The sequence below is a fragment of the Bos indicus genome, chromosome 23 (genome assembly GCF_029378745.1).
Source record: "Bos indicus isolate NIAB-ARS_2022 breed Sahiwal x Tharparkar chromosome 23, NIAB-ARS_B.indTharparkar_mat_pri_1.0, whole genome shotgun sequence".
In the NCBI taxonomy this organism is placed as follows: domain Eukaryota; kingdom Metazoa; phylum Chordata; class Mammalia; order Artiodactyla; family Bovidae; genus Bos; species Bos indicus.
In genome coordinates, this window is record NC_091782.1 from 37,704,844 (window position 1) to 37,849,022 (window position 144,179).

The 144,179-nt window shown below is 38.8% G+C and overlaps 1 protein-coding gene and 1 long non-coding RNA gene across 3 annotated transcripts; one reads left to right on the forward strand and one right to left on the reverse strand.

The window, feature by feature from the left end:
- Window positions 1-6,667: 6,667 nt before the first annotated feature.
- HDGFL1 (HDGF like 1) lies at window positions 6,668-8,658 on the reverse strand. Its single transcript, XM_019985420.2, has one exon. It carries the CDS (start codon window positions 8,563-8,565, stop codon window positions 7,858-7,860), a length of 708 nt encoding a protein of 235 aa, XP_019840979.2. The 5' UTR covers window positions 8,566-8,658; the 3' UTR covers window positions 6,668-7,857.
- A 67-nt stretch (window positions 8,659-8,725) lies between these two features.
- Window positions 8,726-108,081, forward strand: LOC139179024 (uncharacterized). 2 transcript variants are annotated; one of them, XR_011563461.1, is made up of 3 exons: window positions 8,726-8,968; window positions 10,027-10,160; window positions 107,466-108,081. It is a non-coding gene; the product is annotated as an uncharacterized lncRNA (long non-coding RNA). The 2 variants fall into 2 exon arrangements; XR_011563462.1 differs by lacking the exon at window positions 107,466-108,081 and adding an exon at window positions 89,402-92,212.
- The last annotated feature ends 36,098 nt before the right edge of the window (window positions 108,082-144,179 follow it).

Sequence of the window (144,179 nt, forward strand, 5' to 3'; positions counted from 1 at the left end):
TCTTTTTAATTTTTCTGTTTTTAAAATATATTTGAGGTGTATTCATCAAAGCATTCACTGACTAAAATCAGTGCTTTAGGGTCTTCCCTGATTGTCCAGAGGTTAAGACTTCTCCTCCCAAAGAGAGGGGTGTGGGTTCAATCCCTGGTCAGGGAGCTAAGGTATCACATGCCTCTAGACCAACAAACCAAACTGAACAAAAATGAACAAAAAACAGAAGCACCATTGTAAGAAATTCAATGAAGATTTTTTTTTTTAATGGTCCACATCAAAAAATAAAAAAAATAAATTAAAAAAAAGTCGATGCTTTTGTCTCAGCCTCTCAGGGTAAAACAAGGATGAAAAAAGAAGGTGATGATAAGCATAGGGCTAAAATACAAACATCACAGAGGAAAGGCACATGAAAAAAAATGCACGAAGAACAAAAGGAATGACTGACAAATACTAAGCACCAGGAGAATCATAAGTGGAAGGGGAAAAGCAGGCCTTGCTGACAAGTGATGAGCAGTGAGAAAGTAGCTGAGTTGAACATATTTTTTAATGAAGTGTTAAGTAGATCACCAAGAGAGGTAGGTAATGACTGTGATGAAGAGTTGACCAGGGTGCGAAAAAAAAAAAAAAGGCAAAATTAAGTGACACTTGGTAAATCACAGGAGGACATGAAACCTAAGAGAGTTTCTGAAAAGAATGGTCCATCCCTCGCTACACTCCGATGCCTTTTAGTAATCAAATTGGGCAGCTCATTAAAATTATGTGTGAATAGATAGATACTCTGGCAAAAAGGCAAAGGCGCGAGACAAAACTAGAGCAATACAATGGCTATATCCACAGATGCAGAAAACCAGCACTGGAAGGTTCTGGAGGAGATGGACTGGAGAGATACTCATTGGAAAACAGTGAGTGGATCCCCTGGGAATAATAGGAGCAATGAAACTGACCACAGGAGAGATGCGTCATGCCAAAAGATAAGTATTTAAAATTGGATGTGTTTGCATGAAATAATTCAGTTAACAGCAAGGGAATTTAAAGAAATTAGTTGAAGGAGTCATGTGAGTAAATGGGAGGATAAAATTTGGTTTCTCTCTGTGTATGGACAGGATAAATACAGGATTTTTCCCAACTAGGAAACTGTCTGGTCATTGGTGAGTGGCTTCCAGTGTTTTCCTAAATAAAAGTGATGCACTGGGCCATAATTATTTCAAATGGTATGGTTAGTTCTCTGGATGACACAGAAAGAAAGTGAATTTACTTGTACAGAATGCTGATATTGTGTTGGGTCCTCTTTGATATTTTAACATATATTAAGTCTTTGGCTTCACACAACAAAACTGTCACGTAAAAGGCATGATAACCACGTGTAGCTGGAGGAACCTGAGATCACACAGCTCTCAACAGCTCAGAATCACATCTAAGCATGGGTGGCTCCAAAGCCAGGGGCCATCAAGCTGCTTGCTGCATCAAAGGAAGTTGAGAATGAAGTATCAAATTATTAAAGAGAAAATATAACTTAAGGAACTGGATATTGTATTTAATATGCTTATTCACACTCAGAGTCAGATGGCCAACTTGAAAAATTTGATTTATCCTCCTAGGGTCTTGCTAAGGCTTGTTATTTAATGAGACCAACACGTACCTCTATACAATAACAAAAAAAAAATCTTAAAAAATGGTATACACATCCACTTAAAAAATCCATACTGTGTTTTATTAAGCATAACAAAATTACCCAATTTTTCTCAAAGGGCTGGAATGAGTGTGAGCAGTAGGACTTAGTCATTCATTCATTTATTTCTTTATTAACAACCATTTATTGACTGCCTGGACTTCCCTAGTCGCTCAGGCAGTTTAAGGAGAAGGCAATGGCAACTCACTCCAGTACTCTTGCCTGGAAAATCACATGGACGGAGGAGCCTGGTAGGCTGCAGTCCATGGGCTCGCTGGGAGTCAGACATGACTGAGTAACTTCACTTTCGATTTTCACTTTCACGCCTTGGAGAGGGAAATGGCAACCCACTCCACTGTTCTTGCCTGGAGAGTCCCGGGGACTGGGGAGCCTGGTGGGCCGCCGTCTGTGGGGTCGCACGGAGTCGGACAAGACTGAAGCGACTTAGCAGCAGCAGCAGCCTGCAATGCGGGAGACCCAGGTTTGATACCTGGGTTGGAAAGATCCCCTGGAGAATGGAATGGAAACCCACTCCAGTATTCTAGCCTCTACAACTCCATGGACAGAGGAGCCTGGCGAGCTACAGTTCATGGGGTCACAAAGAGTCCAACACAACTGAACAACTAACGCATACACACGTTGTGTGCCTAATGTGAACCAGGAACCTTGCTAGATTCTCAGAATAAGCAGAATGATCATAGTTCCTGTCTGCTGAGAAGGTACAGCCTATTGCTTGATACAAACCAGTAAATAAATTTCACTGATTCACTGAAAGTAAGAGAGCATATTTTCTTTCTCCTCTAGTCTAGTGGAAGGGCAAAAAATAGAGAAGAAAGTAGAATATGATCAGTATGGATATAAAGTTCTCCAGAAACACCCAGAGTGGCTCTTGCCTTGAGTACTTGGCCAGGCTCAAAGAAGGCGGCAAAGTCATTTAAACACAAGGACAGCCTGTGTGCATAGCATGTGTAGCAGAAGCTTCTTTGACTAGAGCGATGACAGTGAAGCAAAGAGAAGGTGCCCTATGTGCCCTGAACACCTACTACATTTTCAGGAAACGTAAAAGGGATGTATGAACCACAGGGAAGAATGTGTACTGTGGATGAGAATTTGCAGAGGCGTGAGAGCTGAAAGAAACAAAATTTACAACCCTCGTTGGCATCTTAGTCCCCTGCCAAAGTGACGTAATCACTGATGCTTGTGTGAAATACCAAATACTTGGAAAGCCTCACAGAAACCAGAACGCTAAATATGTCTGCAGATCACTGACAATGTGATGAACACACATTTACTTGGAATGCTTGAATACGATCTTCAGAACAGTCATGAATGCATCTGACTGAATACCCCCAACAAAGCATCAGTAAAAGGCCAGGAGGTGCTCTTTGTTCAGTAAAGTAACTAATTCTTGATCAGTAATTTTGTCACTGAGACACGCTTGTTCAGAAGAAAATAAAAAATAGCACCAAAATTATGGGAGATTTTAAAATCAAAGAAATTTTTAGAAAGCAGTGTCTTTTTCAGTCCACACAATATTCCTTGGTCACCAAAGCATATATATAGGGCCTTCTGCCAAGAAGAGGGGTGAGAACACAGATTTTCCATGTCTCCCTTTCTTTATTGGGTTTTTGTGTGTGTGTGTGTGTGTTTACTAACTCTTGTGAATCATTCTTTAGGTGCACTATTACTTAGGTCATCATTTTAACTACAATATTATACTCATCAAGAAGGCTGCTTCCTAATAAACACTAAAGTTTTCTATCTTCAACATTTGAACAAAAAAAAAAAAAAAGAAAGAATACAAAGAGAAAGACTCAGATGGTATAATAGTAATTTCACTTTATGTCATTCAGGTTATTGAATCATTTCAGAAGATGTATCTCCACAAAAACTTTATCAAATCTGCATGCCTGCCTGTGGCAAATATAGTGATCCATATTCAGAATTCCTATAGTCATATACTTCTTGAAAAATACTGAATGTGCAATTGTCTTCATCATTTCACAAAGTCATTTAATGACAAAACAATTGTCAAATGTCCCAAATGGTTTTTCTTACACACCCACAAGCAATGTTTGCTAATATATTATTTCCTATACAAATTTCTAAATGGTCACTTCAAAACAGTAGAGCGTGAGTACTTCCATTTTATTCAACAAGAAGTTTTATACAATGGGAAATGATAAAATAAAAACAAAGCACCCATGATTTACAAGGAGAGACACCTGCCTTTGAATTTTGTCTAGTTGAATTGTCTAGTTGTCTGACCTTGGGAAAATAACAACTCTGACCCTCATCTCTCTCAGCTTTGAAAGAGAGATCATAGTAGGTAACCTAACTGGGTAGTTGTATTTATAAAGACATTATGTATAGAATCGGAGAAGGCAATGGCACCCCACTCCAGTACTCTTGCCTGGAATATCCCATGGATGGAAGAGACTGGTAGGCTGCAGTCCATGGGATGGCTAAGAGTCAGATACAACTGAGTGACTTCACTTTCACTTTTCACTTTCATGCATTGGAGAAGGCAATGGCAACCCACTCCAGTGTTCTTGCCTGGAGAATCCCAGGGATGGGGGAGCCTGGCGGGCTGCCATCTATGGGGTCATACAGAGTTGGACATGACTGAAGTGACTTAGCAGCATGTATAGAATACAGTACACTGGCCTGACTCATTTTAGAGACTCAGTACTAGCTACTCTCATGATTACTTGTTACTGATATGAAAATAACATTTTTTTTAAACCTCTGATTTCATGGTAGTGCTTTTCTGAAGGGCTTCCCTGATAGCTCAGCTGGTTAAAGAATCCCCCTGCAATGCAGAAGACCCCGGTTCAAATCCTGGGTCAGGTAGATCCTCTGGAGAAGGGATAGGCTACCGTGGGCTTCCCTTGTGGCTTAGCTGATAAAGAATCCACCTGCAATGAGGAGACCTAGGTTCAATTCCTGGGTTGGGAAGATCCCCTGGAGAAGGGAAAGGATACCCACTCCAATATTCTGACCTGGAGAATTCCATGGACTGTGTAGTCATGGGGTTGCTTTTCTGAATGTGCAACTCAGGGGGAGAAGCTTAGACTTGGACCAGCAAAATTTGTATTTGCAACCTGAGTGTTCCGTGAAGTGCAAGAAAAGCCAGAGTTGCTCTCTGAACCAGAGTTGCTTCCAGTGGGAAATCTGAATACTAATACCTACTTGCCAGATTACAAGGGTTGAATGGGGCCATTCTTCTCAGTACATGGTAAATGTTCACTAAATAGTAACTCCTAGTATTATTGTAAACAGAAATAGTTGAAAAGCAAGGAATCATCTAATGTATCTGCCTTGAAATAAAACATGTGTGCATGCTAAGCTGCTTCAGTCATGTCCAACTCTTTGCAACTCCATGGACTGTAGTTTGCCAGGCTCCTCTGTCCAGGGGGGATTCTCCAGGCAAGAATACTGGAGTGGGTGGCCATTTCCTCCTCCAGGGGATCTTCCAGATCCAGAGATTGAACCCTCTTCTCTTCTGCCTTCTGCATTGGCAGGCCAGTTCTTTAACACTAGCGCCATCTGGGAAGCCCTGAAATAAAATAATACCATTTTATACAGGAACAGAAAAATAGGACTGTCTTCAGTTGCTAACCTTACTGGTTAGCAATAGCCTGGCAGGTTCTATGAGAAGGACTCGAGTATTTACTAAGTCCTTGTATGCATGCGATGACACCACCCTTATGGCAGAAAGTGAAGAGGAACTAAAAAGTCTCTTGATGAAAGTGAAAGTGGAGAGTGAAAAAGTTGGCTTAAAGCTCAACATTCAGAAAACGAAGATCATGGCATCTGGTCCCATCACTTCATGGGAAATAGATGGGGAAACAGTGGAAACAGTGTCAGACTTTATTTTTGGGGGCTCCAAAATCGCTGTAGATGGTGGCTGCAGCCATGAAATTAAAAGACGCTTACTCCTTGGAAGGAAAGTTATGACCAACCTAGATAGCATATTCAAAAGCAGAGACTTTGTCTAGTCAAGGCTATGGTTTTTCCAGTGGTCATGTATGGATGTGAGAGTTGGACTGTGAAGAAGGCTGAGTGCCAAAGAATTGATGCTTTTGAACTGTGGTGTTGGAGAAGACTCTTGAGAGTCCCTTGGACTGCAAGGAGATCCAACCAGTCCATTCTGAAGAAGATCAGCCCTGGGATTTCTTTGGAAGGAATGATGCTAAAGCTGAAACTCCAGTACTTTGGCCACCTCATGCGAAGTGTTGACTCATTGGAAAAGACTCTGATGCTGGGAGGGATTGGGGGCAGGAGGAGAAGGGGATGACAGAGGATGAGATGGCTGGATGGCATCACTGACTCGATGGACATGAGTCTGGGTGAACTCCGGGAGTTGGTGATGGACAGGGAGGCCTGGCATGCTGTGTTTCATGGGGTCGCAGAGTCGGACACGACTGAGCAACTAAACTGAACTGAAATGTATGCATGCAGTGTTGAGGAATACTGAAACTGGAACCCAGCATGAGCACCATTAAGTAGATCCACATAACCCCAGATACTTGCACAAATCATTGAAAAGACACAAAGTATTCTGCAGATACTACATTAAGAACTGGAAATAAAAAGTAACTGCTTCCCCCACCCCCACCCCCGACCCCCACCCCCCGCCATAGAAAGTGTTGGGAGTCGTGAGATCTGGGAGAGCAGCAACAAAATAAAGACTGAATCTGTTTTTTGGCAAAGCCTGTAGAATATTAGAAACTCAGTCGCTGTCCCAGGTGTCACCATTCCAGCATTTTAAGTTCACTTCTTTCTACTCATTCTAATCAGTGGCAGTAATTATTATAGACAGAGTGAAGTGTAAATACCCTAACAGAAGTTTATCAAGGGTGATTCTAAAGGAGCCCTGTACACTACAAATAATTGCTTTTAACACAGGATGTACAGAAAACAAAGAGGAACATTAAATTTAAGGGCAAATTCTTCAGAAACCAAAAGAACAGACTTGAGATTTGTTAAAGTAATCAACGGGTTTTATTTCCTTAGAACTGAAAATATTCAGATCTAAACTTCGAAAGCTACTGTCAACAATATTTCCTCAGAGCCCAAGGGAGAAGGGCATGGGTGAGACAAAAGATGGAGGAAGGCAGAGAGACCACCAGGAAGAGGTGGGGGAGGGGCCCCTTGTTTTCCTGACTTGGTCGGTTACACATCAGATCTGGTGACAACACTGAGGGGACCAGGTCCAGGGATGTGGGTGGGAAAAAAGGAACAGCGAAACTTAACTACATAAACGAGCCATGAAACTCCAAGTAGAAAGGGAACCACCTAGTTCATCTCAGAAACGGTTAACTGCAACGGTAAAACTAGGAGAGTGGAGGTACCCAGTTCTTTTATACCTGAGTGATGTTTATGACTTGCGGTGGCCTTGAGGCTGGGGGAGGAGGGAAAGGGGTGGCCAGGGGTCTTCCCAGAACATCCCGTGAGCCCCTAAAGATCTAAATGGGGACAGATGTTCCTCAGCCTTACAACCCAAGAAGCTGGGCGAAGCTAAGCTTCCGCTCGCGCTGACAACCTGGAAGAGCCCACCTTATCTGATGAAAAACTACAACTCCCATAACTCCCTGGGTCAGCAAAAGGGAGGCCCTCCGCCAAAGCCGTTCACTTTCTCAGAATCTAGGCCTCAAATACCGTAGGCCTGGGAGGAGTGGACGCGAGCTCAGCAATACACCACCCTCCTGCCATTCCCACCACCACAGCTTGAGGGTTGCCTCTGCCAGGTCCCTGGAAGTGCCCCCCGGCTCCTTATCCTTCACCCCTTCCGAAACTCCCGGCTATGATTCCAACGTGGACTCCAGAAGGCCGGGGCGGGGGCGGGGGAGGGACAGGGGGCATCAGGAGGTGGAAAACGGCCGGTCTGGGCTCCAACAGAAGCCTTGGCAAACAGTTCCAGGCAGGGAGGGGCCACGGTGGTTTCAACTCGCCCCAGGGAGCAGAGGCGCTGACTCAGATCCCAGGGTGTGGGGGCGCAGAGGTGAGGGCCTGGTGGGCTGCCCTCTCCGGGTCAATCCCCGAGGGCCGGGCGGGAGAGGCAGAGAGGGCGGTGGAGAGCAAGTGGGGTGGGGGAGGCGGTCCCAGTTTGCAGGCCATGGCCAGTTCCCCCTGTGACAGCCAGGCCTCAGCAGGAATGGGGTGGGGGGCTCTTCTGGAAACTTTGGTGACTACTGGCTCTCGTGGCCACCTCCGACGCCTGGGGCCTGGGCCTCTCTCTCAGCGGACTCTTCCTCTGGCTCCTGCTCCATCACGGGCAGCCCCCAGGCCAGGCCCAGCACGGAGGCGGCGGGGTCGTTCTCCACCTCCACAAGGAGCGGCCTCGCATCCTCGGCCTCCTCGGCGACAGCGGCCGCCTCCTTCCTCTCCTCTCCTTCTTCAGGATCAGCCTCCTTGGGACGCTTGGGGATGTCCTCTGGCGGGTCCTCGGCGGTCCTCTTCAGGGTCTCCTTCTCGTTCTCTTCCTCAGCTGGCAGGTCGACGCCCAGCTTCCCTTGATCATCGTCGTCGCCGCCGTTGGTGTGGCTCTTCGGGTCCTCGCCGCCCTCGGCGACCTCGGGCTCGGGCTCCTCAGGGCAGCTCTTCTCCAGGGCGCACTGGTAATCGGAAGCCTGGACGGTGGGGTTGTTCTCTATCTCCCACAGGCCCTCGCTGAAGCCCCGCCTCTTATTCGGTTTGCCAAACTTCTCCTTGGACTCCTCGTACGGGAAGAGGTGCCTGGGGCCCAGGAAGGCCGTCTCGTGGGTCCCGAAGAAAAACACCTGGTAGCGGTTGGCCTCGGCCGTCTGCTCGATCCTGGCGGGCCAGTGGGCGTAGCCCTTTAATTTGGCAAACACCAGGTCCCCGCACTTGTACTTGCGACGGTAGAATCGCGACATGACTGCGGACAGGGCCTCAGCGGCCGAGAAAGGCGACCCACCGTGGCTAGCACGGCGGCGGCCGCTGGGCTGAGACTGCGCGCGCCTCGCCTCGAGGGGGCCACCCCCCCAACCACGCGCCCCTGTGGGCTCAACGCTCCGGCGCCCTGAGAAGGTTCTAGTGCGAAGAGTGCAGTATCTCGGAGAGCCTAAGCCTGTTTGGGCCCAGCATCGACGCTGGAGTTTTTCTAGAATGAAAGCTTGAGGAGCTTGGGTGTCCCGGGTGGCGGCTCTGCTGTGCCGATCCATCACTAGGCCTCGTTTATTGTGATAGCCAGAGGGGCCTAGAAGGGGAGACATGAGGCAATGTGGCGAGACAACGCAGTGACAGGACGAGCACCCATTTCTGTGAGACTAGTCACAGGTTAGGGCACATTTGCAGGATCGGTGGGGATTCTGCTCATGACAGAAAACTCCATTCTCGCCTCGGGAGATTCCCTAAGTCAGTGGTTTCACCCCATTTCTGATTTCCTTGAGAGCTAATGCTGGTGCCTGCAAGGGGATTCAAAAACAGTGGAGTCAGCCACCTTGATAGGATGGCTAGAGGGCGACTCTTTTGGAAACCAGTGTCCTAAATAGTACTTTGAGGGAGGAGGCGGTGGCGGGGAGGGGGCGTACGGGTGGGGTCAGGAATGTAGAGAGGCATCATGACCATGTCCAAACTGGCCATGTACTTTAGATGGGATGCTGGGCATGACTTTTTACCCTTTCAACTATCCTTGCATATTTTAAGAGATAAATCTATGTGTTTATAACATGGAAAGGATGTCAAATGCTCTCAGTATTTTTCTAGGAGAAAATTGAGCTGAAGAATTAGATAGAGGTCTGTTCATATCAGATATCTTGTTGGTATCTGGAACTTCTTGGTTGGGGGGCTGGGGGTGGGGTGGGTGGCACAGACTAAAGAAAAAGCATCATCTAAAGGATAGACTTTTCTCCTTAACTGATATTTATGGGAGTTTCCGTGTAACTGCCCTTGTTACACGTTTGTCTACACTTTTTTTTTTTTTTTTTAAGCCCTGCTAGGGCAATGGCACCCCACTCCAGCACTCTTGCCTGGAAAATCCCATGGATGGAGGAGCCTGGTAGGCTGCAATCCATGGGGTCATTGAGAGTCGGACACGACTGAGCGACTTCACTTTCACTTTTCACTTGCTTGCACTGGAGAAGGAAATGGCAACCCACTCCAGTGTTCTTGCCTGGAGAATCCCAGGGACAGGGGAGCCTGGTGGGCTGCCCTCTAGGGGGTCGCACAGAGTCGGACACGACTAAAGCGACTTAGCAGCAGCAGCAGCAGCTAGCTATGAGTTTGCACTCTGAAACCTAGCCAAATTTGTCATAAGGGCTGTTATGACAAAGATCTTTCAGTGTCAGTTACACAATTTAACTACAAAGGTTTTTTTGTTTTTTTTTTTTTTAAAGGTAACGGACAGTGATTAGTGGAGAATTAGAACCACTGCCCGCCCTAGTTGAGCATGACTTTCAGCAAGAGGATCACAGGGGTATAAACCAAACATCAAAGACTATTGGAGAGCTGGATCACTGCAGGTGAACAGGTAGGCATTTGAGACAAAAACACAAACTACGGAAAGAGAAGTGAAAAGATCTAGTAAAGAAGGATCCCAAAGTGTAATAGATATTCTGTTAGGCAAAAGGGTGTAATTTTTGTACTGCTACCCGTTGCCCACTAACACACTGTGTAGTGCTAAGGGTTGGCACAAAAGATGCTGATTTTGAGGACTTTATAACTTAAGAGCAAAAGCATCAGGGACTTCATTAGGAGAAATGCAAGCTAGTCTTCAAGTGTTAAATCATGTGTTCTTACATAAATATTGAAGGCATTCCAGGAGAAACCAGTGGGAGTGTGGTATCCTTCACTTGTTTACCAGCCTTGTAAAGCTTGGAATAGATATAATCTTTCTGAGCTTCTGTTATAAGATCTTAAGGTGTTTAAAGTAATATTTAGAATTTCCCTCAGGATTTTTTAATATTTATTAATGAGATTATGGGTATGAAAGTACAGACAATGGGTATAAAGTTCTAGAATGTACTAAAGAGTATGTCATAGAATTTCACTATGGATAAATCGGGCTATTATTATTAGGCTAAATGAAGGAAAAGGTATGTCAAAAAGAATAGAGTCATGACTAAGGATACTGAAGAATGAAGAAAGGTTAGCTACCAACCAAATTCTCTATTAAGCTTGGAATTCCATATGGCATTATATAGCAGCACAATGTCTATATGAAACAACATAAAAGTTTTTCCTACATGGAAATATTATTTTTTTAAAGCAGTGTTCTTTAAATTTATCACCTACATATGTGCTAACTCACTTCATTTGTGTCTGACTCTTTGTGACCCTATGTTCTGTTAGCCTGCCAGGTTCCTCTGTCTATGAGATCTCTAGGCAAGAATACTAGAGTGGGTTGCCATGCCCTCCTCCAGGGGCTCTTCCTGACCCAGGGATTGAACCTGCATCTCTTAAAACCCTTGCACTGGCAGGAAGGTTATTTACCACTAATGCCACCTGGGAAGCCCAAATTTATTTACTGCTGCTACTAAGTCACTTCAGTCATGTCTGACTCTGTGTGACCCCATAGACATCAGCCCACCAGGCTCCCCTGTCCCTGGGATTCTCCAGGCAAGAACACTGGAGTTGGTTGCCATTTCCTTCTCCAATGCATGAAAGTGAAACGTGAAAGTGAAGTCGCTCAGTCGTGTCCGACTCTTGGTGACCCCATGGACTGCAGCCTACCAGGCTCCTCCATCCATGGGATTTTCCAGGCAAGAGTACTGGAGTGGGGTGCCATAATGGTAACTAATTCCTAAAAGGGGAGGATAAGAGGAAGGTTGAGCAAAGTTGAATGCATTTACACAGTTGGATATCATTTTGACAGATACCCCATTCCTTTTGTGCCTGCATGCTCCCTGATGGAATTAAATAACAGGATCTTGGCTTCTTTTACCCTTGAAACCAACTTGTTCTTAAAGTTATTGTCTATCTTTTGCTCAAAGTGAGGAGACTACATAAGTAGTGGTCATGATAATTTGGTTAGGTCTATATTTGGCTATTACATAAACAAAGTACTCATGAGCAACTCTCATTATTAACTTTCAGAAACTAGATCTCCATGAGCTCACATATTTCTAATAAAATCAAATGTACCAAGAACATCTATTTGTAGAAAGGACTTAATTGCAGCAGCAGCAGCAGCACCAGCAAACCTATCAAAACACCTTAGATTCCAGAACAGATAACACATCACAGTTTCCTTTTCTGGAAAACTAATGATAGGATTTAAAAGCTGCGTGTTAACAATTATGAAACATGGGCAATAAAACAATGTAATTGTACAAGAGAGAGAATAGATAGCTAATTGATGTTTTCTTGTTTAATTAGTTTTAAATTCAATTACTTTGGTGTAAACTATGATTTAAAATAAATGTAATTGTCTTCTATGTGCTTTTGTCTTCATTAAAAAATATTAGCTGCCTCTGGGTTTATACAACAGAAGTATTTATACACAATTGGTATTTGGGATCAAGGGTTTTCTTTTTGAAATGTTCTAGCAGACGTAGTCACACAGAAAATAAGCCCCTTACTCCACCATGGATAGAAAATCCCCCACCCTCCTTTCTTTAAAAGTCATAGGAGGTGAGCTACCTCTGTATTTATTCACTTCTTTTTATCAGGGTGAAGTGAAAGTCGCTCAGTCACATCCAACTCATTGCAACCCCATGGACTATACAGTCCACGGAATTCTCCAGGCCAGATACTAGAGTGGGTAGCCTTTCCCTTCTCCAGGAGATCTTCCTAACCCAGGAATTGAACCCAGGTCTCCTGCATTGCAGGTGGATTTTTTACCAGCTGAGCCACAAGGGAAGCACACTTAGCCTAATCTTTAAAGCCTCAGGGATTTCTGAAATCCACAGGATCTGCTGGGGGTGGATAAATTCTGTACCTGGGGGATGTCCTGCAACTAACTGATAATTTAAGGAATGTTCCTAAGGAGCTGTATCATTATCAGTTTGAATGGTGTGTCAAGTCTGTGTCTAATTTGATGATGAGTTTGGGGTCGTGGGGAGAGATGGGAGTGCCGATTTTCCAAGTGATGTATGTGTTTATGTGTACTGGTGATTCAGGCTAGTCATAAATATCACAGGGTGGAGTGTCAGAAGGGCCATATAGAGAGATCAGAATTTAGGGACCTTGGAAAGAAAATGACCACTGTAAAACGAATAAATGTGGCTGGTTTGGAATATTTCATTATAATGATTTTAGGGCTTCCCTGGGGGATCAATGGTCAAGAATCCACCTGCCAATGTAAGAGACATGGGTTCAGTCCCTGGGTCGGGAAGATGCCCTGGAGAAGGAATGGCAACCCACTGCAGTATTCTTGCTGGGAGAATCCCCTGGACAGAGGAGTCTGGCAGGCCACAGTAAATGGGGTCCCAAAGAGCCGGATATGACTTAGCAACTACACACCAGCACAACAACATACTGATTTTGGGATCACTTAAAGATTTTAAAAATTACTCTCTGGAAAATGTTTTAAATGAAAAGTATCAAATAATATGAATTCAAATTTTTCTAATTTGAATCTTGCATGATAATATTTATTTGAGCTCTGCTATGTGAAAATATATGAGGGTTTTTTTCCTTTTATTTACATAATTAGCAAAGTTTAAACAAGTTATCAATGCTGGTGAATATTCAATAATTAGGTATTGGAGGTATATAACATCATCTGTTTACACAATAATTATATAATTAGATGGTCTTCTGTGTTTAGAGTTTTTAAAGTATAATTTAGTTACTTAGAAATTCTTACAATATGAAGTTGAGTGAAAAGACAGGACAAAATATATAACATAAGTAATTTATTAGCCTACGTGAAACCCAGTTCCTTAAATCTAAAATGTGGATAATCTTGAGAGAAACACTGCTTAAAATAAGCAGAACAGTGTGTCAAGTATGTTGCCTGACACCTATTAAGTATTCAGTTACTATTAGCCATCGATATTAAAATAGCCAGTTCTAGCTTTATCTTGGGCATCCCAGATGGCTCAGTAGTAAAGAACTGGCCTGCCAAGCAGGAGACACAGGTTCAATTCCTGGGTTAGAACATCCCTTGGAGAAGGAAATGGCAACCACTCTGGTATTCTTGCCTGGGAGATCCCATGGACAGAGGAGCCTGGCGGGTACACGGGGTTGCAAAGAGAGTCAGATATGACTTAGCAATTCAACAACAACAACAACATGCTCTATTTTGTTTTGTTAAAGTGTAATTTTTTTGCAGTATATGACACATATTTTTTCTTGTAACTATTATTTTCCCCTGTTCAAGTTGTTTCTTTAATTTTATTATCATCATATTTTTTTTTCTTATTTTTTGGAAAGGGTGCATTCTTCATAAAATAAAAATACATTTTCAAAGATTTAAGATCAACAATGTCGTATCTATAACTAAATATGGAACTTGGTTTTGCAATTTCAATTTTTTACTTCTTGCCATTACATTAAAATATCACACAAATTTGGTTAAAACAACCAAAGTTTTCAGAAAGTCAGGCTAAAGTTTTTGATGATGTAACTTCTGTCTTTATCTCAATTGTTTCTCAGTGGTTTCCTAGCTTTCATATATTGAAATTTTATATGAAATAATATTACCAAAATATTAGTCTTTGGGAATAAATAATTATAAAAGTTAAGGAAGTCATCAACAAGGTGAATAATAATGAAAAGGAAGAAAATTTTAAACTAAGATGTCTAATTTTGAATTAATGTAATAATGGTATGTGGAGCTGGACAATCATTTTGAGTTATCAAGGTTTTGCTATTTTATTATTACAAAATGACTTTAACTTTGCACTTAATTTTCATTTAGTGATATCTGTATTGAGTTGATAGTTATCTTTTAACCAGAGGTTTATTGGAGGTGGGTGACTTTCTCCTTTTAAACATTATGAGAGAAATATTTGGCCTCCTGAAGAGATTATGATTTTCTGTATTAGGGAACATGTATATTATTTATTGGAATAAATATTACAATATAAATATTATAGATAAAATGTACTTCTTTTTGAAAAAATGTCCCACCCTTCTTTTTCTCTTCAGATATTTATAACTTTAAACTCTAACCATGTAGGAGAAATTTTTTGAAGTTTTCAAAAAGCATATATTCCGAGCTTTTTATCAGCTACCAACTTGTTTCATGATGGCTGAACCAAGCCTTTTGCTCTTTGAGAAAAAGCAAAATCAACAGTTTTCATAAAACAGATAAATTTAAAAATGCATAACTATTAAATTGAACAATGTTATGCTAATTAATAATAATTAATTAATGATGCATAGGAGAATCCTTTGGACAGAGAAGCCTGGCAGGCTGCAGTCCATGGGGTCGCAAGAGTGGGACACGACTTAATGACTAAATCACCAAAATGATGCTTCAGTTGATTATAATTTTGAAGTAGTTGAGTTATTTTGTCTTCACTAATTTTAGCTGTTTCACACTTTTAAATATAACTGGAAGAAATAAAAGAATGAAAACATATAGCTTTTTCATATTGGGAAAGACTAATCTGGTTTTGTTCAATTTTTCTTTTGTTCACTTTATAGGACTCCTGTAAGTTGACAGACAGTTTGTAGGCTGCATATATAGAAAACAGTGGAAACTGAAATCTAGATTGTAATGTATCTTTTAGGACATTAGTTCAGGCAATCCAGTTTATGAGTACTTACTATGTGGCCACCAGAAAGCTAGTGCTATGAGAAATATATCATGAGTGTAGAATATTTTAACCACACTAGGTGGTCTGTGTTATATCAGTCTTTTGATATATTTTCAAACATTATTTGTGATGTTTTATAATTTACACATATACATTTTCAATATACAAGAGCAATCTCAGTGTTAATAGTTCTATGTACTTGATCATATTTCATCTATTTTATTTAATTAAAAACATATTAAAAAAAATTTTCCATGGTTTATTTCTAGATTTGTCGTTGTCCTTCCAGTTAGGTTTATTTCTGCTTTGTGCATTTCAAGGCTCTATTACTGTTGAGTTCAATTCAGTCGCTCACTCGTATCCAACTCTTTGCGACCCCATGAATTGCAGCATGCCAGGCCTCCCTGTCCATCACCAACTCCTGGAGTTCACTCAAACTCACATCCATCGAGTCGGTGATGCCATCCAGCCATCTCATCCTCTGTCATCCCCTTCTCCTCCTGCCCCCAATCCCTCCCAGCATCAGAGTCTTTTCCTATGAGTCAACTCTTTGCATGAGGTGGCCAAAGTACTAGAGTTTCAGCTTTAACATCATTCCTTCCAAAGAAATCCCAGGGCTGATCTCCTTCAGAATGGACTGGTTGGATCTCCTTGCAGTCCAAGGGACTGTCAACAGTCTTCTCCGACACCACAGTTCAAAAGCATCAATTCTTTGATGCTCAGCTTTCTTCACATTCCAACTCTCACATCTATACATGACTACTGGAAAAACCATAGCCTTGACTAGATGGACCTTTGTTGGCAAAGTAATATCTCTGCTTTTTAATATGCTATCTAAGTTGGTCATAACTTTCCTTCCAAGGAGTAAGCATCTTTTAATTTCATGCCTGCAATCACCATCTGCAGTGATTTTTGGAGCCCAAAAAAATAAAGTCTGTCACTGTTTCCACTGTTTCCCCATCTATTTCCCATGAAGTGATGGGACCAGATGCCATGATCTTCATTTTCTGAATGTTGAGCTTTAAGCCAACTTTTTCACTCTGCTCTTTCACTTTCATCAAGAGGCTTTTTAGTTCCTCTTCACTTTCTGCCATAAGGGTGGTGTCATCTGCATATCTGAGATTATTGATATTTCTCCCAGCAATCTTGATTCCAGCTTGTGCTTCATCCAATCCAGCGTTTCTCATGATGTACTCTGCATATAATTAAATAAGCAGGGTGACAATATACAGCCTTGACGTCCTCCTTTTCCTATTTGGAACCAGTCTGTTGTTCCATGTCCAGTTCTAACTGTTGCTTCCTGAGCTGCATATAGGTTTCGAAACAGGCAGGTCAGGTGGTCTGGTATTCCCATCTCTTTCAGAATTTTCCACAGTTTATTGTGATCCACACAGTCAAAGGCTTTGGCATAGTCAATAAAGCAGAAATAGATGCTTTTCTGGAACTCTCTTGCTTTTTCACTGATCCAGTGGATGTTGGCAATTTGATCTCTGGTTCCTCTGCCTTTTCTAAAACCAGTGTGAACAACTGGAAGTTCATGGTTCACGTATTGCTGAAACCTGGCTTGGAGAATTTTGAGCATTACTTTACTAGCGTGTGAGATGAGTGCAATTGTGTGGTAGTTTGAGCATTCTTTGGCATTACCTTTCTTTGGGATCAGAATGAAAACTGAGCTTTTCCAGTCCTGTGGCCACTGCTGAGTTTTCCAAATTTGCTGGCATATTGAGTGCAGCACTTTCACAGCATCATCTTTCAGGATTTGAAATAGCTCAACTGGAATTCCATCACCTCTACTATCTTTGTTCGTAGTGATGTTTTCTAAGGCGCACTCGACTTCACATTCCGGGATGTCTGGCTCTAGGTGAGTGATCATACCATTGTGATTATCTTGGTTGTGAAGATCTTTTTTGTACAGTTCTTCTGTGTGTTCTTGCCACCTCTTCTTAATATCTTCTGCCTCTGTTAGGTCCATACCATTTCTGTCCTTTACTGAGCCCATCTTTGCATGAAATGTTCCCTTGGTATCTCTAATTTTCTTGAAGAGATCTCTCGTCTTTCCCATGCTGTTGTTTTCCTCTATTTCTTTGCATTGAGGGCTGTCTCTCCTTGCTATTCTTTGGAACTCTGCATTCAGATGCTTATATCTTTCCTTTTCTCCTTTGCTTTTCGCTTCTCTTCTTTTCACAGCTATTTGTAAGGCCTCCCCAGACAGCCATTTTGCTTTAAGTACCTGCATATTCTTTATTTTGATATTGTTTACTTTCGTTAGAATCTTCATTTTATTAGAATGAAATGATTGCCTTATTGAAGGTTGTTGCTTTAATTTCTGCTTTTGTATCAGCATGCTGCTTTTACTTTTTTTGATTAGCGTTTCAGTGTTAACAGTTCTTTAAGTTTCCTTTGTCATTTTGTTTAGTTATACCCTGAAACCAGGATATGGTCATCCCTCTGTATAGGCAGGGAATTGGTTCCAGATAGTGTCCACCCATCTCCCCTGATACCAAAAATTCCCCACTGCTCAAGTCCATTATATAAAATGGCAGAGTACAGTAGCCCCTCCCCCATCTCACCCCCTTACCCCAGCATCCCTGGTTCCACCTCTGTGGATTCAACCAGTGAAGTGAAAGTCAGTCATGTCCGACTCTTTGCAACCCCATGGACCATACAGTCCATGGAATTCTCCAGGCCAGAATACTGGAGTGGGTAGCCTCTCCCTTCTCCAGGGGATCTTCCCAACCCAGGGATCCAACCCAGGTCTCCTGCATTTTAGGCAGATTCTTTACCAGCTGAGGCACTATGGAAGCCCAAGAATACCTAAGTGGGTAGCCTATCCCTTCTCCAGTGGATCTTCCCAACCCAGGAATCAAACCAGGGTCTCCTGCGTTGCAGGTAGAGTCTTTGCCAACTATGGATCAAATCCATAGATGCTAAACCCTTGGATACAGAGGGCCAACTGTGTAAGTAAATTGTCTTCAATCTAATATTTTATCAAGAGAATTTAACTTTCTTAACATGTCGTGATGAATTCTGTGTCTACCACCTCATTTTGTGTTTTTGACTTACACCTTTGTAGGATTTTCTTTTTCCCTTTCTGCTTTTCTGCCTTCCCGTAGGTCAGTAAAGTTCGTAATATAATCATTGTGTGCTGTGTGCTAAGTCCCTTCAGTTATGTCCTACTGTTTGAGACCCTATGGGCTGTAGCCAACCAAGCTCCTCTGTCCTTGGGTTTCTCCAGGCAAGAATACTAGAGTGGGTAGCCAAAATCATTATCATCATTATTATTATTGTTTTCCTTTTTTGCTGGTTCCTCTTTGCTGGTTGGTAACTCTTCCTTCATTATTTTCAGTAATTATTATTTAAAATGCAGAAGAATAAATTTTTAAACCCAAATTTAAAGACTTGAGCATATTTTAAGTAGCCCTAACATTCAACTTTGCAATTGTCTAAAATTTTACATTTTAAAAAGTTCATAATAGGTATTTTTACAATTATTTGTTATATTTATTCACATATTTATCATTAAGTTCTTACACACTTTTACTTCAATAAAGGCAATGTGTCACATAGTAATTGTTTTAATGATGGTGTGGAGTAGTAGATATACTCTCTTAGCTTTATATAGTTGAAGATATATTTATTACAACCTCATTATAAAAAGTATATTAGCTGGGTATGTAATTCATATTTAAAATTTTATTCCTTTAATATTATGAGGGCGTTATGTGTTCTAGCATTTATTACTGCTTCTGAGAAGTCTCCCATTGTGTGATCATTATTCCTTGCCAAGTGTCCTTTTTCTTTATCCTTGATATACTTCAGTTTCTTTAAGACAGGTATCATTATCAACTTATCTTCATCCATTATAGTTGGTGGAGACTTTGAATTCATGTCTGACTTCAAAGGTGGCTCAGCCATAAAGAATCCACCTGCAATGTAGGAGCCACAGGAAATGGAGGTTTGATCCCCAGGTCTGGAAGATCCCCTGGAGGAGGGCAATCCACTCCAGTATCCTTGCTTGGAGAATCCCATGGACAGAGGAGCCTGGCAGGCTACAGTCAATGGGGTGGCAAAGAGTCGGACACGACTGCGACTTAGCACACGTCCTTAATTCAGAAAATTCTTACATTTTTAAATATAGCCTCAGACATTTTCTCTGCTGGAACACTGATATAATTACATTAAATTATCCCAATCCATAGCCCATACTTCTTATACATGTTTTATGTCTCTATCTACTGTGCTACATTCTGTAAAACTTCCCCAAAACTGTATTTCCATTTATTTATCCTTCATGTCTCATTTAAAGGTTACTCTAATTACGACCATTTCAAAAACAATAATTTTCATTTTAAGAATCTCTTAATTTTTTTATATTTATCCTTCATTATTACATTTATATCTGTTTTGGTTTCATAATTTCTCATTCTTGAGTTACTCATTTCTCATTCCCTTTAGAGATTCTAAACATACTTATTTTAAAACCAGTATTGATGTTTTTCTCTTATTTTCATTTAATCTGTCATGAGTTCATTTCCTGCTGCCAAGTGGTGGCTTGGCTCAAGGTTGCCTGGCTGCAAGGCTGTCTGCTTCTTTGTGCCTGTATAAGAAGCAGTGCTATAGGCACTGTGTCCCCCCAAAGTAGTAAATCAGGGATTTTTTTCAGCTCCTTTTCTGTGTCAAGAAGCTCCACAGTGAGACCAGCTCTAGTGCCCCATTGCACCCAAGGAACCACATTTCCTTCTGCTCAATGGAATCTGCCTTTCCTTGCTTCTAGTCTCAGATCCTAACAGACCTGCAGTGTTAGTTTCTCTCAGTATTTTTCATTTCCTCCCATTTCTGGTCTTTCAGTATGTCAAAGATATTTAATTGTATCTTTTATATTTTATCTGCTTTCTGCCATATGTTGGATCAAAAAGGGAAGGTCTCAAAGCGTGAATTTATAACATCTTAATTGGGTATCAGGAAGTTATAAAATGTCATGCATACCCTTCCCCTTAGCAGTCTGCAAATTAATTGAGGAGAAAAGATTCTCACATGAAACATTCTAGCAAGAAACATTTAGAGAATACAAAAGAGACTCTAATGAAAATAAAAACTTGTACCCATTTATATCAAAATAATCAGGGAAGGCTTTTTAAACATAGCAGAAGGAGTTGAGATTTTTCTTACAGAATGAGTAAGATTTGAGGGAAATATATGAATTTTAATTCTTTACAGATGCACTTTATTATGTGCCCAGAAGATGCAATATATGTAACTTCCATTAGTGGCTTTTCAGGAACTTCCATTAGAAAGACAGTGTGTTAAATTGTAAACCTCTGGGTACACATTCAAGTGGGAATATTAGATAATTTTAAGGGGGCCCTAAAATAGTTTCACATAAAACCTGTCCCAGTAGTCACTCAGTTTTGCGGAAGCTGATGCAAGAGGTGGAAATGTGTGCACACATCTACATCCTCTAAGAAATGCTAAGACTATAACTACTATGTTATTGCATTTAAAGGAATATTCTTCCAGGAAAGTATTAGCAACAACTAATTGGATCAGTATTGATTCATTTCCCAGAGAAATCCAGTACCTAATGCTGAGTGTCTCTTATTCCTTCTGCCTGAATTTTCAGCTTTAAGCTACTTCATAAACTGTTCATATCCTCAGAAAAGCCTAAAAATAATTGCATTACATAATTCCCTAATATACCTCTGATGCCTGCTCATCAGGGCCCATACTAGGGATTCAGCATACAAGCCAAAAGCCAGTAAATGAACAGTAACCAAAGGCAGGACTTTTCACAAATAGGCTCACAGTTTATTTAATGCCTGTGTTTAAGTCTCTCTTATTCATGCTGCACCGAAGTTCACCCAGCCATTTTACAGAAATAATGGATATATTTGGCCCTGTGCCTTGTTAGTTCTGATGGTTAGTCTGACTCAGACAAATAACATTCCAGGCAAAGAAAAATATGTAGCTCTTCTAGTGCATGGAAATGAGCAACTGCAGGCTTCAGCCACGGGCTATGGCAAGGTCTGCAAATGGATGACTAAATAGGTTCAAAGTAGGTGATGGAAATCAGGAGACAGGAAGATTAACCCACAGACTGGTCTGTTTTAAGTCAGCTTGACTTCCATTTATTGCAACCCTGACATTGGAATAAACCTATTAAATATATTTTCAAAATGCAACCAAGTGGTAAAACATGATACCTTACTTTAAAACTTTTTAAATTGAATGCACCTGGTGAGGCTCTCTATCAATTTATGTTAATACCACACACAAGCAAGCCAGGGCCTAATTACCAATTAAGCAATAAAACTGTTTATAAAAGCAAATGTTCTCTGGGTCAAGTCCATGAAATATATATATAAAACATGTATGTACAAATATAAATGTAAATATATATACCCATACGCATACTTGCATGCTCAGTTGCATCCAACTCTTTGCGACTTCATAGACTATAGCCCACCAGGCTCGTCTGTCCATGGAATTTTCCAAGCAATAATATTGGAGTGGGTTGCCATTTCCTTCTACAATATATACCTGTATACACATACTATATTTCTTAACCTTTGTTACAATTCTCAATATGTTATTGAATATATGTTTCATAGAGATAACTTCTATGCAGTGATTTGATCATCCTAAACAACAAGAGGGATCCCATAATTATATAAATTTCAGGGTCTTTGTAAGTCCAAAACAAAAATTCTTTAAAATGCATGAAAAACAATTGTTTCTTGAATGGTCATTGACTGAGTGCTCTCATTCTGAATGTGGCTGTTTATGATCACAAGCATTCACAAAGAGACAGAGTTCTGACTGAACTCACCCCAGTCCACCCAATAAACCTTTCTCTAGAGAGCTGGTGTAAAAGCTGCAGGTCAAGAAACAGAGGGGGTCAAGAATCCGCCTGCCAATGCAGGAGATGGAAGGGATGCGGGTTTGATCCCTGGGTCTAGAAGATACCGTGGAGTAGGAAATAGCAACCCACTCCAGTATTTCTTGCCTGAAAAATCCCATGAACAGAGGAGCCTGGAGGGCTGCAGTCCAAAGGGTCTCAAAGAGTCAGACACAACTGAACTACTAAACACGCACACACACACACACACACATGTATAGGTTGTGATTCCAACAGATACATGTTAATATGCAGCACTATTTCCACAGTGTTTCACTTATTAATTTCTCTAGTGATAAACACTTGTACTAATCTCTGTCTAGGTATCCATCCATTCGTCCATATTCTATCTTTTTAAACAGTTCAGTCATCGTGTTTTTTGATGATTTTTCCCTCCCATGTAATAGAGTGTTAATGCAATTTTCAATCTCTGTGAGTAAAATACAATGAAATCTGCTCCAGCATCCGAGAACAATTGTCTTCAAATGTGAAGAAATAAGTGCTGGAGTGAGTTTCTTGGTCATCCAGATTATACTCATTTAAATATCTTCAATATGGTTACAAACTGGATCAGAAGTCTATTTGGAATTGAAAGGCTGCCTTTGTCACACACGGATGTGCTAAAATCTCTTACATACTGTGGGTTAACTTCAAGTTTATATCCAAAGAATTCTTATTTCTTCCAAATATTGTTCACACTTCCAAATGTCAATTTCACATACTTCTCTTCTGAATTTGCCACTGAATGTATTATTTTGATTAGTGTTGTCAGGAAGTACCTAAACATTTTTCCTTCTTGATTGGTATTCAGCAAATTCTTTATTAGTCCCAGGCTGCTTTGGTACATTCAGGAAAGTGTAAAGAAGTATGGGTTCTAGATCTTGCCATCTTTCCTACTCTCTAAATCAGGTGTCCCCAACCTGTGGGGTCTAATACCTGATGATCCCAGGTGGAGATGATGTATTAATAATAGAAATAAAGTGCACAATAAATTTAATGTGCTTGAATCATCCTGAAACTATTCCCCATTTTTGGTCTGTGGAAAAATTGTCTTCCACGATACCGGTCACTGGTGCCAAAAAGGTTGCTGCTCTAAATGACTCTTGGGGCACTTCCCCGGTGGTCCCCTTTCAATGTAGGGGGCCTGGGTTCGATCCCTGGCCAGGGAGCTAGATCCCACATGCTGAAACTGTGGGACCTGGCTCAGTTTAATAAAGAAATATTTTTTAAAAATTACTCTTGGCCTCAAGTTTTCTCATCTGTACAAAAAAAGGGGCAGGACTAAATCACTGATTCTAGTAGGAGATGGATGTAACAAAATCACTGATGAGACAATATGAGCATGTCTGTCAATAGTGTTTGTGACATGGACTCAAGAGTCAAATCTCAGCTGTTCCACTGATTTAGTTTTGTGATTATTATTTAATTTTTGCAACATAGCATGTCATCATGTAAGTGAGGGAGAAATTATGGTGGTAAAAATATAATTAAAAATCTCACTCATATGCCTTTATGTGAGTGTGTGAAAATTAAATGTAATAAATTCTGTAAGGCATTTAGTTTATGCTTCAAATGCAGTGAGCACCCAGTAAACATCAGCAACAACTATAAAATGCCAGCATTACTGTTGCATCAAAATGGTGTGCAGGACTGCAGAGCTAAAACTATCGTATAGTTTATTCAGATATTTGACATTTATTGAGCACCTCCTAAGTGCCTGACATTGTTCCAAACACTCATGTTATACAATGCCTCCACCCACAGAGTTTACTTACATTTTAGTGGGAAACACAACAAAAATATGATATGACAAGAAATAATGGAATATTGCCAACATGACATAGAGTGAAAAAGGCCACAAAGGAAAATGAAGTAGGATAAAGGAATACAGAATGATTTAGGATGGTCAGTGTTCCTTTCTATAAGGTAGCAGGCAAGGCTTCTCTGAAGAGGAAGTGTTTGAGTAGAGGCGACTATACAGATAGCCGAGGGAAGAGCTTTCCCAGCAGTGGGATCAGGATATGCAAAGACCCTGCATGTGAGCAAACTAGCTGTGTTAGAAAGAAAGCAAGAAGGTGACTACCGATAGGGAGGGGGTAACCTGATACAGAGTGGGTAATTGTAGGAGATAAAGGCAGAGGTGTAGACAGAGGCCAGAGAGCTAAGACCTCGTAGAACATGATGGACTTGGGAGTTTAAGTGTGGTGAGAAACCATCAGAGTACCATGAACAGGGAATTATCATGACTTAAGTTTTAAACACACCTGAGTTTAAATCCTATGCAGGAAAGTTGTGAACCCCTATGGCGTGTTTCTTCACTTGTTATTGGAAGGTGTGAGAGAAGCGCTGGATGTGAAAGCAATAGACACAGTGTTTGGCACAAAGGATTTGCTTGAGATCCTTAAACATTAGAAATTCTTCTTCTTCACCTTGAAAGTTTTAGGCGAGAAGAGACACAAGATGGATTTCAACCCATGCTTTCCCACTGTTATTCCCAGCTCCTGACATGACCTCCATCACAGCCACTCTTCTGGATAAAAGCTTTTCCCTTAAAAGACTCTTGTAATAACATATGTGTTACATAAGATGAATTAGTTCTACTGGCCTTTACTAACAGGAGTCCTAGTTACTATTATAGTTGGTGATACTTTGACCAAATGGGGAACAAGGTGTGCGTGAAGCAGCGAGAGCCTCCTTCATGGCCCATGCAGAACAGCATGATCACTGGTCCCGGAATTGGAAAGAGGAAATTAGATAACAGCACCCTGTGAGGGGGTGGCAGGGGTGGTTGATGAATGAGATGCTATCTTTAGACAGCCTTCCACTCCAGGTTGGAATTTGTTTTCTTTTTCCACACTTGAGGAGTATATGTCACATGGAGCCACACAGAGAGTAACAGATATACTCATATACTAGAGGCCAAGATTTCAGAGCCAAGCTCTTCTCAGGTTCAAGATTAACACTTGAGGGTTTCCTGGACTCAGTGTTTCATTTTGGAAACAGCATTTTCCATTTGATCTTTGCCTCTTATTTGCTCCTTCTTAGTTTCATCTTTTATTATGATATTTGTATTGGGCCATTGCCTTTCAGTGAGTCAGTAAGTCGGTATTCAGCACTGTGGATTTTTCTACCTAAAGCAATCAGTTGTGAAAATATAAGGCGAGAAGAGGGACTTCCAAAATATATACTTTCTTGCCAATGATTCAAAGAAGGCCTACCTGCCTTGGATATTATTTAACTTGAATATTCTACAATATTTTAAGTCTTGGGAAAAAAAATTTTCTGACACAATTATACCAGGAATGCTAATGAAGACTGTAGCAAATTCTAATTATAAAATGTTCCCTAGGTCTGCTTCATATAGAAATTCACATGATATTTTGCATGACATGATTCAGCGTCTTGATAGCAAATATGGCACCATGTTTTGAAGTTTCTACATAGACTGAAACTCGACACTGAGTCCCCTGGTCTTCAAAGCTGAGCTGAAAATGAAAGGAACATCAGTCCAGACTTGGGCCCAACTCTTGTCTTCACCTAATTATAAGGATAGGGATGTTTCCATTCTGGTCTCAGGAAAGACTCACAATGTTTCCCTTGGAATCTCAAATCTTAGGTCAAAGAAACCTCTGCCAGTCTGGTAAGTGTGACAACTATCAGACAATTAAAGTTTCATGTCCAGCACCTCTCAGATGACAGTGCTAAATGAAAATAAATGAGAGTATAGATATTTTTTTATGGGCCTGTTCCCCAAATCCTTTGTCTCTGTCACCTTTTCATGTGGAATTCAATGTTAGCTATCTATAAATTCTCTTGCAGCTGTCCAAAATAAATTATTCAGGATGCATTTTCTTGACTTTTTACCAGCATTCCACATGCTTCTAATCCTTATTTATGTAAGGTGGGAAATACATTATAAATAAATGAGAAAACCATTTTTATCAGGTAAAAACTCCCCTTCCTTTTCTTGTCCCTTAACTGAATTTTATTACCATCCATTCTTTTTTCTCTATTCTGTTTTGAAGTTCACCATTCTTACTCCTGATCACATACTTTTACTGCTTCTCAGTGAACTTGTTCCATCAATTATTCACTCTTTCTTTTTTTATTTTTGGCCATGCTGCACAGCTTGCAGGATCTTAGTTCCCCAATCAGGCACTGAGCCTGCACTCTCAGTGATGAAAGCTCAAAGTCCTAACCAGTGGACTGTCAGAGAATTCCCTTTCTTTAATATTTCAATCTTTATCAGATCTTCCCACTCTAAGTTCTGATTAAAGATCTTTCATAGTAAAAATGTTATTTTCTCAAAAGAAATGTTATTTTCTTAATCCTCCCTTCCCATCAATCTCCCGCTCTCCACCTTTTTTTCCCATCATCTTCACACTGTACTTGGAGAAGCCACTTCACCATTTAATTCCGACTCCTCTGCTCATCCCTCTACTCTGTTTCCCTCTACCACCTACAAACTGTTCTTTCAAATTTACCTTCTAATGTCTGTGTCCAGTGACCTCTCCTGGCCCTGGGTTGTACATTCCAGCTCTGAACACCTCATTCCTTTTAAAAAGTCACACTAACTGTATTTTTCTTTGGCCACACACCTTAAAAACTCAAGATCCCTTGATATGTATTTTTCATATCAGATGATATGCTGGGTCAAGGGATCAAAAATAACTCAAATAGAGTTTCACATGAGATGAAGTTTGCAGTCCAGGAGGGTAAACAAACACATGCAAAGAATACACAAATCCTTGTCACACTGCCTTTTCTGGTAAAAAGGGAGACTAGATTTCCAGAAACTTTATCCTAACAAAAAACGCTTCAATTGATCCAAAACTATTTTGTGTTAACTTTTCTTCAAAAGCCGTGCTTAACTGGCAGAAAAGCAAAGGAAATCTTCAAAATTGGTGGGGGGAAAAATGTGAAAAGGTGAAGCAAGAGAGGTAAGCAAACTCTAGAAATAGTGCTTCCATTGAGAGCTGCTAGGTCCTGAACTGTACTGGGGACAGAAACATAATTAGGAGAGGAAAAAAACAAAACAAAACAAAACATGGTACCCAATCAAAGTAGAAATCTGAGCAGAGAAAGCCCTATCCTCATTTTTCTGCCACAACCTTCCCTCCAATTTTCCACAAAACTTTGAATTCTGAAGGACAACTTTCTCAGAAATAACACAGTGAGAAGGGACAAAACAAAAAATCCATAAGGCATAAACGACTAAAATATCAGCAGTAAAAGTCAGAAGGCAATGAAACAATATCTTTAAGGTCCTAGGAGAGATAACTCACAATCTAGAGTTATACACCCAGTTAAAGTATCTTTCAAATGTTTTGGCAAAGTAAAGACATTTGGAGGATTTTATGCCAAAAACGATCCCTCACAAATATTCCTTCTGAAGGCCCATGTAAAAAGAAAAAAGTATGTCAGAAGAAATGGTGAAGAAAGAAAATGTTAAATGTCTGGGTAAATGTAAACAAACATCAGTTGCATAAAACAGTAATAACCACTACTTTGTATGGATAATAAAAACAACATTGGATTTCTGAATACTTGTAATAACATAGCTTACAAATAAGAAAGAGGCAGTTGATTTTTTTATTAAATTCATTTCTGCTATTATATATTCTTCCTTTTATTTCTTTGATATTCATATACTGTTTTTTCTGATTTCTTAAAATAGTAAGATCATCAATTTCCAGCCTTTCAAATTTTCTAATATATGAATAGAAGACTACATTTTCTTTTTAACTCAGCTTTAGCTGCATCCTAATCATCTGATATCTAATTTTCATTATCACACAAAAATATTTCTTTTAAATTTCCCTTTGATATCTTATCTGACCAACATATTATTTAGAAATGTAAAGCTTAGTTTGCTAAAAGTTGAGTACTTTTTGTTGTTTTTGTTACTGATTTTTAACTTAATTAGGGTCTGTGAGGCTGTAATTTTGGTCTCTGTTCCTGCAATATTGCCAAAATCTCTACTTATTATTCTGCCTCTTAGTAGGAGTTCTCTGTCCAACACTTTGGATCCTAACTAAATCTTTTCCCCTATATCCAGAATTGACAAAAGTTCTGAAGTTAAAGTTGAATTCTTTCTTCCCTATATGGTTTCCCATTATCAGATTGTTTGCCCTAAAGTCTTGTTTGCCACAACAATTTCCTAGTTTAACAGATCACTTTTAAAGAAAACTTTCTCAGCTTTAATGGTTGTTCTCAGTGACAACCGAGGTCTGGCTGAAATTATAGCAAAAGTAAAAAACCCTCATATTTAATTTTACGTTTATAACTTGTTGTTCTTAAAAATTGTCTCCAAAATTATGTTTTGCCACCTTAAACATACAACTTCCTCCATTTCCATTACTTCTTTGTTATTAATATTGATCTACTTTATAATGTTATGCAACTAGAATGTAAGTTATTGAAGGCAGCAACCAATATCCAGTATATGACTACACTTTTCTGTAGAAATCTTAATTGGTGTCTTTTTTTTTTTTTTGGCTGTCCAGTGCACAGCATATGGGATCTTAGTTCCCTGACCAGGGATCAAACCAGCGCCCCCTGCAGTGAAGGCACTGGAAGCTTAGAGTCAACCACTAGACCTCCAGGGAAGTCCCTTAGTCTGTATCTTTGAGCAAGAAGTTTTAAAAGAAGTGGAAAGAAGCACTGGAAGACGGTTAGGATAGAATAAACGCAATGAAAATAGGAAAATGTGATCTATTTTTCAGAAAAAGGCTTTTTAAAAACTTTAATGGAGGAAACAAGTAAAGTCTCATTCCTCGATTTATACAGACCTCCATAATTTTATATCTTGCCATTACATGTGAGAGTTGGACTGTGAAGAAGGCTGAGTGCCGAAGAATTGATGCTTTTGAACTGTGGTGTTGGAGAAGACACTTGAGAGTCCCTTGGACTGCAAGGAGATCCAACCAGTCCATTCTGAAGATCAGCCCTGGGATTTCTTTGGAGGGAATGATGCTGAAGCTGAAACTCCAGTACTTTGGCCACCTCATTCGAAGAGTTGACTCATTGGAAAAGACTCTGATGCTGGGAGGGATTGGGGGCAGGAGGAGAAGGGGACGCCAGAGGATGAGATGGCTGGATGACATCACTGACTCGATGGAGGTGAGTCTGAGTGAACTCGGGGTGTTGGTGATGGACAGGGAGGCCTGGCATGCTGTGATTCATGGGGTCGCAAAGAGTCGGACACGACTGAGTGACTGATCTGATTACTTGTATCATCATCTATTGCCTGATTAATTAAAAAGAGTTGGGACATTTCTGACTATTTTTTCTCTGGATTTCATTTGTCAACAATGCTTCTTTCTTCCATCATTATACATAACAGAAAAATATTGAATTGCATTTCTTACCAAAAGGAAGTTTTTACTGGAATATTCTCATTGGGTAGCAGAGATTGATATATTTTTATCAGCACTTCCCCACTAGTTACATTACATTACTTTACATACTGTTCCCATTGACAGTGATATTATGAAAAGCCATAGTGCATGCTGGGTAATGCAGACTTCAAGCATTCACACTCCATTAATTAATTCATCACCTAAAAGCTAAGTATTGATTTTTTAATGGTTTTACAAATCTATTTAAGTTTCTGTGATGTGATTAAGAGGATGTGTGTTTACTGTAAATTATCCAACAAGTACAATGGTATTAGTCTCAGAAATAGCAAACAATTTAGCTTCTGAGAAAGGAGGGGAAAAGATTAGTTAAAATATTTTTCCAAATACTGATTATTTATTCAGTAGCTATTATAACTTTCTATTTGAAAAAAAAAAAAAACCCTGCTATTTCAAACCATGGTACTATGTTCTTTGATTTGTGATGATAATGAAATCATATACCAGTGACTTTTTCCCCTAGATCCTATTGAAAATTATAGTGGATTAAATATTCTTTAATTGCTAGAGTTGGTCAGAAATTTTTCACTTTAGTTCTTATTTGGAATATTGTGGAGCATGTCGAATTATTTTGTGTGTTTCCAACTTCATTCCTAAAAATTTTAGCTCACAAAACCATGCAGTCTATTCTGTAATTCTTAGACTAAAAAGATTTACCTCGTCAATTTTCTAAAGCTAGAAATCAAGTCATTTATAGGATAAATTGATTCTTAATAGCAAAATAGAAAAATAAAAGACTTTGTAAATGATGGGAGTTGCATTCAGAACACATGATTTTTTAAGTACAGTTGGAAAAGATAAGAGTCATTTATGTGTCTACACAAAGTTAAGTGTATCCTCTAATGATATTCTACATAAAGTATCATATAGAATGTGACAGTAACATGTAAGCCTTGGCTTATCCTCTTAATTTTATTACAAAGATCCTGGAGATGTTTTACAAAAAACCCTATATCATGTTTTCGTGCAGTATAGTGCAATATAATCCTAAAACTAATTCACCTTGAAGCATTTCAGACATTGCTAATATACACAGCTAAGGAAGGCAGAGAACATTTCTTTCTAAAATTAAAATGGTGAGCATTTTAATTTTATGTGTGAGCGTGGGTGGTATGGGTATAGAAAAAAAGAGTATGGAAATAATTACATGAAAGAGTTTCAAGTAAAGAGGTTTTTGTTTTTTCCTTACTGTCAAAGCAGAAATATATTCTGGTGTTACTTTCCCAGCTAATCTTGACCTTACAACTACCTTGGAAAAAACCTGGTCATTAGATAATTATGTGGCTGCCCATTTTCTTTTACTTTATATTCTAGAGGAAGTGGCTGCAGTATTTTTCCTAAGAACAGTTGCTGCTATTATTCAGTTTTTAGATGACATCCAACTGGTAAGGGGAGATGGGAGCTATTTGAAGCCACTCATCATGCAGAGATAAAAAGGCTGCAGAAACTCCTGCTAGGTCTTTTGATAGCATTAATTAGCAGCAGAGTTAAGGTTGGTATATATCTGTGACTTTCTTAAGACAAAGTTAATGTTTTATTCTCGGTGTCGAAAGAAGAAGAAGAAAAAAAAACCCAACATCAGAATGCTCCGTATTTTATGAGTAAGGATACGAGACTATTTTGTAATGAAAGCTAAATAAGAGCATGTGCAGTCAATTTGGACTTAGGGAAGGACATGCCCTTTTTCGAGGTTTGGTTCTTTTCTAGCTCTTTCCAAATCATCACCATTTGGCATTTCTTAAAAAGTGTGCATAATTAGGATTTTTAAAAGGCTTTTTTATAGGTTATGAAGCAGTTCTCTCATTTGTGGTTAACTTCAAGTAAGTTTTTGGACTCTGAAAAGGAAATTAAGCGTTACTTATTTACGTATTTCTGCACACAGCCCATCCGTTCTGCATCTGTGTACGTCAATAACTACAGACCCACAATTCTAAAGTATGCCACCTACAGAGGGTCATCAGAGATCTCTACTACCTAAGTTCCCATTTCTGAAAATGTACTCCATACAACATCAGCTTCCCAAATGGCTGAATGGTAATGAATCTGCCTGCCAATGCAGGAGACACAAGAGACATGGGTTCAATCCCTGGGTCAGGAAGATCCCCTGGAGGAGGAAATGGCAATCTACTCCAGTATCTATGCCTGAAAACTCCCATGAACAGAGGACTCTGGCAGGCTACTGTCCATGGGGTCACAAAGAGCCAGATATGACTGAGCAACTGAGCACAAATAGGAGTGATAATAGTAATTGCTTTTTAATCAGGCTCTCGGTGCTGGGAAACATTTATGTTCTACTGAGGAAATTTGATGCTATTCCAAAACATGTCGAGTAATACATGATTAACTGTCTTCCAATGAGGGTAGTAAAAAGTCAATTTCTTGACAATGAAATCATTTTGAGTGACTGTACAGTTCTTAGAAATCCTGACAGTCTTGCACTTGGAACCATGATCATTTGATTCTGAAGTATTAGGTTATGTTGACAGAATCTTGACTTTTTGTTTGGCATTATCAACCACCTAAAGAAATTATTTTTAAAATAAATTTTCTCTTGCCCCCATCGGATATTTACATGAGTACCTTTCCTTGACAATCAGCACTCTGTAGCATAGATATACATATGCTGGAAAAACGTATCTTTAGAGGCAAAATTTGATTGTATTTTCAATTTTAATTCTTTTCTTCACCACTGAATCAAAATTCAAGACATATTATCAACTTCCAACTGTTTCCTCTAATTAATGTGGTAAGTGGATTGTCATCTTTGTGCAGCTTCTTTTGTTCATGTGACAATGCCTGTCCTTGTTGATCAGATAGCTGAAACTATGTCAGTTAGGAACCAAATGCTATTTCAAGTTTATATTGTTTTTTAGAATAATCATTATTTAAATGAAAAGCCAATTGTTTTATCCAACTACAATATAAAAATATCTGCTAGTACATAGACAGTAATTAAACCTCCACTTTGTATGCCACTGAGACAATCTCCAAGTGTGCCGTCAGATTAGAGAATATTACCAATTGATTATTCTGCTGCCTCTGAAAAAATTAGTATGAAGTGTGCAGGTTGTACAACTTAGCAATACCCTGACTTGCATCTAGTTGTGTACTGTTGAATGACACTTTTTCACACTGAAAGGAGTATTTTGCCTTGTTCTGGAAATGCTCACTGCAATATAAGAAAGGTCACTTTACTTTGAAAATGACAAGAAATCTCATCACTCATTTATGAATGAATTTATGTGATTCACTGACATAGCTTCATAATAAATAATACTCTGAAGAATTAAAGTAAAATGGATTGAGTCTCCAATAAAAATCTTATTTTCAATTATTTGAAATTTGAAAATAAGGATATATGTAATAAATACAGAATAATTTTTATATAATAAGAATAAAAGGAATATTGATTCCTTTTATATTTCAGTGAATATATTATGAAACATTATTTTATGACATTTTGATAAAATTCAATACAATAGTAATAAATAAATTTAGCACATAAAAAGAATAGCATTTTATTTATAAAAATCAGTTAGGACAAACTCTACCCTAACAGTATGTTAGTCAAGATAAATTGACCACATTATTCCTTACAGCTTATGTTAAACCTTAAAAATGTAACATCAAAATATATCTGTGAAAATCATAATTAATTTACATTTCACCTTTGTGAAAGGTATACTGTGATACAAAATATTCTAATATGTTTTCCAGGAAAGCATCAAACTGCCAGCAGAGGACTTATTATCCAAATGTATATTTACTATCCAGCAGTGTGTTGCCGACAACATTTAGAAAGACTTTTAGAAAAGATGGAATCTGTTTTAGTCATCAATATGTCCTTAGTGTTGAATACAATGTCAGACACACAGCAAGTGCATAATAAACAGCATTTAGATGATGTTAATAAGTCAATATGAGACTGCATGACACTGAGAACCCAATATTATGGTGTCTAAAATGAGGGCTTCCAATAACTTGCCTTTCATATGAGTAGTTGGTTTGGATTGAGTGAGCTTGATGGGCTCTGTAGAGTTTATGGTGTTCCTGGATCTGGGCTGCATTTCTGGGATGGCATGGTCTTGGCAGAACTTCGCAGGTGGTACAAGAATACTGTAGTGGGTTGCCATGCCCTCCTTCAGGAGATCTTCCTAACCCAGGGATTGAATTCCCGTCTCCTGTTTGGCAGAGGGATTCTTCACCACTGCACCACCTAGAAAGCCCATATGTGTGTGTGTGTGTGTGTGTGTGTACACAATGCAATTAAGATACTAGTTTTAATATTTACTAAATGGCTAGCACTTGGTTCAGAAATTTTAATTCTAGTCCAAAGAAAGTGATGGTCACCATCTCAATTCAAATAATGGCAACCATTGCAAAATTTAAAGACAGGAGGAGCATAACCATGAAAGAGTTTTAGAAAACTTGCAGGCAACTAAGCCTGTGTATGTGAAAGAAAAAGTGTGATACTGACAGTTTGTAAATTTATGCTATGCCCCTCCTGGGGCTTTGGTGTCATTTTGAGATGATGTTGGAATTGAGAATATCAACAGTACTTCACAGGCAGAGATGATCCATGCAGTGATCAGATTTCTCATTTAATCTCTCATTAGCTAAGAAACATCAGATAGTCTGCTGAGAAAAAAAAAATATGTGGTATTCCTACACCCTGTGTGTGTTTATAAATATCTACCAATACATTAAGATGAGCATTGAAAATAATTCACTAAATGATAGCTGTAATGAAGTGTGAAATAAATTATCGTCTTTGTTGGTGATAGAGATTATTGTGCTGGGCACGAAACATATTTATCATTGGAGCCTTGACGGTACAGACCTGCTATAATAAAGGAACTATAAAATAAACAAGCTACAAGCCAAACATTTGAAATTAATTTGCTATTTAAATCTATATGGTAGATATGACTAAGACACCTATCACCAGGGTCAGAAGGTGCCTTTGAGGATGTTTGGATTCCCAGACAGTAGCTGAGGGATCCATTGAAACCGTGCAAACTTGCAGCTGCTTCCCAAGATCTGAGGCAGAAACTTTAAGTGAAGAGATTTTCTTAGGAGTATGTCTCAAATGTGAGCACCATGATGATTTGGTTAAACTCATATCCAGCTCATCAAAATGTTGCAGTGATTTTAGGTCACTATCAAAATTCAGTTATTTTCAGGTGAAAAAAAATCATATCATCTTCAGAAAGTTTCTTGTAATGACTTCACATGGTACCCATATACCCGCTACCAACACTCCTTATCACAAAAAAAATCTTACTCCAAAGCCTAACGTGCTATCTCCAAAGAACTATTCTGACATTTTGCACAGGGAGGAAAGGATGGTCATCATCAATAACAATTTTGAAATGGTTTGCCATTTTGGGACATTTCTCTTTATATTAATTTTAGTACATGCTAATTTATAAGTAGGGCTTCCTGGTGGTTCAGTGGTAAAGAATCTGCATGCCAATCCAGGAGATACAGTTTCAATCCCTGAGTTGGGAAGATTCCCTGGAGAAGGAAATGCCTACCCACTCCAATATTCTTGTTTGGAAAATTGCATGGACAGAGGAGGCTGGTGGGCTACAGTCTCATTCAGTTCAATTCAGTTACTCAGTCGTGTCCAACCCTTTGCGACCCCATGAATTGCAGCACGTCAGGCCTCCCTGTCCATCACCAACTCCCGGAGTTCACCCACACTTATGTGCATCGAGTCGGTGATGCCATCCAGCCATCTCATCCTTGTCGTCCCCTTCTCCTCCTGCCCCCAATCCCTCCCAGCATCAGGGTCTTTTCCAATGAGTCAACTCTTCGCATGAGGTGGCCAAAGTACTGGAGTTTCAGCTTCAGCATCAGTCCTTCCAATGAATAACCAGGACTGGTCTCCTTTAGGATGGACTGGTTGGATCTCCTTGCAGTCCAAGGGACCCACAAGAGTCTTCTCCAGCACCACAGTTCAAAAGCATCAATTAAAAAAAAAAGCATCAATTATTCAGTGCTCAGCTTTCTTCACAGTCCAACTCTCACATCCATACGTGACAACTGGAAAAACCATAGCCTTGACTAGACGGACCTTTGTTGGCAAAGTAATGTCTCTGCTTTTCAATATGCTATCTAGGTTGGTCATAACTTTCCTTCCAAGGAGTAAGTGTCTTTTAATTTCATGCCTGCAATCACCATCTGCAGTGATTTTGGAGCCCCAAAAAATAAAGTCTGACACTGTTTCCCCATCTATATCCCATGAAGTGATGGGACCAAATGCCATGATCTTCGTCTTCTGAATGTTGAGCTTTAAGCCAACTTTTTCATTCTCCTCTTTCACTTTCATCAAGAGGCTTTGTAGTTCCTCTTCACTTTCTGCCATAAGGGTGGTGTCATCTGCATATCTGAGGTTATTGATATCTCCTGGCAATCTTGATTGCAGCTTGTGCTTCTTCCAGCCCAGTGCTTCTCATGATGTATTATGCATGTAAGTTAAATAAGCAGGGTGACAATATACAGCCTTGACGTCCTTCTTTTCCTATTTGGAACCAGTCTGTTGTTCCATGTCCAGTTCTAACTGTTGCTTCCTGAGCTGCATATAGGTTTCTCAAGAGGCAGGTCAGGTGGTCTGGTATTCCCATCTCTTTCAGAATTTTCCACAGTTTATTGTGATCCACACAGTCAAAGGTTTTGGCATAGTCAATAAAGCAGAAATAGATGTTTTTCTGGAATTCTCTTGCTTTTTCAATGATCCTACAGTCTATGGGGTCACAAAAGAGTTGGACATGATCTAGTGACTAAGTAATAACAACAAATTTATAAGTAGTATTTATATCATTAATAAGACAGTACAGTACTCAAGGCAAGTAGAATATGTATGTTGTTCCTGTTTATTTTAACTGAAATTGACTTCGAACTGTGCGCCATAGTGTATTTTTGACCACTTACTACATGCTGAGTCTTACTTAAAATTAATTTATCACTATAATTCTCAGTTAAATTGCATTAGTTACATTGCATATGTATTTTTTTCATTTTCAGAATAACGAGACAGGAAGATGTATGTGTACAATTCCTCTTAGGGAGAACACTGCCTTTGGGAAAATTATTTAATCCATGCTTTGTGCAGCCTGGGAGTTCTTGTCTTTTCCCTCCCTGGAGCCTAGGAGCTGTCTCACACTAAGATGTCAGAACATGTGCTAAACTCTTCTGCATAATCAGAGGAGAAAAGTGGGCAGTTCTTGAGGGAAATCCAGAGTAGAAAAGTAGGGAATCAGGGTGTTGGGTGTGACATATTATGAAAAAATGTATTTGTTTTAGTACTGAGTGAAAAGACACAGTGGCCTAGAAAGCCACTGAAAAATATTTTAAAACTTAGCACCAGTTGAGTAGAAGAAAATAGTTTACATCTGTTGACAGTGGTTATTTTAAATGGTGGGATTAGATGACTATTCTTTTTATAATTTTTGTGCATTTGTATGTTTTCATAATAGGCTTATATTATTTTTAAATCTTTCACTGTAAAATGCTGTTACCAAGCTGCATAAAATGTATGTGTGTGTGGTGTCTATGTAAGTGTGTTAGTATGTATATGTGGGTCTGGGAGTTTCCATGTGTGTGTGTGTGTGTGTGTGTGACTTTCTTATATTTACCAAATACAAGTTATGTGACACTGAAAAAAGTTATTTAACTTTTCTGTATCTCAGTTTTCTCTTTCTTAAAATGGGGATAATACTATTTGTTTACAATACTACAATAATACTACTTCTTTTTAATATCTTTCACAGAAATACATGAAGACTAAATTAGTTAATGTTTGAAAAGACAGAAGATGCTCAATAAATATTAGCTTTCATTATTGCCATTATTCTTGTTATTGTATGGGCAGTTTATAGATAGGTATGTGTACACAGACAGACAGACTCCAAATAAATTGAATAAAACATTAACATCTGTTAACACTCACTGATGGGATTATACGACATTATTTTCCTACTTAATATAACTTTTTTATTTCCAGAATAAACATCTATTATTTCCACAGTTAGAAAAAAATATTTTGAAATGTGAGTTCCTTTTCTTTGAGAAATTTGGTTATCTTATTCTTTTGAAGAGAGTTTAGTATTTTGCTTGCCTGAAATGGTATAAAATATATAAGAGACACATTTTAAGAGCAAGATGCTGAAGTGCAGGGGAAATACCATTTATGGAGATTTCTTCTTTGCTTTCTCCAGCTGTGCCCTTAGGAGATGGAGTTACCTTCTGGGTGAACTATTTTAACTTCTTGATTTATTAGGTTGTAGGAACAACACACTCTTCTTGAGATACTTTCTAGCAAAAGCAAAAAGAGACACATCCTCAATATAGCACATATATTACGTTGACTATCTTCAGTTTTGTGTCCAAATTTCAATGATATTTCAGTAATCACAGACTATGGAGATTCAGGAAGCTGATACCAGAGTCGAGCTCCTCTTACTCACTTGCTCCAAAATGTAAGAGAGCAAGTGACCAGGTTTTCTCCTGAGACAACTACATCCCTCCACACTTTTTCAAACATCACTTCCTGGTCCTCTGTCCCTTAGGAACTGAACCCCAGTACTCTGGCACTGGCTTGACGCTAAAAGAATTATTGTCTGTGGAGTCAGACAGAGTCAGAGAAGGGAGGTGTGTCCTGGGTCCATCCAAGAAAGAAGACTGGATCAGACACACAGTTCCTCATTGGATGGGGGCTTCTGACCACAAAGCTGTTGCTTGCACACACCAAGCCTGATGGGAGATTCACTAAACTACAGGGTAGCCTTTTCTGCTTCCCTGTCATTACCGAAGAGGCTGTGGGGTATTGAAAAGCTCATGAGATCTTGGGAACGTTTCTACACACACCAGATGAACGTAAGCCATGGAATTCTGAGAGCAGAGCATAGACACAGCATCTCTCTAGTTCAGAGAAAATCTCCATGCATCATAAAATATACATGTATTTTGATATGTGGCTACTCATATGGGGTGGTTGTGTTTCACTAATACATTTCCAGAGAATGACTGCCCCGAGAGAGTCAATAACAGCAATAACAACCAAAATAATAATGCATGTGCTAGCTCACTGGGAAACCTGCAACAGCATCCATCTTAAGCTACCTCCAGAATCAAATTCTGCCCTCAGCAATTACCAGTCTCCAGAGGATGACTGAGAAGATTTACTAACAGTTTGCACCAAAATAGTTCTTATGATCCTCCAGAGGATTTTCATCTATAAAAGTAATGGAGATGATAAGCAAATGGCCTCCGCCTTAACAAGATGCTGCTTTGAAACAGCTGCATTTAAGCCTAACTTAAGGCTACCAGCTAAAGAGACTGATCAGTTTCCTGGAAGATAACTCCATGGTAACAGAAAACCCTGCAGACCAATGTGGTCCAGTAAGAAAGCCTAATTAGCAGTGGGGAGAGCTGTTCCTAGGCACATTTGTTGTGTGTGTGCATGTATGCTCAGTTGTGTCCTACTCTTGGTGGCCCCATGGATTGTAGCTCATCAGGTTCCTATGTCCATGGAATTCTCCAGGCAAGAATACTGGAGTGGGTTTCCATTTCCATCTCCAGAGGATCATCCCACCCCAGGGATTGAATGCTTGTCTCCTGCCTCGATAAGTGGATTCTTTACCACTGCACCCCCTTAAACCATAAGTCCCAGCCCAAGTTCCACTTAATGGAGTAGCAGGAGCCTTGGAAATGTTTGAAGGGGAGGGTCTATCATTTTTTAAGGGTTATTTTGAAAATGACCATTATGGACATATGAGGCACTAGGTTGTTGAAACTGATTTTCCAAACCAGTGCTTAGAATACAACCTGCCTTTATACTTGGACAACCCCAGAGAATTGAGCAATAAGCCATGTCCATGGGTCTTAGAAGCACAGACTTTCTAACAGTGCAGGAGAATTGAGTAGAAGAGGAGGAAAATGGAATGATACTGCATAGGAACTGACTAGACCTGCTTCGTGGTACATCTAAGATATCTCCTGGGTAGTATTTTAGGATACTGTAGTTCATGAAAATGGTGTGTATGTATTAGTAGACATGGGTAGAGCACAGAATTTGTCAGCTATAGGTTATAAAAAATTCAGGTTCTACCAGGTGTCTCACTAAACTTAGCTTGTTGCTAGAGCTTTCAGAGATTGACATAGTTCCATTATCTACTACAGAAAAAATTTTTTCTAGACATTATTTGATTTAAAAAGAGAAGAACTTTCACCACTATTATTTATGTTGAAAGGTCTTTCCAGGTGGCACTAGTGGTAAAGAATCTGCCTGCCAATGCAGGAGACACAGATTCGATCCCTGGGTCAGGAAGATCCCCTGGAGAAGGAAATGGAAACCCACTCCAGTACTATTGTCCAGAGAATTCCATGGACAGAGGAGCCTGATGGACTACAGTCCATAGGGTCTCAAAGAGTCAGTCGGACACTACTAAAGTGACTTAGCACACATAACAAAATGTAGACATTATCTGAAACAAATTGTCTCCATGGAAAATTAAACCAAGAATTACTATCAATCAACAGTTATAACAAGGAAGGAAATATGAAAGGTCCTAGCTATTTTCTTTGATACAAAAAGATAGAAAAATAATTTTTAAAAATAGGCCCAAATCATCCAAACTTTTTTTCAATCAAGGTGGCAAACTAACACATTAATTGACATTAAGGTACACCTTGAACTTTCTACTAAATTGGGTCAGAGTCATCCAGCTTCCTCAGAAGTTATCATGAATAGACAGAGATAAAAGCAAAAACACTTAGTTCAAAGAGGTCTGATGCCTATCTGTCAAAGTCCTGCTGCCTAATTCTCCATGGCTGTTAGGCTCAAGATTATTTTTTCCAATAACAATTAGACTGCCAGACACATTAACCTACCCCCATCTTGTGATCTTTTAAGTGCAGTTCTACTCACCTATAATAGTTCTCTAAAAGCTACTCATTTTTAAGCTATTCAATCATTTACACTTAAAATTGATCAAAATCGACAGAGGTTCAACACAGCACCACAGGTGATGGTATCTCCTGCTACTAATGCTTCATGCGAGTGGTTGGTTGCAGTGCATTGGTGTTAAGACAGAAAAATAGGATCAGAACAGTTTCAAAGACCTAGGGAATCTTTCAAACTAAACTACAATTATATATCCGATTTTGCATAAGACTCTAAGGATAGTTTAAATAGTTTATTTTCTCTCTGGTGGAAGATATTTTTCCAGGCCCTATTTTTTTTGTTTTGTTATTATGAAGTCTTATGTTTTACTTTCCCATTTTTTTAGCTCCCATCTATGCTCATGCAGGGTCTCATGTGTACAGGTTTATTTTACATTTTCTGTAGCATCATATATTAAAAATAGAGAGGTCATTTCTTCAAGGTAATGCAAGCATCATTATAAAATATTGCTAACTCAACATCATTGAAAATATCAACTTTTAAAATCCTTTTGGTTCATGATGTGAGATTAAATTCCACTTGTCAGAGAAATCCTATCCACCCTTAATTCAATGGCCTGTCCTCAGTGGTGGGCTGTAATTCCCTTAGACACTAGAAATGGGTTTATACACATAAGTTTATTGAAAAACAAGGCAGATCATTGTAATTTAATGATGTAAATACCTTCCTTTTAACTTATCTTCAGTAGAAAACATCATACCAAAGATGTATTTTGGATGGTATAGAAGAAAAGATTGATCTTATAAGATGATAATCTGTTGAGCTTTATGGCATTGGGAAAGCAGACTAGGCTTCATAGGAAATGTAAGAAAAACTGAGATAAACCATTTTGTTATATTACTTTACTATTAACGGCTTTTTGTTCTCATTAAGTTTGATTCTGTCTTTAATGAAGATGAGGGGCTGGACATATGAATTGCCCTTGAGGTTATTCTATGAACAGACATAGCAGTGGAACCCAGTTTCTATTCTGAGGATGAAAGGGGTGCTGTGGGTATTTACTAAAGAGTATAGCTCTGTTTGAGCATCAAGAGTTAACTAAAAGGAAAATGTTAGGGCATAGTAGTATTCTTCAGGTCTCTGTTGATATCTGTATGTTTTTCTAAGGTTTGAAATTCACAACATAGAACTACTCCTACATTTGTGAGTTTAGCGGAAATGGCAACCCACTCCAGTGTTCTTGCCTGGAGAATCCCAAGGACAGGGGAGCCTGGTGGGCTGCCGTCTATGGGAATGCACAGAGTTGGACACGACTGAAGCGACTTAGCAGCAGCAGCAATAGGCTGTCTTTTAAACCTCTCAGCATAAGTCATTGTGAAATTATCAAGATTATCTTAATACTGAAATTTTACTTTCAGAAGCATGTAGAGTTCGGATGTCCAACTGCCATCAACTGCAGTTTTGATCTTAAGCAAAACACTTAACAATTATGCCTCAGTCCTTGTTTTCCTAGCTTTATCTACCAAGTCAACTGGCATGAACTTGATTGGACCCAAGTTAATTCCTAAGACTATCTTTACAATTGCTCCTTATAGAAAATAATTGATGTAAAATTCACAGCATTCCTACCTCCAGGATACTTTAGTTTCAGTATCAGAATATAATAACAGTACTTCCTGAAAGTAGTTCGACATGAAATTTGGGGTTGAGACATCCTTCTCTTTTTTAAATATCATACACTAAAATCTAAAACATGTTCCACTTTCCCATCCTAATTTTCCATCCTAATTTTATCTTTATGTGTACATTTGAATTTTAGTGTACGGCTGAAGAGCTGAGTTGCATGCATGTGCCAGAATAAAGGAATCTTATTTCTCTTGTTTAATTCACTACTTAAAATTAATGGCATACTGTAATACTGAACTCTAGAGCAACACACTGCAAAACTGTGCCAGTGGACATTCAAACATTATTTCCCAGTTTAGTCCTTTGCTGGACAGATTTCCTGTGCCTGCCTCGTTTGAACACATTTAGTCATTTGTCATCAGACTCCAAATTTAACTGAGTTAACATATTTTATTTAATCTCCCCCAAAGGAAATATATTGAACTCTACTAAAATAGCAGGGCTTTTTTGGGCAAAGAGGCTTCACAGTAAATCACACACACACAGCTAACACTTTAATATCCTGCATATATGTAAGGAAAACAACTGCCAAAGTAGTTTAAAGTATAATGAAACATCACCTTCCTCCCACGCATGAGTACTTGCATTTCTATTTTCTTGTTATATCTTTTTGAGGAAAGTTAAAAATATCTTCTTTATTTTAAAACATCACTTTTAATATTTATGAAAATATTATGTAAATATAGTTTGTTCTTTCCATATATGTTGGGAATAGAGGTTTCTTATCTCATGAAGTGGCACATATTCAAGCAAGTATTTAGTAGAAATGCAAGAACAGACTCAAAAACTTATGACTTGACATAAGGAGGAAAAGAAAACAGTGACTACTGCCCAAAAGGGGAACTACAACCAAATATATTTATTCTACTGAATAATCTGAGTGGAGTATTTATATGACAAAGTCAGGGCTAAGGTTTGCAATAGGTGTTTAACAGCCCCTAAATGTTTCTGTTTAAGAAGCTCGTTAAGTTCTGAATAGTGGAACAGCCTGGTTTCAGACAAGAAGACCTAAACACATATCCCAGGGATATAAATTATGAAAATAGAAGATGAACTATGTAAATAGAAGATAAGTGCTTTAGAATAAACAGTAATAAGAAAAAGACTTTTTGCCCCAGAACAAGATTGAAAGGGAAAAAGTCTGTAAGTCAACCACTGATTTTTACTCTTCAGCATTGAGCATATTTTTGGTTAGAATGGAAGAGGTTTAGTTCTAAAATAAAATGAATTTTTCATTTTTCAACATATCCTATATTGAAACATCAGTTCTCATGTGAGTTGACTCATGCGATGTTTCTATATATTCCTCCTCATTGATTATATCAACTCTTAGTTACTTTCTCTAAACTTTAGACATCAAATTTTCATCAATATTCGAGCTAAATTGTCAGCCAAGTAAAAAATAGTTGAGATCATTATTAATATTTCAAGAAAGAGGTTGCTATATTTGAATTTTATGCTGTGACCTCTTTTCCACAATCATATATTATTTAGGAGGTATAATGTCAAGCTTTCATCACACATAGTTTGTCAGATTTTCTTCATTCAGACCATCTTAATAAAGCATCCAATAGTAACATGGTATTCACTTTATTAGGCACGGTGGAGGATATAAGCATGACTCTGCCCTCAAGACGCTTACATGAGAATAGGAAAAATAGAAAATATACTCCATAAAAAAACTCACATTAAGCTTCATGAGCTGCTTTCAGCTGAAGATCTACTATGTTGATTTTTGTGATGAAAAGAGTTTTGACTTTAATATCCAATGACCATAGTGAGTCCTGACTCTAATACTGGTAACTTTGTAGCTTTGGGCAAGTGATTTTAACTTTTCCTCTTTGTCTGCAAAACTGGAATAGTAATATCTACATTACACAGTTACAGCTAGGATTGGAGATACTGTGGGTGATGTGCCTGACGCGTAGTTGGAGAAAGACAATTCTCTATGATCATCCCATATTTCAAGCCCTTTGAGAAACGGCATTTATAGTCAATGCTTATATAAGGAGATATTTCAAGAAGGTAAAGCTGAATTACATCCCCTCCCTGAAGACATGCTGGGACAGTAAAGGTAAAGAACTTCCCTTCCCTTCCATTCCAGGGTAATCATCCTAAAGATGCCTTTACCCTCTTCTCCTGGGAACATTTGCTTACAATTTAGCTCAATGATTTCTCTTCCTTTCTAGAGGAGAGAATGGGCATGTCACCAGCAGCCCTTTATACAATCAGTTTCCTAATTTTGGAGTTCCTTTCCTTTGATGCACAAGCAACATCTGGCACTCACAACATCAGCCTGTGGGAACTGGAGCCTTAAGGAATCCATGCAAAGTATTGCTCTTGCTGCTGCTTTGTTGTGTGTAATAAATGGCCTTTGTCTCTGACCCAGATACATATAGTTGGTGGGTGTGTTTATGTATGCACAGATAGACAGATAAACAGACGTAAATAAACTGTCAGGTTAAAGTTTTAGCTTGCAAGTACTCTAAACTTTCAGACTATTTACATCTTAATAGTAGTTCTTAGGCTTCCCAGGTGGCACTAGTGGTAAAGAACGCACTTGCCAACGCAGGAGACATAAGAGACACTGGTTCAGTCCCTGGGTTGGGAAGATCCCCTGGGGTAGGGCATGGCAACGCACTCCAGTATTCATGTCTGGAGAATCCTATGGACAGAGGAGGCTGATGGGCTATGGTTCATAGTGTCTCAAAAAGTTGGACACAACTGAAGCGACTTAGCACGCAAGCAGTAGTTCCTTAAAATTTAGTCATTATTACTATTAAACTACTATACCCATAATTTAAAAGGCATTATTATTATCAAAGAAAGTATCAAATAAGAGATAGTATTAGAGCTGAGTCTTTAAGGATGGGTAGAATGAAACCCCTGACAAATGGTGTGAGAAAGCTTTGCAAGTACCAGGAATAATATGGACAAGGCTATGTGCAGGAGCTGAATCATTGCTGGGCTCACCATAGAAACAACCATATATTCTGATGAAGTACAGGGGGCACATGGAAAGACAGACAGGAACAAACCAAAGAAAGCTTGATTTGAGAGCATGTGTTGCCTCCCTGGATAAGTAGTTTGAAAAACACTAGATAGCAATGGAAAAAAAAAATTACACTTTAGCAAACAGTAGGACATTCAAAAATCAATACTTGAAAAGATAACTCCATTAGTAGTATATATTAGGGAAAACTGAATAAGGAGAAACTGGACAAGCGACCCTTCAAGTAATCCAAAAGAGGAGTAATGTGGCCTAAAATCAGACATGACCATGGAAACAGGACTGGGAGAGGTCAGAGTAGTGTCATGCTTGGGGTCCTGGCTTTAGGTCAGTATTTTTCTGGTCTTTGTCTCAGAGTCTGATCTATGCATGATCTTTCAGAACACACACAGTAGACTCAGGGTTCTGCTGCATGTCATTTTCTAATGGTTTGGGAATGAACTAAGTTCACAGTTCTTGGATTAGCAGAAGGGAACCAGGCTTTACAGAGCATATGAGAAGTAAGTTTGGCTGCATGTGACCCAAATGCTAATATAAAAATGTACCTAAACTTTTCACCTCCCATAATCTCTACATTACTGCACAGCTCTCTCCAAATGGTCCAGGGTGGCTGTTTGGACAATTATCCAGTCCCGCGTCCTCACGCCAAAGAGCAAGATGAAAAAAGGAGCTAAAGAAGCACACTTTAGAAATCGTTCATGAAGGAAACTTTCACTTAACATCTTTTGAATGAAACACAGACCTACATAAAACTTCAAGGGAAGAAGCGATATGTAGTGTTTTAGCTGGCAGCAAGGTACCCAGATAAAAACTGGTTCTGTTATTCAATGCAAGGGAAAGAGGGCTATCTCCTAGGTGACTACACAGAGCGGTGCTATGGAAACCCAGTTTCCCTCAGTCTTTATGAGGTTCTTCAGATCAAAGCTCAGGGTTTGGGTCTTCCCTGGTGGCCCAGAGGTTAAGAGTTGCCTTCCAATGCAGGGGACGCAAGTTCAGCCCCTGATCAGGGAACTAGGATTCTGCTTGCGTTGGGGCAAGCCAATGCACCACAGCTACTGAGCCTTTGTGCTAGAAAGCCTGTGCTCCACAGTGAGAAGTCCGAGCACTGCAACCAGAGGAAGCCTGCATGCAACAATGAAGACCTAGTGAAGCCAAAAATTAAAAAATAAATTAAAACTTTTTTAAAATTAATTTTTATAAAATCTCAAGATTTCCCCCAATAAAGATTGGACTTGCTCAAACTAGATTTCCGTAATGTGACACTCACTGTCATGGTGGCCTCTTGACTCAGAATCTACCTTCTCTGACGAGTATTGTCCAGAGAGCTCTAAGCCATCATTTCAGCCAGTGGTATACTTCTCAACCAAATAAAATATAAAGAGAAAGCTTGGAGTTTGTTGCTATCTTCATTTCATAGTTTAACAAGGTTTGTTTGTTTGTTTTTCTGAATTTCCTTGGCAAATGAGACATACCACAAGATGATATCGAAGGTGATGAATGTCAGAGAGACTTAACAAGGATTTTCCAAAGGTATGAACAATGAAAAAGGATAGAGGGCTGAGGAAAGTTTTTAGAAGTATCTGGAAGTTGACCAAGGCCCTGAAGAATAGCAGAATTTAGAACACATAGAGATAGAAGGAAGAGAGAAGGAGTATTTAAGGGGAGGAGAATAAAGCTAGAGTGGGCTGAAAGCGCAAGGCAACAATGTAATATGTGACTCCTGGAGGCAGGGCTAAATGGGAAAGGCAGGCCAGGCAGTTCATGATGAGATCACAGACGGTTTTTAATTCTGAGTTCCAGCATCTGTGATTTATTCTAAGCATTAGACGACCATTTCCTGTGGAAGGCACTTCACTGCTCTCTGTTCAGAGTCGATGTGGGCACACAGGAAAAGAAACGGGGGAAAGAGTTAAGTAATGAGATGAGCAGGACAGGGGTGAGGTGGAACATTCTGCTGACATCCAGCCTCGGGACTGCTCTTAGGGCCAGAGAAAGGATATCACCTCCTGGGGATGGGCAGACCTTTCTGTAGGAGAGAACCTCGGGCAGAGAGAGAAGAGGGCACCCCCAGGCTGCTTTCTCTCTGCCTTAAGCAAACTGTCCTTTCGATTCCCAAACAACCAAATTCCCATGACTGATATAACTCAGAGAACTGAAGTTCAACAAATGTTTTGGCTGTTAAGAGAGCTATACAGCCACGGACATTGTGAAACAGCAATAAAATATTTATTGGGCACATAATGAAATCTAACTATATTTAAAGCAAAACAAAACTGTGTACTCAAGACCACCATGAGCTTTCATGTAAATTTAGACCTTGACCTGACTCTATAAAAGCTATTAACTGTTCTTGGGCATGGCTAAGGTAAAATTAAAGGTGCTATTTTCACATAAATATGTATAAATACAGCTTTGAATGTACAAGAATAGGAGAAACGTACATGAAAATCAAGTCTATCTTGACATAGGATTGTATCTTTAAAATTCATGTAATTTAAACAGAATGTTACAGTGTAGTTAAATGCTTGATTAAGCCAAACCACATCACTGGAAAACTTTATTTTGATTTGATTGTGTTTAATTTGACTTTGCATTCCCAGGTTAATTGTGATGAGAATTTAAAATCATTTAAAATCAATTTAAAGCATTTCTCCTGTTTTACTTTTCTGTCTCTCATAAAATCTTTTGGTGATAGGAAAACCTAGAAACACAACTAAAACTGCCTCATCCCTAACCCATTCCTGTTTCTCTAACGTCCAAAGGTCCTTAAAAAGTGCAGAGCAGTTTAATTTGGTCCTAGGAAATTAAGAATGCTATCAATGACCATCAGTAACTTCAGATTTTCTGTCATATCTATCCCCACACTTAACTTAAAGGAATCTGTTCATGTTAAGTATCCTTTCTAAGCCTAGATGTATGAAAGTAACATCATGGTAGAAGGTCAGGAAGCTCTAGACTCTAAAGACCCTGATTCTCATATTCAAACATGTGTTTTGTTTTAAACTCTCCAACCTCAGTTATGTTTTTCCTAATACAAGACCCACTATTAGTTTTCAACTCCTGACTTTTGGTTTTGCTTGTTTATTCTCAATGGTCCAATCACGCTGACAGGGAGATCAATCCCCCTCAACAACTGGCCATATTCAGATATGAATATTTATGTAATATACATAAATATACACCAGATGCAAAAATAATAAGTGAATATAAATTGTATACATTCATATATGTTCAGTTCAGTTCAGTTGCTCAGTCGTGTCTGACTCTTTGCGACCCCATGATTTGCAGCACACCAGGCCTCCCTGTCCATCACCATCTCCAGGAGTTCACTCAAACTCACATCCATCGAGTCCGTGATGCCATCCAGCCATCTCATCCTCTGTCGTCCCCTTCTCCTCCTGCCCCCAATCCTTCCCAGCATCAGGATCTTTTCCAATGAGTCAACTCTTCACATGAGGTGGCCAAAGTACTGGAGTTTCAGCTTTAGAATCATTCCTTCCAAAGAACACCCAGGGCTGATCTCCTTTAGAATGGACTGGTTGGATCTCCTTGCAGTCCAAGGGACTCTCAAGAGTCTTCTCCAACACCACAGTTCAAAAGCATCAATTCTTCGGCGCTCAGCTTTCTTCACAGTCCAACTCTTGCATCCATACATGACCACTGGAAAAACCATAGCCTTGACTAGACGGACCTTTGTTGGCAAAGTAATATCTCTGCTTTTCAATATGCTATCTAGGTTGGTCATAACTTTTCTTCCAAGGAGTAAGCGTCTTAATTTCATGGCTGCAGTCACCATCTGCAGTGATTTTGGAGCCCCCAAAAATAAAGTCTGACACTGTTTCCACTATTTTATATGTATATACATATATATGTAAATATATAGATTTTGCATATACATAAATTGTATATATAACATATAAATGTACACTATATATAGATATACATATAGACATTTTTATATTTCCCCCTATGAGTATGGTCCATATCCTTTGCTCCTTCCTTCCTTCATTCCTCTTTCCCTCCCTCCTTTCCTTCCTCCTTTTATCCTTTCTTGGATTTCTAATGTTTTTAAACAGCTCTTTCTTCATTGTAAATATTAACCATTTGTTATATATGGTGTAAATATTTTAGTCTGCAAATTATCTTTTAACCTTGTTTATAGAGTTGCTATTTAGCACTTCATTATTTCTTAATTTTTTTTCTTTATGACTTTTGCCTTTTGTACCTTGATGAAAAATATATTCAAACCAGGATCAAATTTGTGAGCACATTCTCCTATATGTGATCCTATGGTTTTTATAGTTTTGTTCTTTTACATTTCAAATTTTGTGAATGTCAGGATTCTAAGTTTTGGGGAGGGGGGCAGGAAGGACAGTGAATTGTCACCATCCTGTAGAACGTTTTAGGTTTTCCCCATTTTAATATTCTCAATTAGAAAATTAAATAGATGTGTGGAGACACCACTACTAATAGTTTCTTGACCATTCCCAGGCCAAAATGACAGAGTTTTAACATCCATTCTTTAAAATGTTCTATTATCACACATGGAGAAGGCAATGGCACCCCACTCCAGTACTCTTGCCTGGAAAATCCCATGGGCGGAAGAGCTTGATGGGCTGCAGTCCATGGGGTCGCTAAGAGTCGGACACGACTGAGCGACTTCACTTTCACTTTTCACTTTCATGCACTGGAGAAGGAAATGGCAACCCACTCAAATGTTCTTGCCTGGAGAATCCCAGGGATGGGGGAGCCTGGTGGGCTGCTGTCTTAGGGGTCGCACAGAGTCGGACACGACTGAAGTGACTTAGACGTAGCCGTATTATCACACAGAACAAACCTCTCCCTACCTCCTGCCCTGCCACTGCCTTCCGCACTGGACTTTTTCAAAATTGCCTTGGATATTCTTGTGATTTTTCTCATCCAAATGAATTTTAGTATCCAACCTATAAGGTCACCCAAATAAACCTTCAGGGATATTATCTGGGGTTGCTTAAAGAATACATTTGAATCAGTTCTAATGAGGTGGATGAAACTGGAGCCTATTATACAGAGTGAAGTAAGCTAGAAAGAAAAACACCAATACAGTATACTAACGCATATATATGGAATTTAGAAAGATGGTAACAATAACCCTGTGTACAAGACAGCAAAAGAGACACTGATGTATAGATCAGTCTTATGGACTCTGTTGGAGAGGGAGAGGGTGGGAAGATTTGGGATAATGGCATTGAAACATGTATAATATCATGTATGAAACGAGTTGCCAGTCCAGGTTCGATGCACGATACTGGATGCTTGGGGCTTGTGCACTGGGACGACCCAGAGGGATGGTATGGGGAGGGAGAAGGGAGGAGGGTTCAGGATGGGGAACACATGTATACCTGTGGCGGATTCATTTTGATATTTGGCAAAACTAATACAATATTGTAAAGTTTAAAAATAAAATAAAATTTAAAAAAAAAAGGTTAATTGGGGGGAGACTTGGTCTAACAGATCTACTATGCACAATCCATATAATCCAAACAAATCTACTACGTGTTTTCCTGGTAGACCTAAAAGCCCTAAGCCCAGTGCATCTGTATAGCCTTTCAGTATCTATAGGTTAACGATGCCATGTGAGCAAACCCGCACAGACCACAGGTCACTTACATTTTTACAGTTCTTTGTCATCCTTTTATGCTATTTGATCAATATTCTTTTGTACATAATATTGCATCTTGATCCAGCAACAGGAAGAGTTTGTGAAAATTCACGTGTTGCCATTACAGAAACTGTGGTCAACAACGTTTACCAGACACAAACCTAAGTTTTATGTTTTCTGGTAACTTTTCCTACTCCACAAACCTGTTAGATCACCCTCTTAATATATCATTAAAATAATTTATTTTCTTTTTATTGAAAAACTGGATCAGCTACTGTATGGAGATAATATACATGCTCTAGAAAATGCTATCTTTAAAAGCAACATAATATTTGAATTGAAAAGACTTGTAGAAAGTATTGAGTAGCATTACTTTGATTTATAGTTGAAGAAATTGAGGTTAGGAGAGTAAAGCCTTTTTCAAGATTGCCTAGCTCTAGTGGATGGTTACACTGTGTCTGTTTTTTTTAAGCACATGTCCAGGCTTTGATCCCTTGGCATTTCTTCCTGCTGAAAGATATCATGCTATAACAAAATAAAATAAATCTGCTGATCTCCATGTTCAGAAAATTTCAGAATCAGAGTGATCTCAAATATCAAGAGATACTCCTATTCTGGTGTTGCCAAGGTTTGCATTATCCATTTGAGAGATCCTTTCAGATCTCTATTAACAACAGCACATCCTTCATGGTCACCAGGACTTTTAATGTTTTGCTAGATTCAATCTGTAATCATATTAGGTGACTGTTCTATTGTGCTTAATTAAAATTTGAAAGGACACAGAGTAGAACCAGTTTTCTACCTACTTGTAATAAACAAAGTTCAGTTCAGTTCAGTTCAGTCACTCAGTCATGTCCGACTTTTGTGACCCCATGAATCGCAGCATGCCAGGGCTCCCTGTCCACCACCAACTCCCAGAATTCACCCAAACTCATCTGCATCGAGTCGGTGATGCCATCAAACCATCTCATCCTCTGTCATCCCCTTTTCCTCCTGCCCCCAATCCCTCCCAGCATCAGGATCTTTTCCAATGAGTCAACTCTTTGCATGAGGTGGCCAAAGTACTGGAGTTTCAGCCTCAGCATCAGTCCTTCCAATGAACACCCAGGACTGGTCTTCTTTAGGATGGACTGGTTGGATCTCCTTGCAGTCCAAGGGACTCGCAAGAGTCTTATCCAGCACCACAGTTCAAAAGCATCAATTCTTCAGCGCTCAGCTTTCTTTACAGTCCAACTCTCACATCCATGCATGACCACTGGAAAAACCATAGCCTTGACTAGATGGACCTTTGTTGGCAGTGTCTCTGCTTTTGAATATGCTAACTAGGTTGGTCATAACTTTCCTTCCAAGGAGTAAGCGTCTTTTAATTTTATGGCTGCAGTCACCATCTGCAGTGATTTTGGAGCCCCCCCAAAAATAAAGTCTGTCACTGTTTCCACTGTTTCCCTGTCTATTTCCCATGAAGTGATGGGACCAGATGCCATGATCTTCAGTTTCTGAATGTTGAGCTTTAAGCCAACTTTTTCACTCTCCTCTTTCACTTTCATCAAGAGGCTTTTGAGTTCCTCTTCACTTTCTGCCATAAGGGTGGTGTCATCTGCATATCTGAGGTTATTGATATTTTTCCCGGCAATCTTGATTCCAGCTTGTGCTTCTTCCAGACCAGCATTTCTCATGATGTACTCTGCATATAAGTTAAATAAGCAGGGTGACAATATACAGCCTTGACGTCCTCCTTTTCCTATTTGGAACCAATCTCTTGTTCCATGTCCAGTTCTAACTGTTGCTTCCTGAGCTGCATATAGGTTTCTCAAGAGGCAGGTCAGGTGGTCTGGTATTCCCATCTCTTTCAGAATTTTCCACAGTTTATTGTGATCCACACAAAGGCTTTGGCATAGTCAATAAAGCAGAAAGAGATGTTTTTCTGGAACTCTCTTGCTTTTTCCATGATCCAGCAGATGTTGGCAATTTGATCTCTGGTTCCTCCGCCTTTTCTAAAACCAGCTTGAACATCAGGAAGTTCACGGTTCACGTATGGCTGAAGCCTGGCTTGGAGAATTTTGAGCATGACTTTACTAGCGTGTGAGACGAATGCAACTGTGCAGTAGTTTGAGCATTCTTTGGCATTGCCTTTCTTTGGGATTGGAATGAAAACTGACCTTTTCCAGTCCCATGGCCACTGCTGAGTTTTCCAAATTTGCTGGCATGTTGTGTGCAGCACTTTCACAGCATCATCTTTCAGGATTTGAAATAGCTCAACTGGTATTCTATCACCTCCACTAGCTTTGTTCATAGTGATGCTTTCTAAGGCCCACTTGACTTCACATTCCAGGATGTCTGGCTCTAGGTGAGTGATCACAGCATCGTGATTATCTGGGTCATGAAGTTCTTTTTTGTACAGTTCTTCTGTGTATTCTTGCCACCTCTTCTTAATATCTTCTGCTTCTGTTAGGTCCATACCATTTCTGTCCTTTATCGAGCCCATCTTGGCATGAAATGTTCCCTTGGTATCTCTAATTTTCTTGAAGAGATCTCTCGTCTTTCCCATTCTGTTGTTTTCCTCTGTTTCTTTGCATTGATCGCTGAGGAAGGCTTTCTTATCTCACCTTGCTATTCTTTGGAACTCTGCATTAAAATGGGTATATCTTTCCTTTTCGCCTTTGCTTTTCTCTTCTCTTCTTTTCACAGCTATTTGTAAGGCCTCCCCAGATAGCCATTTTGCTTTTTTGCATTTCTTTTCATGGGGATGGTCTTGATCCCTGTCTCCTGTACAGTGTTATGAACCTCTGTCCATAGTGATCAGGCACTCTGTCTATCAGATCTAGTCCCTTAAATCTATTTTTCACTTCCACTGTATAATCATAAGGAATTTGGTTTAGGTCATACCTGAATGGTCTAGTGGTTTTCCCTACTTTCTTCAAGTTAAGTCTGAATTTGGCAATAAGGAGTTCATGATCTGAGCCACAGTCAGCTCCCAGTCTTGTTTTTGCTGACTGTATAGAGCTTCTCCATCTTTGGCTGCAAAGAATATAACCAATCTGATTTCGGTGTTGACCATCTGGTGATGTCCATGTGTAGCGTCTTCTCTTGTGTTGTTGGAAGACGGTATCCTCTTGGCAAAACTCTTATTAGCTTTTGCCCTGCTTCATTCCGTACTCCAAGGCCAAATTTGCCTATTACTCTAGGTATAATAAGCAAAAGCTAATAAAAACTTAGAAAAGTGGAATCATTAGTCACTTGGTCATGTCCAACTCTGTCCATGGAATTTTCTAGGCAAGAATACTGGAGTGGATTGCCATTCCCTTTTCCGGGGGATCTTTCCGACCCACGAATCAAACCCAGGTCTCTCATATTGCAGGCAGCTTCTTCACCATCCAAGTCACCAGAGAAGCCTAAAAACTTAGAAACCAGATTTAGTGTTTTTACTCTTTGTGTTTGCTTTGGTCATCAAGTGTGTATTCTGAGATAAGACAATTTGCCACAGATTATGTGCATGCTTTTTGTTTTAGCTTTTCTTTAAGTATCTTGACAAGTATTTCTCTGTGCATTAATGAGGTGGAGCTTAAGTCATGGTCCCATCTAAACCTTTCTTATTTTCTAGCACGTTCATTGCTAAAAAGGTCAACTTTTGTCTAGTAACTGCTTCTCAAATTACCCAGTTTTGTAGCTATTAAATATTTTTGTAGACTCAAATATAAAAGAAGAGTATCTGAAAGCTTTCAAAGCATCTATCTTGTACATAATTTTCTTTTAATTTCTAATTGAAGATGTTTTTACAAAGCAAAATTAATAGCATTCAACTAGTAGAAGGTTGCTCCAGTTATTGTTGAGTATGGTGGTTGTTCTTCAATCTTGAAAGTTTAGATGTATTGAACAAAAGTTTTCTATATAGTGTCAACACTTAATTTTGCAACAGTCCAATTAACTCTCCTGTCCAGTGTCCTCATGTCTTGAATCTTCTTTCATTCAGACTTATTCAACAACCTCAGTCATGGATGAATCTAACCTGGGTGGTTGCAAATGGCTAAGAATACCACAAAATTAACCCACATTGGTTCACTGTAATGATTTTCAAGCCCAGCTGATCTTATTTCTGACAATACTTCTGTGTTTCCATCCTCATCTGTCTTACTCTGGTCTTTGCACTCTCCACAGATCTTCAAATTTTGGCTACCTCCTCACTCACAGTAGGTGATATTGTCAGTTTGTCACCTAGGAAAAATCAATTCCCCCTTTATTATTGATTTATTATTATCAATAATAAATGGTGGTGGTGTAGTCGCTCAGTTGTGTCCACCTCTTTGTGACCCCTTGGACTATACAGTCCTTGGAATTCTCCAGGCCACAATACTGGAATGGGTAGCCTTTCCCTTCTCCAGGGCATCTTCCCAACCCAGGGATCCAACCCAGATTTCCCGCATTGCAGGTGGATTCTTTACCCACTGAGCCACAAGGGAAGCCCTGATAATAAATAAATCCTTTCTTTATTGTTGATAATAATATTATTTATAATATTTATAATATTCTCATAATACAATGCATATTATATATTATTGATATTATTATTATTTTATTATAAACCTTTTATTCTGTGTCATATTTTACAGTGGAAGAGTCCCTGCCTTTGTGGGATACCAAATCCTTCACCTGTGCACCAAATCCAATCAACTTGAAATTGAAATACATGGGTCTATATAATTATATATACTTCTACATATGTCATTTTCTATCATCAGCTCCCTGTGGACAGTGCCATTGCCCTTCAAGCTCTCATTAGCCTAGTCACAAAAAGGGTGTTTAATAATGTGAAAAGCAGGAAGTTGAATAATTTTGACTGGTTAACTATCTTTAAAAATTGTATCACTGAATTCAGTGCATAGCTACTCTATGCTGAATATCAGTTCACATCCTTAGTATTTTTAACTTGCACGAGAGGCTGATAATATCCCATCTCCAACTTGTGTGCATTATTTTGTCCTTCTTGCCCTTTCTACTTTTTGTATTTTTCACACCTGATTTCTTGGCTTTGATTCTCCCCAGTAGCCTTGCCTTCAAAATTTGACTTGATCCACATTTATTACCTACTATGAACTTAATGTGTAATGAATTCTATAGTTTTCTAGGCTCATTTTGATATTTGCTTATCAAGCCCACATACACCCAAGGAGGCCTTGACTCAGGCTCTCACCAAACTGAATTTATCTACCTGCCACCAAACACACACACACACACACACACACACACACACACACACACAAATCCTTGAAATATTCAAGTAAAACATGCAATGCAGGAAGTCACAAGGGTGGCAGCAACATGACAAGTATGAAAACTTGGGAGAAACTGAAGGCTGTTTGTCATCACAACCAGGAAAGCAGGGCAATGGGTGGCCACTCTGAGATGAAAAAGATGGAAGGAGGGCATCAGCTCTGCTCCTCCCTTACCTTGGACCATTGCCTTAGGACTTCACTGAAGGCCCAGGCCAAGGTGTCCTTGAGAATAACATCCAGACAATGCAAGGAGGTGAAAAAAAGGAAATACAGGTAAAGAGTGACGAACATCTGACACTGTGTTCTCTGCCCCCTTCTAAACAACTGGGGTTGGGGGAACACGTGTCTCCTCTCTAATAAGTTCTTCCCTGAGGGTTTTACAGTGAAACTGAGGGAAGAACTCCTTGATAGGATAAAATGAAATGGGAGTTTTTAGCTGTGTTTTTCCATCCTGGGGATTTCCACTTTGGGACTCATCCCTTCCCCAGCTGCCTTAGACCTGGGTCTAACCTCAGGTTCTTTCTCAATCCGTCAAGCAGATTAGATGATCCCTCAGCCAAATACACATTTAAGAAATTCCCAAACTTTCTTAAGGTTGAGTGTGAACTACTGATTAGTATGGGGTCCAGGAAGTTATTCTAGGCTAGTCCAGTACTTTCTGCCTATGCCTTGTCTTGCTAGAGCACACAAGGTAAGGCACAGGGTATGGTACTGAAGAGTCAGATGGGTCCTCAGAAATTCTGCATAGTTCCATGGAAGATGGCTTTTTTTCACTCTGGGGATGTGGCGTAAATATGGGGAAAAAAATATATGGGAGACATGCCAAAGAATATGAACAACCCAATCAAGGACAAGAATTATGAGCTCAAATCTTAAGCAAGCCCAAACTATCAAAAAAGAGGAACTTTTTCTCCTAACTGATATGATTCTTTTGCAAACACATTAGGCTAAAACAATCATTTTAAAATTCTGATTCAAGACCTCTAATTTTAATCTACAGACACTGGGTTGAAGAGACAGAATATAAATGTGATTAAGGAGATGGGGTTAAAAATTGAAAATTTCTGATTAGATTTAAAAAGTCAAATATGTTTGCTTGTGATACTGTGAATTCTTCCTTGGAAGATTTGGTATAAATCAGTATAAAGAGCTAATAATATTGCATTTTAAAGATTTAATTTTATTGTGAAAACAACACATGTAAGAAAAAGTATAAAAAATAGAAATGCACCAGTAAGTACTACCTGGGTCAAAAAATATAATATTACCAGTCCCCAGACACTGTCTAAATGTTCTTCTTAATCCCACCTCCTTCTTCCTCCTTAAAGATAACTCCTACCTCAACTTTTATACCAATCATTTTATTGCTTTACTACTTAAATATCTCTCCTTGTACAATGCAGTTAAGGCTTTTTATAATCAAAATCATACAGTGCTTATTCATTTATGTCTGGTTTCTTCGGTTCAACTTTATGTTTTCTTTTGTTCAACTTTATGTATTCCATTGATGGTGTTGTTTATAACTGAAGTTCAATCATTTTTGTTAATTCATACATGGCCCATCCTCCCACTGGTGATATTAGCATTATTTTTGCCTTGTGACTGTTTCGAATGATGTTTCTACAAACTTTGTTTTTCCTATCCTCTGTTGCATATATACACATGCATTTCTTTGGGACCTATCCTTAAAATTGGAACTGCTGGATTAGATGACCATGCCTACACATACCTTCACTAGAGGATGGAAAACTGCTTTATAAAGTGGTTTCACCATTTTGAAATTCCACCAGAAGTTGCTAAGAGTTACTATACTATTGGCAAGCTTTCTAATATTAGCCATTCTCTGGACTGCATTGTGGTATTACATTAGACACTACCTTAATTTTCCCTGATGGTCATAGGCCATCTGAACATCTTCTTTTGGGACGTTCCTATTCAAATTATCTGCTCATTTTTCTACAGAATTGCCCCTTTTTTTTCTTACTAATTGGTAGTTTAAACAATTTTAATCAAAATCATGTATATAGTAAGTAGCAAAACTACATCTGAAATTCCAATCTGAGTTAAATGTTCTTAATTGGCATTCCCTTCATCCCCACGCCCTCAAATAGCTACAGAATAACTTATGGAAAAAGCCAAGTAATTGCATTTATTAATAAATATATTAAATAATTCTGTTTTAAAATATTTTAAGTTTTCAAGTAAAACACATTAGGAGATATACATATATACACACACACACACACACACACACACACACACACACATAGTAAGTAAGTATTAGTCACTCAGTCATGTCCAACTCTTTTTAATCCCATGTAATGTAGCTTGCCAGGCTCCTCTAGTTTATGGAATTCTCCAGGCAAGAATACTAGAGTTGGTAGCCATTACCTTCTCTGGGGGATCTTTCGAACTCAGGGATTGAACCCAGGTCTCCCACATTGGCACACAGATTCTTTACCATTTGAGCCGCAGTGGTAATGCTTCCTTATTGAAGCATCCCCTTCAGTAAGGGGATGAAGGGAATGACAATTAAGAATATTTGACTCAAATCAGAATTTCAGATGTATTTTTGTTACTTAATTTATATGTGATTCTTTACCACCATGGCTCAGACAGTAAAGAATAGGCCTGCAGCGCAGGAGACGCAGGAGATAAGGGTTTGATCCCTGGATCAGGAAGATCCCCTCGGGTAGGAAATAGCAACACATTTCAGTATTTTTGCCTGGAAAATTTCATGGACAGAGAAGCCTAGCGGGCTGCAGTCCTTGAGTCACAAAGAGTCAGACATGACTAAGAGACTGAGCATTCACATATATATTAAACTAAGGAAACAAATTTTCATTCATGGATTGTGGAAATAACCGCACTTATTAAACAGAGCAAATGAGCAGTTATTGAATGTCCACAGCACACCAAGTATGGCTAATTGTATAAATGTGTATTATATGTAACAGCACTAAGTATGTGTAAGTTTGTACTGACAAGGAATGGCAGGTAAGAAATGTAGTCAGTTGGCCCTTTTTGATCTCATTTGAAAATCATAATAGATAACTCAGATTCATTGGTATGAGTAAGTCTTTTATTCCTACAGTCGTACTTATAGACATGATGTTAACACAAAGCCATTGCTTCTAAGGCTTCTAAACTAACAAAACTGAAAGGAAGACGTATATGAGCAGAAAAATGCTCTGAAAACACAGTATAAGAATCATGAGATTTCATTTAAATGAGCTCCAATATTTGCTCTTTTCCTTTCTCCCATCATACTTCTTCCTTTTCTCTATTTTTCTTCCTCCTATCCTCATTCACTCTTTTCTCTTCTCTTTATATTCTGTAGGGCTTAGAATTTCAATATATTAGAGGTAAGGAGATACAAGAGAGTGGCTGAAAGGAAACAGGAATAGAGAAAGAAGAAGAGATTTTTCTCTGGATGCTGACTTGCAGGTCCATTGCCCTCCTTCAACTGCACATTCCGCGGAGATGGTGACTGCCTCTCAGAACATCAGACATGGGGAATGAGGCCCCATGCTCCTGCTGATAGAGAAGCAGTACTGTCAAGCTGCAGGTGCAAGCCCTCAATTAGGATATGTCGTTCATCTCTGTCAACACTAATGAAATTCAGAACCCTAAAGTGACAGGTACAGCAACTGGTTTGGGAATTTTAAAGTTAATAACTTCAAATTTAATTTTCCCATTCCTCCCAGCCTCGGCATCTTCCATTGGGAAGGTGAGCAGAAGGAGCCCCATCTAGCCAACATGCCCATGCCCCGGAGTTGGGGCCAAAATCCAAGTGGCATTGTGGAATAATTTTGAAAAGCAAGGAAAGGGAGGGGACCAGGGGATAAAACTTGAGTGCCCTTTGGAACTCCAACAAAACATATGAACCCTCTGTCATGCTATTTCAGACCAGAACTGACAACTTCAGGAGGCACAAATTTGATTGCAAGTGCAGCCTGTCTGTTGGAATCCACCAAGAAGAGTAACAAAAGAAAGCTGAGATGTCACCACAGCCCTTTGCAGCACGCTTCTAGACAAAGAAGATGGAGAACTTGCTGCTGTTGTTTAGTCACTAAGTTGTGTTCAACTCTTTTGTGACCCCATGAAGCCCACTAGGCTCCTCTGTTCATGGGATTTCCCAGGCAAGAATACGGGAGTGGGTAGCCATTTCCTTCTAAAGGGGATCTTCCTGAGTCAGGGATCGAACCCGTGTCTCCTGTATTGGCAGGCAGATTCTTCACTGCTGAGTGGGGCTACATATATTTTTTGTTTTTTAAAAGTGAAACAAACCATTACATATAAATGACACAGCAAATGAGAGGAACTGAAGACCTCTTTAGGAATGTAATAGTACATGGGCTGATTTTATATATGTATGTATAAAGAGATCCAACCAGTCCATTTGGAAGGAGATAAGCCCTGGGATTTCTTTGGAAGGAATGATGCTAAAGCTGAAACTCCAGTACTTTGGCCACCTCATGCGAAGAGTTGACTCACTGGAAAAGACTCTGATGCTGGGAGGGATTGGGGGCAGGAGGAGAAGGGGATGACAGAGGATGAGATGGCTAGATGGCATCACTGACTCGATGGACGTGAGTCTGAGTGAACTCCGGGAGTTAGTGATGGACAGGGAGGCCTGGCGTGCTGCGATTCATGGGGTCGCAAAAAGTCAGACAGGACTAAGCGACTGAACTGAACTGATGTATATATGAGAGAGAAAGAAATAGAGAGAGAGGAGATTTTTAAATGATTCTTTTTCCTTTTAAGATTTGAAAACATGCTTTGTCAACTCCTTGTATATGTATGTTCTCTGAGTTAATCTGAAAGTTTCATATAAATGATGTGAAAATTTGCCATGAATCAGAACTGAAACACTTGCCAGCAAATCCCTTGCTGAAATCTGAGAGCCTACATTGAGCATATTTCTGTAGGATAACTGAAACATCGCCAAGAATTTTTTTAAGAGCTATGATGTCTTGGAGGAAATATACAAACAGTTTCTTGATTCCTTTAACCCATATAGCCAAACTTTGGCTGATGTTAGGGCCAGCATGCCACTTATGCTCCTTGCTTCTCTTCCCCTTACAGGTTCCCAGCTTCATCCATCTTCGATCTCTGATCCTTGGTTTGTAGCATCTATGCCCCAGTTTGAACTCAATCTAATTTAGAAACTGCTTCCTTTCCTCAGTGAGCAGTAGCTCAGGTCAAGTGCAGGCTAGTTGGTCCCATGCTCTTTTCTTTGAAAGCTGTTTCTCTGGTTTTCTTTAGTCATGTACAACTTCCTGCCTTTAGCCCAGTGTGGTGTCTATTATAAATTCATCAACTTCAGCTCATCCTCACGCTTCACTGAACATCATCTAGGTGGCACTTGCAAACATTGTGAGGCCACCTCAGAGCAAACACATTTCCCATCCAAATCACAAAATTCAGCCCGTTAATAAAAGCGTTGTGGGCTTTTATCATAGGGGAATCTTCAACAACACATGGTTGAAATATTACAGAGTGTTTCCTTTTAGTTTCCATTTTAAAAAATTCATTTCGACAGGAGGCAGTATAGGTGAAGTAACCATATAATTTATCATCAAAAGCAGGACACTTTTGAAAGTGAAAGGGAGTAACTCCTCATCATTAATTCAGGACAAAAGGTATAAAATGGAACTGTCTCAGGCAAACCTCGTTGTGTGTCATCTTAAGCGAGGTCAGTTGGCCCACAAAGTGGCTCTAATTAGTAAAAAACAAACAAACAAATAAACAAAAATAGGTAGCTGGCTGGAGGAAAGTCAGCCATTTTACCTCAGTGGTATTTAATTGACATCTTTTCACCTAGGAATTTAAGAAGCGTGTATTTGTTTTCCAATCACTAAGAACCACACTTGACATTTTTTTTTTTTTTTTTGAAAACTCAGAGTGAAAAATTGAGATTAGGAGAAGAAATTTACCGAAGAAGGAGGCATAATTGGATGAGCAAGTTCTGATCTGTAAAATCAGTTAAAATATTCTTATTAATCACCCAGTATGGTATACAGCACTCTCCTAGGCACTTGGGGGTATAAAAAAATAATAACAAGTATGTATCTATGGGGTCACACAGAGTCAGACACGACTGAAGTGACTTAGCAGCAGCAGCAGCAGGCTATAGTCCATAAGGTTGCAAAAAGTCAGACATGACTGAAGCAACGAAGCATTAACATAGGTAGATTAAAGTCAAGGTTAAATTTGGATCTTTAGAAGTGATTACATTTAAAGTGATGATCAAAATTGGAGAAAGTAAATGTGATCTCTGTGGTTAAGTAGATATTAAACAAGAAAAGTGTGTTTGGAAGGAGAGGCAAGGTGGAATGAGGAAATAACCTTTGAAAGAGGCAAGGAGAGATATGGTGGTTAGGTGAAGAACTAGAATTTTGTTCTTTTATAAAACCTAGATGAAGAGATCTTAAGATGAAGAGAGGCAATTTTATTATTAAAAAGCAAAGATAAAACAATAAAGACTTTACAAAAACCTTCAGATTTCATGGTTGAATTATTGTTGTTAATCAAGAATTCCACTTAATTGGAATAGCTGAATTTACAAGTGACCAGATACCAAGAATGAAAGCATCAGATATACTAAGCTCATTGAAACATTTTATAATGTAAACAAAGCAAAACATAGTACAGATGGCAGCAACTGGGGGCATCAATATATCTCAAAATAGACTTCAAGAAGACGCTGGAGACGCTTTAAAAAAAAAAGGAAACATTTTTGGAATAATTTATAAGTAGAAGGAATGTGACATGATTGAAAGAAGAAGCCAATTAGAATTTCCTGAAATGGAGACAGGACATCATGCCCTCTGCATCTAGAAAGGATGGTAGTAGGTAGCATCCTTTAAGTAAGAAAAGATATTTAAATAAGAAAGTATAGTATAGCACAGTGAGACTTAACATCACATTAAAGAAGGTTATATCCAGGTGTGTCTCTGCTTCCTTTTTTATAAGGGTTAAAAAGTTCTCTATTTCATATTTTTGAGATAAATCTTTAAATCTTCCATACTTCCTTATCCATCATGTTTGTTTACTTGCTTATGTGATTCTGCATCTTCTTTGGTGTCCCCATTCAACTAGTGATACATAATATTAAAACACACAGATATACTTTTTATTTATAGTATCATATATATTTTGTGTTTTCTGTTCATGGTTCATAATTTTTTCCTCATGGATTTCAATTAAAAATAAATTTTTAAAAATCTCTGTTCTAGCAAATGTACACGTTATATAAGTCATGAAGCTATTTCAATAAAAGGATTTTAAATATCAAGATCTTTAATTTTTCCATATTTAAGAAGTGACTGATTTAAACTATTCATGATTTTATATTGCAGATTCTTAAAACATAGAAAATAGCATAAAGATTGAACTTCAGATAAAGCTCTATTTTCTCAATAGTGAAGTGGGTTACAGTTTAGTTAAACTCATATTGAATTCAAGGAAAAGCGCCTGTGCCAATTATAAAGGGACCTGAGGCTGATTTGTGCACTGAGCACAATTTGAAAATGGTGAAACACTAAATAAATACTTAGATTTTAAATTTTAGATGCAGCATATTTATTCCTATGTCTTAAAACGTCTTAGTTGGGGTCAAAATAGGAATTATATAACTGCTAGGTTGATTTGTAGGCTGTGGGCTATTGACATGGCTCCAAATATGCGAATAAAAACTAAAAAAACAGTTAATTATCTAGACATTTATGAATGCCTAGATTTTTGAAACTATGTAAAGAACATATCTGGATTCAATTTTTATTCAAGTATTGGGTTCCTACAGTTCCTGAAATACAATCTTCTGTACTTCAAAAGTAGTCAATTATCAAGTAATTTTCCTTCTATTTTTCACATAGAAGCATCATATACCCCTAACTTTCCCTCCCCATGGCCACCAGTCTAACATTTGGTCAGCAGTAATTATGTACCAGGAACTGCAAAGGTGTTTCCATATATTATCTGCAGTCCTCCCAACAACCCTGCAAAGTAGACTCAGAAAGGTGTAAGTTATCGCTGAAGCTCCTAGTCAGCATAGGTTTGTGTGATTCAAAGTCTATAGTCTTTTCACTGCTACACTAAGCTGCCTTTCCCCCATCACATCAGATATAAATCCCTCTTTACCTATAATTTAATTAATTCAATAGTTCTCTAAGTAGGTCTTTCTGCTTCAGATCTCACCATTGGTCAATCCAGTAACATACTTTTAATCCCCGTTAGTTACATCCCGTACAATAACTTTCAATTATCCCTCTTCCTCAAGAAACAAGAGCCTCACAAGATAGCTTATTCAGTAAAGGATAGAAAGATAAAAAAAAAAAAGTTCTATTGTGAAATATACAGCATTAGACTGCATGTTACCTGTTCACTGAAACTTGTCAAGATATTCTTTGTGATTCATTATGGGATCAATATTTGCAAATGTTCCATGTGTACTGTAAAAGTATAGCCAAGACATGGAAGCAATCTAAATGTCCATCAACAGATGAATGGATAAAAAAGATGTGGTATACACACACACACACACACACACACACACACACACACACACACATATATATATATATACATACATACTGAGTAATAATTACTCAGCCATAAAAAAATAATGAAATAATGCCATCTGGAGCAACATCGGTACACACAGAGATTATCATGCTCAGTGAACTAAGTCAGACAGAGAAAGACAAATATCATATGATCTCACTTATATGTGAAATATAAAAAAGTGATAGAAGTGAACTTATTTACAAAACAGAAATAGACTCATAGACATAGAACATAAAGATGGTTACCAAAGGGGAAAAGTGGGTGAGGGATAAATTTAGAAGTTTGGGATTAAAATATACACACTACCACACATAACCAGCAAGGACTCACTGTGTTATCCAGGGAACTATACGCAATATCTTAAAATTATAATGGAAGATAATGTTAAGAAAAAGAGCATATATATGAGTATATCACTTTGCAGTACACCTGAAGCTAACACAACATTGTAAATAGACTATATTTCAATAAAAACTTAGAAAAAAACAAAAAATTATTTTATATTCCAAATGGAAGTGAGTATATATCACATATCTATTGGATCAAGCTTATAAGATTAAGACTTCCAATTCTTTAGTGCCATTCTTTTATACCCTTATTCTATTTTCATTTCTCTTCTTGCTGAAATCTTGGTTTTATTGATGTTGCTATCACTTTTTAAATTATCTCTGCTCATCCACATCTCTTTGCCCTCATTCCAGAAGCAGGTTTTAGAACGGTGGATTAAAGTCTTTGCTTTGCAGTGAGACTGAGGACATTTCAGGACCCACTGTTGAACCACTGTTGACCTGTTTTAGTTCCTGGTCACCTAGATCAGCTTTGTTATCTAGAACCAAAGACAGTGATTTGGCAGCAGTTTCCTTGCTTGCTTGCTCAGTCATGTCTGACTCTTTGTGACCCCATGAACTATAGCCTGCCAGGCTCTTCTATCCATGGGATTTCCCAGGCAAAAATACTGGAGTGGGTTGCCATTTCCTCCTCCATGAGGGGATCGAACCTGCATCTCCCACATCTCGCACTGCAGGAGAATTCTTTATCTGCTGAGCCATCTGGGAAGCCCTTGGTAGCAGTTTACTTGGTAGCCTTTTACATAACTTTAGGGAGGGGATAAGGTGCTCTTTGAGGACCAGAGTCTCTGTTAGGTCCTGACTTCTACCTGTGGAACTCTCTTCTGAGCAATTTCAGGCCCCTTGTGAACAGAACTTTTCAAGTCTACCACCTACCTTGGGACTCAGACTCCAGCAAACTCTTCTCTTCACTCCTCTCTCTTTACATTTCTATTTCACTTCTGGGCCTTTGAGTTACTATCACATCTTCTCAGCCTTGACTCTATGTATTTAATTTTCTCCTTTCATGTTTTATCTACTCTTGGTACCAGTTTGGAGAAAAAGAGTGGCATGAATATGCATACAACCTTGACCAAAAGTTGGAAAATCACATTTACAACCCTGTGCAATTTCTGATACATATGAATCTCAATATGTATTATAATTTACCTGCATAAGGGTGCCAATAACTGGCAGAGCCTCCTTTCATGGTGAATGGAAAGGAGCTTCATTCTTAAGGAAGGAGAAAGAAACCCACCTTTAAGCCCAGGGAACAGATGTGACCCACAGAAATCCAGCCAGGTTTCCTCTGAACACCTTTCTGTGACTTCCCAGACAGAAAGCCCCTCTTCAGCTGGGTAGAGCTACATTGGAATTCACATTGAAAAGAGTTCCTTCTCTTTCCAGACCAGAGTGAGATAAGGACTAAGGGTAAGTCTCAGAGAGCTCCCAGCACACTGCAGACTCTAAGACTTCCTCCAGCTCTATGATTTTATGGATCTGTCATTAAGGAACAGAATCCAGGTGGTGAGCATGGTGTATCCATTCCTCACAGGACTAGATATGATAGTGTAGGGAAAATGATGTGCTCTTAAAGACGTTAAAACTGAAAATACTGTCAGAAATAAGAACAGTATGTTAAGATCACACTCAACCTTATGAAATCTCGAACTGCTGCCAGGGCACGGAGAATGGCTCAAACTATGTCCGAGTTGGTAAAAATGAACACATCAAATAAATAAATTGAAATACAGATGGTGTCCTTACAAATTTTAAGTCTACATTTCAATTCCACAATGCCACAAATTTTCAAATTAACCTAGGTTTTCAAAAGTGAAATGAAAGTCAATAATCTTAGAAATGCTAAGATACATTTTCTAAAAGCAAACCTTCAATTTAATTAAGCACAGTTTGAAGAAGAATTCTGTAATTAAATAACACATATTTCCCCAATATTTAATGAACATAATAAACAGATAAAGTCTTAAGTAAGAAATGTTAAAGATATTCTGTACAATCAACTTTTTAATGTGGACTGAAAAAAATAATCTCATAAATAGAATTTTGGAAAGAAACAATAAGGGTAAATGTATGTAAGGAAAAAAGCCAAAGGAAATGAAGTTGTAATGAAATTTTTATGTGTGTGTATATCTTTCTGTTTTCTGGCACCATCAAAATACTGATAGGAAAAAATCTTCCCCATTCCTAACATCTTAGGAAAGAACTGTACATGTTTGACCATCCTTAGAAAAACTGGCCACAGAGCTGTCAAATTATTTTAAAGTTTTCATTTTAATAATATACATATTAATTTGTAATAGATTTAGCTAATTCAATATAGAGGACATATAGGAGATTTTCATCTTGATCTTCTGGCTAGACATTCAATTTCTCTTTTACTAAAAGAAAGCCTCCAGCTGCCCTTTTCTCGGAAGGGTAATTTCATTTAATTTAAAAAAAATACCAACAATTGTCTGCCTTGAATATCTCTTGTATAAAGTTAGTCTTTCTGAGCTGAGTGTTTCCTTCATTTCAGTCTTTCAGTGAATTTTCTTTTCCTTTTTTTTTTTCCTTTGAGGACATAAGGATCAAGGCCTGACAGAGCCAATCAACTCAAAACTGTTCTGACATTTGTACAGCATCATAAATTGCTGTTGTTCAGTTGCTAAGTCATGTCTGCCTCTCTGTGACCCCACGGACTGTAGCATGCAGGGCCTCCCTGTCCTTCACCATCTCCCAGAGTTTGTTCAAACTCATGTCCATTAAGTCAGTAATACCATCCAACTATCTCATCCTCTGTCACCCTCTTCTCCTGCTCTCAATCTTTCCCAGCATCAGGGTCTTTTCCAATGAGTCAGCTCTTCACATCAGGTGGTCAGAGTATTGGACCTTAATCCCTATTTATGTCAATCACATATTCTTTTTATGAAATTATTTTTATCAATTCACACTGACAATTGAAAAAGTAAGCTTTTTAGCAACACCAAAGCTATTAACAATTCTAAAGTTTTTAACAATGTTACATCTCAGATATACTTTCAGAATTAACCTGGACCCTAAACAGGACAAAAATGGGCTTCTACTTCATTTAAAAACAGCATTTTTCAACTGCCCAGGTCTTTTCCTCCAAAGATGAGTCGTGTAAATTTAGTCCAAGAATATATCAACTGTTTCATTCATTGAACTTTTATTAAAGACTCTGTCTTTGTCAGAAAGATACTTTAAAAATGCAAAACAATCTATATCTGTATTTTTAACACAAGGCCCAGAAATTTAATAAATGAATAAGAAAGATTTACAATCTGTCTCTTTAACTTTCAAATCAGTTGGGGCTTTCTATCACAGGATGTTCAGCTGGATTTAGTATTCTCAAGTTACTTCTTTTCAGGTTATTGTCCAACGCCTTGATCTTTCTATTGGTGCCAAGTGTGCTCCAGTGAATTCTATTGACTTAGATTCTTTGCTTTCTTCAGGGCATTTGTGAGAAGTTCATTCCTTCATACAATTTGAAGGATTTCAAAACAAGGAGTTTTGTTTCTTTCTTTCCTTCTGTGTTTCCTTCTTTCTGTTGGTATAAATTCAACAGCTCTTTCTAAATCTTAAATTCTGTGAAAATGTTTATTAAGGCTAAAAGCAGTGCTGAAGAGCTAATGAAAATCAAATGTATTTTGTCTTCTAACTCCTTCTTTGGAGGAAATGAAGGATGAAACTGAGCTCCTTTAGAAAATTAACAGAATAAGTAAGTTTAAAAGGGCCTTCAAGGTCATCTTTTTTGGAGATTCTCTTCTTTGGTTTCAGAGTTGAAACCAAATCAGTAAAATGGGGACTCATTCGATCCATATTGGGATTTACCCAGTCATCAGAGGATCACTGCCTAATCCATAAAGAGATAAAAGGGAACTCCATGCCTTGTTACACAAACAGATCAAGTTTTTGTCCTTATCTGCCCTCTTAGAACAGAAAATAACACAAGAATTCCACAGTTAGTGTTGCTTAGACTGATTTGAAAGGAAAGCATTCTGTGACCAAAGAAAGAAAAATTTAAGCCAAAACTTTATAAACAAGAAAACTCAGATTTCTGAATTCATGGTAATTACCCTAGAGTTCAGAAGCCACTGTGATAAAAATCTTGACCAGGAAACCATAAATAAGGTGAATGTGATAAGTTTTCAGTTCAGAGAATTCAAGCTGTGGATTCCTAAAGGAATTGGCTAGAGAAACCCAAGCAAGGACTTACTAATTTAATTACTCAAATTAAGACAGCCAAGTTATTCACTGCCCAAGAGACAAAAGTCAAATATTGAATGATGATGTGGGTTTAATTTTGTCTCTGATTTACTGGTGCCATTTAGATATAATCTTTGTGTTTCAGTTCAGTTCAGTTGCTCAGTTGTGTTGGACTCTTTGCTACCCCATGGACTGCAACATGCCAGGCTTCCCTGTCATTCACCAACTCCTGGAGCTTGCTCAAACTCATGTCCATTGAGTCGTGATGCCATCCAAGCCTTCTACATAGCAAGTACCTAGCAACCACTGGGTTTGCCAAAGCTATGTGTTCTTAATTCAGTGAGGGCATTTAGACATTTAAAATAAAAATGAATGGGAATAAAATATCAAACAAGAAATTTGAGGTGATGTAGAGTTGCAGACTTTCCTGAAAACTGCCAGGTACTATTAAAAAAGTAACTCGGACTGTCACACAAATTTCATATTAGTGGTAACCAAATTAAAAGACGCTTACTCCTTGGAAGAAAAGTTATGACCAACCTAGATAACATATTCAAAAGCAGAGACATTACTTTGCCAACTAAGGTCTGTCTAGTCAAGGCTATGGTTTTTCCAGTGGTCATGTATGGATGTGAGAGTTGGACTGTGAAGAAGGCTGAGCGCTGAAGAATTGATGCTTTTGAACTGTGGTGTTGGAGAAGACTCTTGAGAGTCCCTTGGACTGCAAGGAGATCCAACCAGTCCATTCTAAAGGAGATCAGCCCTGGGTGTTCTTTGGAAGGAATGATTCTAAAGCTGAAACTCCAGTGCTTTGGCCACCTCATGCGAAGAGTTGACTCATTGGAAAAGACTCTGATGCTGGGAGGGATTGGGGGCAGGAGGAGAAGGGGACAACAGAGGATGAGATGGCTGGATGGCATCACTGACTCGATGGATGTGAGTCTGAGTGAACTCCGGGAGTTGGTGATGGACAGAGAGGCCTGGTGTGCTGCGATTCATGGGGTCACAAAGAGTCGGACACGACTGAGTGACTGAACTGAACTGAACTGAAAACACCATTTATGTACCTATCTAATAAATCACTAATGCTATAGGGAATTCTCAGGGTGATGAGGAAGATGTGTCCGTGGCTCAGTAATTTTAACACGCAAAACCTAAAAAATGCCTTTGTTATTATTTCAGCGTAAACTATGTAAATAATTCATTTAAAGGAAATTTTTCATCATAAATTCAGTAATAATTTTATCAATTGGGCACTGAGAATAATGAATCAATCAACAAAACAGTTTGCTTTTGCTAATCTCTGACAGAATGACATATTGGGCTGTTTTTAAAGCACAGCATACCATTTATAAAATAGGATTTATGTATAATTTGTTATGTTCTGACAAAACAAATGCCAGTAGAATACATAAGAAAATAATTCCTACCCCACTCTGGGATCAGTTATCTCAAAAAAAAAAAAAAATACCATTCATGTTGGCATGCATGCAGCCATCTTGCTGTAATTATGTCTTTCAAATGTCACTGAATCAGAGATGTGTCCAACTGCTTTGACCTACAAGCTAGTTACACTGCATTTGCCACTACCAAACCCTGTTTTTAAAAAGCCCTTCATTTTGCTAGCACAGTGCCTCTTCATTCTTCTTAGACTGATTAAAAGCTGTGTTGTCCATTGTTGCTTAGTCGTGTTCGACTCTTTGCGACCCCATGGACTGCAGCATGCCAGGCTTCCCCGTCCTTCACTAATTCCCAGAGTTTGCTCAAACTCATGTCCATGGACTCAATGATGCCATCCAAACATCTCATCCTCTACTGCCCACTTCTCCTCCTGCCCTCAATCTTTCCCAGCATCAGGGTCTTCTCCAATGAGTTGGCTTTTCACATAAGGTAACCAAAGTATTGGAGCTTCGGTTTCATCATCCATTCTCCCAGTGAATATTCAGGACTGATTTCCTTTAAGGTTGACTGCTTTAAGTCTCCTTGCTGCCCAAGGGACTTTCAAGAGTCTTCTCCAGCACCACAGTTTGAAAGCATCAATTCTTTGGTGTTCAAGTCTTTATGGTCCAACATACCCATACATTCATACATGACCACTGGAAAACCATAGCTTTGACTATACGAACCTTTGTCAGCAAAGCGATGTCTCTGCTTCTTATAGCTGCATTTTAAAAAACATGAAAGTAATTAAAAAATGAAAATATCAATCCATCATTTGTGAGGTAGGGGTTGTAAGAGGGCAGTTGGACTTCTCATGACAACAGGAGAAACTAAGGAGTGAGAAGGAGAAAAGATCAGGCACAAAACCCATCCTAAAATAGAAGTCTGTCTGTTTTGTCTACACCAAAGACAAATAACAAGGTCAAAGTTTCAAAACATTAACAGATGTAGCACAACAAATATGACCACTAACCAAGAAGAATGGACACCAGTTATAGAGGAAATAGTATGCCATATGTTTCCTGGTATGCCAGGGTCGCACCCTTCAGCTGCTGAATAATAAACTCCAGTTTGGGAGTCCTGCAAGAGAGGCTGTAATAGCTGAGGGAACTGAGGAACACTTGGGGGTGAGAGGAGGTCCTGGCATCTATAGCTCATTACCAACTGCTGGGAAGCATCTCACTACTTGAGCAACTGATATGTCCTCACTACTTCATATTCTCTGAAGAGCAATCCTAAGACAAACCCTGGTCTTACTAACAGTCAGACCAGGAGTTCCAGACCAGAAAACAGCAGGTTCTAAGGAGCTAGAAGAATGTTTTGGTAACATATCTCTGGAGAGTGGTAACATGTTAGTAAGAAGTTATCATCGTTGGGTCTGAATACAGGACAGAACCTTATCCCTGGGCTGAAATTTATAAGCACAGTCCCTGTCCCAGTCAAGATCTCCAGGGTAAGAAGGTCTCTAACAGGGAAGCAGGAAACACTGAGTTAGAGAACATTACAGGATGCCAGAAGGTTTGCATTGGGATCCCCAAATTCCAGAGAGCAGAGCATGACTAACGTGAAGTTGTAATAGACAACTGGTCTAGAATGAATTAAATATGCCTTGTCCAGGTGGTTCAGGAATCCCAGGTAAGGCTGAAGCCTCAGATAGGGAGGTCAGTGTACACAGACAGAACAGATATGGTTTGATCAATTTTTCCTCAGCCTGTGAAAGTTATCAGCAAGTTTTTGTAAAAGCATATATGTCTGCCTTACCCCAGCAGGTTTACAAATATTTATTTCATAACGGAAATTATCCAAAAGAATAAATATGGCAATACAAACATGAAAGGATTATTCTGAGCCTCAAATGAGACTGTTATATAATTTCAGTGCTGACAGGTATCATATACCTTGTAATTGTTATATAATATATATAATTGTTATATAACAGGTAATATACTTGTCATACATATATATATGTCTGCTGCTGCTGCTGCTGCTGCTAAGTCACTTCAGTCATGTCCATCTCTATGCGACCCCATAGATGGCAGCCCACCAGCCTTCCCCGTCCCTGGGATTCTCCAGGCAAGAACACTGGAATGGGTTGCCATTTCCTTCTCCAATGCGTGAAAGTGAAAACTGAAAGTGAAGTCGCTCAGTTGTGTCCGACTCTTAGCAACCCCATGGACTGCAGCCCACCAGGCCTCTCTGTCCATGGGATTTTCCAGGCAAGAGTACTGGAGTGGGGTGCCATTAAATAATTAGATTGCAAGTGTATGTGTATGTATTTCGCAGAATGCTCATTTTTACCATACAAAAGTTCTAAACATGCAGTTGGTTGACCTAAATTTTAAAGAATTGCGTTGATGATAACATACTTGATGAACTTGCACATACTGGTAACACAGTAATCCCTAAGTGAGTAATTCCTAGGTTCCATGCCTTTGCACCGTGCTGCCTACATACTTCAAACGTGGCAAAACTGTCAGTATCACTAATTCTGGAGATAATGTGTGCAGTGTTGCGTGTCATTCAACTGACAAACAATTGGCAGGTACCTTTTTTAACAGCAAGATGGATTCTTGTATGGGCTGTGTTGATTGCTTATGTCAGTCCCTTTGAAATTTAACAGCAGTTGTAATTAGAGCTGTAAATCTCTTCTAACTATAATTAGATTAATATTTACAACCATTGTCATTTTTTTTAAACAGCCTGAGATGCTACTAGGGAGTGAGAAAGGTAAAGGTATTTATTTGTGGGGGAGGGGAAGGAGCACTGTGGTGTCTGGTGGTCAATATGGTTTCTTTAAAACAATAACCATTATTAAGAATTATCTGCATGCAGGTTTGTGAGTTTAAATACTGGGTCCCAAGGACAATATTTCAGAGAAATGGCTCCATGAATCCTCAGTCTCTACAAAGCAAGTGTATTCCCCCAAAGAAACAGATCTAGTCTTTTCATGGGTTTCTTGAAAATGCACCATATTAATTGATGAGACTAGAGAATGTCTGTGTAATAGAAAACTGAGTTCTGCAATTTCCATCTCACTAAATCTCAGTCCCCTCTGAAAGCATCCTTTGGCTGACTTGGTGGTCCAGTAAGACTACAGAATGACACAGGGGAGCAACATTCTGCTTATTTAGGATACTGTTATATTGCTGAAGGCAGTTAATGGATTCTCGACTCTTTACTCGGAGAAGGCAATGGCAAACAACCCCAGTACTCTTGCCTGGAAAATCCCATGGAGGCAGAGCCTGGTAGGCTGCAGTCCATGGGGTTCCTAAGTTTTGGACACGACTGAGTGACTTCACTTTCACTTTTCACTTTCATGCATTGGAGAAGGCAATGGCAACCCACTCCAGTGTTCTTGCCTGCAGAATCCCAGGGAGAGGGGAGCCTGGTGGGCTGCCATCTATGGGGTCGCAGAGTCGGACACGACTGAAGCGACTTAGCAGCAGCAGCAGCAACTCTTTCCTCTCCTCTTCTCGACCTTCTTACAAGTGCTAAATAAAATCAGATTTGTTTCACATTAACAGATATTTTTATAACTAAACCTAGACTTCATAATAACCGGTAACAATATTCTGAATCTGAGCAAGAAGTGAAATATGTGCAGTTTGACACTTGAGATGTACTAGGTTCCCAAGCCTCCCCTCCAAAAAGCTTTAAAAACCTGGAGTACATTTTATCCTCTTAAATTGAACAAGATGATCAATAAATGTGGCCAACTAAAATCATGTGATGCCCAGATCATGATTTGCTCATTAAATGCTGGCAAAGTGGAGGAATGAATGCAGTAAGAAGCAACCTCATGAGCATGGAAAGAGATCTTCCTGTTGGCACCTGACCCTGCAGGACCCTAGGTAAAATATTTTACTATGCTGGAATTCTTTACATTCATTTCCCTTTCCCCACCTTGAAAATGAGAACATCTGACTAGATGATCTTCACAGCCTATTCTTGCTCTAAAACCTAATTATTATCTCTGTAGTCTGCAAATTCTTGTTTCCAGATTTAATATATGGTAAAAGTCTTCAAGCTATTTTCAGCAAATTAGCTAGCTGTGATAGGATTTCTCCACAGCTCAATTGGAGCACAGGTGCCAAGTACTGACATTAAAAAAAGTAAACCATAAAAGTACTAGAAGAAAACCTGCATTATTTCTAAAAATCGAATCCTGGAAAAGGGAAAACATTTCTATGTGTGGCATACAACTCAAAAGACATAAAAGGAAAGTGGTCAAAACTTATAACATGAACAAAGCTGCTTCCTAAGATTGGACTATGGGAAGCTCAGGCTTAGTGTTGGTTTAATTCTGAGGAGGGATGTCACACTTAGATCATTAAAGGGTTTGGATTTACCATACTTAGAATCTCAGAACCACTCATCAGTACGGCCATTAGCTCTCAGATGTGCTGGATACAATTAATTATTAATAACTGAATCAGAATGAGTGGATGATTACAGGTCTGAATACAAATTAGAGCAATGATGAGAGTATCTGTATATTTTTATTACCATAAACTTGCATTCTTACATGCATAACTTTTTGAGCAGGAAAAATGTGGGAGAGTTTCAGCTATAACACTGGGAATTTCACATCAAAAAGTGTTACCTAATGAATACCATTCAATTTATGTATTATGATGGGAAAAAAAAGGAGTGCTGTTGCTTCAATACATTATCCTGCATTAACTTCTTTAACATGAGAGAGGTTTTATATATAACAAGATACGCTCAGGCTCATTCTATGAGGCAGATGCTTACCAGGTGTGCTTACTTTGGATTTGATATTCACTCAATTCGGGAGAAGGCAATGGCACCCCACTCCAGTACTCTTGCCTGGAAAATCCCATGGACGGAGGAGCCTGGTAGGCTGCAGTCCATGGGGTCGCTAAGAGTCGGACATGACTGAATGACTTCACTTTGACTTTTCCCTTTCATGCATTGGAGAAGGAAATGGCAACCCACTCCAGTGTTCTTGCCTGGAGAATCCCAGGGACGGGGAAGCCTGGTGGGCTGCCGTCTATGGGGTCGCACAGAGTCAGACACGACTGAAGCGATTTAGCAGCAGCAGCAGCAGCAGCAATTTGGAATATACACATACAAATCAGCACCTCGTTTTGCATGAGGCGTATGTTTCTGGAAATGGCATCACTAACTGGCCCAGCACTATGTGGTGTCATGATAGTATACTCCCTAGAAGAACACACTTTGTCCAGCCATAGATGTTCCCAGATATAGTTCATATAACCCCAGGCAAAATTTTCCATGCTGCAGTGATAGGAATGAAGCACATTGTAATGTCAGTGAAGTTCTACCAGTCCCTTATTGGCTACTAATTGTTCCCTCTGCATAATGGGCCATTTCTTAAAGGTATTTCAAGGTACTAAGTAACTTGCATATTAGCATCTACAAGGCTAATAATCTCTTTGTTGTAGATTCAGCACTGTTACTTTATCCAGTTAATGGATCAAAACTGCCAGAGCACAAATCATTGGCAGAAGGAGAGATCACAGCAGGAAAACTTTTTTTTCTACAAAATATACTTAACTAAGAAAATCCTGTTAAGTATTGATTGGCTGGGAATATACAAAAAAAACTTAGGAATTTTTTTGGGGGGAGGGAGCAATAGCTATTATATAATACATACATATCTAAACATAAATGTATATTTATGCTATATATAAAATTTATATTTTACACATAAATGTATATGTAAGTTTTTTAGAACAAACGCCATTGTAATAAATCCATCTGGTGTGTGGTAATGTTAAAGAGAGACTTATCTTCAGTAACAACCAGAGAACTCTCTATAACAAAAGGATTAACTGAATATAGGATTTTAGAATGAGTTAATGCAAACAGCAAATGGTTAATTTAAGTGAAAGAAAGCGAATGTGAAATCGCTCCGTTGTGTCCGACTCTTTGCAACCCCATGGACTATAGGCTACCATGCTCCTCCATCCATGGCATTTTCCAGGTAAGAGTACTAGAATGCGTTGCCATTTCCTTCTCCAGAGGACCTTCCCGACCCAGGGTTCAAACCTGGGTCTCCTGCATTGTAGGCAGACACTTTACCGTCTGAGCTACCAGGGAAGTCACCTGGTTAATTTAAGTATAAAATAATTAACAGTACTCCATAAATAATAAACAGCAGGTAGGTGATTTTAATTCTTATTCTCCTAGGTTTAGGAAAATACTTAAGTGATGTGTCTTACAGAAATGTTCAAATAGGATTACCCATAATGACCACTTTGACATCCTGGTTTTCATTAAAACAATCTGAAGAGTCCATGTAGACAGTACAGGTAGGAATACTTTTATCTAAGAGCCTTTTGACAGCAATCATATTTAGTGAGAATACCTAGTATACATTATCACTATCTACACTTTGCCTGGCATTTTAATAGGCCACATAGTAACCTAGTTCAGTTCAGTTCAGTTCAATTCAGTCGCTCAGTCGTGTCCGACTCTTTGCGACCCCATGAATTGCAGCGCACCAGGCCTCCCTGTCCACCACCAACTCCCGGAGTTCACCCAAACTCATGTCCATCGAATCAGTGATGCCATCCAGCCATCTCATCCTCTGTCATCCCCTTTTTCTCCTGCCCCCAATCCCTCCCAGCATCAGGGTCTTTTCCAATAGGTCAATTCTTCACATGAGGTGGCCAAAGTATTGGAGTTTCAGCTTCAGCATCAGTCCTTCCAATGAACACCCAGGACTGGTCTCCTTTAGGATGGACTGGTTGGATCTCCTTGCAGTCCAAGGGACTCTCAGGATTCTTCACCACATTTCAAAAGGATCAATTCTTCGGCACTCAGCTTTCTTCACAGTCCAACTCTCACATCCATACGTGACCACTGGAAAAACCATAGCCTTGACTAGACGGACCTTTGTTGGTAAAGTAATGTCTCTGCTTTTTAACAAGCAAAACCAAAACAAATGACCCCTGTGAGCACACCCATTTCTCCAGAATATGACACCACCATATTCCAAGTTGCTAAAGGCAGACAAGGAGTCACCTGGCTGTATTGTTTTTCCATCATGAAGTCTGTTACCAAGTCCAGTGGATTCTGTCTTCAGAATACAATAGGAATCTGTTCATTTTTCTTTTCCTTAACTTAGCTCCTAGCACCATTGGCCAAATCACCATCATCTCTTTCTAAACTACTCCAGGCACCACCTAACTGGTCTTACTTTTTATGCCATTGCCTTTCTGTGATCCATTCTCCATAGAGCAACCCAAGTGATCTTGGAAGCATCAATTGAATGCTTCACTCCCCTGCCAAAAATCCATAAGTAGTTTCCCATCACAGTTAAACCAGATCTAAACTCCTCACAGCCTAAAGTGGACAGCATGGACTGATTCCTGCCTACCTTCTTGATTTCATGGTAGATATTCCCTTTCCCTTTTGCTTAATAACATATTCCCCCCCACTCCTTTTGAGTAACAACAGTAAAATCTGAATTTTGTCATCACAAAAGTTTCCATCTCTGCAGAAAAGGCAAAATTCTTCCACCTATCTATAATTTTCCAATCTCATAAAATTCAAAAACCTAAAAATGGAGAATTTACTTGTGAACCAAAGAGGTACACAGATATCTTTTTTCTCTGAGTCAAGTACTTTAAAAGCATTTGTTTTTCCCTAGAGATGCTCTTGGCCAACGCTATATTTCACATATTCCTTGAGTTTTTATCACTCTAAGTAGAGTAATAATGTCTCCGTTGCCTTATCAAGCCTCCTTTTAAAAATCTATATTTCCTGTTCCCTATTTTTCTTTTTTTTTGTCCAGTTTTATTAGAAATAAGTAACAGATAACACTATATAAGTTTCAAGTGTATGAGGTGATGATATACATACATTGTGGAATGATTAACACAGTAAGTTTAATTAACACATGGATCACCTCACAAAATATGTTTTCTGTGTGTTTTGGTGAGAGCAACTCAAATCTACACTCTCGGCAAATTTCAAGTATACAACATATGTTATTAACTATAGTCGCCATACCGAACTATTTCTTTTATGTTACCATACTAGACTATTTTTAAAACATTTTTGTTAAAAGCAAAGGAAATATTACTTTTAATGATCAAGTCTCGCTACTATGTTCTTTAATCACTGCCACTCAAGACATCAAGTATTAGTCATTCTGTAGGAACCTAATTGTTTTAACGCTAGAAAGTTAACTTCTTAGAAGTTCATTTCTTTTATCATCCCCATCTTAAAAGAGTGATTGCTTAATAAGAGAGATCAGGTATCTTACGGCTTTAAATCTACTAAATCTTTTATGTTTTCAAGTTTTAGAAAATTTTAAAAAAGCAAAAATTCAAGTGGTTTGACCAAAAGCATCTTCCTGGTTCTAAGAAGCAAAAAAAAAGTAAAAAATAAATCCACATAGATTAAGAAGCCTGTTGGATACCAAATAGCTCTTAGCAAACATTATTTTGATGAGTTAAGTGTAAATGAATCACAAACACATGGACTAAATTTCCCTCAAAGAGCACAAAAGTTGAAAATGGAAGGAGCATGGCTTTTGGAAAAATACATTATGCTTTCTACCACAACCCAAACATTTACATAATAGCCTGAGCTGTTTCATAATCTGAAAGTACATCTGGATTCATCCAACTGTATGAAATTTTTCCCCAATAAATAAATGCTTCAGCATCACTTAGATTAATCCAATACATAAAATCTCTCATTTTCTCATCAGAAGAAATTTTCAGGTTCTCATGTATACAAATGATCTTCACTATTTATAGGATATAAACTACTATATATTTATAAACATATGATCAAGGATGCCTGTTCATTTATCCTTAAGAAAGAGTAATATACACACACATATGCAAGCCCTTGCCAGAGATTGAGATTAACCTTTAAAGAAGATGAACAGACATGTACTATTTTAAAACACTGGGCAGTAAGAAAAGTCATACAGAGAAAAATTAATGATAATTCAACAAACTACCATATTTCAGAATCTGGACAATTTTGTTTGAATTTGAAGTAAGTGTAAAGGTTGACTGTGTATACCAAGCTTAGAAAAAAAGTAACATTTTAGTGAGCTTAAGTAATGAAATGGAAAAGTTTGCCAGAAAGAATTTATTCGCCATGAATAAATTTGCCATAGTTCTTTGGAAAGCTAACCTGAAGTTTTTCTTTGTCTCAGTGCTAAGGCTTCCCAGAGTTCCTAGAGAAAGGCATGGTCACCTTACAAGCCTGTAGCCCATCTCATTCTATTAAAATAGACTTGGTGAGTCTTGGACACTATGAGCTTCCAGCTTCCTTCGGGATAACCTCAAGAAGGGTAGAGAAGGCGATGGCACCCCACTCCAGTACTCTTGCCTGGAAAATCCCATGGACGGAGAAGCCTGGTAGGCTGCAGTCCATGGGGTCGCTAAGAGTCGGACACGACTGAGCAACTTCACTTTCACTTTTCACTTTCATGCATTGGAGAAGGAAATGGCAAACATTCCATTGCCTTGAGAATCCCAGGGATAGGGGATCCTGGTGGGCTGCTGTCTATGGGGTCGCACAGAGTCGGACATGACTAAAGCGACTTAGCAGCAGCAGCAGCAGCAAAAAGGGTAGATAATTTCATCTGCTCTCACTCATTCAAACATTATGGATCCATTTTCATGCAGTATTTGCTTTTTTCCCCATTTTTTTCCAAAACCATTTTTTTCCATCTTTGTGTTCTTCTTGATAAGAGATGTTTTATCTTGAAATATGAGAACCGTGGAAAATAAAATTATTATTTTTAGGTCTATTGATCTCCCAACCTACTGAAATGCCAGGAAGGCAGGAAACTATTTTTTATTGTTTGTCTCATTGCCCACTCTACCATGCCCATGGTAGGAAAATAATGAGAGACTTTTGAAGGTAATCTCAAATCAGCAAGCCATGGTAAGAGAAATTAATTTTTTTTGGAAATAGAGTTATGCAGGAAAGGAGAAAGAGCCACCTTTTCTCTTTCCCGTACCTCTTTCTTCCCTTCCTTTCTTTCTTTGTCTTCCAACATCAAAGATAGAAATTAGCCTTCTTGTACTGTGCCTTCTTGTAAATCTCTGAACTTTATAAAGAAATACATTCATGAATCTATTAGAGCTTAAGGCCTTGACTGCTGATCTAATTTTACTCTCATTTGTCAGGCAAGGAGTTTGAAGTATTTATTTTAATGAATTCCTTGCCTTATGTCCATGGAGAAACTTGAAGTTAATCCTACTTACAGTGTTATCTAGTAGGGGTTTATTCAAAAGATCTGCGTATTTGTCAAATTAAAGACCATGCTTCAGGCCATTTTTACTACTTAGATGTTAGCCCACAAATCAGAAACAAGTCTAATTTCTATATGAAAGAAAGTAGATTTAATTTCATAATGAAAACTGATTTTCCCAGCAATTCTAATGCTGCTAAACTTCAAACCATAAGTGGAATGGTGTCTAAAGTTTGTAAATCTGCTTTCATTAAAAAAAAAAAAAAAAAGGCTGAACTTGAGAAATGATCAATTGTGGGAGGATCAGCAATTTGTAATGTTAGGGAATACATACCCTTGGCAATTTCATGCTGAAAATTTAGCAATTGCCAGTGGAAAATGATTCCATTGTATAAAAACCAACACAGAGCTTCCATACACAAACGTTGATTAGTTGATTGTGAATATATTTCTGTGTCTGCTTAACTCAGCTAACATACACCCTGAATTGACTCTCTCAGTGTGTACACACAGAGAAACAGGGTAACAAATAATGGATGCCATATTTCAAACAGCTTTATTATCAGAGAATGTGAAGGTTAATATTTAATTCTACCCAATCTTATTTCTCTAATCATAATAGCATGTTTTAGGTGAAAATTTAATTTGAAATGTCAATAGGTTAATTAGTTAAGTAGGAAATTTTCTCTGGGAAAACTTCAAGAAATAAAAAATACAAAAATTGGTTAAAATCAAAGAAATGGATCATTTTTGGGCCAAAATTCTAATTCATTTGTTGATATAAACACCCATCTTTTTCACTTTATTAATTAACTATTATCAATAGAATTAAAACAAACATGCCAAATAGTTACACCCATGGGTATTAACTCAAAGTAAAATATAACGTAGAGAGATGAAAACTAAATTAGACTTAGAAGGAAGAAATATTGAAATAGGGTTAATGACCATAATGTTCCATATAGATACAAATGTAAGTGCTGCTGCTGCTGCTAAGTCGCTTCAGTCGTGTCCGACTCTGTGCAACCCCAGAGATGGCAGCCCACCAGGCTTCCCTGTCCCTGGGATTCTCCAGGCAAGAACACTGGAGTGGGTTGCCATTTCCTTCTCCAATGCATGAAAGTGAAAAGTGAAAGTGAAGTCGCTCAGTCATTCCCGACTCTTAGCACCCCCATGGACTGCAGCCTACCAGGCTCCTCTGTCCATGGATTTTCCAGGCAAGAGTAGTGGAGTGGGGTGCCACTGCCTTCTCCGACAAATGTAAGTAGCTCACTGTTAAAACTGTTGAGAGTTCCTCCTCAATCTGGTTCTTAAAAGGCTTATACACATGCACACACACACAAATATGGAACTACTACACATTAAAAATTAAAACTACGCTTAGAAATTTGGAATTAAATTCTCCCCAGATTCTTATGCCTGTGTCAGACTTCCTGATTAAGCAAATCCTTAGAGTTGGGTACCCAGCTGCCCCACTCCAGACAAGCAAATCCTTAGAGTTGGGTACCCAGCTGCCCCACTCCAGACAAACTAGACTCCATGACAAAAAGCCTCTGCCAGGGGTTTTCAATCTTGAATATAATCAGTCCTGCTGATTTCTCCTGGGATATACTAATTTGATCCAGGCATCTAAGATCTAAGCAAAGCCAGGTATAAGGCTTGGAAAGACGGCAAACCTCTCCCACAACACATATTCCTTGATTTTTCTAAACATAACATATTTTTGTGATTATCTCAGGCAGTACATGTTTTTCCTTTAGTTACATTGCACACCAACTATTTTGCAACTTCTTTCAGACACTTTAAGAAATAGACATTAAGAGATATTTGTTCTGTGTTAGTAAATTTTTAAAATAATCAGCAGTTTTACAGTACAGTAGGGGCCTATAATTGGAAATGTCACCATATGTTAGCACCCAAGCTCCTTATGAACCTATCTGTTCAGTTAAAATGTCAGCTGTCTATTGGCTATGAAGATGCCACACAAATAATCGTGTCCATTTTTGTGTTTCTAATGCTCATGCATATGGGAGAAATAAAACTTTCCAACTAAATCCATTGTTCTTGTTACCCAGTTATTCTGGCAGTGAGGAGCATAAAGGAACTTATCAAGTTACTGATATGTAATTCTGAGGCTCTGCTGGATCTAGCTTCTTTTAATACGTCTCAAAATAACATGCATAGTATATCCTTGAAAGGATTTCTCACACTGGATTTTAGTTTCTATATGGCCTCTAGAGGATGCTAAGATAAGTTAAACCAAGCGTAATTCGGCAGACTATTACATCAGAAAGGTCTTGGCATCAACTTAAAAACGTTGGGTAGCTTTGAAGTATCAGTCATAGCTATTAGCTTAAAAAACCCTCATCATAGAACAACTTCTTTATTCGAAATATCTGCTGGCCACAGAATATTAAAGTAGAGGGTTTTTTTTTTTTTTTTTCATCCTGAAGATGATTAATTCATTACAGCCCACCACTAAAATGCGATTTCTCAGACTATAAAATTTGGTAGTTGTTCCAGAGTTGAAATTAGAGGCATGTGATTCTCTTTTACCCATCAAGGGGAAGAATTACAATTCTTCTCTAATTAGTGGTAATCCAATATAAAGAGATGACGGCACAGTTGTGTATAATACAGAAACATGAGTAAGCATCTCTCCTATGACAAAAGTCAGTTGAGAAAAGGAGGCACAGTGCTATTCGTGCCAGCACAAACTGCTCACCCTTTTTAAAAGCTCACGAAACTAAGTAAGGATGCTAACATATTAATTATTGATACACAGTCATTGGAGAAGAGCATGGCAACTCACTTCTGTATTCTTGCCTGGAGAATCTCATGGACAGAGGAGCCTGGTGGGCTATAGTCCATAGGGTCGAAAAGAGTTGGACACGACTGAAGTGACTTAGCACACATACACATAGTCATAGGCCATTGGAATCGAACATTTACACTATTGTTTTCATTATCGTATTGAGGTAAATCTTAGTTAAGAAGTGCCCTTTTCTTCTACTTAGCGTGAAACATTTGTACATGAGTAAACCTGTAGTGTAACAAGCATACACTCCATAAGGCATATTTATAGTAACTCCAATTCCAGTTTTATAATACTTAATGAATAATAGCTATAGGCAAAAAAATAACAAGTTGGGCTTCCCTGGTGGCTCAGATGGTAAAGAATCTGCCTGCAATGTGGGAGACCCAGGTTCAATCCCTGGGTCAGGAAGATGCCCTGGAGAAGGGAATGGCAATCCGCTCCAGTATTCTTTTCTTGCCTGGAGAATTTCATGGACAGATGAGCCTGGCAGGATATATAGTCCATGGGGTCACAAAGAGTTGGGCACTACTGAGCGACTAACAGTTTTTTTTTTTTTTTTCAAGACAGTTCTCACCCTCAAAATCCTAGAGTAGTCTCCAGAATAAACTACAAGCTTCTGAATTCTTTGGCTCTCCTACTTTGGCAAAAGCCAGTGTAAATCAACTTGTTAGATGTTGCATTGGACAAATACAGATAAAAAGACTAGATTTGCCTCCATCCCACAATACCATGAATAATATTTTTCATTTTGCAGAAAAAATAAGAGACAAATGTAATTTGGGGCCTATGTTGTATCTGTATCTGTTTAAAAACAAAACAAAAACAAAAACTCATGCTTCATGGGAATGCAGCACCTAAGTTAAAGTATCGGAGAGAACTAAGTGACGTAAGACTTGTAAAGCATTTAGAATGAAGTTTGGCTTGTTCATAGTCAGATCTCAATAAATATAAGCTGATTTTATTATAATTACAAGACAGAGGCTACAAAATCATTTTAGCTAAAGCAATTCAGATTTCCAGTAAAGACCAAAATGGCACCATGGAACAAAGAACCTAGGAGAAATGTCCATTTGAAATGTTGAAACATTTTTAATATACATTTCTCACTCAGGAGACTAACTTAATAAATAAGGGGACAACAGTCTGGCTCTTAATTCCATCAAAGTCTATCATGAGACATTACTTTCACATCATTCGTGACAGTTCACCAGTGTATAAAAACTCTAGTCCCCAAAGGACAGCAGGCTGATAGTGTAGTGAAAAAGAACGCAAACCCCATTAACATTCTATAAAACAATTCAGCGTGGGTCAGAAAAAAAGGCATAGAATTTTCATGCAGACTTTATGGAGTGAACTTATCTTGAACCCATGGAAATTTCTGAATTTCATTTCAAGAATCACAGCATAACAGCATCACCTTAAGAATTTTCATTAACCATTTAGCCTGTATCCTCCTTTTAAAGCAGTTATTGGTGTATTATTTATGATGATCAGCTGGCATCAAAAAATGCCCTCCACTGGAGCTGGTTGACCTTGATTTAAAAAGCTAAAACCAAAATGCTAGGGAGAAAGTCCCCAGAGTTCAATTCAGCAATACAATTGCTTTGACTTAGAGTTCAGAGATTGTGGCCAAAGCAGAGACACAGTTATGTTAGCACGTTTTAAATAAAGGATCCCTATTTGACTCTGGACCCAGACCTTCACTCCCAAGATGGTTCAATAAACTTCACTTACCATTCTTTTCAGCCTTACAGATTACATTCTAAAACTCAAAATGGAAACATAGTAAGCCAAATCTTCTAGTCATCAGCACTAAGGAGATGAGAGAACAGGACTACATGATACAGTAGCAAAGGAAGAAACCATAAAGTAACTTTTTAACATCTAATATCTGCAGAAACACAGACAGGGATATACAAATGTTACCATATGAAACTCTCTAAAATAATCTCTTAAAGATAGATATCATAACCTTGTTTTAGAAATTAGAAAACTGAGGCTCAAAGAAATTGAGTAACATGGATAATTTGGCAGAACCAGATTCTGGCTCAAGTACTGGCTTGAAATTAAAGAGTGGAGCATCTACTCTCAGTTCTTCAACCAAGCAGCTAAAACTTTGGAAAGCCAAGTCATCCCTCTGGGCCTGCTTCTTCATCCTTAAAATGAGGAAGTTTGGCAAACAGACTCTGGGGTGGCCCCATGATCAAGCTCTCGTGTGATCCTCTGCCCTAGCATGTGGGCAGGATCTGAGACTTACTTCTAGCCAACAGAACACAGCACAGGTGACAAGAAGGACATGATACATTACATAGGACCGTAGCAGCCATGTTTGAGGAGACTCTTTCTTGATGGTTTTGAAGAAGCAAACTGAGATGTGGGCTGACACGTAAAGGCCATGTAACGAGGAGCTGAGTTTAGTAGTAGTCTATGAAGAACCGAATGCCACCAACAATGATGTGAGTATGGAACTGGATCCTTCCTCAGGGGCTTCCAGCTTAGAACCCAGCCTCAGCTTACTCCTTGATTATAGCTTTGCAGAGGACCCAGTTAAACCACGTGAACCTCCTGATTTGATTGGCTTTAAAAATAAGCAAATGTGGACTTCCCTGGTGGTCCATTAGTTAGGAAGCCACCTGCCAATGGAGGGGACACAGGTTCAACCCCCGGTCTGGGAAGATTCTACGTGCCAGGGAGGAATTAAGCCCATGAGCCACAACTACTGAGCCCATGTGCCTAGAGCCCATGCTCCTCAACAAGAGAAGCCACCACCATGAGAAGCCCATGCACTGCAATGAAGAGTAGCTTCCGCTCACCACAACTGGAGAAAGCCCATGTGCACGATGAAGACCCAGCACCGCAAAAAAAAAAAAAAAAAAGGAAATGTACTATTGCCCATAACCAAAATATGTAGATACTGTGCAGATTTCAGGGTTGGTTGCTTAAGAAGCTCAACATCAAAGACTATATCTCTGTCCCAACTCTCTACCCTCAGTTCAATTCCCCCAGTGTTTCCAAAATGGCTATAGAAGCTGTAGACTTCACATTCAGACATAGGAATCAGTTCAGTTCAGTCGCTCAGTCGTGTCCAACTCTGCAAGCCCATGGGCTGCAGCACGCCAGGACTCCCTGTCCATCACCAACTCCTGGAGTTTACCCAAACTCATGTCCATTGAGCCAGTGATGCCATCCAACCATCTCATCCTCTGACATCCCCTTCTCCTCTTGCCTTCAATCTTTCCCAGCATCAGGGTCTTTTCAAATGAGTCAGTTCTTCACATCAGCTGGCCACAGTATTGGAGTTTCAGCTTCAGCATCAGTCCTTCCAAAGAATATTCAGGACTGATTTCCTTTAGGATGGACTAGTTGGATCTCCTTGCAGTCCAAGGGACATAGGAATACCTCGAGGCAAAAGATAGGCCAACTGTTTCTTATATCCCTTTTAAGAGTCAAGCTTTCCTCAGAAAACTCCTGGAAGAAAACTCTCACAAATTACTGATCAGATCTAGGTTATATGTTCACCTTTAAATGGATTATTGCCAAGGGAATTGAACCAAACAGGCATGACTTGTTTATATCAATGAGGATTTACCCATAGAACTGGGAAGAAAGGGCCACATTTCACTGAGTAATGGTGACGAGGCATGAACACCCTGATATCACTGGCTTTTGCCAGCCAGAGTAAGAGCTAAAAAATGATTTAGGGTAGGCAACAGGGGAGATGCTGCAGTAATAAAAACCTTCTTGGCTTTGATTTTTTTTCACCCTATAGATAATCCATATGGAAAACTATTTTTCAACAGATATTTTTCAAGTACTTGATAAGAAATTGTAGTCTGTACTCAGTACATACTGGTGCATAAGAGAAAAACAACCCCCTCCCTTTTCCCCCAGAGTATACAGTTAAGTGGGGAATATGCAAACAAATAGGTAATTTTAATGCCAAGAGCGGATAAGTATTGGGTTGGCCAAAATGTTCGTTCAGGTTTTCTGTAAGATGTTAGGAAGCCCAGCCTGGCACTCTGTGAAAACCTAGAAGGGTGGGATAGAGGAGTGAGAGGGAGGCAACATATATATAATTATGATGTATTCGCATTGAATTTGCATTGATGTACAGCAGAGACCACAATATTGTAAAGTAATTATCCTCTAATTTAAAAAAAAAAGGAAAAACCTGAACAAACTTTCTATGAAAGCATTCAGTTGTAGGAAGATTTTCTAAAGGAAAGATAAGTTCATACCTAAAGGCTTCTCACTGATGACCTTGGTGAGCTAGCTAGTGTGCTTAATTTGCTTTGCATATTTCAGGAAATGAGATGCAAACATGGGCTACCGAGAAATGTTTGATCCAATGGACAGTCTGGAACTGCACTGTCCAATACGCAAGCCAATAGCATGTGTGGTTATTTAAATTTCTGTGTATATTTATTAAAATTTAAAAGGAAAATTTTTAGTTCCTCAATCACACTATACAGATTTCAAATGCTCTGGAAGGTCTACACCTTCGAGGAAGGTCAAAAAAGCCTCAATAAAACATACACGCATAGCATCTCACATATCACTTTACTCTAGCACTTGTAATATTAGGCTGTAATTGCCAATATTTTTCAGCCTCCCACAAAGAACCGTCAAACCCAATGATGGCTTCCGTTATGGATTTTTGTCCTCCTTATACTTGAGGCCCCCCCAGGTGCTATCAACTAACAAGATTGTTTTTCTTCCAGATTAAAAAAAAAAAAAGAGCCAGTCAAGCCCTTTGTTCGTTTACTCATTTACCTCTTTTAGTGGCACTGGGTCTTCCTGGCTACCCCTGGGTCCTCTCTAGTTGAGGTGCATAGGCTTCTCGTTGCAGCGGCTTCTCTCGTTGCAGACCACAGACTCTAGGGCACGCAGGCTTCAGTAGCCGTGGCACAGGGGCTTAGTTGTCTTGTGGCACGTGGAATCTTCCCAGGCAAGGGACTGAACCCGTGTCCCCTGCACTGGCAGGCAGATTCTTAACCCCTGGGCCAACCAGGGAAGTGCCAGTCCTTTTGTTCTTTAAGTGCCCATGGACTGGCACTTTTAAAAAGGCAGGGTTGTTGTGACAATGTGACAGAAATCCCAAGGAGGGGCAGGGAAGAAACAATCCTGAGTTCTTTGGAAGATTTCTCTTACAGATGCATTTTTGGCAACTTCACAGATGAGTTAGTTATATGTAAGGGCCAGTTTGATGGTCCACAGAGGCTCTCCTCCAGCTGGGACCCTAGTTGGTGAAGAAAGGTCATCTATTTGCTGCTCTTCACTCCTGAACTCAGAAGGAAAAACATAACTTACATATGTCCTGACGGTGTTGACCAGTGTCATAGGTGGGAGAAGGGGTACAGGGATGGAATTGTTGCTTCTTATCTAAATTAAGTAATTTAGGGTAAAACAGAGTGAAAAGGGAGCAAACCAGCCTGAAGGGTCATAGGGTACAAACTGGTCGCTTGGCAATGTCTCCATTTACTTTAATTAAGGTTTTTAGATATCATGAGTTTGATTACTTAAAGAAGTAAGCATTTGGGAAATTTAGAGATTATCAAATTCTCTCATCATCCCTGTTAGTGACCCAGAGCAGAAAGTGATAGAATTAAATAATTTCATAAATGTGTCTTCACAGCTGCTTAGCTCAAAAGAATGTTCAAATGAAGATGCAAATGAGGAAGATTAAAAAGTGACAACGCCTTTTGATCAGAGAAGCTAGCAGCTTAAAAACCTGAGCCAGATGACAAGTGTTAAATGAAAGTTATACAAATATCTGCCGGAAACGGGCAAAGGATGAGGAAGCCATGCTGTGGAAAGTGGGACATAAGACTTGGTGGATAAGCCTCCATGGAAGTCTCTAGCACATACACATCTGCTAAACTTCTGGCCTGCGAGAGTCAGGAAAACAATCAAAGAAGGAGAAAGAGAAAATAACTGAGTAGGCAGACTGCCAGTAGGCAGAAAAAATAAAATGGTCTGTTGGGCACTCTATTTGCCACAATCTCGGGGGTTCAAATGAATAGCTGATGCATAGAAGTACCAAAACAAAAATAGGATTGGCAAAACTAATACAATATTGTAAAGTTTAAAAATAAAATAAAATTAAAAAAAAAAGGAATGGAAATAATAAATAACAGAAATAAATAAAAAAATAGAAGCCCTATTTATTTTTATTAATTTTCTTGAGTTGTTGGTGACCAAAATTAAAACCAGGTGGAAAAAAATAACTATTACATTCAGGGTCATGTTGGCATATTTCACACTCCATGGCTCCTGTGGCCCATATAATCTGAAAAACAACTCTGGCTGCAGGACACTGGAAAGGTGATCTCGGGGGTCATGAATCCCCTTGTTGGTAAAGAACGCTGCCCCAGGCAGCTTTACACCTCTCTCTGCATTTTCTCCTGTTTCAGTGAACTCAGCTAACCCTTGTCCTGTGATGGAACATATATCTTTTACTAGATAAAAAGTTTAACCATAAACTGAAACAATAGCACTGATAGAAGTGGAGGCTGCCAGGGCACATATGCAAAAACTACAATCATCTGAAGCTAGGATAACCTGGGGGTGTGTTTGTTTTGGCTCACTGTCCATCTGCAGGCTGCCTGAGGTCGCCAACGACATTTCTGTCAACAGTAAGAAACTACTATAACAAAGTCCGTGTTAAGCAGGAAGTGTGACCACAGTGAGGGACACTAAGGAAGTGCTGTGTTTATAATGCCTTCTGAAAGGCTGTCCCAGGCCCATCAGTGACGCTGGGAAAATTCCCAGTCCATCCCTGCATTCCCCTGCACAGTCCACAGAGTCAGGCAGACCTGCCTGTGGAAGTCTTCTTCTCGTAGGCTCATTAATGTCCTCAAAGCACTTTCAGAGTTTGCGTGTGGCCGGCAGTCCCTCTTTTTGCTGTTGTTGTTCAATGACTAAGTTGTGCCTGACTCTTAGCAATCCCATGGACCACAGCATGCCAGGCTCCTCTGTCCTCCACTATATCCCAGAGTCTGCTCAGATTCAAGTCCATTGAGTCAGTGATGCTAAGTAACCATCTAACCCCCTTTTTGCTGCCTTCTTAATCCTCTCTCTTTTATGTTTAAATTTCTTGATTGCTGACTTATGTTTCCCCTTTTCAGTTCTTACACCGGACAGGCACCTATTTTGCACTGGATGTGTGATGATGTCCATGTGTTAATAGTGAAGTGAAGTTGCTCAGTCATGTCTGACCCTTTGAGACCCCGTGGACTGTAGCCCAGCAGACTCCTCTGTCCCTGGGATTCTCCAGGCAAGAATACTGGAGTGGGTTGCCATTTCCTTCTCCAGGGGATCTTCCGGACCCAGGGATCAAACCCAGGTCTCCCACATTGCAGGTGGACACTTTAACCTCTGAGCCACCAGGGAAGCATGTGTTAATATAATGATATCAAATAATATACAAATCAAGCTAAAAGGAGAAAGTCTCCCTGAACACCGGCTGCCTTCTTCCTGCTTCCAGAACATTCCTTGACGTCAGAGCTTCCAGGCCTCTGGCCATCAGGAACATGTGACCCTCAACCACTCCACCTATCCCTTCAACCTCTTTCCACAGTGACAGCACTACTCTGGTGAAGTCTGTGAACAGAACTAAAAGGATGGAGTGGTCTTTGCCCTCAAGATCACCCTGACACAAAGTGTCACATCTGCACAGGGTCAGCCTGACTTGTAAGTGAGCACAGTCATTTGACAACTTAGACCATGGGCTTTACATGTATTCCCTATTTTCATCCTTCAACAGACCTGCATTGTTGGTCAGTTTCTCTCCTTTGCAGATGTGGAAACTTAGGCCCACACATCATGTGACTTGCCTGAGTTTACATAGCCAATATCTGCAGTATCTGATAGAGGTGGAATCTGGACCTTTGGATTACATTCTAGCAGTATAGACACCCATGCTTTTTTCTTTTAGTGTAGTTGCTTTACAATGTTATGTTAGTTCCTGCTATATAATAGAGTGAAACAGCTATCAGATCAGATCAGATCAGTCACTCAGTCATGTCCGATTCTTTGTGACCCCATGAATCGCAGCACGCCAGGCCTCCCTGTCCATCACCAACTCCCGAAGTTCACTCAGACTCATGTCCATCGAGTCAGTGATGCCAGCCAGCCATCTCATCCTCTGTCGTCCCCTTCTCCTCCTGCCCCCAATCCCTCCCAGCATCAGAGTCTTTTCTAATGAGTCAACCCTTCACATGAGGTGGCCAGAGTACTGGAGTTTCAGCTTTAGCATCATTCCTTCCAAAGAAATCCCAGGGCTGATCTCCTTCAGAATGGACTGGTTGGATCTCCTTGCAGTCCAAGGGACTCTCAAGAGTCTTCTCCAACACCACAGTTCAAAAGCATCAATTCTTCGGCGCTCAGCCGTCTTCACAGTCCAACTCTCACATCCATACATGACCACTGGAAAAACCATAGCCTTGACTAGACGAACCTTAGTTGGCAAAGTAATGTCTCTGCTTTCGAATATGCAAACTTGGTCATAACTTTCCTTCCAAGGAGTAAGCGTCTTTTAATTTCATGGCTGCAGTCACTATCTGTAGTGATTTTGGAGCCTAGAAAAATAAAGTCTGACACTGTTTCCACTGTTTCCCCATCTATTTCCCATGAAGTGATGGGACCGGATGCCATGATCTTCGTTCTCTGAATGTTGAGCTTTAAGCCAACTTTTTCACTCTCCACTTTCACTTTCATCAAGAGGCTTCTTAGTTCCTCTTCACTTTCTGCCATAAGGGTGGTGTCATCTGCATATCTGAGGTTATTGGTATTTCTCCCGGCAATCTTGATTCCAGCTTGTGTTTCTTCCAGTCCAGTGTTTCTCATGATGTACTCTGCATATAAGTTAAATAAACAGGGTGACAATATACAGCCTTGACGAACTCCTTTTTCTATTTGGAACCAGTCTGTTGTTCCATGTCCAGTTCTAACTGTTGCTTCCTGACCTGCATACAAATTTCTCAAGAGGCAGATCAGGTAGTCTGGTATTCCCATCTCTTTCAGAATTTTCCACAGTTTATTGTGATCCACACAGTCAAAGGTTTTGGCATAGTCAATAAAGCAGAAATAGATGTTTTTCTGGAACTCTCTTGCTTTTTCTATGATCCAGTGGATGTTGGCAATTTGATCTCTGGTTCCTCTGCCTTTTCTAAAACAGCTATATGTATACATGTATCCCCTCCTTCTTGGACCTGCCTCCCACCACCTCCCCCATTCAACCACTTTAGGTCATCACAGAGCACTGAGCTGAGCTCCCTGTGCTATATAGCAGCTTCCCACTGGCTATCTATTTTACACATGGTGTGTGTGTGTGTGTGTGTGTGTGTGTGTGTGTATTGATATATATATCAATATATATATATATATATCAATGGTACTCTCAATTCATCTCACCCTCTCCTTCCTATGTCCATATGTCCATTTTCTATGTCTGAGTCTCTATTCCTGCCCTGCAAGTAGACTCATCTGCACTGTCTTTCTAGATTCCATGAAGTGAAGTATAAATCACTCAGTCAGGTCCAACTCTTTGCAACCCCATGGACTGCATAGTCCATAGAGTTCTCCAGGCCAGAATACTAGAGTGGGTAGCCATTCCCTTCTCCAGGGGATCTTCCCAACCCAGGGATCAAACCCAGGTCTCCCGCATGCAACCAGATTCTTTACCAGCTGAGCCACTAGGGAAACCCCATATACGTGTGTTAATATATGATACTTGTTTTTTCTCTTTCTGACTTACTTCACTCTATATGCCAGACCCTAGGTCCATCCACTTCACTACAAATGACTGAGTTTTATTCCTTTTTAACTTATGCTCTTTAAAGCAGAGCTTCTCACTGTGCAGATGAATGGCTGAAGGCTCTGTTAAAACACAGACTCTGGCTCAGTAGGTCTTGGGGGTGGGAGTCAAGAATGTTCATTGACGGTGTCTCCCAGGTGCAGACTGGGTGGCCCTGGCACCACCTTTTGAATACCAACGTTTTAAAGAAACAGATTAGGCCTAAGACTGGGTAACCTCCAACTGTGGATTGCTCACTAATAATCTTGGAAACTTTTGTACAAGGATCTGGATGGAGGGACCTCTCTTAACTCTCTGGGAAATTTTCTCTCTCCCAGTAGTCCTCTGCCAGGGGACCACAGAGAGATGAACTTGCCTTCTGGTCATCTTGATGTCAAAACTCAGTCCTATGATAAAGACTGGGGCAGGGATCTAACAGGAGAAGACTTCCAGTGTGCTTCTCCAATATGAATTCTACCACCCAAAGAAGGATACAGAAGAAAATTTTTCAATCATTGAAATAATGTAGATTATTGTAATGTGAAAGTCAACAGACAATTCCCTACAAGAAGAAACACAACCATCACACTTTAGGTTTGCAAAGAAGCAACAGAACCTTAGCCATATTCACATCTCTAACTCTAAAGTACAATATTTAAAAGTAGGAGTTCTTTTTTAATTCACTGGTTGACTTTGAAGAACCTGAAAGAAACTGAAGAAATTCTTCAGTCTTCTCATCCACAAATGGAGACAATAATGGTATTTTCTATAAGGGTTGTTATTCACATCAATAAGGAGACATATTTAAAGCATCTAAGAGAGTTCAGTTCAGTTCAGTTGCTCAGTTGTGTCCGACTCTTTGCGACCCCATGAATTGCAGCACGCCAGGCCTCCCTGTCCATCACCAACTCCCAGAGTTCACTCAAACTCATGTCCATTGAGTCGGTAATGCCATCCAGACATCTCATCCTCTGTCATCCCCTTATCCTCCTGCCCCCAATCCCTCCCAGCATCAGGGTCTTTTCTAATGAGTCAACTCTTCACATGAGGTGGCCAAAGTACTGGAGTTTCAGCTTTAGCATCAGTCCTTCCAATGAACACCCGGGGCTGATCTCCTTTAGAATGGACTGGTTGGATCTCCTTGCAGTCCAAGGGACTCTCAAGAGTCTTCTCCAACACCACAGTTCAAAAGCATCAATTCTTCGGTGCTCAGCTTTCTTCACAGTCCAACTCTCATATCCATACACGACCACTGGAAAAACCATAGCCTTGACTAGATGGACCTTTGTTGGCAAAGTAATATCTCTGCTTTTCAATATACTATATAGGTTGGTCATAACTTTCCTTCCAAGGAGTAAGCATCTTAATTTCATGGCTGCAATCACCATTTGCAGTGATTTTGGAGCCCAAAAAAGTAAAGTCTGACACTTTTCAGTTTCCCCATCTATTTCCCATGAAGTGATGGGACCAGATGCCATGATCTTAGTTTTCTGAATGTTACCTTACAGTGAACTAATTCCTCACCTTGGTCTAAAAACTTTAGGATCTGAATAGCCATCATACAAGGAAACTAAGTTAATGTTAAATGCTACTTTCACTATTTCTAAGAACACAGAGATTCACAATGGACTAGAATTTCTCTTCTATGTCAGGCAAGATGAAAACAAAGTAACATCTTTCACGTACAAACAGGATCAACTTCATAACTGTGTTACTTCATAGCAGTAAAACCCAACAGCACTCAAGACTAGATGTATTAAAACTTTGCCTAAAATAATTTTAGTAGAGTACCCATTTTCATCTTATTTTACCTTTTCAAGTTCTCCCATCATGACTCAATTCTCACTTGCCATATTTAGCATATAGATAGCTCCTTTTAAGAATACTAAAAAGCAGTTTTGTGATATAGTAAATGTTTAAAACCAAGGAAAGCCTTTAAAATGTGAGCATTTATTTTTTTCATTGAAATCTAAAATACCAAATAGATGCAAACACATACACACTTAACCCAATTTTCCCCCCAAGGAAAACACTAAGAAAAATATGTGTAGTTTTACATAAAAATGTTTGCTACAAGGGAAATCTTTAAGCTAAAAAAAAAAGGCAAGATAAAAGCAATTTATTATTATGCTGCCCAACATTACTATACGAGATTACTACAGTGATGAAAGATGTTGTCATAATACATGCAGCCAAGTAAGCTGAATTCAAGTATTGTTGGGAGTTTTCCATCCCTTCTTCTAATGCACAGTCCTGTCAGTCTGAAGCCTCAGGGGATGTACAGAATGTAATTACCAAGGTTCATGATAAGGAATGAACCAAGCCAATAGGCAGAGACCAATTCTAAAATGCCAGCCAGTCTTCAATGTCTTTCCTGAAATGTGTCTTCTGCACACCACTCTTCATTTTACAATGAAGAAAACACTGCTATGTCTGTGTTCTACCTTCTGGTGGAATTTTCTATCAGGTTTAATGTTGACATGGAAACTAATTTATTGCAGGGAGTTGACAGGTGTAACGATTCCAGTCCAGTGAAGATCTTACACAGGTGCCTCGAATATGAGTTTTGCTGAATTTATCTCAGGCCTGCGCTGTACCACCCCAAACCTGAATTCAGCCTGGGACAGGTATGGCATGTAAGAGTAGGGCTCAGTGCTTCTTCCATCCCCTTTGGATCAATGGCTTTGCCACCAAAGCTGCCAGCTGGCATAGGTCTGCTGGCTTCAGTATCAAGGGTAGTGCTTGTATGATGGACAGTTGGCAGGTGACATGAAGTGCCATGGCATTCCATTGCAACTAAGTCAATAAACTCTGCTCACACCAACATTAATTTAGTTGGAATGATTGCATCAGTTATTAAAGAGTTCCAGTTTATAAAAATTTAATATCTCAGAAGGTTTAGTTTTATATATTCATAATTTTTTATCTTCTTAGTTCTGAAATCAAATAGAAAAGTCAGATGATTGCACTGGGCTGAAGTACAGCCAACGCTCTTCTTTTTGCTCAGCACTCGCAGGAGCGTCATGGGTTCTCAGTTTCAAGCTCAATTTAACTGAGCCTTTTGGGCTCTAAGTTTCATTTACTCCAGGCCAAACAAAACTTCCTCATGGCAAAAAAAAAAAAAAAGAATTTAAAGAAGAAAAAAAACCTCAGTAAAGGAAGAATATCTACACGAAGATTTCTGAATATTAAGAAGTTTCCAATAAAACAATGTCTTCATGCAACATGTTAATATAACACATATGGGGCTGATTAGAATTGAGAATGGATTTCTAAAACTCTTTGGCCTAAATACCTTCTTTTTAGCCTATAATCGGACTGCCTCCACATTATAACTAACTTTTCTCCATTCTCATTTTCCTCCCATTCTCTTCATATTACCAGTCTCTGAACATCTGCCATGCCCCAAATAATGCCAATTTATCAGGCCCTAACACACTGTCTGGGATCAGGACCACTTACCAGTGTGAACTCTCTCAAAGTAAAAATGACTAAGGTGTCCCATGGAAGAGGAATGAATAGAACAAGAGGATAACCAAGCCAGAACAACCTCAAAGGTTTAGTTCAGGAGATTAAAATCCAAACGCAGGTGACTGAAGGCAAAGAAGCACACACAATGAGTCCAGTTCTTTGCTACATGTTGACACAAAGCTCCCATTGACTCTCCTGAAGGGCTCAGAAGAGGGCCCGAGGTGTAACAAGTGTGCTGGTATGGTTGGTATGCACCCACCACCCTTTCCTAAGCACACAGTCAAACACATTTAAGAGTTTGTGACATGATCGATGGTCTTCTCTAGTTTTTGACCTGAATTTTAGGTAAACAAGGAATCTAAAAGCATTTTTGAAAACAAAGAGCAAATATTAATTGTTAAGAGGCTTTCTCTTTCATGGTAAGAAAGCTTCTTAATGAGCAGGCTGCATTTCTTCCCAAGTCTTCTCTCCCTCAGCCATGTCCCCCACCATCCATGTCCCCTGCTCCATTCAGCAAAAACAAGGAGACAGCTGGGGAAGAGGCAAGACTGTTCTGATGTTCAAATGGTATGCACTACATGTCTGGATTGAAAAGGTCCCAGAGCTTGGGCAACAGGCTGCATCTTGCCAGGTGGAATTGGCTAATAGGGACCCGATTGTTTCCAGCTATGAGTGCACTACACAAAATGCACAATACTCCTTTCAGGTATCGGACGCAGAGTCCACCGGAGTCAGATGTAACCTGGAAACGTAAAATGGGTCTCAATACTGTATATAGCACAGGGAACTCAGCTCGGTGCTCTGTGGTGACTTAGATGGGTAGGATGAGGGGAGGAGGTGTCTAAGAAAGAGGGGACATATGTATACATATAGCTGATTCAATTTTGGTACAGCAGAAATTAACACAACATTGTAAAGCTACTATACCCACATAAAAATAATAACAATACTTAAAAATAGAGAAACCATCTTTACTGTGAAAGACAAAAAACAAATAAATATGAATAAGAAAAAGACTGGATGGCAAATCCACAAACATAATTTAAATTCAGGAATGTCAAATGAAGAAAGAAAAAAATTGGTATAAAAAAAACCAGGCAGAGTGATTTTTCTGAGGCCTGATAGAAATTCTAAAAGCAGATCCTGGCTTTTCAGAGGGTTTTTATTTATTAATTTTGTTATGTTTTAGCTTTGGCAAAACATATGGAAAAGGTTTAACTACCAGGGCTGCAAACAAAGATGTGTTGCTCCACTGGGTGAAATGCCAAGTATCAGATAATATAGAGCTCTGCATTTTTTTTCATTTATGTTAAACAATTACTCTTCCATTCTTGACTTATTAAATACAAACAATTGTTTTCATTTTCTTCAGCTGTCAGAACCGTTTAATAATAAGATTTTATCTACTTTATGTTTTCAGTAGAAAGTATTCAGCAAAGCTTAAAGATTATGAGGTGATTATGCAAACCAATGGAGGAAAAAACATATTGGGGAAGAGACAACAATGGTAAAAGTTTCACAACTATATACTTTCTGGATTTATGGTCTACTGGAACCTCTATAAAAAGATTTTAAAGCACCTCCAATCTCAAGGTTAAAAACAACATAGGCAATTAACCTTGAGATGGCAGATTTATTACCTGGTTCCCTTGCAATTAGGCTTTTAGACCACTTAGATTCCATTTGAGCACATTCTAGAACAGTCAGTATCTCCCTAGCCTGCTACCTGTAGGATGACTTATGGGTTGGTGATTATCAAGGTATGGTCTCAGAACCAGGAGCATTAGCCTCACCTGGGAACTTATTACAAATGCAGATTTTCACACACATTTCTCCTCTTTCTGAATCAGACTTTAGAGTTGTTACTCAGTCCTCTGTGTTTCCCAAACCTTCTAAATGACTATGATGATGTACATTCAAGTTTAAGAACCATATAGACAATGGAATATTACCCAGCCATAAAATAGAATGAATGTGAGTCCGCCGTAGTGAGGCGGATGAACCCAGAGCCTGATGTACAGAGTGAAGCAAGTCAGAAAGAGAAAAACAAATATTATATATTAAGGCATATATGTATGATCTAGAAAAATAGTCATGATGAACCTATTTTCAGGGAAGGAATAGAGACATACAGAAGGGACTTGTGGACACAGCGGGGAAAGGAGAGGGAAAGACAAATAAGAAAACGACATTGACATGTGTACACTATAATGTGTAAAAGAGATAGCTAGTGGGAAGTTACTATATAACACACGGAGCCCAGCCTGGCGCTCTTGTGATAATCTAGAGGGGTGGGATGGGAGGGGGCATGGAGGTTCAAGAAGGAGGGGACACATACATAATTATGACCAATTCAAGTTGTATGGCAGAAACCAATACATCACTGCAAAGCAGTTATTCTCCAATTAAAAAACAAAGTTATTTAAAAAAAAAAAGAAACATTGATTCAAACAGGAAATATGGAAACTTTACAAGCTAGGGAATATGAATGAACAAAGCAAAATGTGAAAAAAAGTCATGGATTAGGAAAGATGGAAAGAAAAAACAAAGAGTACTATGAAAGAGAGAGAACATAAAGAGATTTATATTTTATGAAAAAGAAAAAAACAACAAATCCCTTGTTTTTACTTCCATGACCTCAGTACCCTAGGTTATTTAGCTAGCTTTGAAGAAATAAGACTTGCTTTTTCTTAGAGACCAAAAAAAATTCATTTTTTCTGTTAATGCAACCTAACATTGATTCCAAATTGATAGATCAGAGACGTTATTTTAAAATCAATTGCTATGAATGAGAACACTTCTGTTATTTGATTGTATCTAAGAACCAAATTGTTTAAAGTAATATACATGTTCTATGTTCTTAGAAAATGCATATATCAAGGAATCTTCAGTCTGGTAAAGTGAACTAAGAATAGTCTAGAGAGATCTGAGATTTCCCTATTACTACAGAGCTTTAAAAATGTTATAAAGCTTTTCTCCAGGCCTGGTATTTATTTATTTGAGAACAATATGCATGGTAAGAGCAGAGGGAGATCATCCCAAATTTTACCTCTAAGTCTGTCTAGCACTCAAAAGCTATCCTGCCATATATGATGCACTCACCAGACCAACCAGGTCTCATTGTGAGCAGTGGCGGTTACTATTTACTCACAGACCTGGGATCCCCAGATAATCCATTATGCCCCATTACTACATCGATTCAACTCATGCCCAGCAATTCCCTTATAATTCATTCAGAAAGTTATTCTCTGCCTCATTCAATTTTCTCCTAATTGTTAAGTATACACAAATGAACAAGATACGGTGGCCAAGGCTCAATACATCTAGTCTTGTGATAAACTTCATGTTCATACCATTGTCCATTTCCTTACTACATCTCACTAGAGAGGAAAGCTTTTTGCAGTGCAGTTCTGACCCCTTGGCTTTGGGGGATAGCTTGGTACAAATCTGCAAAGCTATGTGGGCTGAAGCATAGAAAGCCAGTAGCCAGATGGTACCGAATTTTGAAGACCTTGATCTTCAGGTTTCCACTTGCTATCTTTACCTCTAAAAAGCCTTCCCTTATCCCATAAATCTGGTATCAATAGTCCCTCTGCATGGTCATATATATATATATATATGTGTGTGTGTGTGTGTGTACTTATGTATGTGTATATATATATGTGTGTGTGTGTGTGTGTGTGTGTGTGTGTGCGCTCAGTCACGTCTGATTCTTTGTGACCCCATGGACTATAGCCCATCAGCCTCCTCTGTCCATGGGATTTCTCAAGCAAGAATACTGGAGCGGGTTGCCATTTCCTCCTCCAGGGGATTATCCCAATCCAGGGATGGAACCCAAGTCTCCTGTGTCTCTTGCATTGGCAGGCAGATTCTTTACCACTGCACCATCTGGGAAGCCCCAGAGGGGCCATTCTGGACATTATATTCCAGGAGCCCAATTAACTAAATCAACTAAACTATAAGTTCTTTCGGTACCAAGTTGTGTTTACACTGATACAGTTACAAGTGGCCTTAATTGCAAGATCTTTGCTCATATAATTAGTTAAGTGAATAAGTGGGTGAGTATATAAATACATAGTAAGCTGCATTGTGGTTCAGAAAGCTTCTTTAAAATTGGGTTTAAACAGTCCATTTAACCTGACAGCAAACTTCCATACTGTTTCCTCAATGGCTGTATTATTGAACTTTATCATCAGCTTTGTATATTTCCAGTTGTTCTACATCAACACCAACACTTAGCATTTGGGGTCTTTTTAATTTTAGTAGTTTCAGAATGTATGTAGAGGTATCACATTGTAGTTTTAATTTACATTTTACTATTAACTAACAATGCTGAGCATCTTGTGTTTATTAACCACTCATACATATTCATTGGTGGAATATTTAATTATTTTGCTTTTCTTTTTTTTTTTCTTTTTTCTTGTCAGTTGTTGGATTTCTAGTTACTGAGTTATAAATGTTCTTTACCTACTCTGGATTCAAACCCTTTATCAAATACATGTTTTGTAAGTATTTTCTCCCATTCCATTCCTGGCCTTTTCCTTTTCTTAATGGTGATTCTTGGAGAGCAAAATTTCTTAATTTGATGAAGTCCAACACACCATTTTTGCTTTTATGTACAAGTTCTTTGAGTAGATCTAAGAAATCTTGTCACCCAAGATGACAAATGTTTCCTTCTAGAAATTTTATAGTTGTGGCTCCTACAATTAAGTCTATGATTCTTCTCTGTGATCTAAGACTTCTTTGTCTAACTTAAGGTCATAAAATTTTTCTCCTGTTTTTTTCTGTAGTTTGTGGCTTGGGCTTATACATTTAGGTATATGATCCAAACTGAATTAATTTTTGTATATAGTGTGAGGTAAGATTTGAGGCCCATGTTTCTGCTATGGATGATTTGTTCCAGCCTCATCTGATGAAAAGATTCTTCCCCAGTCTACTGAATTACCTTGGAAACTGAACTTTTAGACTCTTTTATTTCATTGATTTATATATCAACCTTAATACTGTATTTTTGTAAATGCATGGTAATTCTTGAGTAATTCAAGTCCTTCGGTTTTGTTTGTTTTTCACTATGTTGGTTATTCTAGGCCCTTTGCATTTAAGTTGTTATTGTATATTTGAATTTTTGGTAACTTCACTAATGAAACCAATTACAACTATATTTTCTTTGTGAGAAGAATTTTGACTACAAATTCAATGATATAAAGCTATTTCTGTTACTTCTTTCTCTGTGGGTAAGCTTGTATCTGTCTTTCAAGGAATTTGTCTATTTCATTACATGTCACAATCAGCATAAACTTGTTATAACATTTCCTCTTTTTTTTTTTATCATTTGTAGGGTCTATACTTATGTTCTAAGCTTCATTTCTTACATTGGTAACTTGTGGTTTTTCCTTTTCTAGATTACTCTTGTTAAACATTTAGTAATTGTAATAATCTCTGTAAAGAACTTTTTAGTTATTTTTAACTTTTTGCTTTTCCATAGTCTATTTCACTGGTTCCTTATCTTTACTGTTTCCTTCCTACTTCTTACTTTGAGCTTAATCTGATATTTTTCCCCTAAATAGAAGCTTAAATCATTCATTTTAGGCCATTTTCTTCTCTTATTTGAGTATTTAAGTTTCTGATATGAGGCTTTATCATTTTCATCAAATTGGGAAAATTTTTATCATTTGTTCAAGTATTACTTGACTTACCATCTTTGCATCCAATTAAACATATATTATACCACTGAATATTATCCAGTGGGTCTCTGAGACTTTATTTTTTAATGCACCATACTTTAATTTTGAATTTTTCCTGTTGCTGTCACTTTAATTCCACTGGCATTTTTATTTCCAGTGTGGAATCTGCTATAATTTCCATTTATGGTATTTTTTAATTTCAGATATTGTGCTTTTTATCTCTACAAGTTATATTTGTATTATTTTTCATATTTTCCATTTCTCTATTCATCTTCATAATGAAGAACATGTTACCTTTTATCTTGTGCATAAGAGACATATTTTCTTTTCTGTTAATTTCTTCACTCTATAATTTCTGGATGTTTTATTTAATTATTTCCTGATGGTTATGTGTTATACTTTCTGTTTTTTCAAATTTTTAGTGATTTTCTGAAAACAGTATATTTCAATTTTTCTGCTTTTGAGCAATTAATCTTGTTGTATTTCTTTAAAGAGCACTGGAATTTCTCTAGCAGATAATCAAGTTAATTGTAGGCTAGTTTGATCCATTTGTTAAATACCTAGAGTAGTTTTATTGAGTGCTAATTTAGCCCCACTTCTTTTTTAAATAATATTTATTTGTTTGGCTGTGCCGGGTCTTAGTTGCCGCATGTGGGATCTAGTTCCCTGACCAGGGATTGAACCCAGGCCCCTGTATTGGGAGCACAGAGACTTAGTCAGTGGACCATAAGGAAAGTCCCATAGCCCACTTCTAAGTTATACCTTTACTAGGATGTCTACTGAATGCCCCAGGTCTCTTTACTTGGATTCAGTTAGAAGGAACAAAATTTCCAGACCTGTGTCGCCATTTGTCTCACAGCCCCAAGTAATAGCTACGTCTTTGGAAAGTTGTTTTTATCTGGCCTTGTGGAGTTTCCACCCAGGCACTTGCAAACCATATTCAACAGGTCTCAAGGGGTCTCATGAATATTTCAGGACCTCTTTCTCTGAATAGCTCCCTCCTCCCAGTACTGCGCCTTGAAAATTCTAGACATCTTGGACTTCTGAAACCTAGTGTCCATCTCCTCAACTCTGCAAGACTGCTGGATTCCATCTGGATCCCTGCTCCCTGCGCTGTAGTATCAGACCTGACTGAGCAACTAAACAGTGAAGTGATATGAGTTTTCTCCAGGCAAAAAGCACTCATCTCATTTACAATCAGAAATATTATACGTATAAACATTGATATCTGCTCACAAAGACAATTGATCTTTTTAATCATAATAAACAGCATGCATAAAATTCAGTGGCATCAAAGGTGGTTTTTTGTGGAGGGGGTGGTTTTCTTTGTTAGGGGAGGTAGAGTAGAGGGCATAGGGATTCTATGAGAACTCTGCCATAACTTTGGAAACCAGCAGATGATTTTCTGAAACTTTGTTTTTCAGCTTTCTGATAAGCTAAGTTCACCAATAAGCTTCACCTTGCTTAGGTAACTGTTAAGGAATGCAAATAAAACATTAATAAGGCACTTTTCCTGATGTATCTAGGGCAGTGAGTATTAACTTTCTTCCAGTGACAGGGAATCTGTGACACAGAGCATTAAAAGACTTGTCAAAAGTCACACAGCCAATACATTATCTGAGTCAAGAACTATCCCAGACATTAACTTTTATCCAAGCATTTAAAATACTTATGAGCTATAATCCACAAGTGGAAAAGAATTCAGAATATATTATTTTGCTGGAAGGCTTCTTTTTCATTTAAAAAAAATTAGGATTTTTTATTAATATATCTTCATGATGCCAATGACTCTGTATCTAAAATTCAGCCTTCAGAATATGATACTTACATAGAATTCTGAATTACTAAAATACCCATTATCTTAATTGTTAAAGTAAAACAATATTGCCCAAAGCTTTTCTGGTCTCACCAGCTTGTGAGAACAATGAAATGTTGACCTTACCATCTGGATTTCCCTTATTTACCTCTGAGACCTGACAATTGATTACAGGATCTCAGACCACTGCTGAGGTGTCTCCAAGTATCCTGGGAGTCCCTAGAGGCTCCTCACATGCGAGTGTCACAGAATCAGCTCTGAGTACAGGAGAGAAAGCAGACACTACCTGTCCTCCAGTTCCCTGTCTTTCCTGTCACTTGGAGACGGTAAGAGCACCACCCTCTCTCCAGACTTCTTCCATGAGTGCACACATGCGCGCGCGCGCGCACACACACACACACACACACACACACACACATTACGTATCAGATCATGAAAAAAGCCCTTTTGGGAGAGAGAGATCTTTGCATTCACTTAAACGGACCACTCAGCTACAAATACTTTAAGTCAATGGCTTTAAGTCTGTCACTTTCACCTAGCATGATCCCATTAGTGACAGAGTGTCAGTATGGAATCACTTCTCAAGTAGGCAAGCATACTTTTTGAATCCCAGCACTCAATTCAAGCCTCCTTCCCAGAGATTCTGATGTACCATTTCTTCTACTTCACTAGGACTTCCCATGTGGCTACTTTGATCCATTTGTTAAATGGTTTTAAACCATTTGGCATAAGACCTGGAGTAGTTTTATCTGAGTGCTAATTTAGCCCCACTTCTTTTGAAAATAATATTTATTTATTTGGCTGGGCTAGGTCTCAGTTGCTGCACGTGGGATCTAGTTCCATGACCAGGGATTGAACCAGGGTCCCTGTACTGGGAGCACAGAGACTTAACTGGACCAGTGGCTCGGTGGAAAGGAGTCTTCCTGCCAATGCTGGAGACGCAGGAGACGCAGGTTCGATCCCTGGGTCGGGAAGATCCCCTGAGGAGGAAATGGCAACCCACTCCAGTATTCTTGCCTGGAACAGCCCATGGACAGAGAGGCCTGGTGGGCTACAGCCCATGGGGTTGGAGAGTCGGACACGACTTAGTGACTGAGCACCCATGCTACTTCACTCTGTATCCCCGTCATTGATAACTGCTGCTCTAAATGAATGCCATGGCTAAGGACTAAACATATAAAACTGTCGATGGCAGGGAAAGCAATTAAAAGCTTCCACTCATTCATTATAATTCCATATATTCTTCTACTATTTAGACTATAAAGTATAAAATGATTCCAGTACAAATTTGGACTGAAAAAGTATGGTTTAATTCAACCTTTGGCTTCGATGCTCAAATTAGGAACAAAACCCATGTTCGACACACAGAAGTCTTTTGGTTTCATGTGGCTCAAGCTCAGGAAGGAAACACACTTGGATTTATAGTATAGCCCTTTGGCGGGATTACCCAGCAAAATGCCAATGAGTGCCAGAATCCAGCATAAACTAACAGACTCCGGATTACTAAAATGTCACCCCCACCCCCAGTCAGGTTTTAATGGTTCTGGAGACATTAGATTGGGTTAATAATCTCTTAAGTAATCAAATTATGGATCATTTTGCAATGAAGTAACAGGTCATATGATTTACTAAATGATTACAAGAAGTTTGTTCAAAAACACAATAACTATCTTTCTTGTGAGAGATAATTTGCCTAGAAATCTCTGATTACTCATAATTATTAATAATTTTTAAAAGTCAATAATACATTTTAATCATTATAAGTTTTTTTAATATCCATCTGTGATTATAAATATTTAAATTTTCATAGTGTTTGGATTTCATGCATCACGTATTTTTAAGTAGATTCAGTTGATGTTTTCAAATGCTGATGCCTGTAATCAACTTAAAGTCTTAGAATAGCACTTGATTATCCTTCAAAATTAAACTATACATTAATCTTTAATTTTCAAGTCAGCAAATAGGTAGATGCATTTTTATGAATTACTAGTATTCTGTCTTTAGCTGCAATATATGCTCATGACAAATATTTTAATATATATTTTTATTATATATTTTATAATATAATATATTCTTAAAAGCTCTTTCTATCAAACCCTTTCGACCTAATTTTACTGGAATTCTAATAATAGATCAGATAATCTCTAGCAGCCCATTATGACATTTGATTCTACCATTTATGTTATTTATAAAAGCAACACATAGCATTCGCAATGGTGCTTCCATTCGGCAAACCAGAAATGGACACATTCCATGTGAACTTTATTACTGTAAAAGAGCAATACTTCCATACATTATGTATAATGATGGTAGTTCATTTAAAAGAAAAACTATAGAATTAGTCACTGCTAATCAAGGAAAGTATCTTCTCCAAGACATCAGGTTGTTTAAAAAAAAACTCTCAGTTTTTTTTTTTAACTATTCAAATCCTAGAATTACTCAGTGTACCTCCACAGTGTCCAAAGACTGCTGCTCCAAGCTAGATTTTATAGAAGAATGTGCAGCATGTCAAGTGATGCAGAATGTACACAGACTTAGGAAGAGTAAATACACAGAATCCAGAAGCAACACAATAGACTGACCTTCTCACCAACCTTCTTCCCTCCCCTTTCCTTAATCATGCAAAGTCAAAAAGTAAAAGCATCAGAAGAAATAATAAGTGAAAAACGACCCTCCGTAATTGTGGTTTCTCGGTGCCTGATTACCCTCCTATCCCCTCGCACACATCAAAGAGCAAAGGGCAGGGCAGACAGAGTAGAGGAGAAGAAAGAAGGAAAGAAAAACGAGAGATTATTTACTGGCCGTTTGAGATCTGGTTACCAGCCTGAAAAACAAGAACAGATGTATTTGCATGATTATAAAATAAAATGCCTTTCAAATAACTTAATCTCTGGGAATATTATGGTATATACATTTGTTTTTAATTCCCCAGGGATAGGCAACAGACCGTGGGCTCCTTTGTTTACCCACGGGTATAAGGACGGAAGATTCTTACATACATCTCTGAATGCAGGCTAGTGAATAACATGTGTGAGAACCAAGAGGATTACGGTATTATCCTGCTATTGTTTTCTGCACTGCATCCACTTCAATCTTCAGGAAAATGAAAACAGAAACGGGCCCAGGAGATTATAAACAGGCTGCTGCCACTGAAGTCTGCCCCTGGAAGGCCGATGTAGCTCAGGAAGCAGGTTGGTTTCTTTAGGTTTTATCAAAACCCCTCTATGAATATGAAAAGAATTAGCGGAGGTGAAATCACCCAAAAGGCAATTACTGTCTTCTCTCCCAGAGGAGGAGATTTCAGCCAAGCAGACATAAAATCTCAAGTTTCCATCATAGGTGATGAGTTCAAAGCCATGAAGCAGAGTCCATGGGCTTTGGAAATGTTCATGGTTAGTGGTAGGTAATAAAGGATATAAGTGCAGCAGCTCAGACCAAATGTGAGTTTAGGGGGTAAGAGAATAGAGTGCACCACTGCCTGTACTGTTTCCCCAGGCTGAGTTTCCATCTGGCATGAAAAGAACCTGGATCCACCCCAGCCGAATCATTCAAAGAACCCTCCAAGTGTTGGGTCCACAGGGTCCATTTTTGCTCTGAACTGGATGACCCTGGGCCAGCTGTCAAAAGCCTGAGCCTCATCAGGTAGCACGAGGCCATCAGGGTCAGATGGAAAAGAAAGCTGACTGGCTCACAGGGTTGCGATCACGTCAGGCAAGGTCGGCTCACTTTTTCCATCCCAAGCCCAGGGCTGGCCTGTAATGGTGATCCAGTAATATTAATAACAACAGGGACAACCAACACCTTTCAGGGAATGGTTTCAAAAGGCTTTCCAAGGTAAGGCCGGTTCTTAATTCCCCAAATGACAGATAAGAAAACTCAAGCAGAAAGAAGGAACATGATTAGGCCAGGAGTGGACATGTGATTTGGGGCACGGCTGAAAGAAAGAGCTGAGGCCCGCCTTCCTGGATGATGTTCTGTTCTCCAGAATTATCTGACCCACCGGGCCTGCTGTCTGCACAGACTAACTGCTCTGCCCAGGAACTGCCCAGACGGGGTAGACTCTCTGCACTACACATACCATTTCCAAATCTTCTTATCCCATCAACTCACCTCCTTATTTAAACAGGTACAGATGTTGTCTGCACTGTTTCTGTTTTTTTTTTGTAATATGAGTTGAGAAAGTGCCGTATATGCAAAATAAGAATCAGAACATAATCAGAGTGAAGAAAATGCACAGGCATGTTTTCTTCCCCCAATAGCACAGAAATACACTCATCCCCAAGGTGCAACAACTCACGTGCCCCTGAATCAGGAAAACAATAATTATTCATTTGCTTGTGATTTATCATTTAAAGTGAGATCAATTTTTCAAACTTTTCTATCAAACTCATCAGATATAATGACTCTTCTTCATTTTCAGTCTGTGATGGTTCTGGAATCACAAAAACATCAGGGGCTTCTTTTTGAGTGATCAACGAACACTGACTAGGCACTTTAATATTAATATTATAGAAGAGCAGGCAAGGGTAATTAGAGCAGCAAAGCTCTACTCTTCATGAGTCATGTGACTTTGGCAAGGGCCTTGACTTCTCTCCCAGTTTTCTCGTCGGTAAATTGGGAATAAGAAGGACCATCTGGGTTTGATGGCTGTCAAGAGGATGAATAAGAAGAGGGCTTAAGACAGGGCCCAGCACATAGTCAGCAATTGCATGAATTTTCCTCCACCACAGGGCTTTCACTTCACAGTAGAAATGAAAAGTTCTATGCAGTGATTCCTGCCCAGGGAGCACTACCAAAATGAGTAAGTGTAAGCATCTGGCATAGCTTTGGCTAAATGACAGTAGGTAATGAAGGTAGTTGGGCTTCCCTCGTGGCTCAGACGGTAAAGAATCCGCCTGCAATGCAGGAGACCTGTCGATTCCCGGGTTGGGAAGATCCCCTGGAGGAGGGCATGGCAACCCACTCCAGTATTCTTGTCTGGAGAATCCTATGGACAGAGGAGCCTGGTGGGCTATGGTTCATAGGGTCACCAAGAGTCAGACACAACTGAGCAACTAAGCAAAGCCACAGTGAAGGCAGTTAAGCAGAACAGTAGTTACAGTAATCAAGAAAGGCTTCCTGGAGGAAAGGAATGAAGTTTTCATCAATGTGAAACTGCTCCCTTTATTTTCTTTGTCATTTACAGTATCTCTCTCCCATCACATAGTGTTACTCCAGGGAAACACTGCATTCAGAAATAATTACACTTCTATAACAACAGGAAAAAAAGGACACAAAGCAATTAAGAAACAATCCAAAGGTTATCAACTGATTGAAAAAAAAAAATGGTTCCTAGATCTCACAACTCTTTTAGTATTCTACTGTAAGGATGACAGTAACTATTTTTTTTTTTAATTCCTGCTTCCTAGGTGGCGCTAGTAGCAAAGAATCTTCCTACCAATGCAGGAGATACAAGAGACATGGGTTTGATCTCTGGGTTGGGAAGATCCCCTAGAGAAGGAAATGGCAACCCACTCCAGTTTTCTTGCCTGGAAAAATCCCATGGACAGAGGAGCCTGGTGGGCTACAGTCCGTTGGCCACAAAGAGTCAGACACAACTGAGCACTCCTGCAATGATTTTTTTTTTTAATATAATTGCTTCACAAGGTTGTGTTAGTTTCTGCTATATAACAAAGTGAATCAGGTATATGTGTATATATATCCCCTCCCTCTTGGACCTCCCTCCCTCTCCCGTCCCACCCACTTAGGTCATCACTGAGCACTGTGCTGAGCTCCCTATGCTATATAGCAGCTTCCCACTAGCTATGTATTTTACACAGGGTAGTGTATTTATATCAAACCTAATCTCTCAATTCATCCCATGCTCTCCTTCCCCCACCTGTGTCTAAACCTCTGTTCTCTACGTCTGTGTCTCTATTCCCGCCCTGGAACTAGGTTCATCTGTACCATTTTTCTAGATTCCACATATATGCATTAATGTTAGAGAAACAGAATCTCCGCCTTCTTATAACTGTACCTTAAAATAGCCTTGGTGTTCTGCCTTATTAACCAAGGCCCTATTCTGCCTATTGGACCATTGTCTAAGGTCTTTTTTCTTGTTTCCCCTACAACATTCCAAGCACTAGGTGCTAGTTCAGTTCAGTTCGGTCGCTCAGTCGTGTCCAACTCTTTGTGACCCCATGGACTGCAGCACGCCAGGCTTTCCCGTCCATCACCAACTCCTGGAGCTTGCTCAAACTCATGTCCATCGAGTCAGTGATGCCATCCAACCATCTCATCCTCTGTCGTCCCCTTTTCCTCCTGCCTTCAATCGTTCCCACAGTCAGGGTCTTTTCACATCAGGTGGCCAAAGTATTGGAGCTTCAGCTTCAGCATCAGTCATTCCAATGAATATTCAGGACTGATTTCCTTTAGGATGGACTGGTTGGATCTCCTTGTTCAAGGGACTCTCAAGGGACTAGGTGCCATAGTACTCGAATTTGGGGGGGGAAAAGACACATCCCTTGTCTTTCAAAGTGCTCCTAAACCAGCATATTTTAATTAATACATTAATTTCTCTAATCATAAATGTCATATAATCATTTTTAATTGAAAAATAAAAAAAAGTATGAAGGAGATTAAAAATAATCATAAATCCATCACATAGAGATAATCATTCTGGTATATTTCCTTCTGGCATTTTTCATATTATAAATAGATAAATACACATGCACATAATTATGACTATATTGCGTGCCCAGTTTTAAAATTGGCCTTTTTCATCTACATATAGAGCTTTTTTGAAGCCATTAACATTTTCTTTAAATGTATCATTTTCAGTGTTGCATAATATTCCATTTTATGGATAGCCAATAAAATAATCATTTCAACATTATCTAAAGATGAATATAAATCTACAACTAATGGAAATCACATCCATAGAGATGCTGCTGCTGCTGCTGCTGCTAGGTCGCTTCAGTTGTGTCTGACTCTGTGCGACCCCATAGACAGCAGCCCACCAGGCTTCCCCGTCCCTGGGATTCTCCAGGCAAGAATACTGAAGTGGGTTGCCAGTTCCTTCTCCAATGCATGAAAGTGAAAAGTCAAAGCAAAGTCTCTCAGTCGTGTCCGACTCTTAGCGACCACATGGACTGCAGCCTACCAGGCTCCTCCATCCATGGGATTTTCCAGGCAAGAGTACTGGAGTGGGGTGCCATGCTAACTAAAGGAATGAAACTTCTGAAAAACACGTCAAACATGACAGCTGACTTTATGTAGTCAACTCTCACGACCCACACAGTATGAGCTATGTTAAAGCAGTCCTTTTTATGGCTGAGTAATATTCCATCATATATATGTACCACATTCCTTTCTTTATTCATCTGTTGAAAGACATCTATTAATAGGTGTCCTGGATCTTATAAATAGTGCTTCTATGAACACTGAGGTCCATGTGTCTTTTGGAGTTAGAGTTTTCTCAGCATATATGCCCTGTAGTGGGATTGCTGGGTCATGGAACCTCCATACTCTTCTCCACAGTGATTGTATCTATTTATATTCCTATTAACAGTATAGGAGGGTTCCTTTTTCTCCACACCCTCTCCAGCATTCATTGTTGGTAGCTTCTTGATGATGGCCATTCTGACTGGCCGTATGAGGTGACACCTCATTGAAGTTTCAATCTACATTTCTCTAATAACTAGTGATACTGAGCATCTTTTCATGTGTCTCTTGGCCATCTGTATGTCTTCTTTGGAGCGATGTCTATTTAGGTCTTCTGCCCAGTTTTTGACTGGGTTGTTTTTTCTTACGTATATTGATTTCCACAACTGATTCATGTTGTTGTACAGCAGAAACTAACACAACATTGTCAAGCAATTATACTTCAATTTAAAAAGCAACATAATAAGTAAAGCATTCCCCAGAGCAGGCCAGGACCTCTCATGGGCCCTATGGCCTTCTTTCACAATCTTTTCATTTGTATCCTTTTCCCCAAAACTGGACAGCTTCACTGGTTAGATAGTTTTCCCATCTTCTGAACTCTTGGCAGGAAGAAGGCAAGAGTAGCTGGGAAAAAACAGTCCAAATCCAACCTAAATTTCTTTTAATAACCTCACAACTTCCTTGAATATAAACTAGCTAAAAATATACATAATCCTTAGTGTGTACCTGTGCAATTATATACAACACCCTAACTTACATAACTCAAGGCCTTCCCCTTTGTTTACTTTTCAAATCACTTCCTTTCAGGGATGTGGAATTAAGTGGTTATCCAGAATCAGCAGTGAAACTTGGCAGTGTAGTCACATTTCCACGCCTAAGAAGGCACGCACATTTCTAAGGAGCAGGGATGTAAGAAAGTTTCTTTGCAACTAATAAAATTAACATGAGTTTATATACAGTAAAACTCCAAACCAGCATAGCTTTATGCATCTCTCATAATAAAATGAATGGCCATGATCTTCATACACACTTTGGTTTCTAGATCATAGTCGTGTGGTGATCTGAATTTCTTCATAGATAAAGAAAATAAATGTTATTTGGACAAACTGACTACATATTATATTTATAGAAAAAAAGGAGTTTTTCCCCCCCTATATTCCAGTATCTAACTAAAGGTATACCCCACTTCACAGAATACAAATCTTCCTGAAAGGTTGTGCTTTCTTGCTAAGTCGCTTCAGTCATGTTCAACTCTGTATGACCCTATGAACTGTAGCCTGCCAGCCTCCTCTGTCCATAGGAATCTCCAGGCAAGAATACTGGAGTAGGTTATTTATAGCCAAATATCTATTTTATAATTTTCTTATTGGGTTCCATTAGAAAATCAAATATGGGTCACTGAAGAAATCTATGAAGAAATAATAAAGTTACAAATGAGAGTTTCTTCGTGTATCAGTTTTCTACTGCCACAGTAACATGGCATGACAAACCACCCCAAACTCAGTGGCTTAAAGCAATCTGCATCTGTTTTGTTTGTAAGTCCCCAGGTCAGTGACTCTGGTGGCTCTGCTGGGTTTGGCTGGACTGTTCTGGCCTGGGCTCACCCAGCTCTTGCTGATGAGGATGGCATCAGCCATGACAACCGAGATGATCTGGCTTCCCTCCACCTGTCTGTCTCATCTTCCAGGAGGCTCGCCGGGGCACGTTCTCAAGACAATTTCAGGAGAGCCAAGGCAAGCCAGAAGCACACAAAGGCTTCTTCCAGCCTCTGCTTGTGCTATCTCTGCTGACAGCTCATTAATGGAAGCAAGTTCCAAGTTCTACTCAGATCCAAAAGGACAGGGCAGCAGACTCTACCGCATTAGTAAGAAAAGCTGCGAAGTCATACGACCAAATGCATCTCAATGGAGAAGATTGAAGAATTAGAATCTTTAATACACCCAGTGTACCACAACCTTGATTTTTAAAGGACAACAACAATAATAAACAAGATAATTCAGGTTTGGGGAAGGTAACTGGGTTTAATATAATCAAGTACTGCAGAAAAGAAAAAGAAGACCATAAATGAATAGAGAAAATCAGATGCTGAAAAATCGAAAGGCTTGTCTTCAAAATCGTTCTTCAATTCCTATGGCAGGATGGTACACTTCTTAATTTCTTAACTCCTTTTTCCTAATGGCTAAAAGTAGAAGCTTACATTTAGTACAGTTGATAGAAATAAAGCAGGAAAGAAGACAAAAAAAGGCAAAGAAATAAAACAATTTTTAGTAAAAAAAAAATTTTTTTTAACTAAAGAATGTTTTAAAACTAGTCACATTAATTTCATTATTATCTTTACAAAAAGCCACAGGGGTACGTTTTATCTCTGGGTACAAATTTAAACCAAGTCCACTCAGGTGGAATAAACATTGAGATTTAAATGTAGGACTAATTTTCAGGGGATGTAATATACAGTATGGTGACTAGAGTTATCAATACTATATTGCATATTTGAAAGCTATTAAGAGAGTAGATCACCTTAAGAGTTTTCCCCACAAGAAAAAAAAATTGTAACTATATGTGCTGATATATCTTAATTTTAAAAACAAAAAATTTAGGCCTAACAAACACAAATGTTGCTTCCATGTTATATCAGAAACAACTTTTGAAACAATAAATTCTGTTCCTTATAACTAAAACACTTTTCCCTCTCTCAGTTCAGTTCAGTCGCTCAGTCATGTCTGACTCTTTGCAACTCCATGAATTGCAGCACACCAAGCCTCCCTGTCCATCACCATCTCCTGGAGTTCACCCAAACTCACATCCATCGAGTCGGTGATGCCATCCAGCCATCTCATCCTCTGTCGTCCCCTTCTCCTCTTGCCCCCAATCCCTCCCAGCATCAGAGTCTTTTCCAATGAGTCAACTCTTCGCATGAGGTGGCCAAAGTACTGGAGATTCAGCTTTATCACCACCTAGTTAATTCTCTTCAGTTCAAATTTCACTTATTTGTAGATGTCATCTTGATCTTCCTGACCAGGTGGAACTCTTCTCATATACTTTTCTTTGAGCCCTTTATTTCTTCCAACAGAAGCATGGTTTTACATTTGTTCATGAGATATTTGATTGTATCTCTCTCTCACTAGACTGTCAGATCCATGAAGGCAAAGACTTTATTTCTGGTTTGGCTCAGTTCCATCTGTGGACCCAGGATAGTTGCTGCCATATGATAGCTCTTAATACATAAACAACAAACGAAGGAATAAATAACACATAATCAATGGTGGAGCATGTTTATTGAAAAGATGCAATCGTCATACAGATAACAGAGCACACACATACATGGCTGATGAGTCCTAAAATGTTCTTCATAGTGAAGTTCAAGGTAATACATTTCTAAAAGAAGGAACTACATCTAAAATACATATTTTATCATTGCTATGTTGAATGTTCTGGAGAAGGCAATGGCACCCCACTCCAGTACTCATGCCTGGAAAATCCCATGGATGTAGGACCTGGTAGGCTACAGTCCATGGGGTTGCTAAGAGTCCGACATGACTGAGAGACTTCACTTTCACTTTTCACTTTCATGCATTGGAGAAGGAAATGGCAACCCACTCCAGTGTTCTTGCCTGGAGAATCCCAGGGAGCCTGGTAGGCTACCGTCTATGGGGTCACACAGAGTCGGACACGACTGAAGTGACTTAGCATAGCATAGCATAGCATGTTGAATGTTCAATACATGAATGTTTCAGCACAAACAACTGCATTTCATGTTTTTCTTAGTAAGAACCAGAGAAAGTCTATGTCAGAAACTTATCAAGCAAACGCAGCTCCTCCCATAGGATAAGCCTTTTTTTTCCCATCATTTTCAGCAAGCAAGGAAGATAAAAGGGAGGATGTATATTTCATATGTGATTCAGAGTTCGCTGATACAAAATCAAAGGCTTTACTAAGATGCTCTGCAAGTGTGTAATATTACCTGGAGGTAATTTAGAGTTGTCTGTATTGTCTAACCACTTACTTGCTGGTGTTATAGAACCTCCCGTACAGGTCAGGGCTCAACTACTGCCACCTTGCTTGCCAAGGAATAGAACTTTTTCTGGTTGCAAACCAGAAGATTTGAAGCATGGGAGTAATATTATTTTCATTAAAAATAAAAACTACCAACAATATAGAAGACAGACATGGAGAAATCAGAGAGAGAAAGATCAGTAAGGAAATCCTTAAAACAGTCCACAGGAGAGAGCTGATGAAGACCTGAAATAGGGCATTAGCACTGGGATTGGAGACGTGTTGACTGATTGAGAGATGTTAAGTAAGGAGAACCTATAATATCGAGTAACTAGATGAATATGAGAGATTAGGGATTGGCAGAAAGGGAGAAGTTTGTAATTATGTCCAGATTTTTGGTATATACACAACATCAGAGCAGGTCAAGGGAGAAAGAAAACAATTTTGGTTCTACATATGTTGGATTTTTCTTGTAGGATATCCTGATAGTAATAAATAGCAGGGAGTTAATGTGGGGGGCGGGGAGAGAAGAGAAGAGAGCTAAGGAAAGTCAAGAGTGGAGATACTGATTCGCAGTCATCAGAATCCAGGTAGCATTAGATGCAGTGAGCACTGGAAAGGTTTCTGCGGGAAGGCACAGAATTGAAAAGTGAGACTGGCTAAACCCAAGGAAATGCCACCGTGAATGGATAAATAAATGAAGAGGAGATTGTGAAAGGAAGAAAGAGGGGAAACAGGAAAGAATGATGTCAGATAAGAGCGCTGCTGCTACTGCTGCTAAGTCACTTCAGTCGTGTCCGACTCTGTGTGACCCCATAGACAGCAGCCCACCAGGCTCCCCCGTCCCTGGGATTCTCCAGGCAAGAACACTGGAGTGGGTTGCCATTTCCTTCTCCAATGCATGAAAGTGAAAAGTGAAAGTGAAGTCGCTCAGTCGTGTCCACCTCTAGCGACCCCATGGACTGCAGCCCACCAGGCTCCTCCGTCCATGGGATTTTCCAGGCAAGGGTACTGGAGTGGGGTGCCATTGCCTTCTCCATTTATGGATAAAGTAGTACTCACTAATGAAGCTGCAGAATTTAGGCAGTTCACTTTATCTAATGTGGACATCATATGCTGTTTGAGTTTTTATTTACAAACTGAATTTAGAGACTGCCTTGGAACCTAAGTTTTTGGCCATTATAGTCCCTTTGGGTTAAGCTGAATTAAATACTCTAGGAACCAGGACAGTTTCCTATTGATGTTTCCACACCAAGCAGAATCTGCCAACAAAACATTCGTCAAAACTAAGCACATGATGCTTGAACGTGAATATTGCTGAAGTACAGAATTCATAGATTCTCAGGTTTTAGTGAATTTGTATCTTCAGTCTGACAGTGGATATGTTCTTCAGTTGATTAAAACCTTATTATGTAAATGACTCTGAGAGAAAGACACAGAGACAGAGAGAGTCCCCAGGTTTGAAGACAATCATTCATTCACTCTGTGTGAATCACATTCTATCGTATCTAGCAGGAAAATGTGCTTATGACAGGTCTGGGCAAGTTGAATTTGCCTAGCTTCCTCTCTTCCAATCTTGCTTCGACGGATCTGTATTTTTGCCATTTGATGTCTACCTCCATCTTTCATCAGTTTTCACTGTATTTCCAGCCTTCAATTTGCTACTTTGGCAGAGTGAAAGATCGGTATTGACACATTTTTTATTCCTTGAAATAATAAAAAGGGTCATTTCTCTTACCATTCGTATCATGTGAAAATAAAAAACCAATTGCACTGGTCACCCACCTAGCTAAGTTAAGTGGACATGAATTTCAGTGTCAGTAGATGGGACTGAGATGTTGTTTGTTCAACTGGACATCCCTCAACCTGTGGCAGGTTAATATGAAGGATCCGTTACTACCAATGGATAGTTAAATAATAGCATGGTCAGTTCTCAGCCTCTCGGCTGCTCCAAAAAGAAGCACAGGAACCAACAGTAAACTACACGATCTCCCTCCCTCCATTCTCAATAAAGCCCGTCACATTCAAAGTTTGGAAATACACCCCCTCGAGAGTTATTGTGGGATCAAGGCATGTTAATAAGCTTATAAATTACAACAATATAAAATGTCATTCATGGCTTGCTTGCCCAAATCCATCGTAACTCCAAGTGCTGTGTAGAACAAGAGCATGGAGATGGGGTTGGGGGGAGGGAAGGTCCCAGGAGCTGAATGTACAAGTGGAGTAACACAAGCTAATGGGATAAACAGAGAGGCTGACGTTCAGAAGACCAAAGGGGTATGATCACCAACACTGAAAACAGAGGTGAGCCGCTGGTGATAAGAAATACAGTAGTTTCTGACAGGCACGGCCCTATGGAGACTCAGGAACATCCTAGTCAGAGTAAGAATGTAATGCCCTGTGAAAGCCTTTATTAAACACCTCTGCAGAGGACTGGAAGAAACTGATCTGCTATAAAATATTTCATCTTCAAAATAAGGAAATCATGAGGGCCATCTAATGTAACATTTTATTAAGTATTGCCCTAGAACTATGGTTTTGTGCAACAGACAAATATTTGAAAGGTCCCTAAAATGACTTGAATAATGAGAAATCACTTAATTGTGGCAAATCATGGCAAGTCAAGTGTTGTTTGGTTTCAGAATTTCACATGATTTCAGGGGCCAGTTAAGTTGCTGGTCTCAAAGGAGGTAGAATCACCACTTGAAACTCTTACCTATGCACTGAAAAATTATTTCATGTAACCAGGCCTAGACAGATGGACTTTCAAGAATTTTCATTAGAGGTTGTTCTAACTACATTTCAATTATCACATAAAAGTCACGTGTGAAAATTTCATTTTACAAGTATCATATTTCTGATTAATTTATGGATGCTTAGCTCTGCTTAGAGGTCTCTGCCCCATCCAATGACCTGTCCGGTCATCAAATGGGCAAAGATAGGAAAACAAGATGTCAGAGAAACAGCTCCCAGAAATCCACATAAGTGGCCTTCAGGTTAAATAAAATTGTTCCCAGATGTGGTCAACACACTGTAACTGACTCACCAATGAGTCATGCCCTTGAATAATCCTCTCTCCCTGAATCCTGGCAAAACCTGTGCCTTGCTTCTAACCAACAGAATTTGGCCAAAGTGACAGGCACATCATTCCCACAATTCCATTACCTTATATAAGATTCTGTCTAAACAAACCGGAGCAACAGACTCCTACCAACTGGCTTTGAAGTCAGTTTTCATGTTGAAAGAGGGCATACCAGGAGGGTCACAGCAAAGAACTGAAGATGACCTTTAAGAGCTTAAAGTTGCCCCCAGCCAAGACAACCAAGTTTAAAAAAAAAAAGACAAAAAAACCCCCTGTGATCTCAACCCTACTGTAAGGAAATGAATTCTGCCAACACACTGATACTGCCTAGGAGTGGACCTTGCCCCAGTTGAGCCTCTGATGAGAACACAGATCTGGCCAATACCAAAATTGCAGCCTGGTAAGACCCTGAAGCATCTGAAGCTTAGACTTCTGACCTACCAAAAGCCTGAGCTAAAATATGTGTGTTGTTTTAAGTTGATAAATTTGCAGTAATTGGTTACACAGCATAGAGAAGCAATGCAGCAGGGAGCAAAGTTCAGCTGCTTGTCAGCACTTCACTCACCGGCACTAGTGTAGAAGATTTCAGAGCAAGAAAGGTCAAAGGTATAGACGAGAAGAACTGGATAATTGGCAGGAAGTCAAAACACACTAATTTAGGCAAAGGTGTGTGTGGGGGGGGAGGGGGACAGGGCACAGGGGGGTGCAGGGGAGGGGGGTTTGTAGGGAGGTTGCACCTGAGGGGTAAGGCATGTGATGCAAACCCAATAAAAGACAAGAATCTATCAGCAACCAAAGTTGAGGTGTTAGAGGCTGGAGAGGACTTAGTCTGCAAATGGGATACCTATTTATCGGAGATTACCATAGTCAATCATGAGAATTAGGCCGGGTGTTTCCATACTTTTTTGAGGCAGAACAAAAAGAAACTCCAGTTCCAAATAACACTGAATGGCTGAAACCTCCCCAGCAGCTATACATTCCTGTTTAAAGCAATACTTTTGATATAATGATACTCATTAACTATAACAGTACAGAATGAAATTGTTATTGAGTCCAATAATTGGACTTCCCTGGCAGTCTGGTGGTTGGGACTTTGCCTTCCAATACAGGAGGTGTGAGTTTGATCCCTGGTTAGGGAGCTAAGATTCTCACAGCCAAAAAACCGAAACATAAAACAGAAACAATATTGCAAAAAATTCAATAAAGACTTGTAAAAGTCTTTATTGACTTTACTGACACACACACAGTATTTTAAAAGAATTACTGGATTATGTTCCTTAATGAAAGCTCCAATTGTGGAACCACTGAACAATACTTGGGATCAGACCCACAAAGAATGAGAAAGAGCAAACACAAACTTTGATTATTACACAAATGTAATAGTGGCTGTCTTTTCCCTAAAGCAAGCACAATCTTTGGAGTTAGAACTGGATTGACACACTAGCTCCTGTCTTTCCTAACTTTCTGATTTAGGCAAACCTCTGCACTTCTCTAAACATTTGTCTATTCACTTGGAAAAACAGACTAATAACTCCTCCTCCTGACTGTCACAGGGCCAAAGAGGCAACAAAATGGGAAAATGAGATGACTAAAATAGTCTCCACCAGAGTAAAAAGGGTAAACTGAAGTGTTACAAAAGTTCAATAGCACAGAGAGTTTAAGGCTTTGTTTTTGAGTCAGCCTGTGTGAATTTTAATTTCAGTTCAGTGGTGTATTATCTCTATGACCTTTTGCTAGTTACTTCACCTTCTGAGTGTTCATTTAGCCATCTAAAGGCATGAAAATAATATCTACGTACTACATTAGGCAGATATTAAATGAGACAATGTATGTGAAATGCTCTAACTTTTCCCTAAATAGTAGGTTGCTGCTCTACCTGATTAAGACTGCTCAGCTTTGGAGCTAGCCAGCATTTGGTGGTTGGGTATGATATGACAACTCCCTCTGTGCCCTTTCATCTTCATTTCCACTGCTCCTCATACTTCTAATTATAACAGTTAATGGGTTATAGTATCATTATACAATTCTGTTAATACAACTAGAATTTCCAGGGCTAAGCTCTTCAATAAGTATTTGTTGCATTGAATTGACCCCAAATTTGCAGACTGAGGAAGAATTGGGGGGTACAGGTTATGGGGCTTCCTCTCTGTAACGTTGCTTGGCCTCAATAATAACCTTACAACCAAATGTGTGAGCATATTTGCTTTTCAGTGGATGAGATAATACCTTTTAGGTTAATAGAAGTGGTTGATTTAATGCAGGGTGTTAGATTTGGTATCAGCCTAAATCATATCAGCACCAAATATAGCGGGCACCACTGCCTGCTCGGAATTATGCTGCAGGCTTTCCCAGTTCCATTTAACTCCCTCTATATCACTGCACGCAAAGCACATTACAAGGACAAGATATTTATACTCTAAGTTAAATGTCTATACCATAAAAGTGATCTATGTAAGATCAATGTAACTCTAATTTAGCAATATAGGATGGGAATGGAAAACTTTCCATGGATGTAAATGTGAATTTAATAGGCCAAGATGGTTACCCTAGAAAATGACACGTAGATTGCTTTAGAAGGTTCTGGCGGACTTGTGGAAAACAACTTGCTGTTTGACCAGCTGGACTCATAGGTGATTGCCAAAAGGTTGCTTAAAAGTGAGACCTTTATCTCCTTATTGGCCTTACTGAATAGTGTAACCAAAATGTCCCACATGTCCTGAGTTATCTTTTTACTTTACTGGGTCTACTTGGAAGAATATTCTACACTTTCCTTTAGCAAAACTTTCTTGTATCTCCTAATAAGCCATACATAAGCATTATCAGGGAGACAGTGTTCCATGTGATGGTTTAGAAGTCCAGAAATGCCCAATCAAAAATAGCCCACAATTCAGTTTATAATTATAAATACTTTGATCATCATTTACTATAGTCTAAGTACTATTCTAAGCCTTTATAGATGCCAACTCATTTAATCTTCACAGTCATCCTATGGAGTATTTCTGATCTTTAGTATCATGTTCATTTTACAGGAGAGGAAACTGAGGCTCAGAGATACTAAGTAACTTGTCCAAGGTCACACAGCTAGCTAGCAGCAAAGTCAGTATCAAACCAAGTTAACATAACTCCAGATTCATGCTCTTAACCATTAGCCTACACTTAACCCTCAAAACAGATATATCACCAAACTGGGAGTTAAAGGAACTAATTTTGAAGCTCAACTCCTCACTACATAGCTACATGAAAATGTGTAACTTCACTTAAAGAATATGAATACCCATATTACCAGGTGGGAAAGATTCACAGATATACACAAAATCTCCTTCCACGGTGTCTCATTCAATAAGAGGTACTTCGATAATATTCTCTGGATCTAAATTTGATTCCTTCAGATTTTTCATTAGGCCTCCACTTAACCTACAAATAAATTACTGGGATCTGTGATGCTTTTAGCAATAACCCCATGAATACCTGAGGAGAAGGCAATGGCAACCCACTCCACTGCTCTTGCCTGGAAAATCCCATGGATGGTGGAGCCTGGTGTGCTGCAGTCCATGGGGTCGCAAAGAGTCAGACACGACTGAGCAACTTCACTTTTACTTTTCACTTTCATGCATTGGAGAAGGAAATGGCAACCCACTCCAGTGTTCTTGCCTGGAGAATCCCAGGGACGGGAAGCCCGGTGGGCTGCCATCTATGGGGTCACACAGAGTTGGACATGACTGAAGTGACTTAGCAGCAGCAGCAGCCATGAATACCTGAGTATAATTTGTTTTAACCGGTTAACTCTCTCCAAGAGCAAACTATTGAGGGGAATTGAAAGAAAAGGCAATTCTATTTGGGTGGACCCTGTAAAAAAGTCAATTTGAGGGCATTGGGCACCACTGAACAGGGCAGGCCTAGGCTGGTGACTGTGAAGTTGTTTTGGCAGCCAGAGGTCACTGTCAGCTAAAAGGTAGATGACGAGACAAGAAATGCCAAAGGAACACCGAAAGGGTGGAACCCATTTTACCTGGGGCAGGAACTTCTTTAATGACTGCAATTTACCCTCTGGCCCAATGCCACACTGGAGCATTTGCCTAGTATTAGACCAGCAGTCGTATATGGATGTGAGAGTTGGACTATAAAGATAGCTGAGCACTGAAGAATTGATGCTTCTGAACTGTGGTGTTGGAGAAGACTCTTGAGAGTCCCTTGGACTGAAAGGAGATCCAACCCGTCCATCCTAAAGGAGATCAGTCCTGGGTGTTCATTTCGAAGGATTAATGTTGAAGCTGCAACTCCAATACTTTGGCCACCTGATGCGAAGAGCTGACTCATTTGAAGACCCTGATGCTGGGAAAGAATGAGGGCAGGAGGAGAAGGGGACGACAGAGAATGAGATGGTTGGATGGGATCACCGACTCAATGGACATGAGTTTGGGTAAACTCCGGGAGTTGGTGGTGGACAGGGAGGCCTGGTGTGCTGCAGTTCATGGGGTCGCAAAGAGTCGGACACGACTGAGCAACTGAACTGAACAGAACTGATACCAGCAGTGGGGTTCACAAAGGATTTCTCTTATTTCCTCCTAAAGACATTAATGATGAAGATGCACTTGAACTCTCTGAGTACTTTTCCCGATTTTCCATAGTGGCATATAAGGGAAACGTCAAAGGGCAGACACTCAAGCTTTGGTACTGCCATCTGAGCTCTGTGTGGAGAAGAAAGCTCTGGGCACTGGGAGTGGGCAGAACTACCGTGATGGACAGAGAACTCCTCAGGCACACAGAGTCCAGGTTCAGCCCGCTGTCCGTCATGGTGGATACATATGGCATTTCATGCTATGATACACAGAGGAGCAATCAGGTGCCTCAAGTCACCAACTTTTGCTGTGAGTCTCCCCTGAAAGTGACAAATCTTAGCCATCACACACGGAATCTCACAGAAAGCCAGTACATGTTTATTACTGTTGCATATCAGAAAGGCAAAAGTTTTTCCAGACACCTTGTAGTACTTTCCTCCAGAGCCAGAACTGTGTCCTGTGACCCCCAAACGCCACTAAAAGGGGTTGTGCAGAGTATTTAGCTTTTCTTACAACCATAGTAGAAGTAAGTTAGGTTACCTTATCTAACATAAGCAGAAATCCGTAGCCTACACTAAGGTAGCAGATGTCAATGAAAGGTGGAATTTTAGATGCAAAGAACACAAAGGAGTGAAAAGCAAAATGTAAATTTTTTGAGTGGGAAGGGACAAAGTGAACGGGGAGGATGGAGCTGCCATTCTGATAAAGTTAGACTGATATTCCTACGAAAAAATCAGTGAACAATGAGCTCAAAACTTTGATTTATCTCTGGAACGTCTTATCAACATTGATAAGGTGCTTTTTGAGGAAGAAATTTGAAGGAAAAATGAATTATTGATTACTCATGTTAAATGTGGCAAACAAAACTGAAATACTCCCAGTATTAAAGGTGGAGGTGAATGTAAAACGCAAATACACACAAATAATTTAAAACCTAATTTAATATTGATAAATAAAAATCAGCTTTCTTTGGTAGCTGATGCAATCCTCATGATTTTTCCCTGCAATTAGTCTTTCTCTGTTCTCTCCTTAATATGTACTGTTAGCATCATGTCTTACCAGGGATCAGTAAATATTTGGTGAATAAATGAATGAGTAAAATGCATATATAAGATTGAACAGTAGATGGAAATGACTAAAAATATTGTTTAAGAAGCTATTTAAAGATTTATGTAGGTATTACATTTATCCAGAGAGCAATGATCTAGAATATCTAGTTTAAGTTAAGCAAGAAAGTGTGTGAAGACAAAGAAAATAACTGCAGTTATTAAGGTAATTTTCCAATTTATCCTAATCTTCTAACAAATGAGTTTTTGACCTATCTAATTGTGATAAGAAAAAATTCAATTTAACTTGACTCAATAGTACTACAGGGAAAAGGGTGAGATAAATTAAGGTTAATGAGTCTATATAGATATTTATATTCTTATTATATTGAACACTTTTTACTATTTAGTATATATTTTTATAAGAGTAACATAAAAAATTATAAGAATTATATCTGTTGTCATACACTAAGGTCAGAATAAAGTAGGAGGAAAGAAATCATTCATCTAAATATCAGGAAGAATTTGCTGACAGTGGGAAATGTCAGATTGAGAAAGGGCATAATATGTAGAGTTATACTATTAGGTTAGACAAAGAATTAAAACATTCATCACTGACATCAGCCTTCACCTCCAGAGACGCAGACTAGCCAACATAAAGGACGATAGTGATATACACTGCTTGGGTAATAGGTTAGACCAGTCAAGGCAAAGATAAATATTTCCAATTTTATAACTCACGTGATACTAAGATCCAGTTCAGTTCACTTCAGTTCAGTTGCTCAGTCGTGTCCAACTCTTTGCAACCCCATGAACCATAGCACGCCAGGCCTCCCTTGTCCATCACCAACTCCTGGAGTTTACCCAAACTCATGTCCATTGAGTCAGTGATGCCATCCAACCATTTCATCCTCTGTCATCCAAAGTCCAAAGTATTGGAATTTCAGCTTCAAAATCAGTCCTACCAATGAACACCCAGGACTGATCTCCTTTAGGATGGACTGGTTGGATCTCCTTGCTGTCCAAGGGACTCTCAAGAGTCTTCTCCAACACCACAGTTCAAAAGCATCAATTCTTCAGCACTCAGCTTTCTTTATAGTCCAATTCTCACATCCATACATGACCACTGGAAAAACCATAGCCTTGACTAGACAAACCTTTGTTGGCAAAGTAATGTCTCTGCTTTTTAATATGCTGTCTAGGTTGGTCATAACTTTCCTTCCAAGGAGTAAGGGTCTTTTAATTTCATGACTACAATCACCATCTGCAGTGGTTTTGGAGCCCCCAAAAATAAAGTCTGACACTGTTTCCCCATCTATTTGCCATGAAATGATGGGACCGGATGCCATGATCTTAGTTTTCTGAATGTTGAGCTTTAAGCCAACTTTTTCACTCTCCTCTTTCACTTTCATCAAGAGGCTCTTTAGTTCTTCTTCACTTTCTGCCATAAGGGGGGTGTCATCTGCATATCTGAGGTTACTGATATTTCTCCCAGCAATCTTGATTCCAGCTTGTGCTTCCTCCAGCCCAGCGTTTCTCATGATGACTAAGACCCAGGATGACATAAATAGCAAATTACCGTAAACCTGAAAACAAAGCACATATTCTTTTGTTTGTGTCTACCCTTCACTTCCTACCAACATTTCCTACTGGTATATAAAAATTAGATTTCCAACAAGGAAGTAAAGCACTGAATATGTTCATTTGTTAGGATGAAGTGTGATCTGTGAATTACAGAATATAATATGCAGTGGGATCCTCTGGTAATTTTTGTGGAAGACAGATAAAGTCAGCTACCCATTATAATGAGCTTCCCCTCTTCTTATTCACCTATTTCATCAATTCTACAAATATTTATTATTTACTACATTCTAGGCATTATGCTAAAAACTAGATGGTCTCTGCTGTCTTGGAGTGTATAGTCTGCTAGGTGACGGGGGACAGGCATAAAATAATTTACTGCTAAATTATAATCTTCTATTCATTTCTCCATCTTCCTCATTGAAGTGAGAGATTTTGGGGTGAGAACAATACCTTATTTATCATGATAATCCCCAAAACTAACAAAGTACATGATACATAGTAGAAATATGGGCATGAAAAAATGGTGGGATAATTAAGTGATTGAAAGGAAGAATGAAGGAAGGAAGCTTAATGAAAAGGGAAGAAAATGGTTGGTAAAGCTAAGTGACTGGAGTTAAAAAAGGATGTCCTCATGTTAAGAGAATGCCACCATTTCAATGGTTAAAATTAGACCTTTAGAAATAAAACCTTCAGAAAAATGATCTGTTTCCATCAAAAGTTGACAAAAAGAGTTTTAGAAAAGATGTCTTTCCACTAAAGACCAAACATATACTTAAACACTTTAAGCTAAGTCAGGAAGTCAGTATTTCATTCCTAGGACCACTTTGAAATTACCTCATATGGTGGAATCATGAAACATATGTTTGCCTAGTTTTTTCCACTTGTAGACAGTAATAATTTTTTCTGAGGCACGGGTATGCAAGATTAATTGAAACACGTAATTTCAGTTATAGGTGAAAAATATTAGCCCAATTGGTATGTTCATTTTCCAAAGAGGAACATGATGTACATATTCATTTTGGGTAGACTCAGGAGAGAGTTAGGCCAAATGACTCTCTTAAAGAAACAGAATCTAATTTCTTTTCCAACAGCCTAGAAATACTGGTCTTCTATGACCTGTGACTCCAAGACCTGAGGAAGGTAGAGAGAGTCCTCAGTCACTTCCTGGACTCAGTCTTCTACCCCAGAAAAAGTAGATCTTGGCCAAGTCACCCAAAGGAGACACAAAGAGATTGTTTCAAAACCACGGAAATATAATTAGGAACTCATCCACAAAATTTCCTCACCTTTGACCTAAAACATTGATTTTGGATTTCCAAATTACTCTGTGATCTGTATTTATGACATTTCTAATGACATCTTCTTATGCATTTGATGCACCATGCCAATTTGAGAACCACATCCTCATCCTGAACAAGAATCCAGAAGCTACTGCTTTCCTCCAAGGAATAAACAGCCTTTAGGAAATCAATAGAGGAAGCTGTAAAAGGTCATTTGGTCTAGCTCATTGCACTAATCAGGTAAATAATTAATCCAGCCAAGACAAAATATTTTTGGCAGGATCTAATTGAAACCAACTATGCTGATAGACTGATGAAAATAATACCCAGCATTTACCAAGTGTTGACTATGAGCCAAGGCCCAAACACTTTTCAAATTATCTTATTTAATCCTCAAATCTTCTAAGAAAGGTACACTTTTTAAAACTGGAGTATAACTGCTTTACAATATTGTGTTAGTTCCTGAGGTACAACAATGTGAATCAGCTATTCGTGCACGTATATCCCCTCTCTCTAGAGCCCCCCTCCCGCCCCCTCATCCCACTCATCTGGGCAATCACAGAGCACTGAGCTGCTTTCCACTAGCGATCTGTTCTATATATGGAACTGAATGTACTCAATTCATTTAATAGGTGCAATTTTTAATCTCTGCTTCATTGATGAAAAAAATGTAGTACAGATAAATCAGGGGGGAATCTGGCTAGTTTAATCAGAAATTGGGCTACTGAAAGCATTTCTGGTAATGGTAAAAAAAAAAAAAATCAGACTTGAGGAAGATTGGAGAAGGGCAGAACACAGCCCAGATACTTCTACAAAAAGGATGCTGACTCTACCCTCTGCTCCATAACCAGACTCCCAACTCCAAACTGTGTCAGAAAAAGTCTCTATCTGACCCTACACCTTGGGTCATTTCCTCAAACCTCAGAGTCCTAGGGAGGAGCTGGACTTAGGTCAAGCGTCTCTGTATTAGTTGGCAGGAGCCAGGAAAATGCTAAAGCTATTCAACCCATTCATATCCACCTTTGGCTTCCTTTGTGGGGAAATACAATCCTCCTTTCTTGAAATAACCTTCAGATTTTCTCCCAAGTGGGAAACCAGATTTGACCATGAAAATGTCACCTACACCACTCTCAAAAGTTTATAGGCAAGAATATTATTGCACTGCGCTTTTTAGCCCTATAAACACAAACTTATAATGTACTCATGCTGCAAACTCTTTTATTATAATAATTTTGATCCTTAGAGCAAAATAAGTCTTGCCCTAAAAGACTCAAGAAGTGTGGCTGCTGCTGCTGCTGCTAAGTCGCTTCAGTCGTGTCCAACTCTGTGCGACCCCATAGACAGGAGCCTATCAGGCTCCCCCGTCCCTGGGATTCTCCAGGCAAGAACACTGGAGTGGGTTGCCATTTACTTCTAAGAAATAAAGCCTCAGCCACTTATTTCTAACCTATATCTTTCTTTCAAATGAAATAATTGAGATTAATAATATTTCTCTCATTCTCTCAATCTTTTCTATTCCTCAGCCAAATGGTAATTTCTCAGGAATGAATTACAATATTGTTTCTACCTGCTCATTTCCATATTGGTAAAATACTTCTAATCTTAATGAATGATCCTCCATCAAATCAATTATTCATTTTTTAAATATTTTATGTTCCCCACTCTATAGATCTATTATTAACTTATAAATGTTAACATGGGAAGATGCCACCATTGAGCTTCATCAATAATGGATTATTTTATTTTTTAAATGATTTTTTGTACTATTGATTGTTAGCGGGTTTGACCTGAAGGGCCTTATGCCTTTTCCATTAAAAATGGAAGTAAGCAAAGGCTCAGTGTGGAATAACACTTAAAATATGCTAGAGTGTACCCTGATAGTCTTAAGGAATTGAAGTGGATGTTACCAGTCTAACCATTTGGAAAATGGTCCAATTGATGAATTTACAGATAGTATATGAAAAGTCCTTCTAAAATTGAGAGTCAGTAATTAGGAATAATGATGTAAAAAAAAAACAAACTAATCATCTTCACCACAAACTTACCGTCGGACTCTGCTAAAATGAATCCATGCTGCAAGTCAAATCTAAAAACAGTCTCATATAATGAGGAAAAGGCAGAAAACTGCATAGTAAATCATTATATATTTAGTGCATTGAAATAAAAGACTATCATGAAAATAAAACATGTTGACCAAGGAAAAGAATAAAATGCTTGGTAACCATGAATAGAAAAAAATTAGTCCCAGTTACGTTTAGATATTTCACTGTGGAAAAAAGTTAACTTCAATCAGCCAGAAAAGCTAGTCCTTTACCTACAGTGTAGGTCTTTGCTCCATTTTACCTTTATCACCATATATATATATATATTTTTTTTAAGGGGAAAACAGTAAGTTTATATTTAGCAAAAAGATGTTTCTTTCATTTTTCATTAATGCATCAAACATTTATGGACCAATGTTTATGGGAAAACACTGGGATAACCCACATGGGGGTCATTGATATGGTTGTCTCTGCTTTTAGAATGATTACAGTCGATTAACAAAAATATAAAATGTAAGTAATTATATAAGTAATAAAGGTATAACAGCAATATTAAAGATACAGGTAAGTGCTAGGGAAGTTTAAAAGCAAAAAATAATATTAAACTATGAGCAAGGTTTTCATTTCAATTTTTAAATTAAAACCAAACTCTATATTGTGTTGTAAAATGATATTTTCTCTTCTATGGAAATGATTTGGATCTGGGTTATGCATTAACTTGCAGCTATAAAACATCAGAAATGATCAATCTAGGGAGATGGAAAATCACATAAATTCTAAAGGTCTTAAAAACAATTCTCAAGGGTGAAATCTCCTGTATTATGACTTCACACACCACTTTACGGCATGTAAATCTTAGGAACTATAAGAGAAGGTTATAAATTGCTTGATCCCATAAGATAGCCAGGTGTCCTTGGGTAGACCTTTCTATGTCTCAGTTTCTCAACCGTAACATAAAGGGGTGAAGCTTAGAATCTCTACGATCCTTTCAAGGTCTAATATCCTGAGATTCTAAGACTTTTTACATGGGCCATTTTTCATGCAACCAATTTTCAATCCATGAATAAATGTTGTTAGGTTACCAGTTCCACATAAAGGGACCGTACAGAAGTAATTAGATCCCCATGGAAAAGCAATGCCCTATATGTGTCCCATGCCTCATAAACAGTATACTATGAACATTTGTGAATCCTATGCAAAGGAAAGACTTGAAATCTCCTTATTTATTTGGAAACAGTATTTTTTCTTATTAGAGACACTCGGACTATACTCATTTGCACAAAATAGAGGACACAACCTTATAAACACACCACTTTTTGATGAAAATGGTGCTTGTATACAAGGACTGGATGGGTACCAAGATACAGCTGCCAAATAAATTTCAGTAAAAGGGATCCTAATATGAAATTTAAGGTTTTGTTGATTTACATGATATATTCCAGTCTCCATCTCCACCAAACCTTCAACCTATCTGCCAAGTCTGTGTAAGTACTTTTATTCTTCTTGTTGGTTGTATATTTGCTATGAAAATCACAGATGAGGCTAAACCTCATATTGAGTTGATGATGTAGAAAAACCACCGAACAGCAATATAAGGAGCCGCCAGGTATCTGCAAGAACTCTTTTAATAACACCCACTACTTTCCACCTTCTATTTTATGCTGTGGACTTTCTTCTCTTACATTGTAAGTTAGTAGAGGGAGGGATCCATGTCTGATTTATTTTATATCTGCCACTATGTCTCTAGCATTGCTATTTCTCAGGCAGTGGGTACCTCATAAATATTTCCTAAATGATTCATTAGACATAGATATATCTAAGCAAAGCAAAAGCAATGAATCCCCCTGGTGACAACCCAATCTAAATATACAGTTTTCATGAATTGTATCCTTGAGGTCTGAATCCTTTTGGTTGTCCATGAGATATTTTGATTCCTTTGAAGCTAGTCTTCTGTTCAGGCCTTGTATGTTTATCAAACTTGTCTATCAGACAATGAAGCTTTAAGGCTTGGACTGTTTCTTCTATTTAATTCAAAGTTGGAGACTGACACTAAATAGAGAAACTTTGGATGCTGATGCAATTCTGGTGGTCTCCACACTAACGATGCCTCTTGTCTGAATAAATAATACAATCAACGACACACTAATTGTTCATTTCTCTCCTGTTTCTTCTACATGATACAAAAGGATTCCTTTCACTTGAAGAAAATGGGTATGAAAATACTTTTACCTTCAATTTTATAGGTTAAGGAAATTTCTAACAAACTATTTTAAATATAAAGAAAAGATATCACTGATGATTTGGCATGTTGGCAGAGATATTTGGAAAATTTTTTGTGCTTTGTGTTGATCATAATTTAAGTAGTAGGGACACAACAGCACACGTTCCATTCAATTTGGGCTATGGATCAGGAAGAACGTGACTGAAAATATCATCATCACTTCTCAGAGGACAGAAAACAAACATCATATATTCACTCTATGATCCCCCTAGATCATGAAAAAGGTACCCTTCTTCCTTTGAATTAGTTTATCTACCATCCCCAGGGACTATCCGTAGGATTTTTTCCTAAACATTAAGATCATAAACTTTTCTCTTTTTCCCAAATGTGGGACTCTTCGCTCTAATGTGGGAAGTGGAGACCTGTAAGAATTTAATTTGCTGAAGGTTAAGCAGAGTCATGATTGTAAAACTCCTGACAATCCATTTTGGCTAAGAGTAGATATCTAGCTAGGTGGCTCTTTTCTTTAGGAGAACATCTAGAGCATGGTGTGTCCATAATATAGAAAAAGAGGACAGGGGTTAAGTTGCAAAATAAAATGCTCATCTTCCATTTTTTAAAGTACTTATTTGCCTGTGCTGAGTCTCAGTTATGACATATCAGATCTTTGATCTTCCTTGTGGAATTTTTGGTTGTGGCTTGTGGGATCTAGTTCCCTAACCAGGGATCAAACTCAGGCCCCCTGCATTGGGAGTGCAGAGTCCTAGCCACTGGGCAGAGAGAAGTCCCCAGGTATCTTCCAATTTATAATGGCAATTTATTATCATCTCTGTTTCCTCCTCTCCCATTATTAATTAAGTTAACATTAAGATCTTGGAAGTTAACATAAATGACAAGGAACTTTGAACACAGTTTAGTTGGGTAAGGGTGAAAATGATACAAAGCATAGGCACCCAGAACTGTGCTCCTAGAAAACAGTGTGTGAGGCACAGATTTCTTTAGCTTGATGGATGTGATGAAGGACCAAAACAAAATTTTCTCACTCAGAGAAAAAAAATTAAGATAAAAGCATTGGCTACAGAGGCATCTTGTATCACATTTGACCTCCTCAAAGTGGCAGGAATGCAAGGACAAAGCCTTATTACTCATTTAAAAATAAGTAATAGGACATCCTGTACCCAGAGCAGCAGGTAAGGAGCTTGGAAGTCATCACTCCATCCTAAAAACAGATGAAAACTGAACAAACTGAAAAATCAACAACTCTTCTAAGATCTGTAAGTGAGGTCTGTCCCCCTGTTTTGCCAAAAGTTACTTTCATTTTAGGTTCAAAAGACTGGTTAACTAAAGAAACCACTCGTTACTCACAAATAAAGAATTTCAATTTTTTACAGGAGATTATTTGACTTAATCTCATATACAGTCACTAAAAGAAAATAAATAGAAACAATAGAGAGAAGTAAGAGGGTCTATATCACCAAACTGGACTGACCTACATCCAAACTTGAACAACACTGGGAAGTCCCTGGTTAATAGCAATCTGGAGTCCCAATTGGAAAAGGTCCCAGGCAGTGCATCCACCCCATAGGTGAGACTTCAAATTGCAGTTTGGGAGCTTCCACTTATAATCCCAGGCCACAGACTGATATCATCCTCAGTTTGTGTGCAAAAATGCAACTCTGATTTAACTTTTACAATGCTGTTTTCTCACTTTGGACCCCCAGGGCAGGGTGGTATTGTCCAGGCCCTCAGGGGTTTAAGAGATTCCAAGATCCACTCCCTTTCTTGCATGAAGTGCTGCCTGACTTTCTGTGCTTACAGACAGGCACAGGATCAGGGCAGTGTCCAAGCAGGTCAGAAGCCTGAACAAGACTTTCTTCAATTTCACTAATATCCCCAGTGAAGAGAATATTCCTATTCATGGTAAGGACTGATGATGAAACTGAAGCTCCAATACTTTGGCTACCTTATGAGAAGAACTGACTCTTTAGAAAAGACCCTGATGCTGGGAAAGATTGAATGCAGGAGGAGAAGGGGATGGCAGAGGATGAGATGGTTGGATGGCATCACCGACACGATGGACATGAGTTTGAGCAAGCTCTGGGAGTTGGTGATGGACAGGGAAGCCTGGTGTGCTGTAGTCCATGGGGTCGCAAAGAGTCAGACACAACTGAGTGACTGAACTGAACTGAACTGAATATCTCCAAATGCGAGAGACAAACAGATGAATCCAGAGAACCAGAGCAGTGTCTGTGGGAATCAGTGTGTGTAGGGATACCTGAACTGTCCTTTATGAATAATTCTGGGAAAAAAACACCAATTCAAAATTCTGTACCCTGTGAATGTATCCTTTAACAGTGAAGAAGAAATAAAAACTTTCTAAGACAAACAAAAGTTGAAATTTTGTTGCTGGTGAACCTGCCTTGCAAGGAAGTTTAAAAGAAAATTATTTAGAAACAAGGAACATATGTCAGAAACCTGATAGGAAGGATATCAGTGAAGGAACAAATAAACAATAAACCATTGTTTCTAGAGACAGTACATAAATAAAAAATTGCTGTATAGATAGACTCCTATGTCACTAATTAACCAAAGGCTAAAAATGAGGCCTAAAGATAATCATTGCTATTTTTAAATATTATTTTGTTTAATCCCTATAAGCTTGTCGGTCAATGTGGAAAACATTCTGATATTCTTTTTATGTGATCTTATTTGTTCCCCCATACAATTTAGGCTCATTTTAGCTATTAAATTTTGTATGTTGTATACTTTAAAAGATGGCTAATTATCAGAGAAAAACAAATGCAGCATATTTTAAACTCTCTTCAAAAAGCAATAAAGGAATAAGGAAAACAAACCACAAAGAACACCTCTGAAAACATGTTTCTACAGATTAAACTTCATGACCTCAGCCATTTCCAAGAACTTTAATGAAATTAAAAAAAAAAAAAAACAAGTCTATAAAATAAGAGATCACAAGAGAGATATGGATTGAAGAAATGAGGAGACATCAGATTAGGAAATGAAAAATGATTTGGCAAAACTTAAGAGAGAAAATGCAAATAATAAAACTGTCACAAAATAAAGTCTGCATTGGAAGCAGCAAAATAGAAAAAAAGATGGATGTGCAAGAAAAGCTTAAGAGAAGTGAACAAATGATCCAAGAATTTCTAAAGAAAATGGAATGCATGTAATACAAACGTGATTCAACTTAGGCACAATCGGTGTCTCCAAAAGGTGAGGAAAAAACAAAACAGATTTTTTTTTATTATTTTTCATTCAAAGAAACTTCAGAAACTGAAGACAACTGACTCTGAAGTTTTAAGAAGTACTTGGTGTTTCAGGAGAAAAAAAAGTTACTATCTGTTTACCAACCAGACCCAAGAGTAAAATAATTGACCTACTAGACTTTACATATAAAGAAATAATCTCAAAAATCAAAGCAGAGAAACCACGGCAGTTTAAAGAGGAAAATAATCAGACAGTTCTCAGAATGTCTTTGAGCAGGTAAGCTACACACATGAAGCCCCAAGGAAAGAAAGTGAGGCCCTAAATTTGTGTACCCAGCCAAAATATCATTCAAGTATAAGATGGACATTTTTCAGTTACATGAATGAGATCATAGATTTCATAAGCCTTTCTTAAAGAATCAACTTGATTTGTCATACTGATGAGAGGGTGAACTAGACATGGAATTAGGTAGCCTCCTCAAATCACAATACAGTGCTGGAGATGTTACAGAAGTGAGAAGGAAACAGACGGAGGTGAGAAAATGTCATAGAAACCTTGATAATCCTTTGGTGGAAATAGAAGGAGCCTGAGTTCTGGCATATATGCTGAGGGCAGAAACAGTGATAGAGTGCAAAGGCTAGGGGTCACATTTGGGAATAGAGAAAAAAAAGGGTTTTGTAGTCATTCTTTGCTATTCCTTCCCCCTTTACATCTTTTATCACACTGTTTACCATTCCATTGGCTCTGTGGGATCGAAAAAATACATACATACAGAATATAAAATAAAATCCACAATCATATCAGGCTGTGATATATCCACAGTCTTGCGCTAGTACCAGCCTGGAATGACCAGGTAACTTGAGATCAGTGTTCTGGCCAGATAGGGAATGGACAAGAATAAGCATAGGCCCATGGTAGACCCTGAGCACTTCCCCTCTACGTTAAAATACCTTGAGGACTAGAAAATTACAACTCACAGCACCAGCATTTGGGAAAGAGCAGAGACTGAACTAAAAATATAAGGACATTTACTAGGGAAAGGGAGTACAGCAGAGGCGGGAAATGAGAATGGTTCATCCCAGTAGATCACAGTCCCAAAGAATCTTCTCCCTGAAACATGTCCCCTTCTGAAATATTCCAAGAGGGATGTAATCTAGTATTTTGCCAGTATTTCTTCCCAAGAACACATTACTAGACCCAGAGAATGATCTCATGAGGGAAAAGGAGACATTTAAACATAAATGTGATTTTAAAAATTCAATAAATTTAAAAACCTATAACAAACAAAGCAAAATTAATATAATACATTAGAAAAGAAGAATTTTAAATAAGTATAATAAATGTACTTGAAGAGATAAAGGAAGATACTGGAGATAAGATACAGAAATGGATTGTCATTTGGAAAAGAAACAAAACAAGTAGAGATTCAGGGTATGAAAAATGAAATAGATCAACAAAATTAAAAGGCAATCTACTGAACAGGAGAAGATATTTACAAAGTATATTTGATAAGATTAATATCCAAAATATATAAAGAACTCAAATAGCATTAAAAAAACCCAAACAATCCAATTAAAAAACAGAGGACCTCAAATTTATACAATGTTACATGTCAAAATTTTCAATTAGAACAGTGTTCTCAGAAGTAGATGAAAGAATTACACCTACCAATACAATTTTACTTCAACAATGTTTTTAGTAATTATAGAAGGATAAAAAGAAAAGAAAAGAAAAAAAAAAAAAAAAACTAAAGCCCAACATTGGATTTAAGACAAATTTCAATTGAGGAAGAAAGAAATACAAAAAAATTCCAGAGAAATACAATAATTCCATGGTTACATAATAACTTGTAATCATTTTGACCTAGGGTTAGCAAACTATGGACCCATGGGCCAAATCTAACCCTCAGCCTATGTTTGTTAATAAACTTTAACAGAAACACAGCAACACTTACTCATTCACACACCATTTATGGCCACTTCAGTGACAGAGTGGAGTAGATGTGAAAAGACTCAATGGCCCATAAGCCTAAAGTATTTACCTTCTGGCGCTTGCAGAACAGGTTTGCTGAACCCCAGATTTAGATGACGAGGAGGAAGGAAAAACTCTTATGCTATAATATTATATAAGAAATTATATGAATACACTAATATAAATAGGAAGAAAGACTGGCAGGAAATAGCAGTTATATTTGGATGGTAGCAATATGGCTGCTCTCTCTTTTTTTTTAAATGGGGGAAATTGTGGTTGTAATACATTTGTATTACTTTTATTTTTATCTTATGACATTATTTTTCTGCTTTGTAAGAATGTGGCAACCACAAAATCAGGAATAAGCAATATGAAAACAAACAATGTGAATTAAAGTTCAATTTCAAGATATGGATAAATCTATTATATGGAAAGCATGACCAGCTTGCCTGTACAAAACTGCTTTTCTTTAAATTCCACAAAAGTAAAGGAAAATTATCATAGCCTGTAAGAGACCATTTATGGTCACTAACCAACAAAATAACAGTGCTACCTTATATTTGCATAAAATATTTTAGTTTACAGACATTAGTTCATTCAAGCATAGACTAAAAAGATTGATATATTTCTATATCCTTTTCAAAATGGAGAAAGGAGAGTGAGAGATTAAGCACCTTTGCCAGGGTCAAGGAGATTTCAAGTGTATGAAAGAGGAACAGAAAACAGAATTTTCAAGAACATCAAAATTGCATCCACCTTTAGTAATAAATAAAGGCTTTCTGGATTCTCTTAAAGTGACTAGACTTTACACATTGTTTTTCTTTCATTACAAATTCTTTTTTCTTACTGGTTTGTTGAAATAATACTGAATAAGCTTGCGATCCCCTTTTTGTTATCACTATCTTCAATTAAGTAATCACAAATTCAGTTTAATGTGTGATACTTGTTACTGAATGCCTTTGAAATAATAATTTTCAAATAAAAAGATTATTAATCAGTCCCTAAAAGTTAAAGTCCATGTGGGCCATGAACAAGAGGAACTTAAAGTAATCATTACAGTTACATATCTCTCTTGGTTTCATGTTCAGTTCAGTTAGGATACTGTTTTATTTAACTATGTGTAGTTTTATAATGGGCTTCCCTGGTGGCTCAGCTGGTAAAGAATCCACCTGCAATGAAGGAGACCTGGGTTCGATCCCTGGGTTGGGAAGATCCCCTGGAGAGGAGAATGGCTATCTACTCCAGTATTCTGGCCTGGAGAATTCCATGAACTGTATATAGTCCAAGGGGTCGCAAAGAGTTAGACACGACTGGGTTCAGTCGGTAAAGAATCTGCCTGCAATGCGGGAGTCTGCCTGCAATGCTGGAGATCCAGTTTTAATCCTTGGGTTGGGAAGATACCCTAGAGAAGGAATACTCACTCCAGTATTCTTGCCTAGAAAATTCCGTGGACAGAGGAGCCTGGTGGACTACAGCCCATGGGGTTGCAAGAGTCAGACACAACTTAGAGATTAAATCACTATGATGTAAAATGTCATTTTTCAGTGTGACAAATGTGCCTAGATCTAAGTCATCAACTCTTCATGCATCCTGGGAGATCTGTTAGGGGGCATATGTCTGCCTTCAGGACTGCCTAAGTCTCAAGTTCCAAAACATAATACAAAACTCTACTGGACTGTCTCATATGACAAAGGATCCTTTTATTCTACTCCTTAACCTTGATAAACACAATAGGGTAGTATAATGGATGAGGCTACCAATATTAATAACAAACTTTAATTATTTTGATGGACATATTTCTTATGGTTGCAATAAAAAAGTTAAACTTTATTTCATTGTAAATAATAGCTTTTTTTTTTTTTCATTATCTTGTTTTGGAAGTCAGTAATACATCACAATTCAGGAAACTTTCATAAGCCCCTGTGCTAAAGAGGCTTCAGTGACCAAGGAAATCAAAGGCAAACAAACCCACTGAGGTTCTGGGTATGTAGCACTCAACTTCAGCTTCATTAGAGAATTTTCTTTGAAATCTTATGTTTTGTCTCTAAAATGCACATTTGTTTTCTAGTTCTTACATCTTTCATAAGATGTAACAGAAAAACCTAAATGAACTTTTTGGCCATACAATACATATGTGTGTCAATAAAAATTTCAAATTACTTAAGTGTAATTGATGTTCAAAGCACACGCTGCTTGCTTGGGTATACAGCAACCTCAAGTATCCACTGATGTGTTCATGTTTAAACCCAAGTTTAAATTGAGCCTGTATTGGGAAGCAAGTGCAACATGACTATATCTCATCATTTTAGCCTTAAATGCAAAAAAAAAAAAAAAAAAAAAAAAATTTATTGGTCTGACTTCTCAACTTCCTCAACTGTAAAACCTACAAGCCCCCAAATGCTTCCAATTCCTCCCATAGCACTGCCTCTCCCATCCTCCACACCTTAATCCTGTACTGCCTTTGTCTAAAACACTCTCCCCACCCACCTGCTCCTAGGACATAAGAACAAATTCCAGTGCATCCTCTGATTTTCCCTGAAGTCTTTTAACTACCTTCTCTATGAAATATTATCATCCAGGTAGATGCTGGTATTCCATGTTAAAATTAATTTTATTGGTCTATAGTTGCTTTACAATGTGCTACTTTCTACTGCACAGCAAAGTGAATCAGCCATACATGTACATGTGTCACCTCCCTTTTGGACTTGCTTTCCACTCAGGTCACCATGGTGCCTTAAGCAGAGTTCGCTGGACTATACAGTCTGTTCTCATTAGTTATCTATGTTAGACACAGTATCAATAGTACCTATATGTCAGTCCCAATCGCCCATCCCCCCTTGCTTCCCTGGGTAGCCATACATTTGTTATCTATGTATATGTCCTTAGTTTTGCTTTGCACATAAGATTATCTATACCATTTTTCTAGATTCCACAGATATGCATTAACATATGATGCTTATTTTTCTCTTTCTGACTTACTTCACTCTGTGTGATCCACTCTAGGTCCATCCACATCTGTACAAATAACCCAGGTTTGTTCTTTTTTTACGGTTGGGTAATATTCCATTGTATATATCCACATCTTCTTTATTCATTTCTCTGTTGATGGACATTTATGTTGCTTCCATTTTTTATTCTATTACTGCACCTTCCTCCACCATAACAAGTATATTCAACGGCAATAATTTGTCTGATGTCTGTTTCTCACAGTCCCTGTACAACCCTTGAGGGAAGTCCATTTCACGTTTGTTTTACTCACTAATGCAGTGCCTGGTTGAGTACCAGTAGGAACTCAAAAGATAATCGGGATAGAAAAATGAAGTAAACAAGTTAATTTAAGCATCACTTCTTTGGAACTTCACATACATCAGGTCATTCAGTGAAAAAGTTCTTTATTCTTAGAATTCATTAACTGCATCAGGAAGAATTTAAGCTAAGAAAATGAGTATGAACACACTATTGGAAGGTGCTACATTCTGTCAGTCTTTCCTGGGATAAGAACTACTAATCCATTCTACTAGGGAAGCAAAAAAGTTAAGAGTTTATATAATATGCCACTTGTCTTCTATTTTGAATTAAGTCACTCTTGAAACACAACTCAGAGGCAGCTAATGAGCCCTTAGCATGATTTGGCAGCCTGCAATATTAAATAGTGTTTAGACTCCACACAATTTTCTGTACTATCTATCACAAGTCCACGTTAAAAAAAGAGTTGAATAAATCCACAGCCATCCATATGATCCCACTATAACTTCCTCAAGAAATCTGACCTCAAAGTAAAAATAAAGTCATTGCTACTTTACCTAGAATGTTGCTGGGCATTAACATTATGTAAGTTAGCTTTTTCTTTAATACAGTTTTAATATAAAAACAAAGTTCAATTGACCATCTTTTCTCATTCAAATCTCATTCTTCAACAGCTGTAACATATAATTCTGGAGATACTTATTTCAAACCTAGGTGTTGTTGCCATTTATTTGTTTCTATAGAAATGAACTGGACATTACAGAAAGATTGGATTTCAGATCTAACTGAGAACATGTGAATCCTGCATGTTACAGATGAGAAAACTGGGGGCTGATAAAGTGGTGACAAGATCCAGGTCACCTAGGTACACACTTAAAACCAGAACCAGGCTGGGACTTCCCTGATGGTCCAATGACTCAAACTCCAAGCTCCCAACGCATGGGGGCCAGATTCAATCCATGGTCAGGGAACTAGGTCACAAATGTGGCAACTGAGAGTAGGTATGCTGCAAATAAGAACCTGTATAGCCAAATAAATAAATATTTTTTAAAAAATCAGCAATAAGCTTTATACTTAAATCTTCTACAACACATCATTTTTTTAAATTTTTATTATTATTATTATTATTTTTATTTTTACTTTACAATATTGTATTGGTTTTGCCATACATCAACATGCATCCGCCATGGGTGTACACGTTTTCCCCATTCTGAACCCCCCTCCCACCTCCCTCCCCATACCATCCCTCTGGGTCATCCCAGTGCACCAGCCCCAAGCTTCCTGTATCCTGCATCGAACCTGGACTGGCGATTCATTTCTTATATGATATTATACATGTTTTAATGCCATTCTCCAAAATCATCCCCCAACTCCCTCTCCCACAGAGTCCAAAAGACTGTTCTATACACCTGTGTCTCTTTTGCTATCTCACATACAGGGTTGTCGTTACCATCTTTCTAAATTCCACATATATATGCGTTAGTATACTGTATTAGACTTTTTCTTTCTGGCTTACTTCACTCTGTATAATAGGCTCCAGTTTCAACCACCTCATTAGAACTGATTCAAATGTATTCTTTTTAATGGCTGAGTAGTACTCTATTGTATATATGTACCACAGCTTTCTTATCCATTCATCTGCTGATGGACATCTAGGTTGCTTCCATGTCCTGGCTATTATAAATACGCCATCCTATTCTTTCACTCTTTTTGATTTATCCTCCCTATTAAAGTGTTGATCTTCAATAATAAAATTTTATAATTTTGAGTTTTATAATAAAATTTTTACATTTGCTAAGCGAATTCCCTTCCTTAAACATAGTATTTTAGAGTGAAATTGACTTTTCTACCAAAGTTTCTAGAGGTTTTAACATTAAAGACATCTAAAGGACTCTTAGGAATATTCTTACATCAGCATGACTTTCAGTAGGGAGTAAAGGGATCACGTATAGAGGAAAATTGACTTGGTGTTCATTAGGACAAGATATAATTTGTTGCACCCAGAAACAAAGTACAGCAAATTCTCAGTCAAAAGGACTGACAATTCTAATTTATTAAATATTTGCCAATTATGCAACACTGTTTTTCAGAGTCAACTATTTTATAGATTGGTGGTGGTGGTATAGTTGTTCAGTTTTGTCTGACTCTTTGGGACCCCACAGACTGTAGCCCTCCAGGCTCCTCTGTCCATGGGATTTCTGAGGCAAGAATACTGAAATGATTTGCCATTTCCTTCTCCAGGGGATCTTCCTGACCCAGAAATCGAACCCAGGTCTCCTGCATTGCAGGTGGATTCTTTACCAACTAGGCCACCAGGGAAGCCCCATTTTATAGATTAGATCAATATAATCCAACTGTGTTTGATACTGTGTTTCCTAGGGGTCATCAAGAAACATGTGGAAAGGAGTAGGTTTCTAGTGGTCAGAATGCCTGGAGAAAGCTTATTGCAAGCAGTGGATTACTGTCCTACAGTAACCAAACATTCTGCCAAAGAGGTCTCTTCCCACCCACATGCCAACAGGACTTTCCCCAAGAACCCCTGAGCCCGAAAGAAAGCACATTTGATTCTCTTGTTTTAGCATTCAAAAACACCATGTTTTTAAGCTACTGAATTAAGTAGTCAGTTAATACTGAGCAAATTTACTAATTTCTTACAAATCTTTGATTATAGATTCACACTGCTAAACGTATTACAAGCATACCTCATTTCACTGTGCTTCACTTTATTGTGACTTACAGATTCTTTTTTTTAACAAATTGAAGGTTTTTGGCAACCCTGCATCGAGCAAGTGTATGAGTACCATTTTTTCCAACAGCATTTGTTCACTTTTTGTCTTTGTGTCACGTTTTGGTAATTCTCGCAATATTTCAAGCTTTTTCATTATTATTATTATTATATTTGTTATGGTCATCTGTGATCAGTGATCTTTGATGTCACTCTTGTGTTTATTTTGGGGCCTGCAAATAGTACCCATATAAGATAGCAAACAATGAATAAACATTTGTGTGATCGGACTGCTCCATCAATCAACCAATTCCTGTCCTTCTCCTTTTCCTCAAGCCCCCTTATATGCTGAGACACAACAATATTGAAATTGGGCCAATCAATAACCCTACAATGGCTTCTAAGTGTCCGAGTGAAAGGAAGGATCACTTCAAATCAAAAGCTAGAAATGATTCAACTTAGTGAGGAAGGCATTTTGAAAACAGATATAAGATGAAAGCTAGGAGTCTTGAGTCAAATACTTAGCCAAGTTGTGAACACAAAGGAAAAGTTCTTGAAGGAAATTAAAAGTGCTCCTCCAGTGAGCACATGAATGATAAGTGAAACAGCCTCATTGCCGATATGGAGAAAGTTTTAGTGGTCTGGATAGAAGGTCAAACTAGTCACAACCTTCCCCTTAAAACAAAGCCTGCTGCTGCTGCTGCTGCTAAGTCGCTTCAGTCATGTCCAACTCTGTGCGACCCCAGAGATGGCAGCCCACCAGGCTCCCCCGTCCCTGGGATTCTCCAGGCAAGAACACTGGAGTGGGTTGCCATTTCCTTCTCCAATGCATGAAAGTGAAAAGTGAAAGTGAAGTCACTCAGTTGTGTCCGACTCTAGCGACCCCATGGACTGACTGCATGCAGCCTACCAGGCTCCTCCATCCATGGGATTTTCCAGGCAAAAGTACTGGAGTGGGGTGCCATTGCCTTCTCCGAAAACAAAGCCTAACTATCTTCAATTCTATGAAGATTGAGAGAGCTAAGGATGTTGCAGAAGAAAATTTTTAAGGTAGCAGATGAGGTTTAAGAAAAGAAACTGCCTCCATAAATAAAAATGTAAGGTGAAGCAGCATGAGCTAATGCAGAAGCTGTAGCAAGTTATTCTGAATATCTAGCTAAGATAATTAATGAAGGTGACTATACTAAACAACTTCCCTGGTGGCTCAGACAGTAAAGCGTCTGTTTACAATGCAGGAGACCCAGGTT

Excerpts from the sequence above, each read along its gene's own strand:
- HDGFL1 (XM_019985420.2), bottom strand. The coding sequence starts at position 8,565 with ATGTCGCGATTCTACCGTCGCAAGTACAAGTGCGGGGACCTGGTGTTT.